The sequence below is a fragment of the Parambassis ranga genome, chromosome 10, assembly GCF_900634625.1.
Source record: "Parambassis ranga chromosome 10, fParRan2.1, whole genome shotgun sequence".
NCBI classification, from domain to species: Eukaryota; Metazoa; Chordata; class Actinopteri; family Ambassidae; genus Parambassis; species Parambassis ranga.
The window spans coordinates 505,246-649,424 of NC_041031.1; the positions used below are offsets into that span (position 1 = coordinate 505,246).

At 43.0% G+C, this 144,179-nt stretch overlaps 7 protein-coding genes and 1 long non-coding RNA gene across 16 annotated transcripts in view; 5 read left to right on the top strand and 3 right to left on the bottom strand.

The window, feature by feature from the left end:
- The window catches only part of LOC114442121 (F-BAR and double SH3 domains protein 1-like), a 17,366-nt gene extending 16,821 nt beyond the window's left edge, over window positions 1-545 (top strand). For both annotated transcript variants that reach the window (XM_028415398.1, XM_028415399.1), the window contains one exon: window positions 1-545. This exon is cut by the window's left edge and continues 428 nt beyond it. The gene's annotated coding sequence lies outside the window, so the exon portion shown is untranslated.
- Window positions 546-2,456: 1,911 nt separating this feature from the next.
- On the bottom strand, window positions 2,457-18,574 carry rell2 (RELT like 2). Its single transcript, XM_028415400.1, has 8 exons — window positions 18,490-18,574; window positions 10,780-10,826; window positions 10,615-10,679; window positions 10,165-10,377; window positions 8,546-8,608; window positions 8,400-8,463; window positions 7,844-8,020; window positions 2,457-7,729 (listed from the first exon to the last, which is right to left on the bottom strand). The coding sequence occupies exons 4-8, from the start codon at window positions 10,361-10,363 to the stop codon at window positions 6,127-6,129; spliced, it is 2,106 nt and encodes a 701-aa protein (XP_028271201.1). The 5' UTR covers window positions 10,364-10,377; window positions 10,615-10,679; window positions 10,780-10,826; window positions 18,490-18,574; the 3' UTR covers window positions 2,457-6,126.
- Window positions 18,575-19,495: 921 nt separating this feature from the next.
- Window positions 19,496-31,270, top strand: trappc11 (trafficking protein particle complex subunit 11). Its single transcript, XM_028415397.1, has 30 exons — window positions 19,496-19,620; window positions 20,432-20,660; window positions 20,747-20,916; window positions 21,016-21,086; window positions 21,458-21,572; window positions 21,660-21,759; window positions 21,851-21,924; window positions 22,007-22,103; window positions 22,220-22,353; window positions 22,444-22,585; window positions 23,519-23,612; window positions 25,450-25,529; window positions 25,876-25,954; window positions 26,262-26,316; window positions 26,577-26,722; window positions 26,807-26,868; window positions 26,978-27,110; window positions 27,233-27,363; window positions 27,530-27,655; window positions 27,746-27,939; window positions 28,027-28,175; window positions 28,318-28,439; window positions 28,545-28,664; window positions 28,765-28,830; window positions 28,913-29,069; window positions 29,150-29,261; window positions 30,224-30,315; window positions 30,436-30,569; window positions 30,677-30,844; window positions 30,928-31,270. Exons 2-30 carry the CDS (start codon window positions 20,454-20,456, stop codon window positions 30,970-30,972), a joined length of 3,375 nt encoding a protein of 1,124 aa, XP_028271198.1. The 5' UTR covers window positions 19,496-19,620; window positions 20,432-20,453; the 3' UTR covers window positions 30,973-31,270.
- Window positions 31,271-31,658: 388 nt separating this feature from the next.
- On the top strand, window positions 31,659-36,262 carry spdl1 (spindle apparatus coiled-coil protein 1). 3 transcript variants are annotated; one of them, XM_028416417.1, is made up of 16 exons: window positions 31,682-31,717; window positions 31,893-31,957; window positions 32,224-32,385; window positions 32,505-32,681; window positions 33,126-33,320; window positions 33,415-33,429; window positions 33,463-33,564; window positions 33,685-33,783; window positions 33,883-33,993; window positions 34,092-34,232; window positions 34,376-34,482; window positions 34,646-34,766; window positions 34,849-34,915; window positions 34,996-35,187; window positions 35,260-35,335; window positions 35,919-36,262. In XM_028416417.1, exons 2-16 carry the CDS (start codon window positions 31,955-31,957, stop codon window positions 36,061-36,063), a joined length of 1,713 nt encoding a protein of 570 aa, XP_028272218.1. In that variant the 5' UTR covers window positions 31,682-31,717; window positions 31,893-31,954; the 3' UTR covers window positions 36,064-36,262. The 3 variants fall into 3 exon arrangements, with proteins under 3 accessions (XP_028272217.1, XP_028272218.1, XP_028272216.1); XM_028416415.1 differs by having other exon boundaries at window positions 33,415-33,564; XM_028416416.1 differs by lacking the exon at window positions 31,893-31,957 and having other exon boundaries at window positions 31,659-31,717; window positions 33,415-33,564.
- Window positions 36,263-37,063: 801 nt separating this feature from the next.
- On the top strand, window positions 37,064-41,892 carry sil1 (SIL1 nucleotide exchange factor). 4 transcript variants are annotated; one of them, XM_028417005.1, is made up of 12 exons: window positions 37,064-37,176; window positions 37,325-37,582; window positions 38,201-38,345; window positions 38,462-38,567; window positions 38,650-38,752; window positions 38,861-38,947; window positions 39,602-39,697; window positions 39,842-39,963; window positions 40,550-40,646; window positions 40,728-40,892; window positions 40,966-41,130; window positions 41,205-41,892. In XM_028417005.1, exons 2-12 carry the CDS (start codon window positions 37,478-37,480, stop codon window positions 41,400-41,402), a joined length of 1,389 nt encoding a protein of 462 aa, XP_028272806.1. In that variant the 5' UTR covers window positions 37,064-37,176; window positions 37,325-37,477; the 3' UTR covers window positions 41,403-41,892. The 4 variants fall into 4 exon arrangements, with proteins under 4 accessions (XP_028272806.1, XP_028272805.1, XP_028272807.1 ...); XM_028417004.1 differs by having other exon boundaries at window positions 37,102-37,176; window positions 37,391-37,582; XM_028417006.1 differs by having other exon boundaries at window positions 37,103-37,176; window positions 37,321-37,582.
- LOC114443098 (uncharacterized) lies at window positions 38,340-40,554 on the bottom strand. Its single transcript, XR_003671404.1, has 3 exons — window positions 40,426-40,554; window positions 39,089-39,305; window positions 38,340-38,926 (listed from the first exon to the last, which is right to left on the bottom strand). It is a non-coding gene; the product is annotated as an uncharacterized LOC114443098 (long non-coding RNA).
- A 1,025-nt stretch (window positions 41,893-42,917) lies between the features above and the next one.
- Window positions 42,918-68,587, top strand: uvssa (UV-stimulated scaffold protein A). 3 transcript variants are annotated; one of them, XM_028416555.1, is made up of 15 exons: window positions 42,918-43,094; window positions 43,544-43,662; window positions 43,985-44,138; window positions 45,516-45,692; window positions 45,782-45,902; window positions 46,035-46,484; window positions 46,611-46,720; window positions 46,929-47,057; window positions 56,176-56,287; window positions 61,878-62,085; window positions 62,184-62,315; window positions 62,428-62,611; window positions 62,696-62,807; window positions 66,670-66,847; window positions 67,659-68,587. In XM_028416555.1, exons 2-15 carry the CDS (start codon window positions 43,553-43,555, stop codon window positions 67,750-67,752), a joined length of 2,271 nt encoding a protein of 756 aa, XP_028272356.1. In that variant the 5' UTR covers window positions 42,918-43,094; window positions 43,544-43,552; the 3' UTR covers window positions 67,753-68,587. The 3 variants fall into 3 exon arrangements, with proteins under 3 accessions (XP_028272356.1, XP_028272354.1, XP_028272355.1); XM_028416553.1 differs by having other exon boundaries at window positions 42,933-42,992; XM_028416554.1 differs by having other exon boundaries at window positions 42,933-42,992; window positions 62,187-62,315.
- Window positions 68,588-70,146: 1,559 nt separating this feature from the next.
- Window positions 70,147-75,871, bottom strand: nkx1.2lb (NK1 transcription factor related 2-like,b). The gene is made up of 3 exons (XM_028416636.1): window positions 75,545-75,871; window positions 73,171-73,387; window positions 70,147-70,898 (listed from the first exon to the last, which is right to left on the bottom strand). Exons 1-3 carry the CDS (start codon window positions 75,869-75,871, stop codon window positions 70,165-70,167), a joined length of 1,278 nt encoding a protein of 425 aa, XP_028272437.1. The 3' UTR covers window positions 70,147-70,164.
- Window positions 75,872-144,179: the final 68,308 nt, after the last annotated feature.

Genomic DNA, 144,179 nt, shown 5'->3' on the forward strand with positions numbered 1-144,179 from the left:
AATACTGCAATATGAACACAGCAGGTTCTGAAATATGACATTGACATCAGGTGATTTGAGAACAATGGAGCCATATCATGGAGCAATGAGGTGGAAAAGTTCAACATTTGCTCCAACAAGTGTTTCAAGTGCATTTAACCAAACACACTGTATTCAAGTCACACAATACATGCCATCAAAGCTGTGCAATCAGGTTGTGACCTTCACTACAACGCACACACACATGTTTGAAAAGCATAGTTCTTTATTTTCATTAGAACAATAAGAATACATCTGTTTATTTACAACTTCCTCAGTGCATACTGTATTCATACTTATTCCAGCACATGCTTTTTACACATATCACTCGGAATTATAACACATCTCTGGATTTAATGAAGCAACTGGAAAAAGGGAAATGTTAAGTGATGGTCACATGTTAAGCTGTAAATATACCCAAGATATAAGAAGAAGTGGAATTACTTACTGATTTACTTATTCATGTTTTATAAATACTGTTGCTGGTGTCATTATATTCACTTATGTTAAATATATAAGCTAAAAATGAACCATATATTTTGTGTCAATGCGTATTTCCCCTTGCCCCTCTCCATTTATAATTGTGTTTCACATTACTGCTTGAATGAAAATCCACGTTTAAATATTTCTCCAGCTGTTAAAATACATTTGGGAAAAAATGCCCACACACAGCTTCATATAGATCTGTCGAATAATATGGCTTCTGATAGCTGCACCATCAAAATGTGACACATAATGAGTCTATGGTCATCGGTTTGGTGCTGAACTTTGCATCGTGCTTAAATATATATATATATATATATATATATATAAAATTCTAATACATACAGTGGGGAAAAAAAGTATTTAGTCAGCCACCAATTGTGCAAGTTCTCCTATTTAAAAAGATGAGAGAGCCCTGTAATTTTCATCACAGGTATACCTCAACTATGAGAGACAAAATGAGAAACAAAAATCCAGAAAATCACATTGTAGGATTTTTAAAGAATTTATTTGCAAATTATGGTGGAAAATAAGTATTTGGTCAATAACAAAATGTCATCTCAATACTTTGTTATATACCCTTTGTTGGCAATGACAGAGGTCAAACGTTTTCTGTAAGTCTTCACAAGGTTTTCACACACTTTTGCTGGTATTTTGGCCCATTCCTCCATGCAGATCTCCTCTAGAGCAGTAATGTTTTGGGGCTGACGCTGGGTAACACGGACTTTCAACTCCCTCCAAAGATTTTCTATGGGGTTGAGATCTGGAGACTGGCTAGGCCACTCCAGGACCTTGAAATGCTTCTTACGAAGCCACTCCTTTGTTGCCCGGGCGGTGTGTTTGGGATCATTGTCATGTTGAAAGACCCAGCCACGTTTCATCTTCAATGCCCTTGCTGATGGAAGGAGGTTTTCACTCAAAATCTCACGATACATGGCCCCATTCATTCTTTCATTTACACGGATCAGTCGTCCAGGTCCCTTTGCAGAAAAACAGCCCCAAAGCATGATGTTTCCACCCCCATGCTTCACAGTAGGTATGGTGTTCTTCGGATGCAACTCAGCATTCTTTCTCCTCCAAACACGACAAGTTGAGTTTTTACCAAAAAGTTCTATTTTGGTTTCATCTGACCATATGACATTCTCCCAATCCTCTTCTGGATCATCCAAATGCTCTCTAGCAAACTTCAAACGGGCCTGGATATGTACTGGTTTAAGCAGGGGGACACGTCTGGCACTGCAGGATTTGAGTCCCTGGCGGCGCAGTGTGTTACTGATGGTAGCTTTTGTTACTTTGGTCCCAGCTCTCCGGAGGTCATTCACTAGGTCCCCCCGTGTGGTTCTGGGATTTTTGCTCACAGTTCTGGTGATCATTTTGACCCCACGGAGTGAGAGCTTGTGTGGAGCCCCAGATCGAGGGAGATTATCAGTGGTCTTGTATGTCTTCCATTTTCTAATAATTGCTCCCACAGTTGATTTCTTCACACCAAGCTGCTTACCTATTGCAGATTCAGTCTTCCCAGCCTGGTGCAGGTCTACAATTTTGTTTCTGGTGTCCTTTGACAGCTCTTTGGTCTTGGCCATAGTGGAGTTTGGAGTGTGACTGTTTGAGGTTGTGGACAGATGTCTTTTATACTGATAACGACTCCAAACAGATGCCATTAATACAGGTAACGAGTGGAGGACAGAGGAGCCTCTTAAAGAAAAAGTTACAGGTCTGTGAGAGCCAGAAATCTTGCTTGTTTGTAGGTGACCAAATACTTCTTTTACTGAGGAATGTACCAATTAATTCATTAAAAATCCTACAATGTGATTTTCTACATTTTCTTTTCTTATTTTGTCTCTCATAGTTCAGGTATACATATGATGAAAATTACAGGCCTCTCTCATCTTTTTAAGTGGGAGAACTTGCACAATTGGTGGCTGACTAAATACTTTTTTTCCCCACTGTAGCTACATTAGTATTGCCATTTACAGTGTTACCATCACAGCAGTCTTGTGTTGAAAAGAATAATGGTATTTAAAGTTGGATGATAGACACACATTTACAGTGGTGGTGTGATTAGATTTTCAGCAAAGGTTCCCCCAACTTTCTGTCCACAAGAAAACTGGACATGTGAAGGAAATGACGTGTTTAAATAAGAGACAGGGAGTGGAAAGAAAACTAGGACAGCAGAATGCAGACCACAAGGTTGGTTTCCCATAAAGACCAGGAAATGACATCGACCTCTGACAGGACACCTTTGAACTGTGTCTGGTAAACCAGGGTCTGACTGAAAGAGAGAGTCCCTGGGGCTGGACGCACAAGTGTACGCTGGGCTGAGTGCCAGAAACTCTACTAACATGCAATGCATCCTGGTCTATGTAGGCGCGGCAGTGCAAAGAGGACAACTCAAAACTCAGCTTTCTGTCAGTCCACACAGAATAACTGACTACACTTAACAGCGATGTATTCCCAGTTTGTCTTTTGTCTGTGAAGAGTACTGTATGAGCCACATACAGTGCAGCTCTTACTATACCAATCAATGAATGAAAGCAAAATTAACAACAGAGATACTATATTCATGTATCTGGTGTAAAAGCCCTGCAAATTAGACTTCCAAATATGCTGCATTCTTTTAATTGCAGTTAAAAAATGGTTTAGGCCAAATGTCTATTTCTAATTAAGACATAAGAGGATGGAGGAAACTGGAAGACAGTTTTTATCAGTAAGTCAACTTACTGTAATGTAGTGAATACATCAACAAGATCTGCATGGAAATTCTTTGAATGAATACATTTCTACTGGTCCAGCTGCCTATCTGCCTATTTGTGCTTGTGCTGTTAATCCTGACGCAGAAAGATTGAGATTTGCCAGTTGCCACCCATTAGCATATATATGTGGGTCAATACCTAATCATGAGTGTTACAGAATCAATAACTCAGTCACACAGCTCTAGTTAAAGACTCCAGTCTTTCAGCAAGTCAATAGCGCTGAACTAGTCAATCAGAGAGCACATCCATAAGTAATCCAAGGAACATCCACCCTACGTACTCCAGGACGTAGTTTTAGCATGGATGGAGGTGACGCGTCCCCTCCAATGTCCAGCGATTACTAAATTGTCCCCACCAATAATTTGATCCAGATTCTCATTGAGTGCAGAAAGGAATAAATTCCGTTCTTTTCTGACTGTATCCTCCTACCTGGTCCTACTCAAATGATTGATGATCTGATTCTGATTGGGTTATATCAAGGGCTGTGGTCCTACTGTAACACATATGGCCATGTGATAGGCTGTCCCTTCCTGCTGTCACGTGTGTAGCTACATTGTTTGTCAGCACCAAAACACATGTGAGACAGCGAGTGCGAGACAGTTGTTGGAGTTTTAGTTCCCTACTAATGTCAAAAGCGTTTTACTGGTTGGTATGTAGAGCCAGATACTTAAATATTGGTACACTGATCAGGTTTTGCATTTAGTCTCCATACACCACCCCATGAAATTGTAAATGAAACAGTCAAGATGTGAGCAAGGCTTTCTGCTTAATTCCAGGGCTTTGACAAAAGCGTGGAATATTTACCATTAAGGAATTACACACATTTTGGTGGTTCATATACAATAGAACAACGTTTACAAACATATTAATAGCCTTTAATATTTATATACCTTGCTGTGAGGCCTCTGCATTTACTGCTAAGTCACTAGGTATTGATGATGCGACTGCTGATAGAAGCAGCAGGGTGCATACCCGAGTTTCTCAAGCAAGGAAGTGGGATAAATACTCACTGGCTAAGTCACCTAAACTCAGCCCAACGAAGCTGCTGTTCACTTACTGAAGATAAGACTGAAGGCAGAAAGAGATACAAACAAGCAGCAGCTGAAGGCAGAAGATTACACAAGTCTGAAAGGGTTCTAGGCCTGCAAAGCCTGCAAAGGAGGAAACTGAGAACACCAGGTCATGTCCATGGGTTCCAGACTTCCGGCAGACATTGACAAAAGTTTTTAAAGGATTTTCATCCAAGTAGTCAAGTGTTAAAGTGATTAAAGTTTGTTTAAGTTTGCTCCATGTTGGAGATTTCTGAAGATCCCTAATTCCTATGTGAAGTATAATACCGTAAATCTCAGAGGAAGGAGCTGCTTAGACAAGACCTTGAGCATTCCTTCAGAGACTTCTGTCTGTGCATGTGTCTGTCTTGCAAGAATAAAAGCACTTCAGTGATTAACAGTTGATACTTTGGGTTTTATTCCTAATACTCTATATTATATGAACCAACAAAAATGGTTTATGTCACACCTTTGTCAAAAGCTCACATCGATGCATCTGTGAGTGATAAGAAAAACCTTGAATGATCTCATATTGTAATACCAGCAACATGGCAATCCCTCTGTCGTTCATGCAATTAGATTCAGTTGGCCCACACAACAGTACCATAAATAGATAAATTAATAATGTGCGACGTCTCAAATCAGGTGCTCCTTTGTACTTGCACTTGCTATTTCAAGTGCATAATGTAGTCATACTATAATGTATTACATTATATTATGAGCTTCCACATAGACTCTATGGTTACCATTCTTTATTTTTGTAGCTTAGGTGCCAAGCTTGGGAAAATGGTGTACTGATGTTCCATTACATATGTTTATATAAAGTTTGTTGTCTGATAGAAGCCGTAAGTACAGTGCATCCCCGTGGTTTAGCAGTCTTAATGATTCGGTACTGGTACTGCCTCAGTTAGTGCTAAATTGCCAAATGCTGCTATCATCCATAGTGCATGAAACGATGTTGAATTTCAGGATAGCTATCCTGTTGAAATTCATATAGTCAAAAAGTGCACTAGCCCCCCTAATTCTTCTTCTGTTTTATACCAAGAATTAGTCTGGTCTGTGTGGATTAGAGTTGGGTTTCTAGGGGACAGTACCAATGAACACAGAACCTTTGGCCTCTAGATGCATTTGAGTAGACATGTAACCAATCACAGAGACAGAGCATGTGACGCAGCAAGAGTGACAACCAGACTAATATCAACAAAAGACATCTATAACAGTGTGTAGTGGTACACTATTGGAGGACTATTGTTGGTTGTGCAATATAAATCCACGGTGTTATTACCAATTATGCAAATATTAGTTCAGTGTTCAGTGTTAGCGTGCTAATTAGCTTTGTGATGATTAATTTGACAGCTACTTCACAAACATTATTGGTATTCATTTAAAGCCAATTAATTTTGTACAACTTTATTGACTATCTTTGCAAAGAACAACATGGTGCAGCATGCTCTGTTTGTGTTGATAGACAGAAAGACATGAGCAAACATCATGGCAACCCTTAACACAACAGTCCTCATCTGGGTGGCTGTGGGTCATCACAGTAGGAAGGCTCCATTATTTGGGAACCCTGATTTGTAACAAAGTGGTGGACTGACTGACACCATGGCAAACAAAATCTAGTCTATGTTTTGCAAATGTTTAGTCATGGTGTGCAGCAAAGTAGAATCTGGGTTACATCTGATGCTACTTTACAACTGAATGCTGCTGTTAGTTTAGTCTATGTGCACATTATTATTTTGTTAGTACTACTTTTTCTTTTCTATAGGCCACTGAGTGATGTTACTCTTATCCTTTGGATTATCACAGAACAGTTCACCATTTTAAGAGTCCTGTTTTGATTGTGAGGGCAACATCTTCTCCACTTCCTCTTCAACTCCTTCCACCTGCATCACCTTGCAGTCCCTAATGTCTTCCATCTCCACCATGTCATCCCTCTCCTGGCTCAGCACTGACCTAACTTCTTCACCAGACATGTCTCCACTCTTACTACCAGGATGCCCATCGCCTGAAACTGAACCCTTCCCTAACTGACCAGCCTCTGAAGTCTCTCCTTTCTGGTCTTTTGTTTTAGTAGAGGATTCCTCCTCCTCTACCATGGTGGCAACAGAGAACTCTCTCTTGCTGTCAGGGCTGGCTTTAACAATGGTAACACTACTTATTCTGCTCCTTTGAGGTGACGAAGGAGACAGCGGGCTGGAAGGTGACAAAGGCAAAATGCTCAATTTGTCTTTAAAAAGCTGATCAGAGGAAGGAGAAAAAGCAGAACTCTGTGTATCCTCTGGCGCACCTGGAGAAAGTTTACTTGTTTTGAGAATTCCAGGTCTCTTTATTTCTGTCTTTAGCCTTGTGGCTCCTTCTAGGTCTTGTTGCTTTAGAGCTGTGGCATCATGTTTATGAGTGTGTGAAGGAGAGCTGGCTTGCACTGGACTAGATGAAGATGGAAGAGGCGATTGGCTGGACATTTCCCGGCCTGGCAGGAGTTTGGGGCTCGGAGTAAGAGCAGGAGAAAAGGTTGTTTTAGCCTCTGTTGGTGTATTTCTTGGGCTTAGTTTGGGGCTTGGGGTTACTGCCAGTGGTGAGGTAGGAGTTTTTAATGAAGAGGCTGAAGATAGGGTCTTGACTGGGAAAGAAGATGGAGGGGATGAACCTAAGCTTATTAAAGCCAGGTTAGCACCAAAACCTGGTTCCCGGTCTGGGCTGGAGCTTGGATCAGGGGGGCTTTGTGTAACTGGTAAATCTGTGCTAGAATAGAGTTCAGGCTGAGTTGTAGAGATGACAGGAGTAAAACCTGGAATAGATCCTGATATGGGGGCAATGGGTGTAGAGGTCTGTATTGGTCCAGGACTGTACACCTCTTCGTTTTTATCTGATGAAATAGGAAGGGAACTGGGGGCAGAAGATGCAGCACTCCCAGTGGAAGGTTTAATGTTAGCCTTAAGGCCAGAGCCAGACTCGGCATCCTGTTTCTTAATTTGGGATGATGGAGAATTAACAGAGCCTGATGTTTTGACCTCATGCTGAGGTGGAGAAGGTTTAGTTTTAGGTTTGGAACTAGGTTTGCTATCACATTCAACTTCAGCATTCTCTGCCTGTAGTGTTTCCTCGAGGACTACAGGCTGCTGCTGAATAGCAAATTTAACTCCTCCCATCTCCTTCCCAGTCCACTCCCCTGGTTTAATACCTACAGGGTCACTGCCTCGCCTCATCCCAAATATAGTCAGACTCTTTCTTCTTTTCCCCGGATTTGCAGCAACCCCATTGACATTTTCTGATGGTGAACGGACATCTTTAAACAAGCTTCTCAGGTTATACCCGCCCTCTTTTCGCTCCACACTGTCCTGGGACTGGTCCAGCTGGTCTCTTGAAATGTTCAATGGATTAGGACTACCAGGGAGCTTCTTATCAGTGTGTGTAACCCGGAATCTGAGAGGATAATGATACCTTGATTAAGCATTTGGTTGTTACATATGTTACCTCTGATTTTCTGACATTCTATCCCCGTGCAATATGTGAAAAGGTTTTGTTCTTGGTCGTTACCTGCCAACAGAAAAGACAGTCTGCTCTCCTGGTCGCTGTTTGGAGCGAGGGGTTCTGCTATGCCTGCGGCCCTTTTTAGACCGGACCTGGGCACAGAGGTGGCAGGTGTTGTGGTCAGTGCCTGAGTGGACTGTGTGGAGATGGGGAGGAACACCACCAATGGACTCCTTTCGCAACCTAGATGATGATTACAAATCCAACGCACTGATCAGTCAAAGCACAATGAACATTCTCTGCTTTATATACTGCAACCATTTGAAGCAATGCTCCACCAGAGACTGTGAAGGTGCCCTGTGGCACATAGCCCTAAGACAACACATCTTTTAAGACCTCTAACTTGCGAGGCGCTTAGTGCACCTATTAATCACTGTTGACCAAACACACAGTATGAGCCTTACAGTTGTCACCCAATCATTTCATACTGCTAAAATTCTTTGACTACAATAACCAACTCTTCACTAAGCATCTAATATATTCCAGATCTTAAGTAGACAGTAGGTCCCCGTTACATACTATATACATGCCGGGTAAGATAAGGCTAGCTAAATGAGCTTACCTGGGGTCATGGCGCACACAGACATTATGGTTTCCCAACATCTCATTGAAAGCTTCCATATTAGCTGCAGGTGACAAAAGAAACCAAAAATAAATTATTCTTTGCATAACCTGCCAAACACTATGTATTATTGTTGCATTTGTCACCTTCATTTTCAATGATGCACTTGAGGATCTGCTCCACTGTATCCTGGTTCTCTTCATGCTCCTCTGAGATAAAATCAGAACACACACAACCAAGTTATACTCACTGTTCTTTTCAGAGCAACCCATGTGGTCTATTTATGTCGCGTACGCCCGTTTCTAGATGTGTGTTTACATATGTGTGAATGTAGACAGTTTTATGTATGAAAGATGAACGTTTGTGAGTCACACTTCAAAGAAGACCTCATATGTCTGTGAGTTTTTGTGTGAATAAGGGTGGGTGCAAATACATAAATAAAAAGAAAAATTACAAAAACAGACATCTTCTTATTTAGATATGTTCAAAATGTTCCTTTTTTATATCAACCAGCTTTGAAATATCTGCTTCTATTGTGCTCTTTTTCATGAGAATAATCTTTGAAGCCTATTTTAGCCTCTTTTAGCTCATTGGTTTTATAATTATAATAATAATAAAGGCATTATTAAATAATATTAGGCAAATGCGTCCTCAGATAACTAACAACATATCAAATATTACACTGTGTTTAAAGCCCACTCTTACTGCTTCCATAGAGTTAAGAGGGGAAGTTGCAGCCAGGTGATGCTAATCGAAGGCTCTTGCTGAATTAATCATCAGGAGGTGTTCAAACCTCTCCGAAAGCACAACTTTTGCCAGTGAAGACATCACTGATGATCTTAGAGAAGCAATAGTTGCTGCCCTTCAATCTGGGAGGGGATCCAAGACCATTTCCAACAATTTAAATTCCATCAATCTACATCATCATCGGGTCATCAGAGCATTTCAGGTTGAGGTCTGGACTTTGACCAGGCCGATGCAACATCTTGGTTGTTTCGTTTTTTAGCCATTCTGTTGCAGATTTGGTGCTGTGCTTGAGATCGTTGTTTTGTTGTATTTTCAGCCAAGCTTTAGCTGTGGGACATGGTGCTCTCAGAAAAGATCATGGAGGACTCAGTGATTGCAAGGTGTCCAGATCTAAGCTAAACAAGTCATGGTGCCTTATGGTCTTGTCTGCTGATATGGTACCATGTTGGTACCAAAGAGAGCTTTCTTCTGGCAGCCCTTCTAAACAAGCCATTCTTGGTTAGTGTTTTTCTAGCTGTACCATCAACCATTCACACATGCGGCAGATCAATTTATCAAGAGCTTTTGATTAGCAGCCCTTGCCTACTACTTTCATTGATTTGTAGCCACGTCAGCTGCACTGATATGGATCAAACTACAAAACACTAGATATTTCAGTGTTTACACATGCCAAAGGTGATGTCAGAGTATGAAGACATAACAGCTATGACATGGTAAAAACCTATGAAAAGCTGTGTTGCAGAAATATTTCCTGAATTTAGCATGCTAACACCTGGTAGCCATGGGCCATACCCTCACATCATAAAACTAGATGGGCCTATAAATCAATGTAGCATCTAAAGCTGCGTGTGACAATAGACTCACCACAAAATTGAAAACACAGTTGCTTATTAAACAATGGCTTCTCCACTGACTTTCTTAAAAAATATGTGTCATTAATAAAGTAACTTCAGTATATAGCTTCTCTTGTGGCTGCATTACAGACAAACATACTGCATAACTTTTAATCTCAACGCACCGTCTGCATGTCCTTCAAGCTTCTCCTCCTCCTCCTCTTCATCATCCATTTCTCCGGTTCGGCATCGGTAGCCCTTCTTCTTCAGGAGGTGACAGATGAGGAAGCCCAGAAGTCCAGTGAGGAAGAAGAGGAAGACCACCAGAAAGATCATGTAAGGCGGGGGAGCATCCCCCACTCCCGAGGCTCCCAATTCCGTCATTATGTGGGTTCAACCTGAGATCAGAAGATAAGGTGAAACTCCTCCAATATGTTAAATTAGAAAATTAGAGAGGGACAAAAAGATCTAATCTATATATGTTTCCACCTTTAATGTGGAAAAGGTGACATGAATTATACAGCTATTAAACATCACAGTGTTCTTCCTACCAGACAGAATCTACACTGACAGAATAATAATGGGTGTGTCTGTATATACTGCAACATCCTCAAAAGTAACACAAACAGACATACAAGCTACAGGGTTGACTCAAATCATCCTCCAGCCTTGTGTTGTAGACGGGTCAACAAAAGTCAGCCTGTGGGAAACATAAACAGAAAAAGATCCCAGTCAAAGTATAAACATAAGCAAAAATAAAACTAAAGTAAATGTTTCTTTTTATAAACATATTTACTTACCAGTCTCCTGTCTGTCACATCTGAATATGTGAGAGCCAGCATGGTTACTGCAAAAAAAAACAGTGTAAATGTATATGTCACAAACCTAACTATGTATGCACAGGCTCCATCCTGTACACTGTAGACTATGGGTCAACATACAAAAACTTATCAGCCCTGCCCTCCAGCTGCCTTATCTGCATCCAATGACGCCCCTCTCTCACACACACACACATACATACACGTATCTGTGCTTTCCCCCTGCTGATGTTTTTCCTGGGTGGTCAGGCTATGATAGCACATATCAGCAGGCACCTTCAGCATCTCCACACAGCTCATTTTTACTGTGAGTTAGGAGACTTTAAAAACTAGCGCAGTGTCAGAATCACAGAGCTATAACAACAAAATAACCTTCATACACATAGTAGATAGTAGTAGTTTGTTTTTAAGCCTGGTTAACAGACTGCTGGTATACAGAGGAGTTCATGGTCCACTCAGTGACTGCAAGGTGTCCAGGTCCTGGTCCAAACCATCAGTCCTCCACCACCGTGCTTGACAGTGTGTATGAGGTGTTTGTGTGTTTGGTTTCCAGTAGGGCTGTGCGATTTGACGATAAATGATCGTGAAGGATTTGAACGTATCGGCGATCTACCAGAACGGACAGATCGTTTTATCGTCCATAGAGCACCTTCTATTAATTGCAGTTCTATGTTCGCGCAGACGCATGAGTTTTTTTCACTCGGCCAACTCTCAGTGCGCTTAATGTGAACCCGACCAACCAATGACAGCCTCCCTGTTAGGAAGCTACGGCTGAAACCCAAAGGAGAACGGAGCAACTGGTCCCTAAAACGAACTCCACCTCTATGTTCGGTGCTGTTTCTGCCGTCAGCAGCGACGCGTCTTCTAAGCCTGTGTGTGTGTGTGTGTGTGTGTGCGCGACGTGTGTCGCAGTGGAAGGGCCGCGTGTATACGAATGTATTATAATGCTACGAGCACGTACGCGCCCACCTCTCTGAACATTACCAGCTCGTTATATTCAGGTTCGCTGCTGTTGTGCCGTCAGCAGCTCTTCTACACCTGTGTGTGTGTGTGTGTGTGTGTGTGTGTGTGTGTGCAGTGGGAGGGCCGCGTGTGTACATCAGATGCAGACAGAGGCAACAGCTAATGACGTCACCAAACAATAACGCAGGCATTTGATGAAGAGGCTCCATATGAGGACTCTAGTAAACGGTGGACAGAGGTGACAGCAGCAGCTCCGTTTGTCCTTAGACATGATTCCCATTAAAGTTTGATCACATTAAACTTTAAGAGTTACTTAAGTCTCATACTGTATTTATTGTTTAACCTTAGGAGGCACACTTCAGTCTGTTTAAATGACTGTTGAATAATACTTTACAGAACTACATTAGTCTTCTTTTAACCTATTTGAAATAAAACTGTATTTTCTGTAATTGTTATTTAAATGTTCATGTTTATTGAAAACTAATACTGAGTGCATGTTATCAGAGTTGTTGTTTGCCTTTAAAATCTACTGACAGTTTTTGAGAAGTGACTACCTTAAGGCTACCTTGAGTCATTTACACGGAAACATGCAAATTAGTGTCAATGTAAAAACAAATCGTGATAAAATCGAGATCGTGATTTTATCATTAAAGAATCGTGATATAAAATTTTTGCCATAGCGCCCAGCCCTAGTTTCCAGCAGACATGGTGGAGATCATTAAGACCAAACAGCTCCACTTTGGTCTCATGTGTCCATAGGACATTGTTCCACAAGTGTTGTTCTTTGTTCAGATGCAGTTTAGTGAACCTCAGTCCTGCTTCCATGAGCTTTTTAGTCAGAAGAGTCTGTCTCCTGGTAACCCTTCAAACAAACTGTGACTGTGCTGTCACGTTAACACTGAGCATGCTCAGTGAGGTCTGCAGGCTCTGACCTGTAGCTCTTGGTTTGTTGTGTTCCTCTGATCATTGCACGGTCTGATCTTGGAGTGAATCAGCTGGGACGTCCACTCCTGTGCAGACTGACAGCTGTCTTGAATGTCTCCACTCGTGAATAATCTTTCTCTCTGTAGACCGTTGAACTCCAAATAGAGTGAAATGGTTTTATAAGTCTTTCAGATTGATGCAGCACCAGCTGCTGCTCTAACACCATTGTTCATGTCTTTCTCTCTTGTCATTGTGTTAACACACACCTGAATGTTCCAGAGGAGCAAACTGTTAAAATGTCTGTTTTTATAGAGGTCTGTACACCTGCTGATGATCAGCTCATCAAGGACTGATCATCAGCAGCACCTGCTGCAGCTCACCTTATTAAAAGCAGTAAGGGGGGGTGCAGTACTGTCCAAATGAGTTTATCGCAGGCTGAGGATGATGAAGGCTGTAAAGATGAATGATGATGTAAAGATCATAACATTATACACTTTTTTGTATTGTTTGTTTATTCATACTGTATAACCCAGGGATGGGAAGAGAACCAGGGACAGATGACAGAAGTGATTGTTTTGTTTATCTAATTTATCCAATCACAGGTCTGACTTTTCTGAATATCTATCAAGGACTTCTGACAGGTTAAAATACAATAAAGATGCATAGCAATGATCGCTTATTACCCAAGATAGAATACAGAGTGGAAAAGGAGTAAACTGTCGTACTCTGGATAAACACTTCAGTTCCCTGAGGAAGAGAGATATTTACCCTCATTCAGCACACGACAACTGTCTTCTGCAGACAGGCAGGCCTTCAACTACTCTGACTATATTGTTGTGACCTTGCTTGTCAAAGCTTCAGCAACAGCTCATTATTTAGAGGGATCCCTCCTTGGTTTCTCTTCCTGTACTTTTTAAAGTGATTTCTGAATATTTTCCTTATCAGACCTGAAGGTATGGGGATAGAGAGCACATGTTTACACACTGTAAACATGTAACACACACACACACGACACTCTGTGGAGCTCCAGTGGTGTGTGATGCATCCATGTAACCCTGTCAAACGCAGTAAAGTCACTTCCTGTTTTCCTTGAGACAGTGAAGGGTCACTCACACTATCACATGCACTTAAAACATGTGTATCACTGAGAAGCTCTCAGGCCTTAAAATCAATGCACACAGCACAGCACCCTTTATCCTGCTGGTTCTACCAACATGATTCATTTACCCATGGAGACTACAAACTACTGCTACTGCAGTTATTATTTTATTGCAGAAGAAATGCAACTAACACCCTGTCTACCCTGGCTGTGGATCAAACTGAGCATCAGCAGCAGCACTGAGTCTGTTCAGCCACGTTTGCTAACCTGACACACCAGAACCATCTGGAAGTTGCACTAGGAAGCTGAAAAGAGCATGCCCTTTCAAAACTCATAATCATAATCATATTTTGGTAACTCTAACCCGTCTCCTCACCATCATTAGCAGGTAACATTAATCTACTGGGAATCACTGACTTGATCTTGAGACAACGAATTCAAGAGGGGAACCACAGCTGAAGCAAGACACAGGTGAATCACACCAGGGCAGGAAAAAGTGGTGACAGGAAGTAAAGTTATCTAAAGATAAAACAGGAAATATCTGAAAACTACAGAAACATGACCAACATGTCCGCCTTAGGTATTCAGCTGCAGCAAAGACACTGAGGCTCATCCTTTAGTTGGGGACATAGTGTAGGGTAATCTGATGCAGGCAGATGTTAAAGCTTGTCACTTTGTGCCTCTTGCAGTGGGTAGGTAACAGTGTCTGATACAAGCATGGATCACACTGAACTGACATCTCATTGTAGAAACCAAAGTCACCTGCCTAAGAGCTTAGATCTAAAACCTGTTCCGTCACAACACCTCTTGTGTATTCCGGAACACGTTTTGTTTATTGAAGACAGAGACGCAGGATGAAACAGATAGGGCGGTAGTCGACACATGCCCACACTCACAATGTCTTTCTCTCACTCCCTTCCACCTAACAAAGAGCTGAGAGAAGCAGTGATGACTCAGCACTGTCATGACCTCAGTGTCGCTCCCTGTGAGCAGTGCATGTATATCTGCTGATTTATGACCACAGTGTCAACCTAAAAAAACACAACACACAGTTAGTGAGAGGCTGAAGAGATGTGTGGAGGAGTGTTTGTGTTCTCGTATCATCACATCAGAGAACTGTGCTGCACAGAGGTTGTAAAAACAACGAAGAGGCATTGACTGCTTTTATATGAACTATAGCTCCTCTTCCTGTAGACATAGAACATACAAGTCCTGCCCTGCATCATATGTGATAACAACATACCTGCTTATATATATAATAAGGTCAACCAAAGACACTGAAGCATGATACATTACACTAACAGAATGTAATGGTATACTTCCTGTTTCCTGAGTGGGCGGGTCAGAACATCACTGTATGATGTAAGGAAAGGGAAACATCCAAACTCCTGAAGACATCGTGCATATGCTTGCCTTCTGTATTTCCAGCTAATATGAATTATTCTGACAGCTAGCAGATGATATTTAGCGTCACACAAATGATAGGACTTCTGTTGCCAAATGTGTCAGTGTGCCACTCTGACACAGACCACGCTCCAGCACAGTGACTTTCTCCCAGGGGGTTCGAATGAGAAGTTTATTGTTGGTGTCAGAAGGTGTGAAGTGGTCTGGACTGTGACAAAACAGGCCCAGAATCACCCCACTTCCTGTCAATGCCAGTGTAATGAACATGGAGTTAATGGAGCTAAAATAATAATTGCTTCTCTTTCTCACTGCCAAGGTAAGTCTGTCCATAAGATGTTAGCAATATGATAAGTAATATGTAAACATATATATCTGTAGATTCTGTGCTGCCGCTCATTGGATGTGTTGAAGTAAAATGGTGGAAGCTGTAAAGAGCTTTGTGGTGTGTAATGCCTTTAGTTTGTAACATTACAACTTGATTAAACCACAGTAGGACCCCATTCATTATGGAAGATGTGACTAACTGACAATGACACTTCACATTATAAAAACATCTCCAGACCCACCACTGTTGGAATCAGCTCCTAAGAAGAGAAACAGAGACGCGGTCAGCTGTTACTGAGCTGGTTTGAGGAGACAGGAATCAGCTCTCAGACCAATGTGTGGAGTAAACACAACATTATACAGTATGTGTAAAGTCACACTGAACACAACTACGATGCCAAACTTGTATAAACACAATTACCTGGGACTGGTCTAATGCAACGCTGGACAGAAGGCAGAGAACCATGGCTTATAATCTGTGTTTTCCAAACAAGGACTAGGCAAAGGGCTGTTAACTACCTTCAATCTATCCTGCCGTGCTTCAAGCCACAGTATGTTCCATGCAAGCAAACAACAGCTGTTCAGCATTACAGTTTTACTGTAGGTGTGATGACAGTCTACTGTACCGACAACAAGGAACTGCCTGATTAATGTGGCTGCCCCAGCAGACCACAGAGAACTGCAACCACAGACTGGTAGAAGATCTCCAGCATCTTGCTGCACACGTTGAAGGACCTCAGCTTCCTCCGGAAGTAGAGTCTGCTGCAGAATATTGATATAAACAGGCATGCAGAGCTCTCCTTTTACACAGAGCACTGAAGGAGAAGCACTGAAATGTACTCAATGCAAAGAACAACAAAAGGTGCCGAGCAAGAACCTGACTGCTCTGGAGCTAGAACAGACTCTGAACCTGCTTCACAATATCAACATGTGTCGGAGACAACACGTCCACACAGCTTGTTCAACAGTATGTAAACAATACTTCATGTAATCAGTCAAAACCACCAACTCTAGATCAGTCAATACACTGTTGTTTCCCAACATCCATAATCATGCATCAACATGCCTTTTAATCCGTGAACAGCTCCTGGCATGGATTCCATCATTCTGCTCCATGTGATTCATCACTGCTTTCTCTGAGGTCTGCTGCCATGTTCATGAAAGCAGTTTGAATCTTCAGCTGTGTGACAAGCTGCATCATCCTGCTGGAAGCAGCCACTGGATGGATTTATGCTGCTGATGTCACGTTGTCACCCAGCCATCTGCGGCCTCAGCAGAAATGGAATCAGGCTACACATTTTCCCCAGTCCTCACCTGTGCTGGCTGGTTGAGTCTATGAACTACACATTAGCCTATTCAACTGTTTTCCCCTCTCATCCACCTAAGTTCTGATGTCTCTTATCAAAGTGTATTGTGTATTCGTATCCTCTCTTTTGACTTTATTGTTCTGAAACTAAAGGCAGCACTTACAGACCCAAGCAATAATCTTGTCCTAATCCTCACCAAGTACTTCCATCCATCTCCTGAACCTGCTTCGACCTGAAGTACAGGGTCACACGCTCACCTTCAGGCAATTCAAAGAGCACCCATGTAGGCACGAACTCCACACAGAAAGGCCCCAGCTGGAATCAAACCAGGAACCTTCTTATTATTGCTGTGAGGCGTGCTAACCGCTGCACCTCCAGACACTGCTTCTGGGTAAACCTTGCTCCTGATGAGCGTAGCGCCTGAGTGTCCTGATGTGAGTGATCCCCTCACTCCTCTTTCCTTCTCATGCAGACTCTGGAAGGTTATATGAGGTGAAGAGTAGCTGATGAACCGAGTGTCACAGAAATATTCAAACTGTGCGACGCCAGCAACCATGATACAAACTCACAGGTGTGGAAATGTGTGGAGAACGGGCAGGCCATGGCTGGATGTGGTTTACAGGGTTTAGGCTTTAAAATAAATACAATGTCACTTTTTACATGGCTTCAAATGTTGACTGGACATAAAGATGGACGGTTGTGCCTTCACTCATTGGACAATTGGCTTCTGGCTGTGTTGCTACTACCATGACAACCTAATTATACATGTATTAAAGCTTATTAAACACAGATTAACGTCTTCCGACAGTTTGATTCACTCATAATGGCAAACCTTGGGAGTAGGACCTAAAGCCTGCACTAATAATCTGAGATCCTCATGATAAATATCTGACTGACTTCCTGTGGGAGGCCTGGGAACTCTCTGGCTCGGCTCATTTCTCCTCATGAGCAGTCAAGTCTACATTCCTGGAGTGGAGAGTTTTTAGCCATGAAAAGTACACCATTTTTTAACCTCATCCAAACGTCACTGAAGGTCTTTGAATGTTCCACACACACAAACAGCACAGCGTCTGCACTGGGAGACTCAGACCAGACAGCATCAGAAAAAGCCCTTTGTAACTTTATAGACCTACTTGGTGACAGGGGCACTGTCGTTAATAAGCATCTGCGTATGTAAATCATGTAACAGCGCATTTAATTCGGTTTAAGAAGATTACATGATTCTTTGTTTCAAACTTCTATTTATCTCGTTTTTCTTGGGCCACACTGTTGGATCAGTGTACAGAACCCGCGTGAGGCATGTTGGAGTAGACTTTAATATCACATATATTTAAGAATTAAGGTAAACCGGATTACGTACAATATATTTATAAAATAAGTAAGGCTTCATTTTATTTCCAGCGTTTAGCTTCTGACAAGACACACAACGGAAAGTGCGACAACTGTGAACGGAGTACGGCAGTTGATGTTTCACACAGGAGGACACGCTCCTGATGCATCACCTGCACTGACTCACTGCACCAAGCCCCCCACGGTGTCGATAACCACCACCACCGCTCCATCCTCACCGCCACAGGCACAGAGGACAGACCACGGCGAGACCACGGCGGTCTGCTGCTGAAGGTTAAACCTGCTCCCCGGGAATCAGAAGCACCTAACCGGGATACTCACCTTCAGTCGGGCGGGGACACATCGCGGTCCTCTCTCCGGTGGGATGCTGTCCCGTGTCCGCAGCCTGTTTCCTCCGTGTCCTCTGGCGGCTGTCCGTGTGCTGAGGAGGGCAGAACTACGGGAAGCTGCAGGCATCTGTCCCCTGCAGGACACTCCTGCTGCAAGTTCCAGTTTCACCTTCGTGCATCCAGTCTGCAGCAGCTTCCCGTGGACTCAGATGCGTTTTATTATTAGATCCTTCCATCAATGATAGACAAATAGTGGTGATCAATAATGATGATCAGTCGCTCACATATAACCATCACCACAGTGTGTGCAAAATATACATTAAGACCCAAATAAAACACTGTCCAGACTAAACCTTCATTTCAGTGGAGCAGAACCTCAGCAACCAGGCAGTGAGAACAGGAAGGTCGGGGCTAGAACAGGTAATGAGAGGTCTGAAGCGGAGTCCTTTAAGTCCAAAAACCACATCACCCCAGAGCAGCAGAGGAGCCTCTGAAGAACAAGCGTGAGTCTGGCGCCACTGTGTGGCTGCTGCAACTCCCTGCATGGATCCATGTTAACTGCGATAATCTGTACTCAGAAAGTAAAATCTGGTTTGTATTAAGATTAAGGATTACTTTATTAATCCCCGTGGGGAAATTAAGTAATGATTATTTCTACTGTACTCTTGCTTTGAACCAGCAGAAGAGCACATATGAATGAATTCAATCAATTCATTTGCTCATTATGGGCTGAGGCACGGAGAGCTTTTCTGTCTCCAACATTCAACTTCCTGTTCTCCATTTACACCCAGCATGTAGCAGGATGACATCAACAAACAGACATGCACATCTAGTGTAGATGGTTTATTTGTACATATCATTTTCTGTTTGTTTCTCATCTCTGCTCTTCGAAAGCACAGCTCTGATCCTAACGCACCGCTCAGTGGCGCTAATGTGCCAGTTTGTTGTTTGCCGATCGCACTTTAATTTTGAAAAGTCCGACCGGAAGTGTTAGTCAAGTTCTGCCTAGAGGCTAACTAGCTAGAGTTTGTTGTTGCTTCAGTGACAGCAGCTAAATTAGCTTGCACATTCTGGCTCGTCGACGTTTACACATCGGTGACTTTCTGTCTAATGGTGACCAGAGGTGGGGTTCGTCTGAAGTGAAGACAGTCAGCCAAAAACTAAAACGGCATTGACGTTTAATTGTTAATTAAATTTGCAACCTCGCCTACAAACTAGCTAGCGCTAACTGTACTAGAACACCCCAGTGATCTGCTAACAGCCTATGAAGTGAAGCTAGCTAACATTTCCAGTGCGTTTAGCAACACTGGCAGCTCAGTCGAAGTGATGTAGCTGAGACATGCTATTGTTTAGACCATCCTTTAGTTGAATAGTTTGTTATTGTTATTGTTAGTACGGCTTTATTAGAGATGCTAACAGCTATATCATTAGTCATAGCCAAGTCTCACATCTTAGTTCCGCTTTCGTCTCAACGGCTCTTTGTGTGTCGGTATATAACAGTATATAACAGTATATAACAGTATATAGCAGTATATAACAGTGTATAAATGTTTACATTTGAGAGACATGTCTAGCTCATATATTTGCAGTGACATAGCGACATTTTCGGCTGAGCACCAGTCAGTACGATGTAAACAATGGAACTGTCACTGTTAGCCTCTTGCTTAGCTAGTGCTAACCTCAAGTCTTGTGACCTGCAAGTTTCTGTTCATGTCCGGGGGTTTCTTTGACATTTTACTGTAATTTTTATGTCATACTCAGCGATTTCTTGAATGTCGTCAATGTCAAATACATGTTAAAAACATGCTTTTCCTGTTTCATTAATTTTCACTATGTAAAATTGACTACAGCCTGCATGTGTTGTTTTCTACACTGCCTATAACCAAAGTGATTGATTCTCCTGTTGCAGTGACTTGATTTTTTTTCTTGTGTAGGCACATCTATTGCTGAACCATCATGATGGCCGGTTCCCAGTGGGAGCTCCCCGCAGAATTATGTTGTCGGCCTATGGCTTTTGTAGCCCTAACTGGCCTGGATGTTGTGTACAACGCTGTGCACCGGGCCATCTGGGACGCCTTCTGTGCAAACCGCCGTGCTGACAGAGTTCCCATCTCTTTCAAAGTGCTCCCAGGAGACCATGAGTACCCCAAATGTCGCACCAAGGTAGCATATTATCCCAACAAAATACCAAACATTTGTTTGCATCGAGTGATCCTAAACAGGTTCATGTTCACTGTGTCTTTGTCTAGCGTACATCGTATGAATGGTACATCCCCAAAGGCATCTTGAAAACCAGCTGGATGAATAAACACCTGAACCTGGTCCCTGCTCTGGTAGTTCTGTTCTATGAACTGGACTGGGATGACCCACAGTGGAAAGAGAAGCAGTCTGAATGTGCAACTAAAGTGGAGATTGTCAGGTACATGAAAGTTGCACATCATTTTATTCCAATGTGTCTAAAAAAATTACAGAAAGTCAAAATTGCTGTCAGTTACATATGCTATTTGTTTAACTTCAGGACAAGTCTTCAGGGCAGGAACACCAAAGTGGCTGTGGTCTTAATCCAGAAGAAAACGCCACTACCTCCAGGTAGGTTTCTACAATACAACACCTGAGTCTTAGTATCTGTTTTAATGGCTGGCAGCTGTTGTCTGTATGGTGTCTCACTCTCACCTGTTGCTCTGCCTGTATGTGTTCACATTGGCTGCTGTTGTAACGCCACAGCAGCACTGGTTGTTATCACACTGTTGAACTGCATGGTCTCCCCAACATTGTGAAAATAATCAATCAAATTCATCTTGGCTGAAAGTTAAAAAAATGAAAAAAAAAAGAACACAAGTTGAAAACTAACTTTTGAGGAAGGATTAATAGTTTACTATCACTGGTCTTTATAGGAATGTGTGTGTTAATGTAATGATTAAAGTTCTTTTCTATCATCTGATCTCTCCTTGGTTTCACAGGAGAGGATCTGGTAGCATCAGAAAGAGCATCGGCTCTTTGTACCGCCTGTGATCTGTCCGGCAAGAGTCTCTTTGTTCTGCCACACACAGACCACTTAGTGGGCTACATTATAAGGTACCTGCAATTCACCAACCAGAGGTGATTGGATTTAAAGTCAGTGATAATGTAGTGTTATTAATTATTAACGATGTGACTCTGAAGGTTGGAGAATGCCTTTTATGAACATGCACAGACGTACTATTACACCGAGATCCGTCGTGTCAAATCACATAAAGAATTCCTCAACAAGACAACACATCAAGTACGTATACGCACTTTCCCACATTAGCATGGATCAGACTTGATATTTTTAAACAGCTTTCAAATTCTCATCTGCCTTTGGATGTCTCCAGCTTCTGTTCGTCAGACACCAGTTCAAAATCGCTTTCTTCAGTGAACTGAAACAGGACACTCAGAATGCTCTCAAGTAAGTTCTGTACTCTGTTTGCTTGTCTGATGGAGTAGGTTTGTAGTTGTTCTGAGCAGTTTCTTTTCGTGTATTTGTGTAGGTACTACAGGACTGCATACAGTCTGGTGCATGAACTCAGAGCGCACGAGACCAACATGTTGGAGATTAAAACTATGGCCGGCTTTATCAACTATAAGGTACGTTTAGGCATGTCTACCTACAGGTGTCCGGTGGGAATGTCTTACTGATACACTTGAATGAAGTCTGTTACTGACCCTTCACCACCTGTGTCCCTCCGTTTGTGCCTCTTTAGATCTGTCGCCTGTGTTTCCAGCACAACACACCTCTAGATGCTATAGCCCAGTTCAGGAAGCACATTGACCTGTGTAAGAAGAAGATCGGCAGCGCTGAACTGGCCTTTGAGCACGCTGCATGGATGTCTAAACAGTGAGATGGACACACACAATCCTATTAGGTATATGTAGTTTTCCTTACTAATAGTTGAATAATATTTTTTGCACTTCTGCTGCCAAACAGGTTCCAGTCATTTGGTGAGCTATTTGATGAAGCAATAAAGTTGGGTCTGACTGCTATCCAGACCCAGAATCCGGGTTTCTACTACCAGCAGGCTGCCTGTTACAGCCAGGACAGGAAGCAGCTGGCCCAGCAGCTCTGTCAGGTGATGATTCTTCCATTACTGCCTAAAATTATACAAGTCATCACAGTTTTGGGGTCGCATTTTTCAGTTCGGTTCGGTTGACTTTGTTGAGGTTTTTTCTTTTTTTAACACTGGAAATACCATAGATGAGCATGAAATATGTATCCTCCCACCAGCAGATAGAGAGCTCATGATGTTTTGCTCACCCTTGCTCATGACATGCTAGTTGAATAGACTGAACTCCATTGACTATTCTAAGATAAGCCATGCTAACGGTACTGATGTCAGCATCTAAAACAAAATTGCCATTGAAATATGGTATTTACATGCTGTTCTGTGAGCCGTGACGGGACCGGCAGCAGCTTTGCTGAATGCAGAGTGGTGTATGTCTCCTCTGCGCTGACTGCAGCTGAGACTGCTGCGTGAAACTACTGAGAGACTGACTGCCTTGGGGCGGGGCAGGAGCTCACGGTCACAGTAACTACAGAATGAAACGTCCCTAGGTTTGTCGCTACTTACTTTTGACAAAAAAAGATTTGGAAAGTCACCAAATTTAGCGAGGGAGTCACCAAGTTGGCAACACTTGTTTGCTGTCATGCTGTGGTTAAAAAGCCTTCCTGCATTACTATATGCACATGTCCTGAACCGCCCTGAACACGTCTACCAAATGGTTTGGATGTGTTCAGGGCGGTTCCATAAAAAGAAGTTATGGCAGCATTGTAGTACTGATACTGTACTATCTGCTGCACCACAAGCACTGCTCTTAGAATGGCTTGTCTTACGGCTGCAAATATGTCCCTGCAAGCTAACACAGCATGCAGTTTTGATGTAAAAAAACAAAAATGGATTTAAAATGAGTCCAGTCATATTTACCTCTCCTTAGGAGGTTGAAGGTTTCTGTTTGGCTATTACATTGTAACTTAAGGTTTAATTGGATTGGCTCTTTTTGTCTAGGCTGGAGCAAACTATCCTGCTCCTGATCCTCTGGACATCCAGGGTGGAGGGATGGACTTCTATGGACAGAGACCCTGGAGACAAGGACACCAGAGTATGTTCTTTCCCCAACTCCTTACACTGACTTTATCGTCATTACTAAACAGCAAATTTACTTAAAGATTAACCCAACACTGATTTTAATCTGGGCTACTTTAGGTTTGAACCAAGTTTTTCATGAGGGAGACTTTCTAGAATAAAAGGACTGCTTGACATATTTTTGGAAGTAGTGTTGTGACACCCATATTTATTCATTACAAAACTCCCACCTGCCCATTTCCCATGTCCTTTTTACACATACGGACCAAAACATTAGAATGTCAGGGAAAAGTTCATTAATTTCCATAATTCCATTCAAAAAGTTAAACTTTGACAGATGATAGACTCGGGGCCCACAACGATTTCAAGTATTTATTTTTACATAATTTGGGCTCCCAGCTCTTAAAACCACAAAAACAGGAATTCAGAAAATTAGAATACTGTAAAGAAATCACCATTTACTTCTCAGGTTTTGCAGAAACAAAGAAAGAAATCAGGACCACGTCAAATTAATCAAAATATGGTACCGTCTAAGCGACATGTCAGTACTTGGGAATCATTTTGCCCTAATCACTGCCTCGATGCGCCGTGGCATAGAGGCAATCCACTTGTGGCGTTATGGAAGCCCAAATGTCCTTGATGCTTGCCGTCCGCTCTTCTTTGTTTTTGGGTCTGGTGTCCCTCATTTTCCTCTTAAGAACACCCCACAGATTTTCCATGGGGTTTAGGTCTGGGGAGTTGGCTGGCCAGTCCAGCACTGTGATGGCATGGGCATTAAACCAGGTTTTGGTGCTCCTGGCAGTATGGGCAGGGGCCAGGTCCTGCTGAAGGATCACATCTGCATCTCCATACAGATCCTCAGCAGAAGGAATCATGAAGTCCTCCAAAACATTCTGGTAGACTTTTGCGGTGACCCTAGATTTGAGAAAGCAGAGTTTACCAACACGTGCACCGGACATTGCACCCGGAATCATGACTGACTGTGGATATTTCACACTTGGGTTCTGTTCCTCACCCGTCTTCCTCCGAACCCTTGGACCTTGATTCCCAAATAAAAGGCACTTACAACAGTCTTCTCCTTGGCCCAGTTGAGACGCTTCCTGCAAGGCTCAGGATCAGAAGTGGCTTTACCCGAGGAAACCGACAGTTGTAGCCCATCTCCTGGATGCGTCTGAATGTGGTGGTTTTTGAAGCTGTGACTCCCTCCTCATTCCACTTCTTCTGGATCTCTGCCAGATGCTTGAATCTTGCCTGTGTGATAATCTGCTGAAGCACATGGTCCCCTCTGGTGCTGGTGAACTTCTCCTGCCACATTTTGCTCTTCTACTAGACTTTCCATCGATATGCGTGGACACGGCACTTTGTGAACAACCAGCCTCCTTAGCTATGAACTTTTGTGGCTTACCCATCTTATGGAGGTTATCAATGATGGTCTACTGTCTTCCCCATATTGAACTGAACTGAGACAATTTAAAGACACCTGGGGAAACCTGTGCAGGTGCATTGAGTTTAGTAGATGATTAGTGTGTGACACTCATGCCTTGCAAAATTTGGGCTGATTTCTTCACAGTATTCTAATTTTTTGAATTCCTGTTTTCGTGGGTTTTATGAGCTGGGAGAACAAATTCTGTAAAAATAAACAAATCAATACTTGAAATAGTTTAATATGTGAGCCCTGAGTCTATAATCTGTGAAAGTTTAACTTTTTTCTGTGGGAGGGTTGAAGGCTCCTGCTTTTTGTCTGAACAAACTTCTAACATTTGCATATTACACAACATTTTGATGGGAACCTAGTTGTGTCATAGAGTCTGAAATGCATTGATGAAACATGTCCTCTGCCTTATTGTTTTCAGGTATTGATCCCCCTGATGCAGAGAAGGAGAAGTCAGGGATTCTGGCTCTGCATATGAAAGAGAGAGATGTACCACATTCTGTAAGAACACACACTGACTCAGCTGCAGGATTTGCATGGTGCTCTGTTATGAGCACAAAGAATAAGACTTGCAGTTTTAAAGGGCTAATGGCATAGACTTTTTGCACTAGTCTAAACTGAGTACCTCCTGCCTCACACACACACATGCCCTCATTAACCCCATAAATGCTTGTCATCTTTTTCTCATGGTTTAAGCTCAAGCAGGGGGGCTTAGGTACACTCCTTCAACCACTGAGTGCATCACAGACACTCATCGTTGAGGCAGGAGTTATAAACACCTAGTGCACACACTCTTCTACCACTGTGTTTATATGTATATTGCCTCTCTCTCTGTCTGCCCCTACAGGAGCTAATTATAGCACTTCTCAGTAACGCCGTCGCCCAGTTTAAGAAGTACAAGTGTCCTCGAATGAAGAGCCACCTCAGTGCGTATAGTATTTTGTGGTTTTTTTTTGCACTGCACCATCACGATTCAGTGTTGGGCAATTAGCCCTGAGCAAAATTTGTCATCAAGAGATTTGTCTTCTTTTGGCTAAATTTGTCAATCTGTGCTTACATTGTTTAAACTGAGTTGTCCTGACTATGTGGATCTAATCACACAGTAAGCTGAGGTTATATATGCATTTTTCCTCTACATTTTGCTACCCTTTCATGTTCCATGAAAGGTTGTATTATATTATGTCACCATGACAGTCTTCCTAATATTTGTCTTATTGTCTACCTCCATTGCAGTGGTGCAGATGGGGGAGGAATACTACCATGCAAAAGACTACACAAAAGCCCTGAAGTAAGTCCCATGCTGCTCTAATGAAGCACAGTTTCACCCTTTCACCTCCATGTACATGCTTAGTAGAGGTGATACTGCACCCACAATCGTTTTTTTGGTATCAAAAACGATGTACTTGTTTTTATGCTGCACAGTCGGTCATAGATTTGGAATAGATAATATGTTGTGCATCTTTTGTGGAAAGTATATGGGGAAAGAGAAAGTTTTTTAACATTTGTGATATGTGATATTTAAGGATTGTATGTGTAATATGTTGTTAGGCTGCTGGACTACGTGATGTGTGACTACCGCACTGAGCGATGGTGGGGTCTCCTCACTGCCATACTGACAACAGCCCTGCGCTGCGCTTATCTGATGGCTAGTGTTAAAGACTACATTATATATTGCATGGAGCTGCTTGGCAGAGGTATGGAACAGGTTAAGACAAAATGAGGCTTTTGTGATACATCAATTTAACATATAACAACACATAATACATCTTGTCTTGTAGCTTCAACCTTGAAAGTGGAGCAGAAGTCGAGGATTGAAAAGAATCTCATGAAAGTGTTGACCGTAAGTAGAAAGGTCGTACATGGTGTCACAGGTGGAAATGATAACTTATCCACACTTCAACCAGCACATTGTTTTTTTACACACTTATTATGTGTTGTTGTATTTTCAGAATGAGGTGCCTGACGCGGAGCCAGAGTGTGATCCGTCCTCTGTCAATGTAGCAAGGTCGTTATGGAACGACCGCATGGCTCTGGCAGGATCAAATGAGTTGACGATAGAAGTGCAGGATTACATCCCATTCAGTTAGTAAACACAGTCACTTACTCAAAAGCACTGTTCAAACACAAATTTGTTGCTTTTTTTATTTGATCAATAATAAATTCCAAACAATATGAAATAATACTGGCCTCTGCTCCAATTCCAGTCCAGTGTAAGGCCAAATTCCAGACACCCAGTTTCCACGTGGACCAGCCCATCATGCTTCAAGTCTTCCTCCGAGCTGACTGCCCACATCCCGTCTCCTTCAACAAGCTGGCAGTCAGCCTCAGTAACCAGGTACTGTGTGGTTTTCTCTACCAGCAAGCACAATGGCAGGAGCTTACCTTAACAACACACACAGTATCAGTGACTTTATAGACTTATCTTCTAGTGAGCAGGGTTGTAAGGGTTTCCCCTCGGTTCATTTTGGCTGATGATTTTAAAAGTCTTTGTCTGTCATTAGGAGTACAACCAGTGGTGCGTGGTGGAGTCATCAGGTCAGGAGAGTATGACTCTGTTACCGGGCAAAACCAAATGCTTCGACTTCAGCTTTGTGGCAAAAACAGAAGATGTTGGTAAGAAGATTGAGGTATGTATTTTTCAGGTGTGTGTATATCTGAGCCAGAAAGCAGGATAGCAAATTCTGATTACCTGCGTCTTTATGTGTGCATTCATGTAGATGACTGCTATCGAGGTGATGATGGGCAGTGACAGCGGCCGCTGTGTGTTTCTGAGCTGGAGAGGTGCCGGAGGAGATGCCGCCTCTGCCCATGAAGCATTGCAGGCTAGCAGAGCGTCACGGAGATGGGGGCGTGGCATTGAGGCACGCCAAGAGCTGGACTGGGACAGCCTGACCATGCAGCACAGCACAATGTAAATCTATAAATCTACTGTCAGTTACAAAGCCTGTTCATATCCATGCTGATGAAATCAACAGAAATATTTATTGTTGAATGTTAGGATCATCTCCAGAGTTCCAAAGATCTCTGTCCAGCTGAACCACCAGCCCCCGGCACTTACCAATGAAATGTACTGCATCAGACTCACTGTCCAATCACAGGAGGAAGCCTTGGCAAAGGATCTGAAACTGACAGCTGGCCTCAAACCAGGTATGTGGATTCAAGTACAGCAGCAATAGAAAAAGCATGAAACACCCTATAGTACTGCACACCCAGACGTTCCAATGCTATTAATAAGTAACTGAGTCATTTGTAATAATGGGAATAACTTGACATGTTTGCTTCTGGTTAGGCCAAGATGCCAACTTAGGCCAGAGCACCCTTGTGACTCTGGATGCCTCCAAGGTTTGTGACGACAGCGCCCCCTCACTGCTTCCTGAGGTGCCTCTGGGAGATCTGAAACCAGGCGAAAAGGTACACATAAATTTACAAAATAAATGTTTTCAACAACATATACTTTCATCTTCACAGTGAATCGTGCTAATTCCAGTATCTGTCTTTTGTGTGTTGTGCCTGTAGTTGGAGAAATGTGTATATGTGAGGTGTGTGTCAACCGGGCCGAGGGTCTTCCTGTTCCATGTGGCCTACAGCATCAATACCACCGTGGAAGGACGGCAGATTGTCTGCAAATGCCATAAGGTAGAGAACCTAGTCTGGCCTGCATACACAGCAAACATTCTGCACACCGTCATGTGTGTTTACTTGATCTGATCTGCTATACTATCCCATCATCTTCCAGGATGAGACAGTAACTATCGAGACAGTGGTCCCGTTTGAGGTGTCGGTCAAATTTGTATCCACTAAGGTGTGTATTACTAACAAAGCTGGTGTGGTTGGTGTTGTTTTTTCTGTTAATGTATGCTGTGTGTGTCTCTGGTTCTTTGCAGTTTGAGCCATTGGACCGGGTAGCATTGGACATTCCCTTTCTGTTGATGACAGATGTCCTGTCATCGTCTCCATGGCCTCTTTTACTCACCTCCTCTTCCCTGGAGCTGCTTACTTTGACCGGCAACACACCACAACTTCAGTCACAGTTGCAGGAAGGTACATGTGTACTCTTAACAATTCTCATTCTACAAAATTGAAAGGAATTGACTTGACTGACATTGTGTTTGTGTATTCAGTGGTTCTGCAGACAGGCGAGTGTGCCAGCGAGTGTTTCTGTCTCCGTTGTCCACCACAGACTAACAGCAATACCACTGTGGCTACTGGACAGTACCTGATATCATGGAGAAGGTACGTACTTACATGTTCAAAATGTTTTTTTGTGTAAAAACATAATAAAATCGTCTCAGTACTAGGCAAATCCAGCCTCAGATGAACAACAAACATCTGAGGTCTGGACTTTGACTAGTCCATTCCAAAACCTTGATTCTTTTATTTAACAATCATCATGATGTAGATTAGCTGCTGTGCTTGGAATCATTGTTCTGTTGTTTGACCCAGTTTCCACCGAGCTTGAACTGTCAGACAGATGGTCCCATATTTGTTTCTAGAACTCTGTTGTTGTTGGTGATCATTAAGACCAAACAGCTCCACTTTGGTCTCATGTGTCCATAGGACATTGTTCCACAAGTGCTGTTCTTTGTTCAGATGCAGTTTAGTGAACCTCAGTCCAGCTTCCATGAGCTTTTTAGACAGAAGAGTCTGTCTCCTGGTAACCCTTCAAACAAACTGTGACTGTGCTGTCACGTTAACACTGAGCATGCTCAGTGAGGTCTGCAGGCTCTGACCTGTAGCTCTTGGTTTGTTGTGTTCCTCTGATCATTGCACGGTCTGATCTTGGAGTGAATCAGCTGGGACGTCCACTCCTGTGCAGACTGACAGCTGAATGGTTTGCACAAGCAACGTTGAACTCCAAATTGTTTGAAATGGTTTTATAAGTCTTTCAGATCGTTGTGCAGCAACTAACACCATTGTTTATGGTGTTAGTGTTAGGGGAAACGCAGCATTGAGGACATGTTTTTGTTCTATTTGGCTTCATTTTTGCTAGCAAAAGTAAGTAAATAAGTAAAAAATGGCACAGTGAAAAAGTTCTTGGTTGTGTTTGCCTAATACTGAAACCAGATGTTTTTGCACACACAACAAAAACATACATTAGAGGAGGTATTATCTCTTGAACATAACTGTAAAGGGGATGCAGGTGGGAGACAAGTCGGTACCAACAGGCTTCTAACGGGCTTAACTCTATTGTACAGGCAGTCATCCAGTCCGGCAAGTCCCCTCATCCAGACTGCAGTCACGCTACCTCATGTCATCCTGGAGTCTGTCCCTCTCTACATCCACGCTGGTCAGTATGCACTGACATTAGATTTGTAATGCATGGTGCATAAGTGTTAGTGTGCATGCACTGTGTGAATATTTAAACATTTTAGTAAATGTTTGTACACTTTTTAAACCTCTGGTGTAGATCTGCCATCATTCGGGCGAGTCAGGGAGTCTCTTCCAGTTCGTTATCACATAGAGAACAGAACAGCCCTGGTGCAGGAGGTGGAGATGCTTGTCGAACCATCTGATGCCTTCATGTTCTCCGGACTCAAACAGGTAACACCACGCTCACTACAGCCAGCATTATCAACTGATAAATCTTTTTCCTCTGGCAGAAATTGAACATATGCACTTGAGTGACAAACATGCTTTTGTGTGTGCAGGTGCGTCTCCGTATCCTCCCTGGTTCAGAGCAGCAGATGCTGTATAACTACTACCCACTCATGGCTGGTTACCAAACACTACCACAGCTCAACATCAACCTGCCACGTTGCTCGTCCTCCAATGTGCAAACACTGAGACGCTTCCTGCCCCAACGTATATTTGTAAAGGTAGCAGACACACGCCTTACTGAGCAAGCAGTCATGAATAATGAGCATGTTCACCAGTTTGCATTGTCTTTCTTTCTCTGCAGCCTCAGGGTCGACAGCTAGATGACGCCTCCATTGCTGCAGCATGAGGAAAATCCTACGGTTTACTGTAAATACAACAACTACGCAGCACTGCGGTCATTTTAGATGTATGATTCCACAGAGGTGTCATTACTAACACTATTTGTTTCATATTGTTATGTAAAAACACCATGAAAACCATCTGTTGACCAAACATCAGGAGACTTTTGTGTTTCTCAGAGTGAATGTGATGTGATGCGAAAACTGTATGTATCCGACCTGAGCTACTGTATATGCAAATTTGGGTAGAGTGTAATACATGAATGTGATGAAAGTTTGATTAAACTAAAGTGATGTAAACTTGCAGTCCTGTTGTATATGTGCTCATCCCATAATGCATTGCACCACAGAAACAGCTACTTCTCTGTAGTTTGTAATCTGTTCTAAAGACTACATGAATGGTTGGTGTGGGCATACCAGGAGGCAGGTAACTCTGAAGCACCATCATATTTATATTTCATGAAACATGTTCTAAATACCAACATGTTTCACACGTGTTAAGTCTAAGCCCCATAGGACACGTTATTATACGTTATTCTAACCTATAAACACAAACCAAAGCTTCTGAACGTTTGACGGGCGCCTGTCCTGCTGAACGTTTGGTAAACAAACATTAGGGGGCGCAAGTTGCACAGCTCACAGCTGTGCCAAAGTGGCCAATCACATGCAACTCTCGTGGAGGCAAGGTGTCGCGATAACCCACGAGAACTGGTTTCAAAACTCTGGCGGTTTAAGAGACGAGTCGTTGATACGGTAATAAAGCGTGTCGTTGTGTATATGGCTTAAGTAAATCTTGTTTGTAGTTACTTGCTTCGTGACATTTCGAGTTATTTGACTTGTTTAAAAAGCTAGTTGTAGGATGCCTGTTGCTATTTGTAGCGTTGTAAGCTAACAGTGTTCATCAGCTAATCAGGGTCTGTGGTTCTAGGTCAGCACTCAAAGCTTCTCTGGCCTCTATCAATACACACCTGTGAGGAGTTGGACGGAAAGATGGTATACAACAACAACGCACTTGTTGGCCCGTTGTTTGTGACTGCTGGAATGAATGTGTATACGATGACAGTGATGCTCATGTTAGCTTACGAGTCTGCAGAACAATAGAGGAATATTAGCATTAAGCGACAGTTTCTCCCGTTTGTAGCTTTTAATGCTGCAAAATAGCGTTGGAGATTGAAGGCGACACCTCGTCCAAATACAGTGATGTACCGGTACCTGGTCAACACAGAGCCTTGACTTTATGATCTTGGCATCTCCTCCAGATGGCGGCAGAAGAAGAGATACAGCGGCTGAGAAGCCAGCTGAGAGAGAGGGAGGAGCAGGTCCACCAAGCAGCTCAGGCTGGTTTGGATCTCCTGAACCAGCAGGTGGAACTGCAAAACAGGCTGGATGAACAGAGAGTGGAGATGACCAACGCACTGGAGGTATTACATTAACCTGCATTTGTTTTCTGTATATGGTATTCAGCTAGGTCATTTTTATGTGTACAGAATACGTGTTTCTAACTGTTCCACCTGTCTCTGTATGGACGTGTTCATAACAGACCCTTGAGCAAGAAAAGTACTCCCTGCAAAAGGAAGTGGAACTGAAGCTTCGGATGCTGGAGTCACTGCAGTCAGACCATGACTGTGTGAAGAACCAGCAGAAACAACAGCTTCAAGACCAACAAGAACAACTGCAAAGAAACCACAACATGGCACTCAATGAGCTCCACAACAAAGTACGACAATCTGTGAGCTTACCCCAAGCCCTGTTTTAGAGAGCAGGTTTTTAGAAAAATTAGTTTTGTAGTTTGTTAAATTCAGTAAGTTCACTTGGCAGAAAAGCCACAAGAGGCGGTCAGTTGTGTCAGTGTGCAGGACTTACTACAAAACGTAGGTAACAGGCACACACCCACAGCCCAACATCGACAGGCGGCCAACCATCATGGCCAACTACTACTACTACTAGAAAAAGGGTACTTATTAAGATAAGATGGGACTTCATTGATCCCCAGAGGGAACCAACCATTTTTTATCAAACATGCTTCTGAATTAGCAGTTTTGTTCGTATAGAGGGGAAAAAATCTTAACGTAATAAAACCCAACATTGTAATACTCTACATACATGTGGTGTGTGTGTGTTTCTGCAGCCGGATGTTAACGGTGTGTCTGTCTTGTCTCAGATGCTGAGGTTGCAGTCGGCTCTGGATGAGTCACAGCTGAATGAAAAGCAGCTCAAACACAAACTGGAAGTTCAGACTGAGACTCTGAATAACAAGATGGAGGAGCTACAAGCTCTGAATGAACACACCCAGAGCTCCATGACATCTGAGATGATGGAGGTGCAGATGAAGATCATGGAGCTGGAAAACGTTAAGGTAACAGCCTAAACCTGATATGTCTGGACCATGACCGTTACCTTATGTTTATGCAGCTAAATTCAGAACTGTGTTTTAATTGTGTGTCTGCCAGCTGGAGTTGGAGCAGGTGCTGCAGGAATCTCAGTACAGAGAGCAGCAGCTGGAGCTGACTAACAGCAGCCTGCAGCGGCAGCTGGAGCGGGTCACAGAGGAGAAGGAGGAGCGTGAAAAAGAAGCCGTCTCCTTGTTCAACTCATTAGAGGTGAGCATGGCCAGTGACAAGATGGACCATGCTGTTTCTGTGTGTGTCTCTTTGCTCTTCTGTCTCTAGATTGGTGTTTGACTCTGCATTGTTCTAATGTTTCATGTCATGCTAACACAGAAATCTCGTGAGGCAAACCGGGATCTTCAGATCCAGTTGGATCAGGTTCTTCAGCAGGCCCAGGATCCAAACAGCAGAGGGAACTCTCTGTTTGCTGAGGTAACAAAGCACCCCCTCAACCCAACATTCAAATAAACGGTTGTTTTACAGCTGAGCGTTAACACTGAACCCAAACCTTCTATGGGTCTTTCATGGCAGTTGGAGGATAAGAGAGCTGAGATGGAGAGACAGCTCATTGGCATGAAGGTCCAGTATCAGTCCCTGCAGAAAATACATGCCTTCAGCAAACAGCAAATGCAGCGCATGAAGGTACATGTATCACAGAGACACATCACTGTACAGTCACTATGATATGCTCTGGAGTGTATACTGTAAGCCAGGTTAATCACTATGTGGATGATGTGCAGGTCCAGATAGCCACTCTGATGCAGCTGCAGGGTTCCAGAGCTGACCCTGCTCAGCTGGAGAGGCTGCAGTCCATGCTATCAGAGAAAAATGGGGAGATCCAGAATCTGATGACTAAGCTTCAGAGACTGGAGAGGGTGGAGGTGAGAAACAGACCTTAAGCTCCTTCTCTGACATACATTTATAGTGGCTGTCCTGGAGAGACTGCCTACTTTTGGAACAATGACAGGTCAGATTTAGCCTTGACTATATCCCATGTGGCTAAAAATGTCATCTCTTTGTGTAGATGTTATTGAAGTCTCAGCCAGCCAATCCTGTTGCAGCAGAGGGCGGTGAGGGCCAGGATGAAACATACTATACTGATCTACTCAAGATGCAGCTCAACAACACTGTGTGAGTAGATCCAGCTTCTCTCCGAGGACAGAAGTCCGTCCTCACAATCTAAACCGTTAAATACAGGGATTTGTGTTGGACACTTGGGCTCCTCTAAAAACAGGATGCAAGTCCTTTGTTATGTCTTCAGGAGTGTTCGATCCTAACTGTTGTGTATGCACAGTAAAGATGCAGAGCGTCTTGGCGATGAGCTGTCCCTGCAGAGGATGAAGTCCTTGTCAGAGAGTCAGAGAGCTCTGGAACTAGAAAGGAAGTTGTTTACGTCAGAGCGGCTGCTCAAACAGGTAAAATGCCGCTCTTCTGGAACTTACCTGAAAAGAACAGGACCTTTGCATTGACGGTGTGAATTTTTGTCCTCTGCTGCAGGCTCAGAGTGACAAGATCAAGCTGCAGCTGCGAGTAGAGGAGCTGCAACAGAAATATGAACCAAAGGGTAAGTAGACTATCACACACACATTATTCATGTGTCATTCACGTTTAGTAACACTGATTCCTCTTGAACCCTGTCTGTAGAGGCAAAGAAGAATGTGATCCAGAAGAGAAAGAAAGAGAAATTTCCTGTTAACTTTGCACCTTCCTCTGATGAGACCAGTGTTGGCAAGGGTGAGCCGATTGTTACCATGGCAACAGATGAGACGAATGCTAAAACTGCAGACCCTAAGGCTGACCCTAGCCCCAACAAGGAGACTGTCGGCTCCACACAAGGTGTGATCACTGGAACTTGTGTAATGTAACTGTGATGTGATGAAAACATGAGTCAATTATTCATCTCAACAGAAGTAGAGCCCGAGCCGCGGCCTGCAAAGTGTGTGAAGATCAGCGGAGATGAGCCGGTTGTGATTCCCAACCCCAGGTCAGTGTGCGCTGCCTGCACTGGTGGAAATTTTATTCCTTTCCTTTATGCCTTTCCTCCTGAGACTTTTTTCTCTATTTTGTTTCTGTCTGGGTGCGGGCTGCAACGATTAGCTGAGTACTCGAGTAATATTCGAGGGCAAAATGTCCGAATATAAGTTGTTGTCTGAAACCCAGGCAAACCGTTTGCAGGCCGGACACACACACACACACACACACGCAGCGGTCCAAAGTAGTGAAGCAGCTATTAGCTGCAGCCGTATTGATAGGAAAACTATGACATTTACGCGTGATCCAATTACTCGAATAATCGCAAAATTAATCGGCGAGTATCCGAGTATCAAAATACCTGTTTGTTGCAGCCCTAGTCTAGATGGCCTCTAATGCTTGTGTGGGGATACATGTCGTATACAGATTAGAACCCTGGCTGCTGTTGGAAACATCTGAAGGGATAAGATAACCCAGGTTTCTCATGTTGTGTGTATGGACATGCCATATCTTGTAAACACTCCTGGTCATGAGGACTCTGTCTTCTTTAATTCAACTGTATTTGGTGACTGTTCATGTGTTAACTGTTCCCTCAGTTCTCCCTCGGCTGACTATAAAGAGAGAGAGATGGAGAACCAGCCACAGAACCAACCAGACGAGAGGAGAACGAAACAAAGAACAGTAGAGATGATCCATGTCAGCTCTAAGAGCAGTATGGAGAATCAGTGTGCACAGCAATAGCAGGAGCTGCTGTCACAGGTGGATGTGTGTATGTCTATGTTTAGTGTCAGTTTATTTTAATGTTGAAAAAGGCACTCTGACTGAATAAATTCTTCAGATGACGGTTTCATAATTTCTAGTAATATAACTGCAAAAGTAAGACATTGTAACAACCCACACATAACAATGTTGGTGATAAAACAGCTGAGTAAGCACTATACAGCATCCAACAAAATGACAAACATACTAAATGTTCATTTATTAAACATGTTTTTTGTGCTACAACTTATGTCGTTTTTTTAGTATATAGTAACCACCACAAAGGTTTATGACTGTTAAAATAAACCTGTTGATTCTTCCTTCAGCACTTACTTAAACCACCACCAGGCCTTAGCTTCTCTCTGAAGTGCTGAGGGGCAGCACAGATGCCGGCATGCTACTGTGTAATAAAGGAGACGGATGAGTCGCAGCTGTTCCATACACACACCTAGTACTGCTCCCTTTGATCAGACCTCAACCATTTAAATGTTGAAGCTTTTGTAGGGAAGGAGCAATGCAACACTTTGAGTGCACGTTTTGTTTTTCTTGGTTATATTCCTGGATGATGTGTTTAAACATGACAACATAACCAGCAGGTTTTTCAAAGTGTATGTATACAGCCGGTTTTTGTGCAGATTACTACAACCAAAAGTGCTGCACAGATGACTGAAAAGATAATAATAAGCCTGAAATAACAAGAGTCTTATGATCCTAAAATCAGATTAAATTCAAAGTTAAATTAGAATTTAAAAAAAATTTAATAACTTCTTCCTCAACAATCAAACCATAAATGGAGACCACCAATAACGTGGTAGGTAATGTAATAAAACAATGGAAATCCAAAAATAAAACAGAAGTTACAATTACAACAGGGCCCTAATAAAACATTGATAGACCTTTTTGACAGACGCTCCACGCCAGCAGGTGGCAGCATTACCCAGTGTGCTGTAAATTACCACTGCTTGCGTCACACAGAAGACTGCTCACGTGGACCAATGAGAGTTGGATAGAAACAAAGTGACAGCATCCTTCAGATGTGTGCGGGAACGTGCACTGGTTGCGGACACAGTTAGTAGTTCCCTCTAATATAAACAGGTGAGTGTATGCTTTAACATTAAATGAACATTTATGCTAACTTAAATTCGTCAGACGTCATCCTAGCTAGCTGTCTTTAGACTTATTACAATGATTATAATAAAACTTTGTTGTTAATGTGCCTCATTCTACCGTTTTTACAAGCTAGTTAGCCATCAGGTCCCAGTACCTCTGAGCAGAACGCTAGCAAGCCAGACTATGTTCATGGCTGCAGGTGGAGTCCGCCGGCCACGGTAGACCCAGGTCTGGCTGTCTGCTCTACCGCTGACGTATCGGTGTGGTCTCCAGTGTTCCAGTCGCCATGAAGCCGACGTGCTGTGGCGGGGCGTCCTTCAGCTGCCTGCTTCTGGCGGTCCTCCTCCTCCTGCTGCATCTCAGTCACATCACCAGCATTCTGGGCCAAAACGTGAGCTCTCCATGATACACTTCTGTCTGCAGTGCTTTTATCTAAAGTTACCTTGAATCTAAGCAGATGAGATGTTATTAAAATCATATGGTTTTGATGTGATGTCTTAAATGTTGGCACAGTGAAACATTTCAGTCAATCTTTAATCATCTCTATTTGGCCATGGGTGTTTTAATAGTATACTTGTTTGATAGAAGTTTGATAGTTTAGCAGTCCACATGGAAACATATCCTTCCATTCATCCCATCTTCTAACTGCTTGTCCGGGGCCGGGTTGTGGGGGCTGCAGCTCTTCCGGGGGAATCTCGAGGAGCTCCCAGGCCAGCCGAGAGACTGCAGTCTCTCCACTGCGTCCTGGGTCTCCTCCCTGTGGGACATGCCCGGAACACCTCCCCAGGGAGGCATCCAGGAGGCACCTGAAACAGATGCCGAGCCACCTCACCTAGCTTCTCTCGATGTGGAGGAACAGTGGCTGAAAACATACATAAATCTATTTTTTAATCTGACAAAGAAAGAGTCATTGGAAGAATCATAGGTCTACCAAACACGTAGATTTAGGAAAATGCAAAAAAAAATATTTAAACCGAGGATACAGTTCACTTTCTTTTTGTCTGTGCAGACTGAAGGTGCTTTAACTGTGGTGGAGAGTGAGGAAGAAGAGGGAGTTGGTAATGTAGAGGCTACAGTTGATGATGATGATGGTGATGAAGAAGGAGATTTAGAGGTGGTCCAACCTAATGAGCTGTGGCAGACACTCAAACCAGGTAATGTATACTTGGCTTTAATCTGATAGTTCACCAAGACTGCACGAATACTGACATTTAATCAATCCATTTGCAACACGTCTCAGGATGCATCTTGTGTTTGTGTGTGTGCACAGGCCAGGCAGTGCCGGCAGGTTCCCACGTAAGACTGAATCTACAGACTGGTGAGAGGGAGGTCAGGCTGGGAGAGGAGCAGCTGAAATACTGGACACAGGAGCACAGGTGCTGGTCCACCTGTTTGCATCTAACAGCAAACAAAGAACATGGAGGTTGGAGCGTCTGCAGTAACGGTCTTTGTTTGCAGGGACAAAGAAGACAGCCGGTCCTTCAGCCACGATGAGCTGGAACAAGCCATGAAGAAGATAAAGGAGGACCTCAAACTTAGCAGCCAAGACACAGACCGACAGGTATGAGGTCTCATTAAACACACGGAAAGCAGTCAATACCTTGATGGTGGATTTTTAGACAGGGCGACAAGACATAAGGCCACAGTGTCACCTGCTGTGTGTCTGTAGGAGTCTGTGGCATCCAAGTATCGTCCTTTGGAGGAGTTGAAGAGAGACATGGCTCAGCTGGAGATGCTGGTGGAGACAGATGTTCAGGTTGGATCATGTTTGGTTGACTTTATTCATCATTCTTGACACATTTATTGTTTTTCAATGGAGAGTGGGCGTATGGTGAACATTGTATGAGCTTTTAGGAGCTATATAATATTCTAGTAAAGATTATGAGTGTCTTCCTACTTTTCATTAACACACTTAGTGCAGTGGCCACAGAGCACAAAGAAGTCCGTGTCTGGGACGTCCAGAAAGTGGTCCGTAGCAGCAGCTATACCATCATTTTTCAAAACGATGACTTGGGTCTTCAGGAAGTAGTCTGATGGTGTCAGTATTTGTGAATCGGATGGAATACTGGTACATTAGTTTCTGCTGGGACAGCCTGACGTCTTCGAGGATTTACCTGCTTAAAAAATAGACCAATGTATCAGTCATTTCCAGACAGAGTGACACTGTTTACACTGTGTTTATCAGAATGAATGATTTGCCCTCTCCATGTGTACTCAATAAAACACTTTTAGGATTGTACATTAATTGGAATATAATATACATTGTATACCATCAGTGTTATTAACAAAGCAGTTACAAACAAGCCTAAACCTATTCCAAAGCTACCAGTCAGTCAGAATTCTCACTGACAGCTAGTCTCTAATATGTCTTGATTTTAATTTATGTTATTGTCTATGTGTTGTTGTCTAGATAATGAGACGCTTGCTGGACCAGTTCAACAGCAGCAACACAACTACTGAGCAGAGACTGAGCATCCTGCAGGAGCTGGAATATCTAGTGCATCAGGTACCTGCATACATAGCTACAGTAAAGATGTGATCCCTTTTAGATGGAGAGAATCTTTGAATCCATGCTCTGTGCCTTTCACCTTCGGTAATACAGAAAGGTATTACCGCAGTTATATGCAGTAACTGTTATCTTGTGTTGTAGGTGGATAATGCTCAGACTCTGTGCTCGATGGGGGGTCTCCAGTTCATTCTAGAAGGTCTGAACAGCACTGACTCCAGATTACAGCAAAGCTCTGCCTTTGTCCTGGGATCTGCTTTGGCTAGGTACAGATATCAACAGCCACCCATCCATTAGTGAAGAGAGTAAAGATGGGGGCTGCTGGAGTCCTTATTATAGGGTACAGAACCTAAAACATTTGGGCTGTGAGACAGGTTCCAAACAGCTGCATGTCCATGTAAGGCTAAACCCATATGGAGGATTTTAAATGCAAACACATGGTGAAGCATTTTTTATAAGTACCCCGCATTACATGTAGTTTAACACTATGTTCCTCACTCTGATGCTCACTGTGAGCTTCTGCAGGTCATTTACCATGTCTGCATGCAGTAGGTTGCTGCATGTGATTGTGGACCTAATGAGGTGAGAGTATTAGCGGTGTGAGCTCTGCATTCTCTCCTGACAGCTTGACTCTTCAGGGCAAAACTCCTAACTTACTGTAAAACCTATAAATGAAGACTAATGGTTGTAGTGGTTCTTCTGCACATTTCACATGTTGGAAAACCTACCCTGCTTATGCTCCACCTGGGAAACTTCATCACCATAGGATAGCATTCGGTGTATTTGTCACATAACTTTCAGTTATGTTTAAAAGGCTCACTCTGCGTTAGCATCACTGTGTTTGTCCTGCAGTAATCCAGCAGTTCAGGTGAAGGCTGTGGAGAGCGGCGCTCTGCAGATACTGTTAACCACACTGGCCACTGCACAGACACTCCAGGTCCAAAAGAAGGTACGTTTAGCCACACATTGCTACTTACTGCCAGAAATGTGTTTACATTTTAGCTGTGAACTTTGTCTGTTCTCCCGTTAGGTCCTGTTTGCAGTGGCCTCCCTCTTACGCAATTTCCCCTACGCACAGCGCCACTTCCTGTCACATGGTGGGCTGCAGGTCTTGTCGGATCTGTTTAGGGTCGATGAGGGAGGAATTCTGCGCACGCGTATTGTGACCATGCTATATGACATGATCAGTGAGAAGGTACAACAAAGTCTATGATCATGATATTTTAAAAACAAATCAAAGTCAGTTATGCTGACCTCCTCCTCTCCAGGAACTGATCTCTCAGGCACATTTGGACCCAGTCCTGGATGCATCCCATGAGGAGCGGGTGCGTCAGTACTCTGAGGTGTCTCTGCAGCTGGAGCTTTTGGAGAAGGGATGGTGCAGTCTGGTTCCACAGCTGCTGGAGTCTGCTGATCATGACTACAGGGAGAAGGTGGGCTGATTGGTATATTGTAGGCGAATATTTAAAAAGCTGGCTCAACAAATGGCACATGCCCTTTTCTGCAGGCTCTCCGGGCTTTGCTGGCGATGGCTCCTGTGTGTTTAGATCAGTACCGATCAGACAGCTCACTGCTGGGCTCCTTGCTGTCTCTCAGGGATCAGTACCAGGCAATTGTTCAATCAGAAATGATTCTAGGAGAGGAGAACAGCTACTTTGCAGAGATTGTAGAACTAATAGATTCACTGCAAGTCAAAATGAAATGACCAGACATTTTATCTTCCAATGCAAAGAGGTGGAGACACATGTGTCTGTGGAAATGACACAACCACTCATCAACTGCTTGATCAACTAGGCAGAGAGTCTTCAATATACTGCCTGCGTACAAAGAACGAGGAACACACCTCATGGCACCGATGTTGAGCTGCCCTTGTGCATGATGGCTTGATGGTTACAGTGTGACTTAACCAGCAGAATATTCAATGGTGGTCTTAGAATGTTTGGCATAAGTGGAATGTATGGGGCAGCTGTCAGTGGGATTTTCTTCTGGACTTTAGTCTATGTTTAGCTGGAACCAGGGCAACACCCATATAAAACAATGATCAGACATAGTAACTTGGTCCAAACACTCAAACTCAAATTTATTGTAATTGAATCCCAAAACAATCCAGAAAAATAACCACACTTTTACCAACAGCGACCCTGTAATGTTTACTTTGTGTTGTTAATTTAAAAATAAATTAATTTTCTATGGAACCAATGCTGTTCTGTTCATGTATTCTAGTCACTGCATGATATTTTTTTATATAAAAAATATCTATATATTTAGTTTGTCATTAGGGCCCGAGCACCGAATGGTGCAAGAGCCCTATTGAAACCCTTAGGATTATTTTTTTTTTTTTTTCTTTCCCCCCCTTAGATCGCATTTTTGGGGGCCTTAACATGCCCAAAAACTCACCAAACTTGGTAGAAAAATTCATTCGCCCGAAAAATTTTGAAATTTGCTGACGTTTGAAATGCACATATAAAAATGGCTCTATAGCGCCCCCAACACGTAGCCCCGCTGGCCAGTTTGACACAGGATCATGAAAATTAGCACACATGTGTATCACCTCAAGACGCACAAAAAAGTCTCTTGGACCCCCCCTCCAAACCCAACAGGAAGTCCACCATTTTGACTTTTTCTGTAATTTTTGGCGATTTCTGACCCTGCTTCAAAACTTTTCACGCCTCACATACTTCATGCAATTGAGCTGAAATTCACTGTGTCCACTCAGGACACCATAGGGAATAGACGCATTCCAAAACTCTTTCAAAAGTGTTACCGTGTGGTGGGGGAGTGGCCTCAAAGTTGACCATTCGCCATTACAAAGGAACTCGCTGTGTTTTATGCAGTACTACCCATATACTTTATGCAATGTGGACAAAATCTTACAGTACTGCTATGGACCTGAGTCTGAACAGATATATATGCTAATAGGATGATACGGTCATAGCGCCACCTACTGGTAACAGGAAAGTTTGGTTGTAAACATGTGTTTATTGTATATCTGTGGAAATGAGAGGAGGAGAGCATAGGACAGGAGAGTATAGGAGACAAGAGCATAGGAGAGAAGACTGCGATGACCCCGCGGATCGCAAGGTGCGCGAGGGCCCGCGATGCTGCTTGCAGCTTTAATATTATAATTGAATTGCATCTGACTGAAACTACACACCTCTTGGTATAGTCACGGACGGAAGTGTCTTTAAAAAGCTTTTATTCTAAAAAGTCGAACCGGAAGTACAAGAGGTTGACGGAAGCCTTTGAAGCACATAAATATGTATCGATGTTAGTAAACAGAACAGAGCAGCTGCTGGTAATTATTATGTGTGTATGTCATAAAAGGACGACGACTCACAACAGTCAGCTCATAGCTATACGTCCTGAATGTAATAGTTTCAAAACAAGCTAGCAGCTGGTAAGTAGCTAACTGCTAACAGAGGCTGTTTACATTTTGTTAGCATTGTGGCTAGTTGAGTGCTAGCTGTTAACTGACTAGTTTATTGTTTACCCATCAAGTATGAGGTATATGATTTGTGCATACGTTTATTTATGTTGCCCCTTCTAGCTGTGTCATATAAAAGGTTTAAAGACTTGCTGGTACGCTAGAGTTAGCACTGTATTCTGATAGTTAGCCAAAATGCTATTAACAAAAATGATTTTGTCATAGCGGCAGGTGTATCCTTCCTGCCCGGTGTAGTGTTTAAATATCGTAGAAAGATGAAGTTAGGAAAAAGGCTTCAATATCTACAGAAATGTTGATGTAATGTAAATTATTTCTTTTTGTTTTACTCAGTGTTTTCTGTAGGTAGTTTGACTGAAGAACTTGACTGTTGTTGAACTGTTAGTCTGCTATTTGTGTGTCAGGGGACAGTGATGGAGTTGTCTCAGAGGGACCGTCTGTCAGACCTGGTGGAAGAATTGACCACATCAGGACAACCCCAGCTCAACCATGACAAAATGAAGGAGGTCAAGAAGATCTGCAAGTAAGCTCCCTACACAGAAACATGCACAGAGTACTGTAAGTGTCTGTGGACTGGAGGGCTGAGAGTTAGCAGCTGTTATTAGCAGCTGATAATAGTGCTATTATACATACTTTTGCTATAGATTTATTTTTTAAGAACTCCACAGGACGCACTAGTTTTTTTATTTCTGAATTAGAGCCAAGCTTCAGACAACAGCCTCACATAGACATCCAGTATAACAATGCATCCCACTGTCCTATACATTGTTTAGCCATTTTTTTTTGCTTCATTTGTCTCACACACAAATACACTGTTGTTACTCTTTGTGTCCCATTCATCCCAGAGTGTCAAACGACTGCATAGAACATGTGTACCACTCACTAATGTCCCAGCTAAACCAAGAACATGCCGAGATCCGACTGTCTGCCTTCCAAATGGCCAGTGAGCTCTTCTCCAGATCACATCACTTCAGGACACTGCTGGTGGACAACTTCCAGGTAAATGAATAGCTCTGTCATCTGTAGGTAACGGCACCAAACACGGTCTGTTCATAACTAATCCCAACATGCATTCAGTGGTGGAAATTATATTGCCACCCAGCATATCCAGCAGTGCTCTAGACTCATTTTTTTTGTTGGGTGCACCGGCACAAACGTTAGGTGCACCACATCACACATCACACAGCAGTTTGTTTTTTAATGGCTGTCCATATATGTTATGGATCAGGCCTTAACTTGACACCTATCCTAACGCAGAAGTTCTTTTCACCTTCTCTCATCATCTGCAGCTACATCCACTGTTTACCTGACGGCCTCGCAGGGCTGTAGCCAAAGTTTTAGAAATACTGAGGTCCAAAAATTGATCTCCAGGAAAATTGGTGGTTCAGTGGCTAGTCACTGTTGTGTGTCCTTGGGCAAGACACTTTACCTGCTTAGCCTCCAGTGTGTATGGCGCTCTTTGCTGGGCTGCCTTAAGCAATTTCCCCATTGTGGGACTAATAAAGGTTTGAAAGGTTTAAATGAACACAGGTAAATAAATGTACTCATAGTACACTAGTATTCATATTATGGACAAACTAGCCAACCAGTCTGCCTGTCAGAAATCCATGATGAAGATTTAAAGTTCACAGGTCAGATAACACTGTCCGTCAGACCAGTCTGTTAGAATGCTACGAGCACGTCACGCCCCCCCCCCCGAACATTACCGGCTTGTTATCATCACTCATTCAGGTCAACAGTAAATTAGCAAAACCCACATAGTAGGGACAAATCCTCCTCCTCCGCTGCATGTCCACCTAAACTGCGGTTTCTGCTGTTCAGCAGTGAAGCGTCTTTAATACCTGTCATGTGTGTGTTTGTCTGTCTGTGTCTGTGTGTTCGCGCGCTGCGCACTGCAGTGAGAGGGCCGCATGAGGAGTTCTAATTAAGTATGAAAAGTCTGGGCCAAAACGGACTTTGTTTGTGTTCTCGTCACCTCGGGTAACAGATCTCTCTTCTCATGGAGCATGGAACAAGCTTTAGCACACAGCATCAGCTCTGTGCAGCATTTGTCCGTGTTCTTCTTCTTCTGGATTTCCTGTGGTCTCAGTCTGAGTGCAGCAGACTAGTTTTCAAAGATACACACACACAGGGGTCCCGCCACTGTCTCTGATTGGTTCAGACCACCATATGAGCCTGATGTGTGTCTGTTGTTGGACCACAGGGAGACTGTTAAGAGTCGTGGAGAATGTCTCTCCCTCAGCTGGTCGCACCGGTGCGACCTCGGATATTTTTTGGTTGCACCATTGAGAAATTAGGTTGCGCATGCTACCAAAGTGGTCGCACTCTAGAGCCCTGTCCGGTCATATACGATCACCTCTCTTTCTGTTCTTGCAGGAGTTCTTGGAGTTGACAGTAGAGACAGATGCAGAGCAGCCCCTCCCTCCTCCTAAAGAAGTAGCCAGGAAACTGAGGTTATTGGCTATCCAGACAGTCCAGTCATGGCAGGCTTCCTATGGCTCAGCGTATAAGAAGTTGGCACTTGGATACCATTTTCTGAAGCAGGTTAAGAAGGTGAGACTAGTTTAACTGCAATTGATATTGACACCCTCCAAAAGAGGTAAGAAATGGTTTTGTGTGATAATAAAGTGAAATATTTTCAGGTGGACTTCCAGGATGTTGAGGCCAGGACGGTGGCAGAGAGGAGGAGAGATGAGGAAAGGCAGAGGAAAATGGAGAGAATATACAAGGAGCGGGTAGAGGCAGCAACCAAAGACATGGAAGGTAAACATCACAATACTCACCATCGCTGCTGCTAGTAACAATAGCTGTACAAAGTTTAACTTCTATTGTATTGTTACTGCTACTTATTGATATCCTTCTGTGTGATAAATTACATGAATTCCTATTTGCCAGAGACATACCAAGACATTGAGGCAACACTAACAGAAATGGAATCCTGTATGAGGCTGCTTCTTCCTGAGTTTAGCCTCACAGACATCCGGACAGCTAATGAGCATGCATCGGATGATGAGCAGCCCTGCTGCAGCAAAGACCTGAGGGATGACAGTAAAGAAGAAAAGACACAAGACATCGAAGAGAGCACTGTGAAGGAAAGGAAAGAGAATGAAGGAATGACAGAGGAGCACGGGAGCCATGATGAAGAGGTAGAGGATGACCAAAAAAGGGACGGGAATGAGCATGAGGACAAACAGGCAGAAATGGATGTTGCACAGGGTCAGAAGGACGATGAGGAGGAAGACGACAGTGAAGAAGAGGAGATTGAGCCTGCTGATGAAGACTTGTTTATTAGGAACTCAGGACTCATCTCTCACTCATACAGCCTTGACCTGAACCTCAGTCCCGGTGGGTACAACTCACCGTATTACTTTGTAGCTAGCTAAGTTGCATCAGTGTAGCTGTGTGTCCTGTGATCATTTCTTAGTGCTGGAACACAGCAATTTAGATGTTTTTCCTTTCTTTTATATTTAGGTCTTCATGTCAAGGAGACGGATGATAATGAGGCAGTGGTTTCCACGGTGATAGATCTCTATAAACTGATAACAACCAAACACCTTCCAGCTGTGCAGGGCTGGGTTCAGGTTTGTACAAAACATGACTCTAATGTGCAGAGATGTTATCGCTGATCACAGTGAAGCATGTGGATGGATAGGTACTAATTACTACTGTTGCTGTTACTACATTTCATTACTATTAACATGATCACATGATTGCATTACTATTAATATTATACAATGTGCTGTCTGATTTCCTTTCTGTCTGACATGAGTTTGTTTCTGCCTTGTTTAGGTCTTCACTAAGTCTGGTGCTGAGCAGCAGCTGTTGAGGAGGGCTCTGGATCTAAAGAGATCTTTGGAAGCTGCGCTGGAGAAACACAAGGAGCTTCACATCGACTATAAGACCCGGGACCGCAAAGTGGTAAGTTACACATACAACTCCAGCTACAAAAAGAATCTGGCTAGCCATTCACCACACTAACACACAACAAACAAAGAAGATACACATTCCTATTCTATGGCAAGATGTTGTCTGCTGCACATCTTCAGTGGTGTAAACTCAGCGCTTGCTTTGGAACGTGGTCATCTATCTGCTGTTTTAAATATTAAGATAGATGCATGTATAAGTATATTGTATTATATACATAGTCAGAGCTGCTCAAGCACAGCCTGTTGCTTTTATCAGTGATGTCCAGCAGATGGCAGCCTTCTACTAAAAACTAAAATGATTCCACAGCGACCCTGAAAGTACAAATTCAGATTCCCCCTCCTCGTGATGTTTGTGAGCTACCAGAAACAAAACAATGAACAACAAACAACAATGAAAAGCACACCATCTGGTGGTCATTAGCAGAAGTGCAGCTTCCATGGAGGTTTATTGAGTGAGATCACTCAGTGTCAGACGAGAAAGCACACTTTCACAATTTTGCAACTATTACCACTGATTTCTAAAAAGTATTCTTTATTTGATTTGTACCCAAGTAAAATACTTGCCAGTTTCAAATGACCAAATCTCATTATGTGGTCACTTTTATCATGTACTACACACCTCAGAGTAATTAAACGGTCTGTCACTGCTGTGTATTGATTTGCATGGCTCTAAAAGAGCCCTCTTTCTGTTTGCTCATTTTAAATGTCTCTATTCTCCACTGTATCCCTGTGGGGTTCTGGAAGGAAGTGCCATAACAGAGACGAAGAGAGGGAGGATGGAAATGTTAATAGTAGAGACATTTGGGAGAGGTGTGATAGCAGCAAAGCACAGCCATAATGCATAATGCATCAGACAGAGAGAAGAAATTGGGGAGCAAGGGGGAGGATGTACCCATTCATTCCCTTCACCACCACTAATGTGCCCCATGGCTTGACAGCTGATAGGTCTATCTTGCTGCCTCTGTATCTAGCATAGCATCGCCATTCTGGTGCTCTTTGAGGCAGCCTAAAATGAAGACACAGGCAAACCAGCCATGTGATGTTTTTAACCAATATGGCCTCCTGAAAGCTTTGAGAGGGTTTAATTGATGCTGAAGTATCATTGGGTGTTGTAGGAAAGCAGTGCAAAATGCAAACTTACAGTACACGGACACACAAATGAAAAAAAAAAGAGAAATCGACATCATCCTTCTGCTTCAGGTGCTAAAGGACCAATGAATGCAAAGCGTTTTATGTGTTTAAAAAAATGCATAAAAGTTGTAGCGCGTGAATCCATCTTTAGCTGAACAGAGCAGCAGAGTGACAGTGACAGAGCGCCGGGCGTCTCGCTCTGCCTGGTTATCACTGTCAGGGACCAGTCTGCTGCACCAGCAGGCCCAGCACTGCGATAACCACACAACTTACAGCCCCTTTATCATAATTAGCTTTTCCTTTTTAGCCTTAAAAGGCCTTCCATTACTGGGTCCTTCTCTATCGGGCCGCTGACACACCAAGCGATTGGTTTCTCTCTCAACGGGCCTCTCAATATACTCTCCCATAACGCAGGAGCCGAAGAGAGAACAGTGGTGTTATGGAGGCAGATAGAGGCTTGTTTATTGAATTGGAGACAGGATAGATGAGTGAAGAAGCATCTGCATGAAGTTGGAAGACTATTATATAAAAACTCACAAAACAAACATTTGTCATGTAAGTAATGATGATCTTAGCTCAAATGTTGGCACATTTGGGCTTCCTAGGTGGTACAACAGGTAGCCAGAGTTACATGCAGCACGCCTTGTTTTTACTGCATCCTACACTGAGACTTAAACCTGCTTGCTTTAAGGACAATTTGCTATAATTTTGTAATGGCTGTGCCTGTGTGGAAATTAGTGAGCTATGTTAATAATAATAACCTTTATTAGCCCTCTGAACTTTAGGCAGTTTCTACACAGACCCTTCCACAGAGTGGCAATGAATATGGAGTCCCCAGTAGGAGCGATGACAGCAGAATCCTGTATGAGTGCTACTAACTCAAAACATGGCCTGTGTTTAGGAAAGGATAAGACATGCAGACTTTTTCAAACATATCTGTTTTTAAGAGTGTATTCAGTCACTCTGGGCTCCATTCATACAGGCCAGGGCCTTGTTTACTGCTGATAACCAATCTTATCACAGCACAATGGATGTGGCCGCCTGTTTCTCACTGGCGATAAACAAAGAAAGACCATCCCTCCTTTCTCTCCTCCAACGCTCCCTCCTTCTCATGTGTACATTCATTTTGTGAATGTGCTGCCTTGAATACCAGTAATGTCTCTTCCTCTTGGCCTGTTTCCATATGTTATACTCTGAAGGGGAATTGATTGATCAGTTGTTATTTATTGGAAAGGAAGTTTGTGACAGTACATGCATTAAAAGGGGTCTGTGTGGTTAAATAGAAGTTATTGATACTAGGATAGTTTCAGCTATCATACAGTAACTGATTCAGAGTTTAAAACATGCATAAAATAACATGCAAACTACACTCAGACAATAAGAAAATGTAGGAACGGATTTTCTCAATAAGACCTGTTTTCATAGTCAGTAAACATAAGAAAAAAGGTCATCGCTGAAAGTGAATCTGTGATCACAGTGGCAACAGTGAAAAGGTTTGTATCATATTTGATCATATTTTCCATGAGAATGAGTAGTGTCATTATAAGTAGATGGAAATGAATCGAATAGAATGTGGATCTCTTATTGGCCTATAATCTAGTAAATCATTGTGGACATCGGGGGTCTCTGTGTGAGAATAGAAGGCTTTTTTTATTGGAACTGATTGATCCACTGGGACTCTGTGTGTGTCTGTGTGTGTGTGTCTGTGTGTGTGTCTGTGTGTGTGTCTGTGTGTGTCTGTGTGTGTGTCTGTGTGTGTGTCTGTGTGTGTCTGTGTGTGTGTGTCTGTGTGTGTCTGTGTGTGTCTGTGTGTGTGTGTCTGTGTGTGTCTGTGTGTGTGTCTGTGTGTGTGTCTGTGTGTGTCTGTGTGTGTGTGTCTGTGTGTGTCTGTGTGTGTGTCTGTGTTGTCACAGACCTTGAGGGTCAAACTGGGCTCCACAAACTTTGAAGGGCCTCTGCAGGACATTTCAGGTGTCCCTTAACAGAGCTTTCAGGACTCTAGCGGTAAAATAGAATAGCATTGGGTAATTTGGGTGAGAATGTATAATAATGACTGTTTTGATCACAGATTGAGACAGGCTGGGAGGGGGAAGTGAACTGGACAGTTGAGAATAAGCTCGTTGACAGGGAAAGGTTTGGGAAGCTCTGAGCTGGCTAATAGACCTGCCAGGCTAGGTTAGTGAAATAAAGATGTCACCTTATACATCATATAAGATGACTGCTCCCCTGAGACAAAGGCTGCGTGTGTGTGTGTAGAGGGGACTATAATGGGATATAAAGCAGCAGCGGAGAGGGAGAGAGGGGAGTGGAAAGCTTTTTCTCATTAGAGAGGGATCCCATGGGATCCTTTCTAGGTAGTAATGAATGGAAGTGCAAGGTGGTAATAGAGATGTGGGATGTTGTGGCAAATCAAACCCTGAATAGGTCAGACTCCACTGGAAGCTTTAGGCCTAATTAGTTTGTAAATATGTTAGAATCAATCAGAGGCAGCAGCTTCCACAACAAACATTTAAGAAGCTATAATCTGTGATCGTCACAGATTGAGTTCTAGATGACTGCCATTAATAATAAAATGTTTCAGATAAACTGCATTTAAAGGCCATTTTGTGACGATTTTTTTTCAACCCATTTCAGCTGACTGTAAGCATTCCTCAGTCACCTCGATGCCTGTTGTCTCACTGCATCTGTATGAAGTGGCTGAAAGTGCCATCGTGTCCAAAGGTGTACACAGACGTGACAGTGACGTACCGACACTATGGAGCCTGGGTAAAAAAAGGCTGTGGTCAGAAAATTAGGCTGTACAGTTTTTGGATTTACAACATAGGCAATTTACTTGCAAAACCTGGTTTTGAATTACAGATTGCTACTCCCTGGCATTTATTATTGATGTCTATGAAGGTTTGACTCATTTGTGGAGCCTCAACGGGTCACTTGAGGAACTGCAGTTTTGGGTACAGTTCTTACACTTGAATGTTGCTGCTTGTTTTATGAACAGTTTTCTATTTCCACCCTTCTTACATGTCTGCACATAATAAGAGTGTTTGTGTAGAACGTTGTCTTTGGGCGACCTCTTCTGGGTGATGTTACTGTGGCACTGAGTGTAAACATGAGTTTTGCGTGTGATGAGCTGTGTGTGAATGTGTGGCGTTATCATGTCAAATCAATTATATCAGACTCTCAGGCAGCCAGTGAAGGGACGCTAAAATAGGGAGATATCATTGTTTTGTGATTTGGCAAATATTACAAGAAGTGATAGCAGCATGCACCACTCTCATCATTAAATAAAATGATCTCACTCTGACAGGCGGTGTCACAGCTCCAGGTACAGGATCAGGCAGCAACGTCTGCCCTAACTTCTCATATCTTTGTGTGTGTGCAAATTCTGACGATGTGTTTATGTTAGCATTTGTGCATAATGTGTTCATTAAGCTAACTGTTCCCCACTTGCCCTCTGTTAAAGCAAATGTCTTGTGATAATGGTGGCATTAGTATTCCCAAAAGACACTTTCCATTTCAGGCTTAAATGTAATCAAGTCATTGTGTGGCCGTGTGTGTATGTGTGCGCATGTGTATGTGTAGCCAGGTGGAGAGCTATATTAACTTGTCAGGAGAGACAATGGAGACATCTCTAAGGTTTTTTCAGCTCTTCCTTCTCTTCTCACTCCACCTCCTCCTGTGTGAGTCTCTGCCCCTCCCCTCTCTCCATACACCTGACTTATGGCTGTGCAGTAATAATTTGCCAGACCTTGGCAGGCTGAGTGTACATTAGCATATAAATAGCAGATGCACTGAGTGCCCATCACAGTCGACTACATTTAATTTTTGGTTTATAAGATTGAATGGGTTTTTAAACGCAGCGCCATCAAACTTGCCATGAGACAAATGAAGTCAGGGGAGCAGTTGTCTGAGGCGGCGCCCTCACATCATTTTTATAAAGGATAAGAGTTTTACTTATGGGGGGGGGGGTGAGGAGATGCTATAGAAGCTGAATAAACTTGACACCTGTGGAAGCATGCTTTAGTTTCACCACAGTCTTCACTCATCTACAGCCTTTTTAGCTTACTACCCCTTGCTGAAATGTACTATAGGCTGGGGAGGACCATGGACGCACTACAGTTGGTACAAAAAGGAAATCATCAACAGAGTCAAAGCGCTTTTACAGTAGGCTGTAGCATGTTTATTTATGCAGGGAAGTTAGACATTTGAACATGGAGGTCTAAGGGGGTTGACTTTGGCTATCTTTTCCAACTTTGTGTTCTAAAAGGCTCCTGAGCATTCCTAATATGACATTAGTCCTTCCCACTTTGCCAGAGCCTTGACTCTCGGCTCAGTTGGTCCGGACCAGTGTACCAGGTATGCTTTACCTGCCTTGCTTACATGGTTAGGGTAATAATCCTAATCATTATTGAGCTTCTATAACATATTTTGTGTGCCTGCATCCAGTGCACTTGGTTCCTGCCTTCAAACACCAATCACTTTTGTTCTTAGGTCATGTATTAATATTACTAGCTCCTGAAGAACCTGCAGTACACGGCAGTTTCAGTGCGTGTCAGCACTGGATCAAAGTTATTTAAGAATACATGTCATGTAAACCAAGCAATTTACAAAACAAGTTCACAATTTGTGATGGAGGTTTTAGGAAATAATGAAATAATTGACAGAACAATAGAAAGAGTTGCTATTTCCCCTGATGTTCAGTTAGATGGTTGCTCGACCAGCTGAAGCCGTTTTAGTAATCTATGCCCCTCACTTTAGCAACCAATTCCAACAGATCTTTTTTGATTTGGTTGTTACAGAAACTGCTTATTTTTCTCTCCTCCCTATTTTCTTTATTTTATCTCGGAGTAAACCTTGCCATTACAGTAACACATAGCCCTTCTTCACTTAAACAACTTTTTTATTTATTCTGCTTTGCTCAGGAACGATTTTTATTTCTATCTGGGCGTGTTTTTAATGTTAAAGTTACCAATATTTGTTTTGTCCTTTTCCTATTACAGTGACACATGGCTGCGCTTTACTTAAACCATCACTTCTAATTTGTCTGCTAAATCTTGAGTTTCAGTTAAAGAAGCAATTTTTATCTCCCGCGGGGAACTCGCAGCGTTACTGTGTGATTTTCTCCCCGCGTGTCCCCAAGAATAAACTAAAGCTCTGTTAAAATGCAAAGCAGCTCCACATGCAGCCATATGGGGGAAATAGAGGCCATATTTTAACCGCGCCGCCCGTCAGCAAAATGTTTCTGGAGGAAAGCTAATTCTACTGTGAGACTTACAGCTCTGCCAGGCGACCGACAGCGCCTCGATGCTATCAGGATTAAATTAAGGTGAATTAGAGACAAAGAGGCAGAAAGAGGGGGAAAAGCTATGATGTTAGGGCAGGATTTTCCCCCAGCTGGGTGATCACTTCTTAGTCTGAGGTCATTGATCAGAATAGAATAAACCAGCCGGGATTTAAGTAGACAGGCACAAAACCTATAGAGCCCATATCTGGTCACGTACGTGTGCTGTGTGTGAATCTACTGTCTCCCTGGGCGTAAAAAGTGCAGCAGCAGAGTGGAGTAATGCAGAAAGTTTGCTTTGGTGTTTAAAATGTTGCACTTGTGTTTAACAGCATCCTCTCAGCTTTTCTGAGGGACATAAATAAGATCCAGTCTCAGTATCTCATGCTTCTCCTTCACAGTATTTGCAGGAATAACAGCTGTTTTATCCCAGTCATGAGAAATACGCCCTGCTACCTTTTAACCGGCTGCACTTACATTTCACACAGATAGATGTCACTTGGCTTTCCCTTGTTTTTTTCATCAACAAAAGTGTGGCAAACAATGAGGTCGACTGAACGTTGTAGATTTAGTGTTTATATGGAATTTTATTCGTATGACATTTGATTAGTGACATTTTTTTCACGTGCATCCACACGATGAGCTACTGGTTAGCACCTTGAGCTTCTTTTCACAACACATGCACCAGAAATACAAAACGACACATAAAGAAACAACACGAGCAAGTCTCCAGGGGGAGCCCAGGGTGGGACACATTTCAGTTTTTTGTTTTGCTGTAGGATTCACTTTTTGGTGTTTGGTCTGTGTTCTCCAGCTACTTTTCTGACAAATAATGTATCAAGCTGATAGCAAAGAAGAAAAGAAGGAAAAGTATCCTGGGGGCTTCATTGTGTTATTTCACGTGTCATAAAGAGGCTTAATTTACCTCGTAGACCTCCCACAGTGTGTCTGTCTTTGTGATTGCATTAATGGGAGCTAATTAGCTTCTAATTGTTTAGTTGCTTGTTAAAAGTGTTTTAATTGGTCTGTGTGTGTCGGATCAAGAGGAGTGATGTGGTTTTATCAGCAGTAGCACAGTGGACTTCTATCGCTCTCACACAGACAGACAGACACACACAGACAAAGATACACAGACACACACACACACACACACACACAGACAAAGATACACACACACAGACACACACCCACACACAGACACATAGACACACACAGACACACACAGACACACACACACACAGACACATAGACACACACAGACACACACAGACACACACACAGACACACACACAGACACACACCCACACACACACACAGACACATAGACACACACACAGACACACACACAGACACACACCCACACACACACACAGACACACAGACACACACACACACACACACACACAGACAAAGATACACACACACAGACACACACACACACACAGACACATAGACACACACAGACACACACACAGACACACACTCAGACACACACACACTAAAGCAGGTATTAAACACTAATGAAAAAGAGGCCCTTGGGAATAAGAGGTTGGTTTAACATTAGCTTTTACTGCTCCTCATAACACTAATCACTGTGATTATTATGCTGCTAGACTGGATTGTGTGTGTCCTCAGCTGTTAAAGACATAACATCCACACACACATTTGTGTTATGGAAATGACCCCTCTGTCTATAGGAGTGTTGTGTTCTGCATTGTAGCCCAGCCAATGGCTAACAACCTCACCAGAAAATTAAAAACCATAAATTTTGCTTAGCGCTGATAGCAGCTCATCACACCCACACCCACACCCACACACACACACACACACACACACACACACATAATAGCACTGTTATCCCTCTCCTCTAGGCCAAAGAGATCATACACTGAACTGCACATATTGTACAATACTATGTCGCTTCGTTGATGTTCTGCGACTCAGAGTTGAGTGTGTGTTGTTTTTTGGCTCATCTATGAACAATTCTAAATGTGCACACACAACTTTATGTAAGCTGGATCAAAGGAAGTGCCAACCACTTCATTCATGTCATGCCAAAGCTTTCCTCACCAGCTGCACAATGACACAGATACTTTAAAACTGTGGGAATAGCACTACTCGTGGTTTTTCTTTTGCCCAGATCCTGGAGCCCTTGATTTCCAAAACCTATATCCAACAATGCAGTTGGTTTTTAATCTGTGTTTTACACATACATACATACATACACATGCTGTACTGCTTAATTCCATTATTATATCACACGTTGATGTTCAGTCTTAGTTGAGGCAGAGTAGTTTTATTATGTGTGCAGTGTAACAGTGAGACACTTTAATATTCTTTTCATCCTTAAATTTGGTAAAGGAATGATTCTTGGTGTCATAAGACTGTTTAGATTGAGTTCATTTTGAGATCATTTAGTTTATGAGTCGTACCTCTGTGTCCTACTTGGAAAAAATACAAACTAGAGCTAGCTGGTGAGACCACCTGCAACCAACTTATTTTATAGCAGTGCTACTGTGTAGTGTTTTTTCTTTAAAATACAAAATCATTTTGCTGGCATATTACTCAGAATGATAATGCATGGCCCCTCCTACATAGCCTGAGTGGGTCCACATCATCTGCACCAGCACTACATAACAAACGGAGAACTACCAATGACCTAACTTTATGGCTTTACTAACTTTCACCTCTTTTTCCTCAGATTATGGCTTTCTGGGATGGAGAGGATGATGAAGATGACGAAGACTTTGATGAAGTTCCAGAAAAAGAGGGTTATGAGCCACACATTCCAGATCATCTACGAGCAGAATATGGTGAGTTTAACTACACAGACACACGTGCGCACATCCAGCCTACAGACACGTGCACAAACACTGAGGTCAAGCTACAAAAGAAGAGCTGCTGCTGCACTAATCTCTTAAGATTCACACACATACTCTGCAAACAAACACACACCCACACAGTCACACTTCAAAAACTGGCCTTCAGCAGCTGCTGAAGTACAGGTGAAGTGCTTCGTAAGAAGGTTTATTTATGTTTGTGGGTGTGACCGTGTGTCACACACAAGTTGCAGAGAAACCAGGGGAAGATATTTATTGTCTAGTCCGGCCATCCTTGATGATGAAATAATGAACTTCCTTTGTGAGCAGCCTGTTGCCACATTAGAGGTGACTATTTTATGATGGTTTCCCACAGACAGTCAGGCTTTTATTGGGGCATTGGTGGTGCTGCATCATCAGCACACAACCTAGTCCTCAATAGGGCTTTAGACACAGAGGCATCTTTGGCATCAAATGTTCAGACCTCTTCACAGTGAAATAAGGAGGTAACGCTGGCAACTATCGCCGACATAAGTGTTGACACTCGAAGATTTGGAGGAGAGTGATTCTGCACAAATTGGCCTCACGATACATTATTTTTTAGTTGAAGATATATTAAGGTCAATGAATTATTAAACAGTAAAAATATGAATACATAAAGATACAGTTTAAAGTTGTAGTTGTCTAACTTGCTGTTGTTATTTGCAGTGTAGCAGGGCTTCAGTGAATTTGTGCAAATAACGAGCTGAAAGATGCTGCAGTGCTATCTAGTGCTCAGACCAACCGCATAACAATACACACTATGATTTTTAAACATGACAATAAAGCCAGTGAAGACTCGTTACACTTCCTCCATGCTGAGCCGTGCTGTGGTTGGATTGGTGAGGCTGTTCGCTCATGTTGGGTTCTGACTGTTAAGTATGTGTTTTGTCTGATTTGGAATGCAGCACAGCCTTGTAATGGAGACAGATAGTTTCTTTTCCTAAAGCAATTTCCCTGTGTATCTTTGATGGATATGTCCTGTCAACACATCCATTTACCGTCACACACAGAGTCATCACGAGGTACATATGAATGGCTGTTACAGCACTGTTCCTTCCACTGTGGCTGCATTGGTCTCGTATGGATCGTGTCTAGCCTCCAGGCAGCTCGCAGGGTGAGAGGTCAAATGTTCAGGTCAATACCCCACTGCCCGCTCATCTTATTGCAATGTCAGCTACAACAGGATGTTTTTCCCCTAATATAAGACAGTATATGAATGCAGTTAATATCAACAGTAGCAAGCAGGTTCCAGCTCTAGGCAACAGTATACAGCCACAGTGCTGCTCCATCAGCTTTATTTAAGCATCTGTTCATCATTTATATAGATTCATATGGCATCCTCTGTATGTGTGTGACTGTGTTTGTGTGTCTGCCTTAATGACACCATAACACAACATGTGATTGTGCATTTATTGCTGTGGCTGCCGTGTGGCCTTTGACCGTTGGCGAGCACTCCTCACCAGCTTCCTGAGTCATTACATTCACATTGAGCCTCTTCTGTACCTGTGAGCCCATCCCTCTCTACTCCCACCTCCCTCCATTACTAATCAATTAGACACCAGAGTAATTAGATTGTATCTGATGGGGCCCAAAACAGCTGTGAGCGTGCGTGTGTGTACGTATGTGTGTGTCAGGGTGATTAGTGGGCTAGGTAATGATCTACAGGGGCCATACCAAATTAACAATGCAACCTCTTTAATGAGCCCCTATTAGCCCTGTGCCCACATTTTTACCACCCACTCTGTCTCTCACACACACACACTGCAGACGTGAAAAGAGTCGGGGAGGATGTACAGCCGTTGACTGTTTATTGACATTAAACTGCCTGAAAGCGCATGAGGCTGTAGTATAACTATAGAGACCTGTGAGCACATGCTGTGACACTTTCTTCTTATAAAGGAAAGACACAGTGAGAGACCACTTTTTAACTTGGGGCAAAAAGATTTGATGTGGTATTGTTGAAGCACATTACTATCACCGTTGACTCAATCCAATGTTCTACAGACACATGACATCACAAACTCAAAAAACCCCACTGTTGCTAGGCCTAAACCGTGGCTGGTTCGGACTCGCTAGCTCTGGAAAATCCTCAGCAGCTTGTTGTGTTTTCTCTTCTGAGATCCATTGGTCTGATTGCTTAAAGCCTCCTGTCAAGTGTTCAACAGCCCTCTCCAGTCTGTTACTGAGGCAACTTCCCAGATGGTTATGTGTAACAAACCATAATGCAACCACTTTAACTAGGAAATGGTAGATATACTTTACTGATTCTGCAACTGAAATGCTTGAAGACTGGTAAGCTTCCTCACAGATAACTTAGAGACTGTAGAGACAGCTGTGATTATTTAATATTTTTATATTCATACTTTTTGATTATTATTATAATAAAATTATAATTATATTTTATTATTATAGTTTTATTCATCAGTTAAGTGTCCCACCTAGCACGGGGCTTGAACCCTAGGCCCTGACATAAATGGTCTCACCCTCCGATACCAATTAAGCTTGCTGGGCTGACTGATGAAGGGATTATGTAGAAGACAAGGTACATTGGAATCATTTCTAAAATTCTGTTGGTTCAATAAGCTCATACAAATAAATATTACACCACCAACTGATGACAACATACATTCACAGGATATTCAAATGTGGTCTGATGCACATGATAACAGATGCCTAGAAGTCCATAAATGTGACCCATTCAGGCATGTTGGACCAAACCGAGATCTTTTCCTACAACAGATCTTGGTTTGTGTTCAGGCCCTCTCACAACACATGTTTGAGCACCTGCAACAAGCTTCACCACCATGTAGACGAGTCCTTCCCTGACAAGTATGAGTGGAAGGACATCTATGTGAAAGAATGTGGTTTTCAGCCCTAAGTTTGTCCCGCTTTTTATCACATTAGCTCTTCTTTTCTCTGCTAATTTCTCTGATTACAGTACTCCTTCAATAGCCTCTTTCTCTTTTCATCTCTGCCAGTGGATCACATTTATCATTTGTTGTACATTTCTGTGCTTTTTCCTTCTTCCAGTGCTCATCTTCATCTGTTTCTTCTCTATATCTCATCCCCTCTCTCTTTCCTACCCTCTGTCCTGTTCTGTCACTCTGATTATCAGTCCTCTTATCCTTCTCTCTGCTGTCAGGACACTATCTCTCTCTCTCTTTCTCAAATTAACATTTTAATTACAGGCCCTGCTTAACTCGGGAAAATCAATACCTCTTTCCGCCTTTCCTCTCTTTCTCTCAAACCCTGTTAACCCCCACTTTTCTCTTTTTCTCTAACAAGCCCCACACACACACAGACACACACACACACACACACACACACACACACAGACACACACACACAGACACACACACACACACACACACACACACACAGACACACACACACACAGGCACACACACAGACACACACACATAGACACACACACACACACAGACACACACACATAGACACACACACAGACACACACACATAGACACACACACACACACAGACACACACAGACACACACACATAGACACACACACAGACACACACACACAGACACAGACACACACACTTAGACACACACAGACACACACACATAGACACACACACAGACACACACACATAGACACACAGACACACACACACAGACACACACACTTAGACACACACATAGACACACAGACACACACACACACAGACACACACACAGACACACACACTTAGACACACACATAGACACACACACACACACAGACACACACACACACACACACACACACACACACACACACACACACACACACACACACCACTATACACACATTTCCTCCCATTGGTCTGAGCATCTTAACATCCACAACATCCAGACAAATCTCTGCTGTTTGGCGGTCTGAAAAGAGCAGATTGAGTCTGTATTTCACTGCGACAGAGAGAAGGAGGGATGAATGGGGGAGGGGGTGAGGTGAGGTATAGGTATGGGGGGTGATAGAGCCCACTATTGATATATCTGGTTGTCTTTAAAAAAAGGAACATACTATTACCACTATAACTACTCCATCATGTAACATTAACTTGTGTTGTAGAAACCTAACAGGGCCTCGACAAGGCTTTGAAAACATCTCATTGATATTTCTGGGTTTCTCCTCTCCACACAGTCAGGACCAAAGCTGTACTAATTCATATTAGTGCATTAATGACCTAATGGCCTTTTGTGATGTTAGATGTCAGAATGGTCAGTGATTGTGGTGAGCCTTCACAGAGCCGGATATAGCATTTTGTCTCCTTCCTTTTGGTTCTACAGCTCACAGCTTTTTTCTTTAATTCACTAGTTTTAGTCACTGTCTCATCATTAAGTACCACCAGTTATCAGATTGATACTATTTAACTATTTTAGAATGTGAGGACTAAAAGCTGTTGTCAAACCTGAGAAGATTCAGTGGATGTTTCATGAATGTAAAACGCATCGTTATGGCAACATCCCTATCCCCTCAATTCCAAATAACTTATTTTATGTTGGGTTGAGGCCGTGACTTGACATTGTATGTTAGTCTCACTAGTTAAAACAAAATGTGTTTCTGCATGTGTTTTAGTACACTACTGATCAGCTAGGGTGAAGATCACATATGCAAAAAAGATAGAATCACACCTAAAATGTAACCAGAAATGTCGCTTAACAGATCATTCAACATTTAAAATGAGTCATTAGTGGCTGGTATTGAGTTTTTACTTGTTAAATGTAACACGCTGCAATCTGCAGGGTGAGCATTTTAGAGTAAAGTTACTCTTCTGAGGAACAACATGGCTGCCATAATTACCACAAATTTTAAATGATCAGATTCTATATGCAGGAATGTGGTAGTCACGTGATCACAGAAATATCCTGGAAAATGATTACAAAAGGAAATTAGCAGATCCTAAGATGTTAAAACTCATATAAGTAAATGTTGGGTTTATTATAGGTATATGACACTCATTAACATATTCATTTCACTACAAGAAATGTGTTATTTTCTGTTATTAGACGGAAAAAGAGCAGTATATATTACTAAATAACCTTAATAAATTCTCATACTCATGAATCAGCTGAGTACGTGTGAACCGGTAAAAACTACATTTTATCTGCTTTGTTTTGATCATCTTCAGTATCTCTGTCTGGCTTGTTTCTACACTTTCATACTTTCATCATTTGTATTTTCTAAATAAAGTATTAGAAAAATGTGCAACCAGGGTGTCCCTTTATTTGAAGTGCACAGTGCGGATTACATGCATTAGTCTAAAGTGGCAGTGACAGAGTCTCTGAAGCATCCAGGTCAGTCCTAATAATGTGGGGGATCAGCTCTTGGCTTACTGCCTCCCTCTGATCTCACCTGCAGTGTGATGTGTGTGTTTAAGTCCTGCTCAGTCTCCAGAGACCCTAGTTGGTCTTGTGTTTGACCACACACACATATACACATGTGCACACCCACACAGCAGCTAAACACTGACTCGGCCTATTCTGGAGATTTGGGAGTACAGAGCTGTACAGTAAACCACCTTTCTCTGTTGGCAGGATTGGATCCCTCTCCTTCCACTTCGACAGCTCCAGTTACACAGAAAAAACTTCCTGCTAAAAGACCTGCACCCCCCGTTCCTCCATCCTACTCCTCCTGCTTATCCAGGCGGCTGAAACGTCTTGCAGAAGAGGAGCAAGATCCAACCTCTGTGGTCGCCACTTTGCGTGTCCTCAACAAGAGGATCCCTGTGCCCACAGAATCCAGGTGGCAAGTCTGTCTCTGCTTGAACAGTTCTACTTTCCCTCATACGAGCAGGGTGATCTTTTAGCCATTGTTATCTCCTCACTGTGTGTTCCCTTTAGTAGCAGCGCCTCAGGCCAGGGATCATCTCAGTCCGGCACAGACCAGAAGCCTGTGGAAGCTCCAGTGGTTCCATTTGGTTTGGATCTTTACTACTGGGGCCAGGAGCAGCCCAATGCTGGCAAGATCATCAAGTAAGTCATTAGACCCAAACGCAGATTCACTAAATGTCCCTTGTTTATTTTGCATGTCACAGACGGACAGACAGCAGTAAATCTCAGTTTTGTCATTTTGTTCCTATGGTAGGTCGACCTCTCAGCATCAGTTCTGGGTTCCTGCAGAGGTGGAGGAGGAGGTGGATAACAGGGATCTGTTGGCAGAGAGCAAGAGCAGATACATCTCCTACCCTGGGACCTTCACTCCTGTCAGCCATTCCTGTAGAGCTCCTCTGGGTAATGGAAAGCTGTGTCAGAGACAGGACCGCCTCAAGGTAACAGGACAAACTCTCCTGAAGTTTACGGTTGGTTTAAGTCAGTTTCCCAAACTGCAAGTGTCTGAACTCTGTGTCCTTCAGTGTCCGTTCCACGGCCGGATCATTCCCCGTGACCAGGAAGGCCGACCGTGCAGCAAGGAGGACCGACTGAGGGAGGAGCAGGAGGAGAGGAGGAAGAGAGAGCAACAGCCTGGTGAGCTACAAAGACACAAAGCATTCCTTAATTCCAGTTTCATTTACATTTTAGTCTTCCTCTGTCAATGAAATGTGAACTTTTTAGGGGGGGTTAGTACTTGTCTTGGCTTTTAACTACGTCTTATGGTCTTACATACCAATTTACCTTGCCTTTGCTTCACTGTCAAAGCCCCCCCCCCTCTGCCATTGGTATTTTATCTAAACTGTGGTATTGGAAAGTGGTCTAGAAATAGTGTCATGGTTTTGCTTGTGCTGCAAATGCCTGACATCAGTGTGTGAATAACTGGTTAGGAAGGACAGATGATGCCTCTCATGCTCCAGCAGTAATGTTGATCACAGCTCAGTGTGCAGGGCTGGGAACCCAAATCGTGAGGGAAACCAGACCAGGTCAGCTGCCTGTTAATAATCCGTTCTGCACATGATCTTTGTCTGAATGTGCATCAGTGTGTTTGTTGTTAAGTGTGAGAAAGAGAGCCAGAGCATCACCAGTCTGCAGGATGTCCCCCAGCTGCCTACAGTTTCTTGTTAACCAGCCTTGTGTGTGTATTTGTGTGTCTGTGTGAGGCCATGGCATGCAGTCCACTGAGTTGTGAAATAGCATCTTTTGTTACCAACTACACTATCGATCCATGAGTCAATCTCACAAACACACAGGCACACACACATACACGCACAAATCAATCTCACAGTAGGAGGGACAGTGACCTGGGATGATAGACCATCGGCCTCTGATCGCCCTACCTATTCAGCCATACACACACACACATATACAGTGAGGTTAAACAGCTGGTGAGGGACATTCTAAAGGTCCATTCCCATGGTGACTGCTATGCAAAACAGTATGTAGTATTAATTAAAGATTGCCTTCAGTTTGACTCACTAGATTTAATGTTGATGAGGGATCATGTGACTCCTCTTGTGCAGAGAGGGGTATCATAAGCCTTCTGCACAAGAGAAATGTAGCTAATGAAGCTCCTCAGTGACAGATGAAAAGAAGCAGGTGGCGATCGCCATGAGAGGAAACATGCCTGTCAAAGGAATTACCAAGTCAAAGAAAAGGGACAATCAGACAAAGATTTAACTGGGTGGAAGCTAGTTAATCATTCCATTAGGCTATCATACATTGAGTATGCTGCTGAGGCCATACAAATGCAGCTAACCAGGCAGTAAAATCACAAAAATGTGGCTAAAATCGTACAAAGGCTGCAAATTATGCAGCTAACGTCATGGAGTGGCTGCTACCAAAAATCAAACAATGGCTGCTGATGATGTAATGTGTCTGATTTGGCTACATAAACCTGTGCAAAGCTCAATGTAAATTAGCCTATTAAAATAATGTGGTTTTAATTATTCACAGTAGTTATGGAATGCTGCTGCTGTATTAAACTATCTCCTAATCTTGATGTTTAAATGTCTCAAGTGTGCTGAAATGTATGTTGAGTGTGAGTCCTTCACACACAGACAGTAAGACCCAGACATAGGAGTCCATGAGGCTGAATGATAGGGATGAGAGGGATTGATGCTGCGCTACCCTGTGTTTAGTGGTGCGTAGCTGAGAGATGTCTGACCCAACCAAAGAGCCCAGATGCATCAGTGGATGTGTGTGTGTGGGGCCTGGCCCTTACCCTCTCACACACACAGATACACAGACCCCAGCTGGAAAGGCTAAGAGGTGTTGACAGAGAAAAGAGCCCTGCTGCAACACTGATTAAAGTCACAGCACTGTCTTCTGTTTTTCTTACCGATCTATTTCTTTTCTTTATATTTCTTTTTCTTCCATCTTCCATTCTTTGTTTTGTACTTTCTTTACTTCTGAAACTCATAACAACAAAGTAACAAAGGACACACACCTTTGACACGCACACACACTGAATGCAAATGCAGCTGCTCCTCTTTTAGTAGTAGTACTGATTCTCCTAAATACACCAGCTGCTTTTCAATTACTGCTTCTCTGCCTTTGTGTGTGTGTAATGAGGGATAGTTGAAGGTCCAGTCAGACCCAGGGTCAGACAGACTGATTAATAACCCCACACACACACACACACACTCTGAGCTCGGGGTCAGTGTTTTGACAGAGCAGAGAGCCCGGCTTCAATCCCATCACAATCACAGTGTAATTACTTTGCATTACTGCAGGTTTATCTCTAATTCCACCGCAGTCCGTCATTAACTAGAAGTGTCTCTTCGTTTAGACCGTCATTACTCTGCATTACAGCCGCTTTTACTTTATCAGCTCGAATTATGACATTACACTTTTCATTAACAGCAGAATTGGATCCAAATGAGTCTGTAGGACACTGTTTACTACTCATGGTCTGTAAAGCAGGGCAGTGTGAGCTCATTTGTGTTATCAGCTGTAATTACTTCATTACACTTCTCAGTCAACTTACTTTTTGTTCAAGTTTCAGGCTGTAATAGCAGCAGGTAGAAGTTGTCATTAATTACAGACAGATGGCGTGAACATCTACAGACCAAGTTATTGCTACTACAGTGAAGCAGGTGCAGCTGCAGGAAAGCTGCTGGTATACTCTTCACTTCAAATTTTCTCACCCAGTCTGGTTTGGCACAAAAATGTTATCAGTTTCAGCCGAGTGCAGTGGCAGAGAGCCCACACAGCACTGTGACCCACACTGTATATTAAAAGTGGGCTGGGCTGGGACACACTGACGGTTAGCAGTGCACCTAGGATGCAACAGTTATTTCCATCCAGAGATGTAAAGTATCTAAAGTATATAATATGTATCACTACATATTTTGGATGAGTTGAATACTTTTATTGCGAGCAGCACTTGTTACTTGATGCACCTGACAGTGGACTCCTGTGCAGCACAGAGGCTTAATGAGCACAGAGCTGCCTGTGATGGAGGCAGAGACCGAGAGGAGGTGGCTGTTTCTCAGTAGTGTGTTGCTGACCCACAAGTAAGCAGCAGTGTTTTTGTTTTCAATGAGACAGACACTTCAGTAAATTGTTCCTCTTCATCCTGTGTGCTCCTCTCATATCTCTGCCTAATGTGCTAGTTAGGTTAATTAGCAGTGCTAACAGTGCTGTTGCTATATTCTTAATTCATGTTCGTTCTATAGTGATACATATTTGAGGATATTTAGTAACAACAAAGACTGCTGGGCTGTATGTGCTGTGTATTCTGGTGAATGGTTGTATTTAGCCTGGCAACAGTGTGTTACTGATGGGTGTGTTGTTCTTTTATACATATTAGAAACACTTATTTGACTGTAGTTATGATTATTATTACTTCAAGGAATTTGTTTCGGTTAAACTAATGACTGTTCTGTGGTTCTCCCTCCATCTACATAAGTAAAGAGCCTGAGAATCCCCGTATCCTCTTTTTCATATTGTTATTGCTGTTATTGCTCCCGCCCTGCCTCTTGACTTGAACGACAGAACCACTGACCTCTATGGGCAGAAGTTTGGAATGCTTTCTTTATTGACTAGATAACATATTAAACCTTCATACTCATGCTTTCAGTATTTGAGCACGTTTTAAAACAGCACTACTCATCCTTTGGTACAGTATCTGTACTTTTACTCAAGTCTTGGTCTGGTACTTTTTACATCTCTGTTTTCGTCACCACTGATCATTAGCAGACTTCCAAAGAGGTCCGATGTGTTTCGGCACATTGATGAAGATGCGTTTTTGAAAGTATAAAAATTGCTTGGAAGTAATCTGTTTGGGGACAGATGTGACTTATGATTGCTCCAATCACATGACTATTTGAAAACACAATATAAACACACAAAAATTTGACACTTATATTTAAATGCGTCTGAATCTTCCATACCTGGAAGAAGTACCCCTAAACACCAGCCACGTATCAGAACAGTCTTTCTTTTTCTGTTGCAGACTGGCGTGATCCAGAGCTGATGCGAGACATCGAAGCGGCCACCGGAGAGGACCTGGGCTCTGATCGTGTGCGTGGCAAAAAAGGCAAAGGGAAGAAGAAGAAATATCCCAACCTTAGTGATCTGAAGCAGCACACCAACACATCCCGCTCCAGGCTGGAGAAAAAAGTCTTTAACAAGTACGTGTGATACATTCATTAGCAGACGAAGAGCTGTCCCTGAAGAAATCCTGAATGAGGGGACGTTGATATACAGATATGTCAAACACATGGATATAAGCCTCAAAGATGCTACACAGTACTTAAAAATGCTAAATATTGTGCAGGTAGATGCAAGTATATGCCCTGATTCTCAGCTGCCTGGGCTTAAATGGAGCTGCAGTTCCCCCTGTGACCTCTAGGGGCTTGCTTGTGAGCCAATCCTCACAGACCTCTGCTAAAATATCCAACACAGTAGAAATAAGCATGTTTACAGCCTCTCTTTTGTTCTCCATTGATAAGTTCCCTTTTTGTGACAGCTGTGTGTGGGGAGATTTTTTTATGGCTCACTTGTTTTCATTATATTAGGACTTCACGCAGTTATTGGTGTGACAGGTGTCTGTTGATGTACAGCATGAGCTCCATGCCCATCTCAGCTTTGCTGTCTTTGGATTAACAAGGACTCTTCAGAAACCTGTGGGTGATCGATGCTATGTCCATAGTTATTGCATTTAACTCCATAAAGTCCTTGGTTCCTACCCCTGCTTTTACTTGTAAAATAGCTTATTTATTGCTAATTTAATGGCAATTTCTTTCTACTTACCTGCGAAACAAACAGATAGAACAGAACAGTAAATGAGTGAAAGTTACATTTACAATCATGGGCATTTTAGGGTGACCCAGCTGTCAGTGAGCAAGAGGTAGGGTACACCCTGGAGAGGGGCACACAGTAATAATCAGAAGTTGTAAGTCCTTTTTCCTCTTCCTCCTCTCATGCCATGTTCTCCTGCAGGAGCAGCATGCGCAGGGTGGCTGAGGTGATGAACAAAGCGGACATACGGAAGCATGATAAGTACTCCAACCAGTTCAACTACGCTCTCAAGTGACCTTCCAATGACGTGCCTCAGCTGAAGTCAGGAGGACACTTAGCAGACATGTTTACTGTTCACATTGCAAACCTTTGTTTTCAGGCTGACTGAAAGTAAAAGCTGATCTTAGCTGCCTGGAGTGGCCTTTTATCACTGACTGATCTATTCACCTGCATGATTATCACACTGCTTTGTTAAGGCTTTCTGGAAGCCTGTGAGGTGCAGTAGCCCTGCAGACCAGACGAGAAGCTACATCCGAGGGAAGACCAGGTGCAACTGGACAACCGGAAAGACAACCTGCCTCAACCTAAAAGGATTTGTTTTGGGGGGGGATAATATATGAGCAATATGAGCATGTGGTGCTAGATTAAAATGACATAAAACACAGAGCAGCAGCTGGAATGATTTTAGGCCTTTGTTATTCAAACGTACATGTGAAGGAATGTTCTACCTCTACACATCTGCAGCTTCTTACACACTTTGTTAATTATGAAGTGTCAAACAGAAAATATTACATTTCTAATATCGTCATATGTTGGCCAGTTTTTCAAACACTATTTATAAAAGTCACTGAGTTTTTACTGCTTTTCTATTGTCTTTAAAAGTGTTGAATTGTCTGTGGACGTGATGTTGTTGTTGATTGTGGGGTAAAAAGTAAAGACGACAGTAAACCTAATTCCCCAGCGGGGTGTGCTTGTGTCTTTGTCCTCCACTTTAATGATGTTAATTCAGCACAGTGTTGACAGTGGGGAAGTAAAGGTAATGGATTCAATGGAAGCTGAGAATTAGTAAGTAAATGCTGTATTAACATGATAAAGGTTTTGTGTGTCATTAAAAATGTGATATCAATATGAGCATGGGCAATATGTTCATATGAAGTAGTGCTGTGGCCTTTTTACACTATTACTATATGCTCAGTCATGCATTTTGTGTCTTTGGGTTGTAATTACTAAGGTAATAATGCGTCACTATGTTGCAGATGGTAATAGTGAGGACGTAGGCTGCAGGAGGAGCTGGACCCATGCTGGGTCCTGGTGAGGAAGTGTTCACTGTCCAAAGACCTAAAGATTCCAGCACAGATTAGTAAACCTGCATGTAAGAGGTATGTCCTATGATTCATCTAAAGACAGGGCCTGGTCCGGCCTGCCCACTGGGCTAGCAGTGGCCTTAAAGTAGGTTAGTATATTACATCTATGAACCAGTCATTTGGTGATAGTTCACATATTGAAGGAAGCTACTTAACCTCCTAACTTCAGGTCTGATTAAATCTACATATGATACACATTGATCACTAAAGCTTATACTAAAACTAATGTCTCAGTACTGTCTTACCAGACCTCCACTTTGTGACAGCACCAACTCTATCTCTTCCCATATGTTATTACTGCTTTGTTAGACAAAAGAAATTCAAGCCGACCGATCCTTTTAAAGCTAGCATACTGTAGGAGTGGATCCAGATGTGTTAAACCAATAGAATGAAGCGTAACAACACATGTAATCACTGCAGTAAGTGAACGGCTGAATATGTGTCTAGGCTATGCTAGCATGCTGTTTCTTCTTGCTAATATCTCTGCAGCTTGCAGCTATATTGATCATAAAAGTGAGTCAGCCTGGACTTTGCCAACATGTAACAGTCAGATCAGGACATTCTGCCACAAAGGGAATTTTCTCTGATTGATTTGTCTTAAAATGTCTTGTTGGCATCAGAATGTGTTTATATCTGTGGAATGACAATCACTTACAATCTAACTGATGAGTCCTGGAAACTTTACAGGACCATGTGACACACATACAGGAAGTGACGACACTAACCAGCTCTGTTTAAATCGGGGAATGAGCTGTGACGTCTTTACAGTAAAGATGGACGACTCTAGCTGTGGCTGCTCCGCCCTCTGTCTCTGGCTGGACTTCTTCTTCCTTACTCTCATTATAAAGAAGTTCACTGGGGTATTCTTTCTGTTCAGTTGCCATCTTTTTAATATCAAAGGACGATATCAGGTTGAGCTGAGGAATCGGTACATCCAAGGTTTTATGGAAACTTCACAAATTCAATAAATAACAGAACTGAAAACGATCACAGCTGGAGTTACACGGTACAACAGATCAGGCCATTCCTTTGAAGTCATAAATAAACATTCAATATTCAGACAGACTTTCAACTCAAAGAAACCAACTATGTGTCTATTAGTTTAAAACAGCATTCAGAACAGCTAGAACATAGATTTATGTACAGTTTCTGGTATATTCACATTCTATCAAAATAATCCGTTCAAATGAAAATGTTGCAGTAAAAAGGAGAGCGGGGCTGACTGCAGTCCGTTCACACACTTCAGTCACTACAGGTGTGTGCTGTAGACACACTGTCTGTCAGCAGTGTGTCTGTCAGCAGTGTGTGTCTGTCAGCAGTGTGTGTCTGTCAGCAGTGTGTGTCTACAGGTGTGTGCTGTAGAAGGCCGGTGCAGCATAGCTCTGCGTGCCCAGCATGAAAGGAGACAGGACGTGGCTCGCGGTGAGGAAAGGCAGCTGGACCAGGCTCCCGGCCGGTGGGTGGTGGTGGCCGGCGTAGCCAGCATGCATGGCCAGGTGCCCGCTGACCGGAGGGGATGGGCTGAGAGGGCTGAGGCTCCCCAGGCCTCCTGCCGCCGCTCCCCCACCGCCTCCCGCTCCGGCGCCGGTGGGGGCGGAAGTGTCGGCTCCCGGGTTCTGTTTCTTCCACTTGGTCCGGCGGTTCTGGAACCAGATCTTGACTTGGGTCTCGGTGAGGGAGAGGGAGAGGGCCAGGTTGAGGCGCTCGCACACTGACAGGTAGCGCGTAGATTTGAACTTGTTCTCCAGCGCCACCAGCTGCTCGTAGGTGAAGGCAGTCCGGGCTCTACGGGGCTTCCCCGACTTGGAGTCTGAGCCTGAGCGTTTCCTCTTGGGCTTTGTCCCTTGACTCCCGTTGCTCTGGGCACCGCTGAGTTGGCCTCCAGGGCCTCCGTTGGGGCTCTTGGTGTCCCTGCTGGGGTCCTGGTGGCTGTGCTGGCTCAGCTCTCGGTCTCCATTACTGGGCAGAGCGGAGCTGCTCTCCTCACTGCTGTAGGGCCCATCAGGGGCATCCGAGTCTGGGGTCCCTGATCTGTGGTAGTCATCCTCATCTGGACTTCTGTATACAAAGCCTTCCTCTGGTAAAACACACAACAAAGAGGAGTTTAAGTGCAGGAAGAAACCTTTTGTGACAGTGTGACAGAACTTCAGATCCAGTTTGTGCACTGAACAGTTCTGGGTCGGGTTCAGCTCAAATACTTTAATGTTAGAGAATCACCACAGCTCCAATGTTAAAATAAACAAGTCTCTGAAGACCTTGAAGAAGAGTTTCCTGACCTATCCCCTCCCTGGGTTGACTCTCTGCACCTCACCTTTTCTCAGTCACTGCAGCCACGGTGGTCTCAGCAGTAAAAGCTGCAGCCTGTAACAAGCTGCTACGATCAGTCTGTACGAAGAAGCTTCTTCAATGGATAACTTGGATCCTTATGTGTCCTTATGGATAACTTATGTCAACTCTCACTTTTCAGGCATTATTCAATATGGTGTCATTTTGTGATGTTTCTATGAATTTGCAGCAATATGACTGAAACAATGTGCTTTTCTACCGCATTTATTAACAGGACCATTAGAGCTGTTATGGCTTATTTTTGGAACAGGCCCTCAGCAAACAAACAGATGTAATTAAATACTCACACACCAGGTAATACCTGTAGTTCAAATTATAAACATGAATAGCTGAAATTAGCACTACAGCCTACTGATTGACTTTAACACCTTCTATTTATTTAGGGACAAACTTATCCACAAAGTTCGAAACATTTCCATCCCATCATGCACTGGCTGATTATTGGCTTTTCCTTCATTTCTAAATGAAAATAGAAGTTTACTTTTTTCTTTACGATTGTTCAAACAAATAATCAAGAGAAAGGAGATTTGTGGAGGTGACACCCTCCACCATAAAATAATAAGCACATTTTAAAATGTATGACATGTAAATACTGTAAATATTCCTCACTACATTTGGGCTGTATTGTGACCATTCAGAGGCCTAAATGACTTGAATTTAAACTTTCCACAGCTTTTTACGTGGTGTCTTTTGATTTTTAGTTTATTCAAAGAAATTTACTTTAAAACAAAAAGAAGAAAATAAGAGGATTACAGGTGCAGGAACCACAGTTTTATCCTAATTCATTGAAAGATGTCTACGATTGTATTTTGAAGGGTTCCATGGTTTGAGTTGATCTTTATCTATTTTCTCTTAAATCTGACACACATTTAACATGTCATAATAGATTGTCTTGTTTAGGATGGCATTTTATAAGCAGCTAATGAAATGCATGCAAAGGTCTTAAGACAAAAAATAATGTTTTCCCATTATCCCAGGGTACTGTGACACTAAATCTATAATAAGTAACCCTGCATCTGCTTCTGTCATTTAAGCTATTTCTGCTTGTATGTATAATTTTTCTACCATTAGAAAATAACAGGCCTTTTTTAAACGTTTGGTTAAAAATCACTCTTGGGTCATAATTCTCTACCTTTGATTCTCTTGTGTATTTTATTGTTTGTCATGTTTTTGTAGATAGAAGTCATCAGGTTGAATTCTTGTTGTTTGTGATTTTTCTAAATTCAAATATACTTTGGAATAGTGTCACCGCGTCAAGTCATCGAAATCCGAGTGAAATGAAATAAAGAGCTGAAATAAAGGGGAACATGGATGGAATGGGCTCTGGGCCGCCTGATCTCAGCCGGAGGAACCGGAGCTGCCTGCAGCTGATGGAAATGGGCTCTCAGTGCAGACCGCTGCTCGGAGCAGATATTCACCGATCAATACCACCGATCAAAGCTGCCCCTGTTTCCTCCTGAACCCACTCACAGGCCAGCTGTGTCTGCGGAGAGACACGTTACACTTCCTGTCAGAAACACACCCGTTCATAATTATGATTCTTCCTTCATCCCACTGTGGAAGTCTTTCTGACCCTACACTCTTGGGCCATCAGAGACCTGAGACCATCCTGAAATCAGACGGATCCACACGAGGACTCGAGCCTGAAACGACTTCCCCAGATTTGTACAGATTCTTTTTATGGTTTAAAGGTTCCGAGTGTTTTGTCATAAGAAGCCATGTGAGCAATGCAATGGGCTATCTGTGCAGACAGGCCTCTGGATAATCAAAATGATATAGTTCTATTCAAAAGTATGAACTGACACTTTTTATCACGCTGTGTAAATTAATGTGAAGGCCTCGATACATTCACAGTGTGGCAATGGGCCATAGGCTTATTAGGAATTGTTTGAATGACACATAAAAATAAAACATTGGGATATGATTTAATAAAAGAACAGCTATATGTGATGTGCTGGTTTCCAGAGGCCTGGACCAGGAGGAGACCATGAAGGGGGACTTACTGCTCGGGTATTCATCCGCACCGTAGCCGCCCTTGCTGGGCTCCATGCTGGGCTCGCGCTCCCCGCCTCCTGCTCTCCGGTTCTCTGCTCCGTACGCGAGCGGCTCGCGCTCCCCGCGGTGGCCCGCGTGCTGCTGCGCTCGCCGGTTGCTCGTGAACTTGTTGGGGTCCAGGATGTCCAGCACGGAGAAGGAAGTGGTCCGGTGCCCGGTGGGGCCCTACAGGAGCACAGCGGAATTATCAATGTGTTGGATTCACCTGCGTTTATTTTTTCAATTATGAATTTCACAAGATCCACTGTAATACAAACACATCCTCATTATATGTATGGATGTTTGTAAAATTACCGCCACGGTTAGTATCACACTGAGGACATAGTCCTAATACTAACAATAACAATAATAATAATATTAATACAATACCAATACTAATAATAATAAAAACAAGAATAATAATATTAATAATAATAACAGTAAAACAACTACTACTAATAATAATAATATTAATATAATAACAATACTAATAATAACAAAAACAAGAATAATAGCAATATTAATAATAATAACAGTAATACTACTACTACTACTACTAATATTAATACAATAACAATACTACTAATAATAAAAACAAGAATAATAATATTAATAATAATAACAGTAAAACAACTACTACTAATAATAATAATATTAATATAATAACAGTAATACTACTACTACTACTACTAATATTAATACAATAACAATACTACTAATAATAAAAACAAGAATAATAATATTAATAATAATAACAGTAATACTACTACTACTACTAATATTAATACAATAACAATACTACTAATAATAATAAAAACAAGAATAATAATATTAATATAATAACAATACTACTAATAATAAAAACAAGAATAATACCAATACTATAATAATAACAATAATAATACTCATAATACCAACAATAATAATATTAATATAATAATGACAATAGTAATAATAATACACCATGCTGACAGCTTTCTCCACAGCTGAAGTGTTGAAGCATCAAAGGCAGCGGACGTGTTTGTGTGCTGCCCTCACTGTTATAGCAACACACACAGCAGCCAATAAAACGCGCGGTAAACTGTATTCATAAAGCAAAGACCCACAAAATGAACACAAATCAAGCGCATTTCCTACACAGCATCTGTGGCGGTCAACAGGGTATCAGAACATAAACGTTAAAAAATTAGACTTATTTCTAGGTTATTTATTTCTCTTATTTTGAAGGATTCCAGCGTGGAATGAAACGTAGAATCCCGTTTATAATACGCATATGACTTAAATCAGTTGGAGCTGCGCGTGTTAGCCTGCATGATGTAGAGATGCGCTGGATTTATATCCTGATTTATGAGGAGCCAAAAAGGTGGCCAAGTGTGTGGAGCAGATAAAAGGTGGCGCAGCGTGGGTCCCCTCCTGCACGTCCTGATTAGGATCATTCATTTATTAATGAGGCCAGTCTGGAGCATGTCGACATGAATAATCCCACATTAATAATATTATAATTCTCTCTGAAATAATCCCAGGGAGGGACCCAGGGGCCCATTAACATCTAATGATAAGAATAATCACACAATACCGCGATCAGAGCAGTGATTAGCTGGAATAATCCTTTCATTTAAGACCCGCTTGTAATCCACGACAGAATAATCTAGCCTAATGTTACCCGGATACAGCTACATTTAAGGATTCCCCAGCTATGTAACATGTATTTTTACACTAATATGGGATTTTTGTTCGGTCAGAAACGATTTAGTTTAACAGAAAAGAAACGTTTTGTTTTTAAGATTAAAATACGTCATTTTGACGCCATAACCTGTTTTTGTTAGTTTGTACAGTTCAGGCGCAATAAAACAACAGTTCACAAACTGTTTCGATTCGTTTTTAACAATAAAACAACAGTTCACAAACTGTTTCGATTCGTTTTTAACAATAAAACAACAGTTCACAAACTGTTTCGATTCGTTTTTAACAATAAAACAACAGTTCACAAACTGTTTCGATTTTATTTTTACAGGTTGACACTGACTTTATTTAAAGCTTATATCATAATAGGTTAATTATCTTACTGAAGGCCGTAGACATCTGTAATACAGGCCCATGTCTTAACAACAGGGAAATAGAAAAACATGTTTTTACTTCAACTCTGGCCGAAGTTCAATCGTTTTTCATCATTTTATTAGGTAATAAAAATCTAAATAAACCTCGAAATGAATAAAAACCTATATTATTTCCATGCTCTCTTGGAGTTCCCTTGCTCTGTATTGATCTATCTTAATGAACTTCTCCACCGCATGGACTGTCCGCTGCTCTCTCAGAGACACATCCGTTTGTCCCCGTGTTTACCTGCTGTGGCGGGGCCAGCACCGGGTTCGTCGGCGGAGGTTCCGAGTGGTTCTCCAAGGCCTGAGCATCTCTGCCTCCGGATAACGCGGTGGAGAAGAGCCGCTTCTCCCCAGCTGCGCCTCCATCCAGCAGGTCTCCGCTGTCCGGGCACACCACCGTCTGGACCCCGTCTCCGCCGCCGCCGCCGGGCGCCGCAGGTACCGCTCTGTCCCGACTCATCACTGGCTGGACCGAGTCCACTACGGGCCCTGCTACGACTCTGTCCCGGTTTATAACGGTCTGGACCCCGTCAGTTCCGGGCCCTGGTACCGCTCTGTCCCGGTTCATCACTTTATTCTCCTCTTCCCATATAATAAGAATCCGGATTAAAATGCGGATTATGTGTAAAAAAAATGCCTAAAAAGCTTCAAACCGATCTAACAGATCTGCGTGGAAGTCATGTCAAAATAACTTTACACCACAGACCAAGTCCCATCAACATCCAGTGTGAGAGGATGCTGCCAGTCCGTCAGAGTTCTCCATAGGCGGCCTGAGGGCTGCAGGGGGTCCGCTCAAACTTTAACTTCTCTGCCTCCTTGTCTCCGGCTCCTTCCGCTTCATCCTCCGCACATCTGCCGCGGCTCCACGGCGTCTCCGGCGACCTGCTGTCTGTCTGCTACGGCGCCCTATCCCGTGTTGGCACGCACACATCAACAGCGCTCCGGCGTCCCGACCCCGCTCTATGGTCACCGGCGTGTGCGCGCTCTGAGAGCCTGGCGTGGGACGGACGCGGATCTCTGTCTAATAGTTAAAACCAGCTCGCGCCTCTCTCTCTCCCTCTTCATTAGTGAACCCCGCTCTCCCCTCCTCCCCTCCTCCCTGTCTTCCTCAGCTCTGAACGCCTTTTTTGGCTGTTAGCCGGCCCCCTGGAGGACCCTCTGTCATACACCACATTTCTCTGTGCGTGTGTGTGTGTCCGTCTACTTCCTTATTTATTATTCCCATTCAACTCTGCAGGTTGTAATTGGCTACAAATTAATCCCACTTGCGCTAATAGGCTATTACCATCTCGTGGCTGCACACGCACACGCGCACGCACAGGGCGCTCGAGCGCGCGGGAGGAAAAGAGGCGAGGGAGAGCGCGCGGGCTCTGTGAGAGGCGGATTCACACGTCAGCAGCTAACGGGTTAAATTAGCGGCCGGTGCAGATGACCCATGGAAGACACTCTGAGCTGATGTTTGTCAGAAAGTTCCAGGAGCTGCTGGGTCAGGCTGGACCGCCGTAAGCGACGCGTCGCCTCCCTCCTGCGTCACTTGTGCGTCCACCTTATCTTAATGCAGATTCCAGGGCAGGGCCTCTCCTCAAAACTCAATTACTGCCTGAATAAAGCCGGTAATGTCCCCACTGCAGTGAAATATTGATTCCTAATCCTTGGCAGTCATTACTATGCCAGAAAATAATAGACCACAGAATTGGATTTTGATTTAACACACGACGTGTTTATTCTAATGCAGGGACTTAATATTCCGTTGACTCTCATTCCAGCAGGAGAGGGACCAGTGATGGAGGCGGTGACGCCACACTTTTTATACTGTTGTGGAAAGAAGAAAGACAGAGGCGATGGGCCACTCTTCCTGTCCTCCTCCCCGGCCTCCACACAAGGTCAGCTCCATGTAATTGCCTTGCTCAATGATCCTTAGGAGGAAGAAATTAAAAGTTGAGCAAAATAATGACTGAAACACTGAGACATGATTAGCCAATCAGAGAGCGGAGGCCCTTTGATCTACTTCCTGCTTCCAGCCCAGGCTTTATGGCTTTATTTTAAAACAGTCAATATATTAACTGTATTAAATATCATAGCAGCTTATTCACCTTGGGAAATATTAGCATTGTAACTGTAAGAACCATAAAGCGCTTCCATGGCACACTGCTACAGGAAGGATGAGAAGAGGACGGGACAGTGGCCTGTTATCACCACTCACCTGCTCAGAGCAGCTTTTTCTACAATTCCCAGAGAGAATGAAAATTAAAGGTATGAAAGAACTTGCATCTCAAAAACATCAGTCTGGCCTGTTCTGCAGCACGTCTGTGACAGCACGGCGGAATAATGACCTGTGTATTAAAGTGAATACACATTTGTAGAGCTGAGCTGTTATCGAAGTGACGCAGAGGCCAACAAACACCATAAACCAGACAGTATGTTACAGCTGGGCAGTCCATAAAGTCTGTGTGTGGGATTACTGAGTCATCATTAACAATCCATTTAAAGTGAGGATCTGGTAAATGTGATCAATTTGCAACAATTTCTGCTTCATTTTATTATTTCATCTAAACACACACACACACACACACACACACACACACACACACACACACACACACACAGCCCCGGTTCCCACAGTGTGTGCCAGCAGACAGTGTGGGAACCTCTCAGCATACATGTGTGTGTGTGTGTGTCTATAATTATTCTAATGAAGGTTAATGAGCTCTGCTCAGCCTCCTCTTTATTAAATTAATCTCCGCCAGTAATGAATCATAATTACTATAATTAGCAGCTTGAGCTGGTGGCCGGGCAGAGCGAGGTGATGACACCGAGGCTTTCACCACCAGCTTCATGTCCCGTCCCTGCGCTGTCTCTGCTCCCTGAGGGCTCTGCTTTATTGGAACGGTGTGAATGTTGTGTCCTGCTGCTTGTCCATGTGTTTTTATTTCTACACTACATTTCTGCATATGTATAACCATTCATTCACTCAAGACATTGTTTAATGTATAACTAATTGAAACTAAAGAGAGATGCTTTGGGAAAGGCCATTCACCCAATACGACCACAGGAAACATATCCATGACCCACACACATTTGTAAACAATAATATGGTGAGCCTGGGGTTTTTAGACCTTTGCTTTTAATAGATTTATACAATGGATTAATGTGGGTGCCAACGTTTGCCATAATTAAATGTAATTAGATCATAATGTCAGTCCCTTTATTGAGTGTGTATAACTAACCACAGCAAACGCTGAAGTGTTTTCCTGCCACACACATTTATAATGTATCAAACCCAGATCCCCACATCTGTACAGCCCTATGGATATGAACTATAATCCAGCCATCCTGTTTTTCTGTGTCTTTTCAAGGTTTTATATTTCAGATTAGCTCTCCTCCTCTTCCCCATTACAGGAGTAATAGCCCCCCATCCTCCACTGTCACACACTTGACACACACATACCCGCAGTTAGACACTCAGATAGCATCTGACCTGAAGAATTAATTAAATATGATAGCTGATTAAAAATAGCATAACTAATAGTGTAATATCTCAAGCTGTCGTCTTTAATAGTCAACATTGTGTGTGTGTGTCTTATCTGCTGCAGACAGACTCTCACTATTGATTCCTGTTCATTTCAGTTGTCAGGCAGAGCACTCAGCTCATCTGGAATCATTAAACTCTTCGTCTCTCTGGCTCCCCCTGTGTCTCTGCCTGTCTCCCCCTATGTCTCTCTGTCTCCCCCTATGTCTGTCTCTGTCTCCCCCTATGTCTGTCTTTGTCTCCCCCTTTGTCTCTGCCTGTCTCCCTCTATGTCTCTGCCTGTCTCCCCCTATGTCTCTCCCTGTCTCCCCCTTTGTCTCTGCCTGTCTCCCTCTATGTCTCTGCCTGTCTCCCCCTATGTCTCTCCCTGTCTCCCCCTTTGTCTCTGCCTGTCTCCCTCTATGTCTCTGCCTGTCTCCCCCTATGTCTCTCCCTGTCTCCCCCTGTCTCCCTCTATATCTCTGCCTGTCTCCCCCTATGTCTCTCCCTGTCTCCCCCTATGTCTCTGCCTGTCTCCCCCTATGTCTCTGCCTGTCTCCCCCTATGTCTCTGCCTGTCTCCCCCTATGTCTCTCCCTGTCTCCCCCTCTCTGTCTCTCTCTGTCTCCCCCTATGTCTCTCTCTGTCTCCCCCTATGTCTCTCTGTCTCCCCCTATGTCTCTGCCTGTCTCCCCCTCTCTGTCTCCCCCTGTCTCTCTGTCTCCCCCTATGTCTCTCTCTGTCTCCCCCTATGTCTCTGCCTGTCTCCCCCTCTCTGTCTCTCTCTGTCTCCCCCTATGTCTCTCCCTGTCTCCCCCTATGTCTCTGCCTGTCTCCCCCTATGTCTCTGCCTGTCTCCCCCTATGTCTCTCCCTGTCTCCCCCTCTCTGTCTCTCTCTGTCTCCCCCTATGTCTCTCTCTGTCTCCCCCTATGTCTCTCTGTCTCCCCCTATGTCTCTGCCTGTCTCCCCCTCTCTGTCTCCCCCTGTCTCTCTGTCTCCCCCTATGTCTCTCTCTGTCTCCCCCTATGTCTCTGCCTGTCTCCCCCTCTCTGTCTCTCTCTGTCTCCCCCTATGTCTCTCTCTGTCTCCCCCTATGTCTCTGCCCCTATGTCTCTGCCTGTCTCTGCCCCTATGTCTCTGCCTGTCTCCCCCTATGTCTCTGCCTGTCTCCCCCTATGTCTCTGCCTGTCTCCCCCTCTCTGTCCCCGTACGTCTGCTTACTTTTATCCATGTATATCCATTTTCAGCAGGGTTTTACTTGGACAAGACTTCAGTGTAGTAGCACCAGGGTGATATTTAATATTGATAAGGAGACTTTAGGATATGTTATTGCTCCGCTCCATTGTTGCCCAGGAACAGCTAAAATACATTTGCATTCCATCACTGACACGCAGCCATGCTGCTGCCGCTGCTGAAAAGAGATCCTAACAAATGGATTCTCCTGTCTGAGTTATATCTACTGATAGAATGTTTATGGTTCAGATGGTAACCAATATACTAATAGGCCTCTGTAATATCTGATCTAATATTTATATATCTCTAATATTTGTGATTGGTTGCAACGTCTGGGAATAACCCTGATGATTTCATCATGGCTTGGTTTTGTTACTCTTGTTACGCTTTCTACAAGCCTGCATGTTGTCCATTTTTTAAAGTAGCATTGTTACCTGCTGGTAATAGCTGGGTGTTATATCAAATTGCTGAAAAGAGGGTGAATGGATTGATGGACGGATTTGGGATGACAGACCTGTGACTTGACCCTCACCTCCGAGCCTGACAGGAGGTCACTTTGGTGATCCCTGTGGAGACCCCGAGGCCAGGGTGAGGCTGTGAGGCCAGATGAGTTTTTATTGGTGGAAGTCACAGCTCAGTGACCACTGTGTGTGTGTTCTAGATGGTCCTCAGTTGAAGCCTGCTTTCCAGGCATATTATGATATGCCAATCACTTAGTTAACACTACCTCATTTGTGGCCTGATATTAGATCTGTTAAAACATTAGCATCATATCTAAAGCATTTCCACTGTGCTCTTTAGTGCATAGCCACATTTCAAACTGGCTTATGATATAGATGTTTATATATATTTAGCCAGAAGGCCTCGGCATTGTTCTGGTTAAGCTATGGGGGAAAAACTCGATGTGCTGACTCAGCTGTGTTCTTATAAACATACACACAGATTACTACCAGATCAATATTTATGAGCTATCATGGGCCTGACAAAGCAAAACATTATGGCAGCCAATTGCTGCAGTCTAACGTTCAGAGATGTCATTTTATTATCTGCTAATTGATTCATCATTTAATCACTCATCACCAGGAAATTACCCTGAAAATGCCCCATCATGTGTTTAAATGTACAGGCAAAATGCATAATCATAAAAGAAGCAGAGGTCAGTTCTTAGTTATGGCTAATAAACCTCCCTTTGTGCTGTTATGCCAGCATGATGTTTATAAAACAAAATATAAATAATGTCCAGGCGTGCAAACAGGATTCATTATTTATCTGCTCACTGTAATTACCAGCCACTTTTAATAGAACAAAGTGAAAGATATTTGTAATATTTTACCATTGTTAAAAGGTTTAGCTGACCTCAAACAAAACATCAACAAATAATGGCTATGTATTGTGTTGCATACATATATATTTCTAGTTAATCAGCCAACACCATTTATTTCTTTTATCATAAATTGGTCTACTAGGTCATGCACTAGGTCACCAGCCTGCAGTCAGCCAGCATTTGTTAGTGGTGTGGAAATGATCTAACAGCAGTGATCTGCTGGATTACATTCCTCCCACCTGGAATACATTTGAACATCTGGACAGTGGTGGTCATTAAGGCTACATTCAGACTATCCAGCTGAAGCAACTTTAACCTGTGATGTGACTTTTTAATCATTTGTACGCACACACAAATTCCATCCTCAATCCGGATCTTTGAATCAGGATGTGTTCCTAAATCAGCTCTACATCAGATGTGTGTGTTTCAAGAACACACGGAATCTATGCATCATCAGGTTACACAGATGTCACATATTTAAATAAAAATACATACAATCAATGAATCTCTGATCCAAATAGACCTAACCTGCATTTTTGTTTTTTCCACAGATGCTGCTCAGTGACAGTCACCCCTCAAATATGAGGAAAGTTGTTCTGTTGTCTCAGAGCTATTTTACCAGCCCCATTCTACAGATGTATTACACCTCGAGTTAACTTTCCCCTATAATTTCAGCCTCTGGATCCCTGAAGGTACCAGGAAACAGCAAATATGCAGGAACATGTTCCACCACTGCTGCATTTTATGCATCTACCCTCATTGGTACTAATCTTCCTCAGACGTGCAGTGTTAAATAAAGACAGATAAACTGTGTCCGCTTCTGCACCAGGCAGCACATTGTAGTGAACACTACTATCCACAGAGCTGCACTGCAATGGAATACTACTCAAAACAGCATGTACAAAAGATCAGAACTGTGCAAGAGACTACTCCAAGATGTTTGTGAGGTGCTGAGATAGAGTGTCCAGCTTTAAAAAGCTGAAATCACTTTAAGGTCTTTGTGGGTCTTCAGGGCTAAAATGGCTCTTTCACACTGTAGCAATGATATCTCCGCCGCACAGTCCTGCAGTCTGTGTGTGTGTCAGTGATTGGTTTCTGTTTTATGGACTGGCTAGCAGAGTGCTAGTAATCCGTAGAAATAAATCTGCTTTATTTGACCTTAGTGTTAACTCCAATAAAATACACTTTACTGCTGGGAGGACACAGCCGCACACACAGTGGTCAGGTCATAGCTGGCCACTTGACAACGTTTATAAGGACACAGAGAGGGAGACCTTCTTTCCACCAGAGTCCACTCAGTATTTCAGCTAATGAAAGTGCAAGCTTCTGCTTCCTTCCCCAGACACTGTAGGAATGTGCACTGTGCACACCGCTAACATCTCTGATTTCCACTTCACTTGTTGCAGTTGTTTATTCTGTGTCTTTTATGCACTTATTTCCTTATAAACACAGATAAAATTGTCTGATGACATACAAACTGCTCCCTGCTAGTTTCCAAAGATGCTCAGTGACCTGATTGGTTGAAATTATGTAATGATGTTCTCTGGCTGACCTGATATATGATAAATGTGTAGCACAATTGATATTTCAAGGTAGGTCTTCCAGAACACATAGACCCCTGTAATGAGTCTAACATGTCGTCACCGTGGTCAGGCGTTCTTTGTGTCTTCTGTCCACTATAATAGTATATATTTTTTAATGTATTGTTTTGCTATGTAGAATTGCATGAGCATATACTTATAGACTCCAACCAAGGACAGGTGCTTGAAACAGCACTACACAGTGCCCGGGTGCTATATGCAGCAGTTAATGTGGGGCTGTTACAAGTTGCTGTCATAAGTCTTGTGCATGTTTGTTACTTATTTCAGTATTATTGAAATTCTGAGATGCCTGCATTTGTAATAACATCAAAGTGAATATGGGGATTTGAATGCCTGCACAAACGCCAATCACTGAGGTGCATATATCCATATATTGAATGCTTCAGGCAGGGCAGATTGCTTACATGCTTTTTGTAGCAATATGGTAAATAGTACTTTGAAGTATAGGGCCTTCACAGAACATTACAAACTTCATTTGATGCCTCCATTGTCATCAGCTCTCTTGTTCCTGTCACATCCAATCACAGGAAAAGAAACACTTCCACTCTTCATAATTAGGACAAGATGTTCCAGTCTGAGGAGCACCAGCTTGGATAATTAAGTCTTTGACAATTATAAACCAAGAGGTACCAAGCCCATTCACATGTGATGATTCCTTTAGCTGCCACAACGATGGCTCTTTTATTGTTATTGGCTGAACCGAGCCTGGAAAGTAGAAAATAAACCTAATGTTAGCTGTTTTCAGTTCAAACTGTTATGATACTTTTACTGTAGGCTACATAAGTACAGTACATCATATGCCCTTATCCATGCAAGTAGCAGTATTACTGACCACACAACTCTTGGTGGAAGGCCCACTTACGCTGATGCTTGTTCCTAAAGCTAAACTTGTAGATGTGTAGTCCTGAGGTTTTCATGGCATGTTCTGGAGTCTTTGAGTGTAAAGTTCAGACCCTGTAGAAAAGTTTGAACATATACATGAGTATCTATGAACCATTGGTTGATATGAAATGCCTGTCCACAGGGCTCTGTGGTAGAAACCTAAAACAGGTAAGACACGGTTCGGCCAAAAAAAGAACCCAGTGTGAAACACAGCACCTTAAAAATAACTGAAACCAATAACAGTCATTATTCAGCCCTGGCTGCTGCACAGGAGCTGTCCATGTGCTACAGATACACTAAAACACTGTGCTCCACAACGACAAATCAAATCAGCAGACATGTTTCTGTTTTTATGCAGAGCCTGGAGTGTGTCATTTATCCCATAATCCTATATAGGTGATCAGATAAATGAACCTGATACTAACGAGGAAGAGACGCTGATCAAAACTTTAGCAGGAAAAAGGTGATAAGGAATCTAAGTGTAAGGGTCTGAACAAACTGTTTGTGCCTATCAAAGCAGCAGCAGCTGTGCTGCCACCTGAGTGAAGGAGCATGTGCACCAAATGAAACACAAAGAGAACTGGACATTTGACTTTCTCCACTGAATTACAGTGATAGCCGTCAGTGTTGCTACAGACTGAACAGGTGACTAAAAACTAGTTATTAGCACACACTAGCACACAACACAGTTTGTTTTCAGTTTAAAACCTGCATCAAACAACATCATCTCGTATAGTGCTGCTGGCTTATATATGGCTTATATAGCTAATGTTGCAAATGTGTTCCGCTACAAGTCAATATCACCGGAACGTTCTGTCAACAATGAAGGCCAAAGTACGGGTAATAAAGGCCGCAGCTGTGTGGATGGGGCCACTGCAACCCCAAAATGAAAGTAGACCACTGAACACAGGGACTATAATATGAAATATCATATCTCATTCAGACAATTAAACTGTAATAAAAGCTTTAGGACCAAGAAAACTTGTCACTTTGCAGGTTTTCCACATTTTATCATGCTTCTGAGGACATGGGCCGAACACAGGCACACGTGCACATGAAGATGCACGGCTGTCAGGTATAACATCAGAGCTGCAGGCACAGACATGCGGCATGTGTGCTGCAGCAGAAAAAAGCAAATAAAGCAAATAGTGTTATCAGTAATTTAACAGCAGGCTGATATGGCCTATTGATCTGTCCACTGGAATCTTTTATCTCCACAACACAATGTATCCACTCTGCTGTTTATGACCCCAACCACCACAATCACACACACAGTAAAACACAAGCCACGGGTCTATCAACGCCACGGCAGAGACAGCTGACCATAATAAAGACACACACATGAACACTATAGAAACACAAAAGACTCCTGACACCATTCACTCTCGGTTTTAATCTCACCACTAGGAGTCACCAAAGTTGAAAATTCTGTGATACAACACAAACAATTGACTTCAGTTCACTGTTTCTAATGCATCACTACATGAACTACAGGTTTATTCAAGTACATAATCATAAAAACCTGGCAGGAGAGCCAGAGAGTAAAATAAGGATAAGCAAAACATGTCGACAAACCCAGACAATGGACTTGTGTGGATTAAAGGGGTCTGCAAATACTGAACAGAGGGGAACTTTAGGCCTCAGGGCGATGAGGCAGAAACAGCCCCAGAAGTGAAGACGTCCAGGAGCTAAAATGATCAGTGGTCCTTAAAGTTGCAGGGTTCATTCTGATTGACTCAACATCATAGATGTACACCAGTTCAATTAGGTGGAAACAATAGGCATTAAACACACAGAACTCTAGCAGAGTCAAGAGAAAGAACAGCAGCTGGAAGGAGGAAGACATGAAAAGGAAAGTTCAGGGCTGATTAGAGGGGCCGCCTTACAGCAGCCTCTAGGTCCTGGATCTGAAGCATGTCTGTGCAGGGAGGTTGCACAGGTCATTCTACCAGCACATCAACGTAGCATCAGTGGCCAGCTTCATGAGCAAACGTCTCCAAGATTCCAGGACAGTGGCCAAACATGGAGCATGTGGCAGAGCAACCATATTGTAGGACAGGATCAGTAGCTCCGTTCCAGAAACAGAATAATGTCATCATCAGATGAGGGGTCAAACCCGGGCAGATTTATATCTGAGCTGGGAAGGTTACACTACACTTACAGAATGACATGGAGTTTTGTTCCCAGGCTTTTTCTTTAATGCAACCCCTCTGCCCAGTGTCTGCCCAGGTACTGGCTCCCTGACCAGAGGCTTCAGCTGTTAGACTGACAGGCTATGCTATCTCTGGATACACCTGGCCCACACCTGCGTGTACACACCACTGCACTGTGCCAGGCCTCCTCTCCACATCTACTCCGCTCATCCGTTCTATCCATCATAGAATTAAACGACAAGCACTGCAGTTAAAATGCCCAATAAATGTTCATCAAGCACCGTTCAGCCATTACATCTCCTTTATGGCAGCCGCGGTGCCAGCAGCAGTCGCAAACCTTTTGTTAATTAAGATCATCCCATTAAGACACTAATTAACAATTAGCATAAACATAATTAGTGAATGCTGACATTTGGCGTGCTCCATTGTTGAAATAATTTCTAGAAATTGCCCTCAGAGAGGTTTTTGTCAGGGGGGATAATGGCAGCACTTTGTCACACACACATACAGCAAGCGAGCTAGCTAATTGTCATGAAATGTGTACGTGTTTAGGAGAGAGTGGGAAATGATAGGTGGCCAGCATTAGGCATCCTAATTTAATAAAGTGAAGAAGAGGAGTTCCTTCAATCCCGATTCATCAACATTCTTACTTTTTCCTTTTCCTTTCTTTTTGCTGACCCCTTTCTTCCTCTCCTCCCCGATCCTCCTCTGACCTCCCGCCCCGCCATCTTTGGCTCCACCTGCGTCTCGTTACCCTCAGCTGGTGCATTTAGTCCCTGTGACGTGTGCCCTCCTTCCTCCTTGGATTCCTTGGCTGAATGCCACAGGTTCTTTTTTATGTCGTCTTGTTATTTCCTGTTTTTTTTAAGCAGGTTGCTTCCTTGGAATTTTGCTCTCTTTAGTTTCTTTGGATATTTTTATAGCAGCTTTATTTTAATACAATACCCTTTATTTTCTCTGTTGTTTAGTCTTGTTGCAGTTGTCATCCATAAACTACAGCACTGAAAGCTCCATGTTGAACAGCAGCTCTCCTCCTTCTCCACAGTCTCCACAGTGAAGCGTGTGGTGGCAGCAGCTGGTTTAGTCCATGAAAAGCAAAGTGTGGGCAAAGCTCTTGGATACTGCTATAAACAGATATAACATAAAACAGCCGGCACTTTGGCTAATCATGACTTTGGTGCAGCAGGATTGTCACATAGGCTGTGATTTATCCGTCAGAGTGAAGTGATGTTTCTGATGATGATCTTCTCTGAATAAGATCATCCTTTATTAGTTCCCTGCAGGTGTTACAGCAGCAACAGCATGAGAAACAGCAAGAAGAAAGAAAATACAAAATAGATCAATAAACAATAAACACAAGATGATTGAACGCCTGATTAAATACCAGAATAAAGTGACTTGAGCGCATGATGATCTGGTATGGTGAAAATGAACACAAGGTGTTTCAGTAATCACAGATATGTGTAATCAAAGCAGCATATGATCATGAAATTAGCTTCTATACAGTCACATCATTAACAAAGCTACTACAAATCGCACCTCTGCAGTTTGAGCCCACCCCGGTCCTCTACCTCGAGTAAACACTCACTTGAATTCATTTGGTGATAGAAAATGGTCTGTATACAGTAAAGCCTCCACCCACAGGCTACAGGCCTCAGACAGAGAGCCAGCTGAATGATACTGACATCTCATCCTGCTCACACACACACTGACCAGTCTCCTATCATCTCCTCTCCTCTCCAATGGGCAGCAGTCTTTAGAAAATTAACTTTGAGAAGTCTGGAAGAGACATACAATTCATCACATACAACTCTGTCAAGCACAACACTATTAGAGCGGGTGTGTGGGACTATGTGTGTGTTGCTCTGACTGCTACCCCACAGAAGCACTTACTGTAGGTCTGGCTGAGGTGCTGTGTGTATCAAAGAGTGTGTGCGTTGCCATCTTCAGAGGCTTTGATGAATGTGTCTATTTGGTGGTGTGTTCCAGGCACCTTGGCTGTGTGTGATGGATGGATAGAAAGCAGCTGCTAATATGTGGGATGTGGCTAAACACTGCTACACTGCTATCACCGACAACCATCCCACTATTAACACACCAGTTTTACACACTCGGTGCCAGAGGCCAGCAAACAGTGGTGTGTATGCTGAGTAGCCAATACTATTGGTTGTACTGACTGTTAACCGGCCATTGCTCAGTAGGTTTCTTTACCCATTGTATTCCCTCCTGTTAGCATTTGTGGCCACTTTACATTGTGTAATGTTGTTTTCATCTGTGTGCAGCAAACGTAGTGTGTTGGTGCCAGCTGTTTCATACCAGGGTGGTGGATTACACAATCTCATTCTACTATACACACACATAGGCAGACACTCTATATATGTGTGTTAAGTGATGTGAAAATGTGTACTGGCCTAACAAATGTGTCCTCCCTTGAGATAAATATTCAAATATTAAAGATTAGCCCACCAGCTTGAATTGAGTCTTAAGTGCACACATGGCTGCTATAGGTGTAGACAGTCTCTATTCAGTGTACTGTGTATTTTTAGCAGCGCTCGATATACTGCAGTACTTCTGCCTGTTGTGTCTACACAAAAGGTTTTTGTGTTTATCTTGGAGCACATCTTCAGGTCAACAAGGTCCTTGTGACCTTCTACCTCTTCCCCCGCCTGCCTCCCTCATCTCCTCACCCTGCCAGGCTAACAGAGACTTCAGCGTCTAAACCCGGCCTGATTTATGCTGACTCTCAGGAACAGTGAGATTTGAACAGCATCTTTTTGTGTCTGTGCTGCCTATATCAGAACATGTGTTTCTTGGACTCCCTGTGAAAGCAGTGGATTTTGAAGATGATTGTGTGTCAGTTGCTTCATTGTAGCTGAACCTTCAGTGTCAGTCTGAGGAGACTATTGATTTTAATTAGTGTTTGCCCACAGGGAGGTGGCTGATGATTGGAGAAGAATAGGATGTCCTCAAAACTATGATAAAAATCACACACACACACACAGAGCTAATTATTAGGTTTAATCAGCGGTGGGATGGCTGTAGGTCCTGTCCAAGGTGCTTAGAGGTGGAAGGAAACATGGAGACAGACAAAGACAGAAAGTAATTGTCAGGTTTTGCTGCATTTGTTTTCAAAGCCACTTAATTTAAGCAAATGGAAACTGACTAGTAACATGCAGCTTCGTTATTTGCTGAAAAAGATTATTTAAACACACAGTTGACAGAAAATAATGACAGAGTAATTGTCAGCAGCTTTCAGACACAGTTGTTGGTTGGTTGGTGTTTTCCACCTTGTGGGATGGAACAGAACACTGTTCTGTCACTGAGGTGATGATGAAGCGGGAATCTCACACAAGCACAGCAAAACAAGGAAACATTTCCAAATACCGGCGTGTGAAACAAATGGAATCATGTCTGGGAAGGAAAGGTGGAACTTGCTCAGCATGGGAGCATGTCTGTTACGCTTGAAGGTGAAGCATGTGGAACTAATGGAAGCGGGCTGTATGGGTTCAATCGAAGCCAAGTGCATTTTTTAATCAGTCTCCACCGCAAAATGTGGCAGCTGCAGTTCAGGGACTACAGTCTGTATGTGTCTTAAATTGCTAAAAACTGGTTATAGTGTAACACATAGCTTTTATTTATGTTTTAAAAAGTCATGTCATGCCTACATGTGGTGTGAGTTTAAGACTTCTTTGTCAAGGGAAGCAGTGTAACATCTAGGTTGGCTTACAGAAGCTTTAAAGACTAGGCCAAGCAATAGCAGCTTTATCAACAATGGCAAGAGCTTCAGATGCATCTCAGTGTCAGGTAGCATTAGCATTTAGCCCATTTCTGAGTGAACTCCCACAATAAAGTGAGTGTGTGTGAAGGTTTCAAAAGCTCCTTTCGAATAGATGATGACCACTATGACAGGCTAACAATGGAATTAAACAATAAGCAAAGAAGCAAAACATATTTCACAGGACAATGAATAACACAAGTTCTTTACTTCTAAACTACATCCTGCTTCAAATCCGCCATCTCTCCATCCAGAGCTGTGGAGATTTGGTTTGCTGTTACATTTGTGCCATTAACCAGCAGAAAGTGTGACCGGTCATAGTGTGTGTGTGTCTGTGTGTGTGTGTGTAATATCCTCATCCAATCAGAGCACGGGAAGGATCGTATCGCTGTAGCAACACAATTACTGTCAAATGTCAATTTCATGGAGACAATATTGAGGAGATTAATACTTATGCTTTCTCCCTCTGTCTCTCAGACACACACATACACACATATACAAACACAGAGGCAACATAACAGAAGGACAACACACAGCAGAGATGGAGTGAATGCTAATGTATGGCCTGAGGAAGGGTGAGAGTGAAGGTGACTGAAGGCTGTCCAGGCTAATGGAAAGCTAGCCAACCTTAACCCTATCACTGGAAATCACCTGCACACCGCCAAATACCTGCTTAACACAGCTCATCACCTCCGCGGTGTGATTCCCAGCTCACATGAGCGTCCCTGGCACACGGCGCTCAGCCTGGCCTGCAGCAGCTCTGCTGGCTTCCTGTTGATTCACTGTCACTGACAAAGTCATAATGGGCCCAAGCTTTCAGTGACCTGTGATACACTCATAGGGGCATATTGTCACAAGAATGATATCGGACCATTCTGCTAACGATTATGTGGAGTTTTAAAAAGCAGTTTGAAAATTCTTTGCAAAGTATCTGAGCACAGGAACCACATGCACCAAATACATGAAGCACAAGCTTCGTAGGAAAACACTGTTTCTGCACTCTTTCCCATCCTGAGTCACAATCACAGGCCGTACAGAACTACACTGGATATATGTGGGAAACATTTACATTTCAAATGTAAGAATACCAGGTATCAGTCCGTGGAAATGTTCCAGTGTGTGTGTGTCTCTGGATTATCCTCATAGTCCTGTTGTAAAGCCCAGCAGCAGCCGGTTGGCTCTTCCCACTGATGGCCATTCTTTTGATACAACTGCACGCATCACTCTGACACTCACACAAACACACACAGAGCCTCACACATAATCACTCTTTCACATGGTCCACCAGGCCTGACTCCAGGCTTCAAAGCCTTGTTCTGAGTGATTGACTGGCTACTGACTGACAGTGTGTGTACATGTGTGTGGCTAAAGTCGTCAGGCCACCTGACAAACACACATTTAGAGTACCTGACTGCTCCCACCATCCATTATAGAGGGGTTTCTTACTGAAGAAATGGCCAGAGCATTGAATGTGGTGTTAAATAGGTGTCAGATAGATGGAGTCCATTCATTGCTCAGCAGGAGCTGCAGACTGTGAGCTAGATATCCCAAATGACAGTGTGCCCCGATACTTAGAAGAGATCAGCTTGAGTGTGAGGAAAACATGCAAAAAAAGATAGACCTATAACCGATAGAAAGGTACAGAACAAGTAATACTTTGATTTGATTGAATCTGTTATACATGTATATTTGATTTCTTTTTGTAGCCACTTCAGAACCATAGATTAGAACAAAGGTCATTTCTATAAACAGTTGTATTACACAACCCTACCTTTGCTATTAAAGTGGTCGGTTTATATTGTTATGTTATTTCTTTGTACAAATTGACATCAAATGATGTCATGAAAACTGAGAAACACCGTGGATTTACTGGACATATATAACTAAGGGACCAGGAAGCAGTTATCTCCAGTGTTTTGTAATCAAGTAAACCACTAAATGAAGGATGGTAACAGGACAGAGCCTGTCTCCCCTGCCTGATCCTCTCCATGTTAAAGGCCATGCATTGCAGTCAGTGGACAGCAGAGGCTGCAGCTACATCTGCTCCACATCTTGTCTACTGGCCACAGCCCTAAATCTACAACATTCTGTTGAGCACAGCGCCGCTAACCTCAGACAGCCACCTCTGTGGCACCGCTATCACTCACTGAGAGCAGGAGTGTGTGTGTGTGTGTGTGAGAGACCAGACCATATTCCAGATAACCTGATGTTATTGATGCTCAAGACCACAGAGCCACTGCTATCTACATGTGCTGCATAACAGAGGCACACACAGACACACACACACTTACACACACAGGCACACACAGACACACACACACTTACACACACACACACAGGCACACACAGACACACACACACTTACACACACACACAGAGGCACACACAGAGGCACACACAGACACACACACAAACACACAGAGGCACACACACAGGCACACACACAGAGGCACACACACACACACACACGCACAAACAAACAAACAAACAAACAAACACACACACACAAACAGTGATTAGGTGGACAATCTCCTCTCCTCCTCTCCTCTCCTCTCCTCTCCTCTCCTCTCCTCTCCTCCTCTCCTCTCCTCTCCTCTCCTCTCCTCTCCTCTCCTCTCCTCTTCTCTCCTCTTCTCTCCTCCTCCCTTCATCCCTCTCTGCACTCTCCTCATCATCTACTTTTCCTCTTCTCCTTCCCTCTGGCTCTCCTCCCTCTCTCTTCTCTCTCCTCTCTCCTGCCCATTTATCTAAATCTGTGCTCTCCTTAACCACTTCTTATCAGAAGTGGCGGTCGCTCTCCATCCTAAACGCACCGATCCAGATTTTAATTTTCTTTAGATTAATGTCCTCCTCTCCTCTCTTAATGCCTTCAGCCTTCAGCTATCTGGCTCTCTGATGTCTATCAGCGTGCACGCACACACACATGAGCTGTTACATGTGCACACAAATACACAGAATTTCCGCTGCTTAAACACACATTTGTCTCCTCTCTGCTACACCATGGGCACACTGGGACCAAACACACACACCCTGAAGGCTACAAATTGGAATGGACCCATTTTCTCAGATTTCCTGTGAAGTAGAAAGTGTCGGGATGCTCTGCTAATCCACAAAAAAAGAAAAACATCATTACTACAGAGCTGACTGAACCCAACAGACAACTGAAGAAGACCAGAAGCAGACTGGGACGGCCAGCCCCTGACAGGGCTTTAAAAAGACCTGTCAGGTGTATACACTAAGATGATACTTAAGATGAGGATCATCAGTGTACCCCTCTGTGGCCTTGCTGATGGTTGACTATCAGTCTCCATATCAGAGATGAAATTCATTTACCTAAAGCAGATCAGTGTGGACTCTCAGGGGCCAGGCCTGCATGTCTGCTGGGGGTTCAGACTTCACCAGACTCCACAGACCACTTTAAAAACAAGTTCTAAAGGTAAGAAACTAACTTAACACATAACTGAAACAAGAACCCAAACCTTACATCTGTCTTCTGATATTATATGGAACTAAACAATTATAGTGCATGGATACACATGGGGACCACTGGGACCAGAGGCCACTTATGATCCAGTTGTGGATCATAAGTGTAAGGAGAGTGACCGCCTCCTGCAACATGCAATGTCGGCATGTAGAACAGGTAGATGGGCGGGATGAAAATCTGCCAGTATGTCATTTTATTATTTTAAAACCAAAACAAAAACAAACAATCTAACTTAATAAACCATACCGATACTTTCCTAGAATCCAAGTCCATAAGGTAGCACTGGGATCCACTAGTCCCTGTGCACTTCTGCCCTCAGCAACCAGTGCGGCTAAGGAGCAGTGTTAGAAATAAGGAGGTGGACAGTTAAAGTGTTGTTTTGGTGGATCTAAGCAGGCTACTGTCAACCTGTGGTTGGCCTCTTTAATGCGTTGAATGTCTGTGCAAGAACAGTGGGTTCATTCCCTGAGACCACTTTTTGTTCGCCTCAGAGGATTGCTCCAAGAGACCCAGGTAACTGTCACCATTTTTACCACGGGGTTTTAGAGTCAGGTATTTCTAACATGACTTTTATAAATGTGATATCCAGAGAAAAATTAAATTATGGACCTGTAGACCAGGCCCAAATCATTCAGTAAGCAGAAATCTATAAAAATATATTGGACATGAATTACAATTTTTCTTTTCACATTTTACAAAAAAAATCTAACACCTACAAAAAGTAGCTTCCTATAAATAATTATAGGCAGCATTAAAAATGTTTAGTAGCCGATCAGGCAGCTAGATAAATGTTACACAACATTAATTACATTTGATTATGTTACATTAATTACATTCAATTATAAAGCAGTTAATTACTACACTAATTGGACATGCATCTGCCTTTCACATAAACAAATACAGAAACATAAAGACAAACATCTTTAATGATAATACGTCCTCTAAGTAAAACAATGGGTTTGTGTAAAAAACGTTGTATGAATTAGTGTAGAATAGTTTAGTTAGATGAAATATGATGTTGAAAGCTAGATGAATGCTTCTGCATTGCATCTGTGTAGAAACCTCTGCTGACACACAACTAACTACCAGCACTTCCTCACAGCACGCTGATGGGTCTACACAGAGCTTGAAGCCTCCAGTACGTTACTGTAAACACACTAACTATACAACCGCATACAGAGCAATCGCCACTAAAAGTAGACATTCATCCCTGTTTGGTCAGAGAAACTTACAAAATCTATATAGTCCACTGTTACTTTTCCTGCCTATAAATACCTAATTTACTGCATTAATACTTCGTCTGATAATACACTGAGAGGAGACTTGTTATGATGTGTGAGTGTTAAGAAAATAAACTTGCATTGGATTTTAATAATTCCTTTTAACGTGATCTTCAGGGGGACTATCAATTTGGCAACAATGTGACTGCATAATTACATGTGGGAATAATTATTTCTTAAGAGGTCTGGTAGGAGAGAATGTAGCTGCAATACATTCTAATTAAGGCCAAGGCTGACGAAAAGCAGCAATAAAATTAGCTGGCAATCACTATTAGCAGAGTCAATTACTACACATTAGTAAGCCAAGGGCACACACACACACACACACACACACACACACACACACTATTGTATTTGAACATATGCAGGACGCGGTCTCTGTATCTCTGCTTCTCATAACACACTCTCACTCTCCCAGGCCTCTATAATTATTTAAATAGGATTTTCTCTCTATTCAGCCTGAGCTTGTTGCTTTAATAACACCATTACAACCTGAATATAACCTCAATATATTACTGCCTGATACGGCTGTGCAGCCCGCCGCGGTGCTCCGTGTGTGTGCGTGTGTGTGCATGCTGGGGTTAATAAGCTGCTGTGTGTTTTAGAAGAGGCACTTGGCCCTGCTGCTCTCTCTTTGTCTCTGAGCATTGTGCAGCCAGGGAGAGAGAGCGCTGACAACGGCAGAATAGCCTCCAGAGAATAAAACACTGGCCATTGTTTTCTATTAGCTAACTCTCCTCTCCATGCTCCCTAACCTCATCTCCTCATTTTACATTGAAATGAAATTGGCTAGGGGAAATGTGAATAAATGTATGTCCGTCACAGAGGAACACACTCCTCCTTTTATCTGGCCAACATATTAAAGCCGCTCCCAGCAGTGTGCTCTTTTCTCCACAATAATGTTTAATTCCCTGAAACATGAGAATTAATTAGCGCAGATCTGCATCTCAATGGGAGCTGCGGCCTTTCTGGGCCTTGTCACAAACACCCACCATCACATCAGAACCCTGTAACGGCTACAAACAGCCGGCTGTTGGACTGAATCAGCACATAAGAGATGGCTTTAGCTGAGAGCAGGCTGTCCTCTGGACAGGTGTATAATGGTGGTAGCTATTATGGATATGGCCTCTAACTCTGTGGAAATAACTTTAATCTTAGACACTGTTCATGTCAGTGCTGCTTGCAGGCTGTGGAGTTATACAGTAGGTGTGTAAAGTGTGCTTCTAGGATGAATTTGCTATAATTTAATGTAGTTTTAAAGTGCTGTCTCCAACTTCCAATGCTGATCTTCAGAGTTTTCTACCTACGCCAAACAATTATTCACTGTAACCATGTGTCCAATGTAGAAATTCTCTAATAAACACAGGCAGAAACCTGTTGTTGTTCATGAATCCAGGGAGCTCTTTCTTTCTCTGAAGCCCATCTAGACGTGTCAAAAGCTGCAGTTCCCCCAGCAGCCTCTGGGGGCGTGCTCCAAAAGCAAGTCAATCAATGTTGTACTTTTTCAACTAATACCGAAGCCAATGTGTACAGAGAACCTGTCGGAGCATGTCCTCTTCCTGTTCATGTCATTGTAGCAAGATAGAAAAAAAAACAAATGAATCCGTTTTAAACTGAGTTCAGATGAATTTCCTTTTCTTCTCAAAGCAAATGTCATTGACCTTATGGAAATCCAGCCCTCCTTTTTCCTTTTTTTTTTCCTTTTTCCTTAGTTACTGTTGCTAGGCCTGGCAAGCTTTCACACATGCACCATAGGCCAACCTGTCAGCAATGCTAGCCACAGACAGACATGCCCGATTCATGCAATGATTGCAATAACAACAGATAACGATGGCTATAGAATGAACTACTGATTGAACTATTAGCTTATCCCGCTTTTTAGTTAGCTTGCCAGGATTATGTGCACACATTGTGGGACCTGTGTACACACTGGACCTTATAAAGGCAAGAGCTACAGAACAGTCTTGTACGAGTTTTCCCCAGGAGTGGCACAAGCCCAGGAGGACAAAAATAAAGTCTGTACCAATTTATCACTAGTGGTCGCTAGAGCTAATGTACACCGGCAGCGGCAACGTATTGACTGTTGTTACACTGGTAGTAGGTGAAGACAGAGCACAAATCATTTGTATTATTGAAAACATCAGGTTTTGTGTCCCACCAGAGTTGAGGTGCTGTTAATTTGAATTTTAAACTCCCCTGATTAATAAAGTATTTCTGATTCTGATTTTATCCCCCAAACCTTGTGGCTAACGCTCGTCTGATATACACATTATGGTATTAGTATTAATATTGTTAGCTTGCTTGAAAGCTTGCCAGACCCCAGTTGGTTGCTAAGCTATGATTGGCTTGTAGACGTTCCATGGGAGGAGTCCCTGTAGGGTCAATTTTGCCTACAGCACACCAGCATTTGGAACATTTATATGGGCTCTGCTGCTGTCCATTGAATGTGCCGGATCAAAAATGAGAATGCTGTGAAGTGGCTCGTGGTCTGTGCATTAGTAGTAGTTTTAATATGTTTATGTTACAAATGTTAACCTAATCTACTACTGGGACTAAATCTCTTTTTCTGCTCCTTACAGTCAACTTCATATTGCTCCCTCGTTTAGCACTATGTCTAAGCAAAAACAAAATCATGTGATCAGAGTGGGTCCTAGTATTAGGAAAATACAAACTCAGATGAACAACATATCACTTTTTTACCTTGCCATAATTTGCCAAAATTGTGGCAAAAAGAAAAAAAAAAAAAAAAATGTGCAATACTAAGTCCCCCATCTAGAATACTCGGGTATGAGTTTAAAGGTAGGGTAGGAGATTTGATTCTGATGCACTTTTGGTTAAATTAGTGTAACTTCTCTTTACAATCCGATAGCAACCAATTAGTTACAGTTTCTCATTAAAACGAAGAATATGAATCATCTGAAGCTATAAAACACTACAAACATCAGCCAATCCTCCGGGTGGACCCTGTAGGAGTATTGGCTGGATGATGCATGATGGCCGAAGGCACAGACCGCAGCTCGTCTTCAGGTGATGTCCATGTGATTGGAGGCGTGGCTTCGGGGTGAGCTCCGAGAGAAAGGGGCGTGTGTTTACTTTCCAAATCTGGCTGACTCACTGAGTAATTCAATAACCTTTTACATATCCCTTTGAAGAAAATAACCAATGGTTCTGCGTAACAAACTTCACCTGAATTAAACTTAAATTAACTTCTTTTGTGTATATTTCTTTAGAAATGTATAAAAAAAATGATTTGCTCTTTTGATTTGAAAATGATGTGTTGTGATAGGCGCTCAGTTTACATGCTAATATGATTGTAATCAGAATGAGTTTCCATCCAGATATTCCTCATACAGTATTATATTGTAGTCCTTGCTGCCAGGCCTCTGGTTGTAATGTAACAGCAGGCTGTCACTCTGAATCACAATTCCTCCTTAAATGCCTGGCTCCTTAAATAAAGGTTAGATTAAAGGAGACAATTTAGAGGAAAAGGTTAGATTAAGATAGAAAATAATAAAGTCATTCATTGCTGAGTTGTCAGAGCTGATCATCTCCTGTAGCTGCACTTTCATCATCCTGATTCATTATCACAGCAATAATCCAACTTTCTCAGCCTAGTCAAAATTCATTATCCACCTGGAATGACATTATCACTGTCTGCTTCAATGACATTAGCATGTCAGTTTGGCTGAGAGGCGTGCAGCCAATCCAACGCATGGCTGCATCCTTAGGAGCCTCAGACAGCCAATCAGCTGTCAGAGGTGGAGATGTCTCCTCCTCTTAGGCTGATGACCAGTCAGTCGGGGTATCCATGCAGGTCAATGAGGCAACGTCTCATCTCTCATCTTAGATCATGTTCATATGTTTGTGTCGGTGGTGAGAGGTACACACCAGAACCATTCCACTGTATTCCCAAATGGTTTAAATAACAGGTTAGTGTGGATGAGTATTCAGGATGAAATCTTTCGCCTTCAATGAATAAATTGCTCAATGAACATGAAGAAATCTGCCGAGCTTCTTGTAGTAAATCTGAAGGTCTTAATAAACAACACACACAATATTGACTATGAGACAGATAGAAAGCAACAAGGCATTGGGTGGATAATAAGCAAGAATTTGTTTGCTATTGCTTACACTGGGAGCACATTTAAAGGGACAGTTCACCCCAAGATGTGATATTTATATTTTCTGTTCAGTAGGAAATACAGTAATTGCTCATTCATTTGGTTATGTATATATATATGAGTACTCATCTAAGAGTTGAAATTCTGTCAGACACTGACAAAATGAGTAGCAAAGCATTTTTAAATGCTCAATCCTACTACACCACAGTTGTGTTTTGTCTTTAACACAAGCTCAAATTCCACCAGGCGCCTCTCAGAAGTAGAGTGCTTTATGGACTGTGTGGTAATTCCATCTGCAGCTGGATCATGCTGCACAAACACCAAATAGGACCAGGACTTTAGGGATAGTGTTGGTCTGAGACTCACCTTGACGGTGAGTTGCTACCAGAAGCCTTATTACTTAGTCCATTGTATTCATTAGTGAATTTATGCTAAGTGATCACGCTGCTTAGTTTGAATTCCATTTGAAAATGGTAGCTGATCAGCCTGTATTCCTGCTGGTTGTCCTGTACAGTCACATGTATATAGACAGCTAGCAAAAATCTTTTGCCAAAACATCAGTGGCTGCATCAGATATAGAATCTGATTGAGAGTTGAATGAATCAATAACATGGACCTGTACCATTCTAGGCCAGATTCATTTTTTTTTTCCATCCATCCGTCTTCAACCGCTTAGACTTAGACTTCCCTCTCACCAGACACTTCCTCCAGCTCCTCTGGGGAAATCCTGTTGTTGAATCTTTCGTAGAGAAGATTGAAGCAAGGCGTCTGGACTTGTAGAGTTTTCTGGAAGACGTGTCCTGCTCATCCAAGCAGCTTCATCAGTTCTAACTGTTTGGTGGGAAACATGGTTTATATGTGCTTGCAGACATCAGTGGGTGATGTCTGAGGCCACCGACTCTGTTAAGGGAAGGTTCTTCCAGCTTAACATTAATTAAGAAACCTTTATTAGTCCCACAATGGGGAAATTGCTTATGGCAGCCCAGCAAAGAGTGCCATACACAGTGAGTACACTGGAGGCTATGCAGGTAAAGTGCCTTGCCCAAGGACACACAACAGTGACTAGGGAGGAGTTGGGATCGAACCATGGAGCACCCTGCTATACCACTGAGCCACTGCTGCCCAACATAGATGCTTCCTTGACTCCTCTTTCATACCACCTGTCCTCCCTGTCTAAAATGTGAACATTGTTGTCCTCAAAGGAGTGTCCTTTGTCTCTGAGGTGGAGGTGAACAGCTGAGTCTTGTCCTGAGGAGGTGGCTCTCCTGTGCTGAGCCATTCTTCTGTGGAGTGGTTGTTTAGTTTCTCCAATGTACAGATCACTCACTGGACTGCATATATCACATGCTGTGTTGTCAGTCTTATCCTTCGGGTGAACCAGAGAACTCTACAAGTCCAGACCCCTTGCTTCAATCTTCTCTACGTATGATGACCTGGATGACTGAGAATCTTCATCAACTTGTTGAGTTCACCCAATCAGAAGTCAGATACCAATGGCACACCTAAAACACAGCTAACTTCCTCTCAGGCAGCTGATTGCTCAGCACTAATGTTGTTCAGCTACAAGAAGATACAATAACTTTGACCTAAGATGATAGTAAGACAAGCATGGGGTATAGTCCCTACAAATATGGCCAAGGTGCACTGCTTTAGCAGCAGTAACCTCCAACACACGGGTTTTGTTACGCAGTATAGAAAGTGATTACTTTACCATGCAGAAAACAGTCTGGGGAACAAAGCAAAATGAAAAGACAGGGGGAAGTTTATTTGTTAGTCTATGTCTCATCTTCTTATTTTTCAGAGTAATGTGAGTACATTGAGTAAATATCCGCTATAACAGTTCACTCTTCCACATAAAACTCCCTTATGTTTTTAGTGTTAATTCCACAAGACAAACTGAAGTATAGGAATAAGCTGAAGCGGTATCTTTTTACTGCTGAATCTCCTACAGCATGATATGGATTTCACATCAAAGACGGTTATAAGGAATAACAGTATGAGGTGTAATATAAAGCATTAAAAATGTAGCTTACATATGTGTCAGAGGGAGCGATACAGTGAGATAGATAAATAGATAAATCTCTTGAAATTAAAACAGTGAAAATACCAAGAATGTAATTATGTGAAGATAAAGGTGTGTCCTGCTCTGTGAAAATGTCCCATCAGCTGCCTGCTGACTTCCATCTCAGCACACTGATGTCAAACTAATGTCAAACTCAGCAGGAGGGGAAATCTGAGGAGGATTAACAAATTGTTGTGATGGGTATTCATTCTTAGCGTATAATATCACCGCACTGCTGTGCTGCACATCTCCAGACCGTTTACAGAATTGATTTGTAGATTTTACGTCGGCTCAACATTTTGTCGGCGGGCTCATGATGGCACCGATTTGCCTGAAATGTTATCAAATAGGAGTTATTGATTTTTGTGCAGCCTCAGATTTTTAGGAGTTAGGGCAGCCTTGCCGTTGAGCTAATGCATTGGAATTAAAAATAATGAAACATTGTAGTTAGCTGATAGACAGCCTTTCATGACTGAAATAGGAAACAGACAGGACACCCCATATTCATAGATTTAGTGTATGGTGAATATTTATTCATTTTAGTCTCAAATATAATGCATAGGATCATCAGTACTCTGCAACGGTCAATGTAGACTGTTATCCAGGCACAGAGGCCGGAGCTCAGGACTGGAATGCTCTGCCTCCCAAACAGGGCTGATGCTTGAGACTTCATTGACACAAGGACAGTAGTGATGGCCCTCAGAGCACCATGATGGAGCTGTTGAACACATCATTGAGAGCTCCACCACTGTATTCTGCACCTTAAACTGGACCTAAAGGTTGTTTAACTTGGAAGAGAGGCCTGTCCTGTTATTGGTGTATTTCCCTCTGTGGTGGCCCAGTGTTGCCTTTGCTGCTCCACCTACTCTTATTGATGCACTTGCTCTTCTCTGATATTTCACATTCTTCCACATTAGTGGGGTTAGCATTAGTTGCAGCCTCCTTGGATCTGTAGCAGTCGGTGAGCAGGACCAAGCAGACCTTTTACTCCAAGTCTGTTATCATGTGGTTCTACAATCAGTGCTTCTAATGTCCAGGTAACAGGAAAATATTCCTGTAAATATAATGTGGCTTTTAGCCACAGGTAGGTAATAATAAGCCTTGGCACGAGTGACAAGCCGATACTGTAGCAAGGCAGGGCTTCAGGTCAGGACCAGGGTGGGTTTTCAGGGACACCAATTCACTCAACTGTGCAAATCAGTAGTGAGAGAGAGAGAATATATAATAATGGGACAAATGAAAGGAACTATTCCATGGCTGCATCTGGATAGTGAATATCTGGAGAGGAGCATGATACTGGTGCTTTAGGTAATAGACTTAACCCTGATATGCTATTCCAGTTAATAGTCTAATCCAGTCTCTTGCCTGCTTCCACCAGGTTATAGCCCTATCCCTGCCACAGCCTATTCACAGAGATAATAAACGAGCACGGTGATGGGCTGTATATCCCTCCTCAGCCTGATAAGACGCCGCAGGGAAATGAAATTCTGCTTTTGCTGAAACATTATGATTTATGGATTGGGAGCACAGCACTGGTGGCCTGCACTGTGTCCAGGACTGCTCATATCTGTGTGTGTGTGTCTGGGAGGAGAGCAGAGTGTGTGCATGTTTATGTGCATGCACTGCATGCATGTGTGCATGTGCTAACAGAATGTTACAGGGTCCATTGTGTAATTGTGTGTGAGTGTAATTTCAAGCAGTGTGAGTAGTTAGTTAATTTAATCCAGGCCTGCTTTACACTATCTGACTGTGATTGCACTTCCATTGAATCACAATAATAAATCCACTTTATAGTTTATTTCATTTAATCAATTCAATAAACACTCAATGGACGGTCAAATGACCAGGCTGCACTTCTGCAACTATGCTGATAATAATAATAATATAAATAATAATAATAACGATATAAATAATCATCATTTTTAAACCATTTGTCTGTGACACTCCCTCTGCAAAGCTAAGGAGGGACGACAGTAGGTGGGGGGTGTGTGGAAAAAAAACTTACTCAAAAAGGGTTACCATGTGAAAAAACTAGCAGCATTGGCAAAAGCTAAAAAAATTCTCATTTTAATATTAGGCACAAAAGACAGTTGTGGCCATTCATGTCCAGACACACAGCCACACACATTCAGCTCTCCATGCTACATAACCTATCAAGGTGTGTATGTTAAGTGTGTGTGTGTGTGTGTGAAATTTTGTAGGAACGAGGGCAACTCCACTCAATTGACCTTCAGGTCAAACCACTTGACCTCTGACCTCCGCGAGGCTTGACCTCTCTCACATGCATCCACCCAGAGAGAGAGAGGGAAGGAGAGGAGTGTTGTTTCACTCATCTAATGGCCAGTCCTGTTCCTGGTAATATGTGCACTAGGTTTTGTTTTTTGGAGCTGGGTAGTAAGCTCGCAGTTCTGTTCACAGCGCACAGAAACTAGACCAAAAGCCCAAACAGTCGCTGTAAACCCTAATCACAGAGAAGCTAAACATGGGCAGTGTCAGCTTCCCTGTCTAAACAGTCAGTTAGCTTTATGGCATAAGGAGAGGAGAGACAGACTGACACTGAGCTCCCATATAACATATTCATGTTATATCTGTGTATGTAGAATGCATAAGACCTGAAGCACCAATAATTTCGCTGTACTGTTATGTGACTGCAGTAATGGTACCTCAGTTTTACTCCATCTAGTGCTGAGGGGGGGTAACAGCAGCTGTCCACCATTGTGGACACAAGGTGTCTTTGATTAAATGAACTGGAGATGATAAGCATGGTTTGTAAAATGTACCTGTTCTGTTTCTGCTGCTTGTGTGTGTCCATGATCCACTCGTTCTGACTTCTGCCCTGATCTGAGACTTCCAGGCTGAGACATACTGCATTTATTGACCTCAGCAGCCTATAAAACCAGAGCCCAGAGTCATGTTTTGTAATTAAGGGAATTTTGGCAGAATAAGACGTCACAGGAGACGGGAGGATTAATAGATTAGCTGGATGTAACACCACAGGCTTTACTGTGCTTGGTATCACAGTCTGATGCTGAACAAACAAAAGTCAACTCAGTAAAATCTGAACATCAGGCTTTCTGTAGTGTAACGGGCCTCACTTCACCTTCATTTAGTTTGGTTTTTAACCTGGGTTAGACTTAGGCATGGGAAAATATATGGTTGAGTTATACCGGACATTTCACAACAGAGGAACAGATGTTACCAGGGAAGGCTTTTCATCCATGGAGACTTTTGTTCAGGAAAAGCAGGTTAGAGTTTTTAGTGTACTTATTGATTTCCCTCTCTATTTGCCAGACTACGGATGTAGTCAGCTCTCCCAGGATGAGGCACCAGGGTTGCAGATGGATCCTAGGATCCAGGCTAGGGGACTGCACTGTAGTCTTCATCAGGACGAGCCTCTGGAGCAGGGTGAGTGTTCTAGCAATCATCAGTTACAGTAAATGTGTTTGTCCCCAGAACCCAGGGCACTCTCACGCAGGTCTTCTCAGGACCGAGCCCCAGGATCAGTTCAGTTAAATACATTTTAATTAGTAGCGTTTGACACCCATATGAGCCTCCAGACCAGCGTGCTCTCTAAATTTCTCTCTGAGTTTCCTCATTGTGTTGTGGTGGTTGAAGCCTTGGAATGTGCTCCTCGTGCCTGTGGACTTGCAGTCTCACCTCCTCATTACTTCTTGTGTTCAGCTGCTGATCCTCCAGGTGTGCTAGTGAACCACTGCAATCACTGACCCCCCTTACACAGTCCCTGCTTCACCTCTTCAATTCTTCTCCAGCCAGTTTGACCTCTTGCCTTCTCTTTACGACTGGCTTCACCCTTCTTCCACCCTCTTGCCTCCCTTTTCCTTTCCACTTCCTTGTCTTTACATCTGTCTCGGCTCCCGTTCCACTCTTCCCTGCGTCCCCCTTCTCCTGCCCTCCCTCTCCCCCTCCTCACTCCTCATCTCTGTCGCTGTTGGCAGCCTATTTAAATGCTCCATTGGAGAAGGATTAAGGTTTATGCAAGGTCAGTGTGGGATGTGATAATTATAATCACAGCTTTTTGCCTGGCCAATGACGGCCATTTGTTATTCTCAGCTCAGTGGCTTCAGAAGTCCCTGGGGGGAAGCTGGTGGGAGGTGTTGACAAGAGGCTGGCTGATTTACTGGGCCTCCTCTCCCCCTCCTCCTCCCGACACAGAACTAGCTTTTGGTTTTGCATGCCTCTGCCGTCGGCCTCCTGTTTTCTCCTTTCTCATCTCCTGTCTTTCTTTTAGCGTACTCAACCCTCAGTCTGCTTTCTCCTTATCTACAACTTATGAAGCCAACTCTCCCTGTGCAAGAACATCTGAGGCCTCCTAACTACAGAACTGGCTTGTTGTCCATGGTGTTCTTAGATTTTCTTCACTGTCACAGTAATCCAGCGCTGATGGTCTCTAACTCCATGGGTCAGGTACAAACAGGAGACACTAATAGCAAAGTCAGCGTGCATTTAATGGTCAGCTTGGCAAATCAAAACAAATATCTATGCTAAACATGAGGCATTACACTGTAAACCATCATGAATCAATAAATCCATGGCTACATTAGGCAATGCTTCCTGTTTACATCTCCCCAAGTGGAAAAAGTGTCTAAACTTCAGTCAATACTAACACAACATACTGAGTTTAGAATAACATGTGATGCAGACAGAAAGGGGAAAAGAATTGTCTACGTACCTTCTGCTATAGTTAGCTCATGCCATTACCTTTAATCATGGCCAAAGCTGACATCAGTGTGCTGACAGTTCTACATGCTATACATATGAACTATTTGTATTTTTACAACCTCTAGAAAACGCTTCTTCACTTTTATTCTGCATATATAGGAAACCTGCATATTAGCCAAATGCTCCAAATACATACTGCATTTTTGTCAGATGGCTTCGGGCTGCGAGTGAGATAAGGTTTGTTTTTATAGGAGCGTTTATGTGTAAACAGCTTATATCTGTATATTTGTAATTGACATGAAACATGATCATGAAGAAATATTCTGAGTTGAAGCTGAAATTTGGCTGTGGTTCAATTTCACACATTATTATAATGGGTTTTTTTGGTGACAAGTTTTATACATTTTGTATAAATGTTATTTATTTTTGAATGCATTTGAAACCCAGTGGATGCTTTTGTATCCTCAGGCTGGTTAACCTTGTACAATATCCAGTAAACCTGTAAATTGAATGCCATGAAATGTCAACGTAGTCTCAGTCTGGAGCCTGGCCCGGTGGGACCTGGCCCCTACGTCCTCAGTCTGTACAGTAGCCTTCTGGGAGCTGCCCAGCTTTCAGCAGAACAACCCCAGCTTAAACCTCTGTGCACTGGGATTTGGCCAGTACAAGCCCAGTCTATACCTTTGCCCACTGGGAACTTACCAGTACAACATTCCCTGCTCTTTGCATAGTTGTTTTTCCAGTGGGAGGGGACGGGGGTGACCGCTGCGTCTCACTTTCAGGTCCACTTGGTTGTTTCTGGATTCCAGCCTGTGATGTCGTAACTACGCGGCTGTGTCGGCCTGCCATGTGCGCTCTTTATGTTCCGAACATGATGCAGAGCTAACTGCACCTCCATCCATCATCCCTCCAGTCAGCCAGCACTCCCAGCCATGTTTGACTGGTCAAGACTGCTGCTGGGAATAGATTGGTAGATTTGTCCAGCTCACTCTCTCTCACACACACATGCACAGGGGACTAGTCACGACCAGGGATCAGAGTGTTTTCTAGCTGACTGATGCTAGAACCCAAACTAAATGCGGCTGAGACAGAAGAGAGAGCAGGGGCCAGGGTCAGACGGGGATTTGGGTGAATGGCTTCTTTAAAGGCTCAGCACTGCAGCCGAGCTGTCAGTCTGTGACTCACTGGTGAAGGGGGAGACAGTGGCTGAGGGGTTAGAGATCCTGCTGAGAGGACCGGTTGCAGGTTTGAATCCCAGAAATCTCTACTAATGTTAGATTGAGAAGCATCATGACAATAGATCAGAATACAATGAGATGCTGGCAGGTGGGGTAAGCTAATGAATAAATATAGTGTATAGTATATATACATATATTAGATATTAGGATATTTGACATACCATTTATTAAGCATGGTAAGAAAAACCTTGGAATTAATGACAAATTATTTCAAAAGTAAAAGTCCTGACTGCAATGATTATCATGAAACTCTGATACAGACGACACAAGCCAGTGACTCAGCCTTTACGTGACTAGCCCCAGATGCAGTTGTAATGATTGCAAAGTTATCAAAAGAGACACAAAACCTGGACAGTGACTCACTTCTGGAGCAGCTTCAGGTGCCCGTTCAGGGAACTGTAGATCGGCCCTAGCTGCCAATTTAGGTCATCTTCACAAAGTTTAAAAAATCTTTGTCCACAAGTTCTAAGAGCTGAAATATGTTTAGATATGCTCATATGCTTGGCTTTGGGACATACTCTGTCTGCTGGTTCTGGTGTGGCATAGATTGATGCCTCATCTTGTCCTCACATGTCAACCATTTTAAGGAATCAAAGCTCACAGTAGCGCCTAAGACCTAACAATGAAAGGACTGGTTTTCATCATCATTGTTGAGCCTTTAAAAGAGGGTTTGAAGGTTTTGCTAAGCCCTGGGATAGTTTTTGTCTAAACAGACATAAAGGCTTGCAAAGCTATAGACACACCTGATGGAGTATGCAGTTCTGTGTAGACTGTGAAAAGGGTCAAAAGCATCAAATGTGAAGCACCGCTTGAGTGAAATGTGTCTGAATCCAATATGGTGTAAGGTTAGCTAGAGGACTAGGCCTGAAAAGAAACAGGAACAGCTGTTTTTTCACTGCCACCTCTCTAATTGTCTCTGCCTGTGTTCGACAGAGCCTTTTTGAAGGACAGTGTCTCTCATTAGGCATTCACACCCAGGGCTCTCTCCAATTGGGCTGCCTAAGGAATCTGAAGGCAATGCAATTGTGTAATTTGCACACAAAGTGGTCTGGATTGATCCAAAATAAACCTCTCAACTTTAAATGTGAGGGGGGGGGGGGGGGGGGGGGGGGGGGGGGAGGGCGTATAATTGCATCATTTAGTGAATTGATTGGCTGAGAGTCGATGGAAGGGAATCAGGAAGCAGCAGATAAACGGTGACAGCAGCGCCTTTTAGAGCGGGGACCCATCGACGCAAAGACACCCACACACACTAAGAAATACACACACAGGTTGAAGGCACTGAAGCAGCACTGAAAAGAGAACACACCTAAAGACACAAACCAGATAAACTGTGACGCAAACAGACATAAGCACACACACACACACATATAGAGTCAGATTAAACAACACAAAGAGAGCCGAGGTCCACATCACACAGCCAGCGCTGCAGGGCGGGACAATGGAAGACAGAATTAGAGGTAACAATAGATTTCATTAAGCCAAACTAGACTTAACGAGACAATCGATACGTCATAATTAAAGCGAGGAGGCTGAGAGCGACTTAGACTCTAAATGATGACTGCTCTTATTAAGATGGAGCAGATAGTGAAAGGGTGTTTGACAATGGAGCTCTATAACTACCTACCACAGCAAGCTTTGTGCTCACAGAGGCCTTTCAGCCAGACAGACAGGAGAGGGGAGGGAAAGCAGAGGAGGCCTACAGTATGTCTTTCAGTCGACTGCAGCAGCAGAAAAGGAGAGCTGATCTGTGATGATGTGACTGATGACTCACACATACTCTTTGTTCTTCCACTTCATTTCTCTTTGCTCAGCTAAGACTTCATTAAACTTTGAGTTTTACATGTTTAGCATCCGATCATAGGTCCAACCTGAAAAGTACATTCATACAGCCCGGTTGACAAAGGAGTATGTTCATAACTGCAGTTCCATGAGTGGCCACTTGATGCTACCTTTAAAAATGAATCCCAGATCCCAGAGCTTCTTTTTAAGACAATTTTACACTGTAAAGTGCCTGTTTTAATATATTATAGACACTTTTCACAGCTGTGGCTGTAAACTGCCGTTATTGGTCAAAATGATAAACCTACGGCCTGTTTCTCCCCTCAGCAACGCATTCTGCAGAACTGTTATAATCAAAATATAGGACACAGTTTCCACCAGCCTCCATGTAGGTCCGGTGTGAAATCCAGAAGCAGACCTCTCATACATGAAATATGTGCTACTGACTCCCATTGAACTTAAAAACTCTTCAGTAACATTTAGGTGGTGCCTGGTGCTCACCTTCACCTGTTAACCAGTTCAGTTTGCATGTTAGCTGTAATTAATTTTATAGTGAGGTGAGAAGATTTTAGGTTGTTAACCCCTCACTCCCCTCCTGCTTGCCATCAAATGATGCGGATGAGGATGACAGATAGAGGAGAAGGGGAGGAGGAGGAAAAAGAAGATAGGAGACAGGGGAGCACTGAGGGCTGAGGGTGGAGGGTTAACTGGGTCAAATACAGGTCAAACACCTCAGCCCTCAGGCTAAAAGCTACATCGATGTGCACCACCCCCAGCAGCCAGCACTAGAGGCCTATCTCCTTCATCTGAGCTGACTCCCAGTTTAATTAGCTCTTATCATTAATAGACTGGCTAATGTTGCTGTTTCTATCGACTACTTATTGTGGAGGTTTTACAGTCTCCAATTCTGAACCTTAATTTTCCTCTTCTGAGGTTTTGACATTGACAAACTTTGACAGTGATATGTTATTCCATGTGATGGAAGCTACTGTATGTAATTCACGGTTTTCAGACCTCTGCTCAACTTTACTTGCTTTACTGCCATGTAGCAAATATACAACACACTGAGACAGAGAGCATGTTAGCATTTAGTCTAAAGACCATGTTTGTCACTATTTCTCCTAACCAAGTAGGATTTCTTACTGTGAACAGTCAAGAGCTTGGCACCTATACAATGTGCACAGTATCTTTCCCTTTAATGTATTCATAGCTTATTAAACGGTTGACTAAGTTGGTCAACAATTTCTTCTCACACAATAGCACAGAGCAATATTATGACTTTCATTATTGGTAATCAATGCATCAAGGAAAAATGAGCTGGCAGTCTCAATCCCAGGGCTTCACATTGTGACACATGAAGGTAGCTTTAGGTTGCACTTAGCTGTCACTGTTTAATGTTAACTCCCTTAAGACCATGAAAGTTGCTTGTAAGTAAGTAGCCTTTACAGCAGCAGGTGATGCTACAATTTAAAAGTGTAAACAGCTGCTGGCAACAGTTTATTCCAGTCATAACCTCATGTGTCACCAAATGACTGGTGCCTGGACGTCCGGCCAAAATCTAGTCATCTGTCATCTGTGGAGGTGAATACTGGCTGAATGAGCAATGGGTTGTGTGGTGATGGATCCAATGGGTGGATCTGTTGCATCCAGGGGAAAGACTCCTCTGCTATTTCCTTTGAAATTGGACAGCTGTGTGACTTTTCGCCCTGAATTAAGACTAAGAAACATTTTGATGAAGGCTAAAGGAAATCTACGTCTTGATTTGTAGCACTGTTCATAGGTAATAGGATGTTTCATTAGACAGGAATAGTTCTGCTCTGCATTCATCTTGACGTTCTCGATGAGAGCACACAATGAACGGCCCAGTGCAGCCAGTACATTCAAAGTGTGCCTCCCTCTCACTGGATCTAATAAGACCTGTTTCACCCATCACTGGCTGCTACAAGAAGGCCACCTTTCAGTGTGAGCAGGAAGGTAGCACCTGCGGAGAAAGGCTTCCTATTGTCACACCGCAGCAGTTCAAGGTGTAGAATACATCAGTGGATTAGGCTGCATAATGTGGCCTATTGAAACCCACTGAGCACATTAGAATATTACAACTGTCTGTCTTCTTGCTCTTCTTTTTTACCTTCTTTCACAGCAGTGGAGAGGGAATAATAATGTAAATGAGATGTGAGCGGATCAGCCAGAATTACACAGCCTGTTACTACGGACCAAGAACCCACTGAGGACACTGTCCATAGCAGGATAGATTGATGATGACACTCATCAATAATGAATGTTAATCATTTGAGGTGACACCTGGGCGTTTCCCCGTAGACGACCACCACTCACGGCCAGGTAGATATGGGTGTTTGAGAACTCACAGACTTGGAAGGGAAGCAGCTGGGATTCCAAGACAGGGAGGCCTGTGGTTCTTGGCTTCCCCTTGATTTGCAACAATACAGAGGCCTTGGCTGGTTCTCAGGTTCTCAGCTGGTTGTGCCTGTCAGAGCTCCAGGAGGTCTTACTCAATGGAACAGTGCAAAGAGTTTATGATTCCTGATTTTTTTTTGTGTCTGCAAAATCTGTTCTTTCGCCATCCTGCCTCCCTATATGGCACAATACTAAACTATTCCAGCAGAACCACCCTTTTACAAAGTCCTGGTTCACTTGTAGATCTCAGCATGTCTGTGACACTAAGGTCTGAACTGCTGGGGGACCCCAACGTGATCTACTGAGAATTTTTTCTCTTCTTTTCTTCCCTGCTTCCTCTCTGTGCCACTTTTACATGTGCCCCTCTTATATTTACCTCCTGGCTTCTGAGACTTTACAAAAAGCCTTCTTTTAATTCTCTCTCTCTCTCTCTCTCGTTTCTTTTTCATCACCCACAGACCAAACAGCTTGAAAATCACATGCTTATGGTAATAAGAGAATCGTTATGTTTTCCTGTCTGAGTAAAACAGAATGGGACACAGCATAAGTCAAACATTTTTCAGTTTACATATCTCTTTAGATCTATGCTGAATGCCTTAAACTGTCTCTAACTGAACATTAAGTAGGTCATTTAAACATTATGTTTAATTTTTATCTGACCATAAAACGGCAAAAGAAAATGTAAAAATTACAAGAAAGCCTCTGGCTGTTTTTCTTTCACACACACAAAGTGGGGGGAATTATGAGGGAGAAATATTATTAGCAACACACATCAGCTTTCTCCTTTTTCAAATAGTTACAAAATCAGCTTAACCTCTTTTTTCTCTTTTTAGAGATTTTGCTGATCTGGAAATTCTGATGACAGTAAACCGTCTTTGTCCTCCCATCCCTCTTCCCCTCGCTCTCCCTCTCCATCTCTTTCAGACGACTATCATTTCTGAATTATATTTTACGGCTCATTAAGCATCCATAGTGCTGGAGCATGGAGACAAAAGCAGAGGGGAGGAGGAAGGATTGATGAAAAGACCGGAGAAATATTGAGAGTGGCTACAGGAGGTGAAAACGGTCTCCTGAAAACATACAGTGTTTACACTAATGAAAAGATGTGTTTAATTAGCACCAATTAAATAAAGGCACACTGCACCCACCATGGACTGACACGTGTTTAGTGTGAGGAAATCGGGCTAATATGCTAATGTCAACAAGGACGTCTGAATGACGTCTCATGTCTTTTTAACTTTGCAATCAAAACAAAAAGTAAGTGTACTTATTCCCAGAATAGATAATAAAAAGGTAATAGAAGAGAACATTTAATTGGCTGAACTGCAGGACAGAGTGTGTCAGTGTGTGATTTTAACCTGGCTCAGGGGATCAAAGTTGGGTGTTAGTCTTAAAAATCTGCAGAACTCCTCTAACCTGACATAGTTGTGAAACTGCTGACTGAATTCGTAACATCATTGTCTCAGTATTCCTTAGCGTTTTGCTAATTATTTGCCTGCCAGTTAAAATAATAATAATAATACATTATTTTGGGTCCTCTGGAAACATTTGTGTTGTGTGTGTGTTTAAAACTCACAGTATGTCATTTGTTTGTGCTGTAATTTGCAGTGCATGTGTGCTGCCAGATCAATATGCTAATATGTCCTTTGTCTTTTGTCTGGTTGCATGTGTTGCAGTCTCTCTGCCTTCATATTAATTGCTAAAAAGCTATGTATTTAGAAAAAGAATCAGTGTTTTATGTGATAGTGCAGCTCAAGCAGCAAACTGCAGTTCCTCTGTTGGCCTCTTGGGGCTGGCTCAGAAAAGGAAATCAATCAACCAAGGTCTTCATGTTAAAATGGCCAAAAGCCTTGTCCAAATAAATGTCTTTGGTCTCTATCAAAACTGAACGTGTTCATCTCATGCTGGAAGCATCCTGCTTCTGTGACTCTCACCTGCCTCAGCACTCCTCCTTTTTGCCGCCTGTGTTACCCGGGAGTTAAGTTGGACTATGACACTGCAAACATGGCAACAATCAAAAGCTCCCACAGGGACTCAAACAGCTCCTAACTTCATGAGTGAAGACTGTATAATCCATGACATGCATAGATACGGGTAACAAACCAAATGGGCAATGCTTTGAAATATGCATTGTCCAATGTCTTACACCCAAATAGAAGCAAATAGCAAGTCTCCAATAACGATACATTTTCTGGGAATTAACAGGATAATTATCTCATTAAGACTCATATATACTCATATATTCAATAAAGTGAACGGAACTTGGTCACAGTGATGATGTCAGTCAGAGGAGGCTTGGGGCTGTGTTGCTGTCCTGATGTCTCTGCTTCCTGCTTAAATTCTCCACCTCTGTAGGTCCTTCCAGGCACAAGGTCACAGCGTGTTTTTAATTGTGGTGCCCCTCAACCCCCACACCCCCATCACCACCACCGCATCCCACCACCCCCCTCAGCCCACATGATGAACGACTGCACCTTGTGAAAAGGGCCCTCTCCAATAAACAAGCTTATCTCTCCCCTCTCTCTCGCTGCTGCCTGTGAATAATGAGCTCTGGGTATCACTGTTAATCACTATAATTGTTAATGTTAAGAGGGGGCCGGTTGCTAGTTGCCCGACGCCCCACGCCTTTATTGATTTCATTTTTTTACATTAAAATGCTGCATGCCTTTGTCAGAGCGGTGGGTCACACCCCCTCACCACCACCTCCAACACCCTTACACCCCCCAAACCCCCGAGAGAAGCTAATTAGTTATTTAGTGGTCTGTGTGTGTGTGTGATGGTGTGTATGTGGGATGGTAGAGCGCAGCTAAAGCCTGTTATCAGTAGCCTGATAAAGGGAATTGGTTGTCCCACAGTAGCTGTGAGAGGCTATGGCTGATAGCAGTGTGGCTATTATAGAGAAGACAAGCACACACACCTCTACACACACTGGAGGAAACCTACATACACTCAAGCTCATAAACACATGCAGTCATTTTCACCACCTCCACCTTTGAACAGCCAGTTTACACATTATTTTTAAGCTATAGTACAACAAGCTAATCACTGGCCCAGTTGATACCGACTCCACAAACAGCTGTAAACTCAGGAATCTGTGCTGGTTGTCAAGGTGATGATGAAGTCTCAAACTATTTAAGAACAACCTGACTGTGTGACAGTATCTGCTTAAGATAATGTACGGATTTCTGCACTTGTGGTGAATTTGAAACCAGCGAGCTGCTTTTTCTGGGCTGTGTCTCTTTAGTCAAACCACTTTGTCAAGAAGTGTGACAGTATGTGACTGAATGGCCACAGTCAAACAGGGTAAAACCCCTGCTGTAATAGCCACCTTCTGGTGCTAGTAGTTTCCTAATAAATTAAAGAAGGCTACCCATGCCCCCTCTAAGACCCTAGAGAGCATAAAAGAACATGGATGGAACCCGCATTGTTCTATTTAAATCCAAGATTCAATTATTGACCGAATTCTCTGATCCAGCATACCTGCGTAGATTTCCCGGGGAGGCTGAGGAGTATAACAGGGGGACGATCTGTTAACACACCCTCTAGTCAGGCTGGGTCTACCAGCCTGCTCTCCCAGTCCAAGGGCTCTGCCCTGGATTTCCATGTAATGTTCGGAGTTGTCCCAGAGCTTATAGAAACCCAGGGTGGACATCATCCCCATCGCCCCTCAGTGACTAAAGAAACCAAACCAGTTTCTTCATACCAGCATGTAAACATATTTATTTCCACTGTGATTTAAGTAATGAAATGACTTTTTATATATTGATATACTTTTATATATTTTACACTTTTTTCATGTATTTTCTTCCTGTGTCTGCATGGGTGGTCTCTGGGTACTCTTCCTACATCCCAAGGCATGTTCTGCTAACTGGTAACCCTAAACTGGTTGTAGGTGTGAATATGGGCATTAAAGTGTGTATGTGTCTCACTGTTTGTGATCTGCTGGTGACCTGTACAGGCTGTGTTCTGCCTCTCGCCCATTGACAGCTGGGATAAGCTTCAGTCTCTTGTGACCCTGTACAAGATAGGAATTGCTTCTACCATAATTTAAACGAGTGCTGCTCTTCATGCCATTTTCACTGTGAGTTTGAGTGTCAGTAGTTAATTAAAGCTGAAACGCTCTCTAAAGGAAACTTTAGTATTTTAGTAGAACCATTAACCTTTCAGATGAACGAGATCATGCAGCCAGAGCTGCAATGACAGAATGATGATGAGAGAGAGAGAGACACTGTTGTCAGTGTGTGTGCGTTTTGTTAATTAGTGGCACTAATCAGATGCTGCTCATTACATCTTCTCAATGCATGACTAGAATCTGGACATTCATATATGTTCTTGTCTTGTCCGTGTGTGCTAGGATCACAGGATTTTGCCTTTGCACTAGCAATGGACACACTCCTCATGTCTCGACACAGCGATCACCACAATCTCTCATCATTTATTATCCTGCCCTGATCAACTGAACTCTCTAATTAGACAGGCTTCTTCCAGCACCTGTCAGGAATTAGTCTTCTCCATAATGCAAAATACATTAAGCACAGAAACAGGAATCAGCGCATACTTATTTTTCTACCAGTGACATTCTGGCCTTAAAGGCACTTACACATTGGCTATCTGTTATGAACAGTTTGTTAAGACAATACTTACCTAAACATTCAGGAAATAATAGATATACTTCTTTGTATTTTAACCGCGACCAAAGCCCTCTTTGTGCTAAGGTAGGCTAACCATGTCGTCACTGCACCACCAGGGAAACAAAGGAATCATCTTTTTGTATTAAAAATGTGTAAATATATTCCATGAAAAGTAAAATCTGTTACTATAGTTGTTGAAAGCTGTAGTTAATGAAGGACCTGCTAAACACACACATACAGACTGTCACTAGAAGGTGGCCCTTTAGGGAGGTTTCCTCAGGAGATGTCATTCTTAATTGTCCATTGTCTCTTTAAAGGTGTTTACTGTATATATAAAAAAAACTTTTAGCCAAAGTGTGACAACTTTAAATGACTGCAGACTCTACCCTCAGAGAGTGCATCAGATAATTTGTAGAATGGTGTAGTTAATGGATTCAATAACACCAGTATGAACATTACAAATGCCTGTGATCTTTGTTCATTAAAGACATTAAACCTTTATTAGTCCCACAATAGGGAAATTGCTTAAGGCAGCCCAGCAAAGAGCGCCATACACCAGTGAGTACACTGGAGGCTGTGCAGGTAAAGTGTCTTGCCCAAGGACACACAACACTTAAGCTTCCGGTTATTGGACAACCCTGCTATACCACTGAGCCACTGCTGCCCCAACACTGTCTTAGTCAAAGTTTGGCTTCCTTCCTTTAGTTCTGCTCCCAGCACACTGTGCCTTGAACTCCTTTTTTTCCAAGAGCTGGTGGGGTTTGCTCTGTCTGCAACCAGCTTCACCTGATAAATAAGTGCCAATCATTGTGGTTCTAAAAGGATGTCCAGGAGAACTTAACCTTGTATTATCAAGCTGACAAGACATGGTTTGAGAATTAGACACCTGCAATGTATCCTTCTCCAGTGATAATTATAACCCCATTAATACAAAGCATATAGTGCACGTCTTAGGTCTAGATTAGGTGATTGTTCTACGATGAAGGATAGAATTAAATATCCCCTCTGCAAGGAGTTTGGCTGTATCAAAGACAGTCTGCACTGTGAGGAGTTTGTGGAGGTGGTTAGGTCCTGGATGCATCTTTTAGGAGGTCAACCAGGCATGACCAGCTGGGTGAAGTGCCTCAGGCGGACAAAGGACCAGACGCTGAAGTGTCCATGCCATCAAGGTTGCTCTAAAAAGTGACCCCTTTTTTTAGTTTTGATTCTTTCACATGTGTACCCATATATTCATAGTTATTTCTGGTGTCCATGTAACCTATGTGACTGCTACCGACACTTTGTTTTATTCCACATCGCAGTCTAAGATTAAGATTAAGAAACCTTTATTAGTCCCACAATGGGGAAATTGCATTTTTGCAACGGCATACAGGCAGCAAGGGATAAGTTAAGAAAAAGATATATACATTATAAAATAGACTACCAATAAAATATAGAATAGAATCAAAAAACAGTTTACATTACATTATTAACAGTTATTGCACTAGGTGAAACCTCTGCAGATCAGTTCAGTCCAGTTGCTAAAAATCCTGTTCACTGTACCACAACCATAGCAAGTCCAGTCCAGATTCAGCATATTCCAGGCAAGTCCAGTCCAGTGGGTCCTGAGAAGGAAGTGATTTTAATTAAAGATAAGTTGCTCAGTGTGCAGCCATACTGAGCCTGTTAATCTGAATCCAATAGGCTGGATGTAGCAGCTAGGAGGCCCTTGTAAAGCACGGGCTCTATTGAAGCCAACTGCATTTCATTTGGCTGGGAATCAATGCAGATTGACACCACTTAACATGCAAATGGTGCTCAGGTCAACCGGCGGCTTCCTGCCCGCTGGCGGTGGTCCAACATCTACAGCTTAACTCTGCTTTTAACCTTCTTTTTCTCCTTTCTTCTGAGTGTAAGTCTTTCTTTTCTCCTCTACAGCTTCTTTTCTTTGCTCCTTTCTCCTCTTCAAATGTTCTGCCTTTCCTTCCCTGTCTGGCTCCTTTGTTCTTCCCATTCTCACGTCTTCCGGTGCATCTCCCCACCACACTTCTCCTCTCCCCTCCCACCTTGCTTTTCCATCACATTTCTCCCTGCTGTTGTAAAAATCATATTCAGGATATTCGTCCATTTAAAGATATGAGAAAATAAAAGACTATTGATTGCTTGATAAACTGCCACTGATGGCAACAGAATGGGAGTAAAGTCAGTAGAAGCCCTTGCTGAGGCTGTGTGCGCATGTTAGCCGAAGGCGCTATATGGGAGATGCTGTGGATCAATAAAGTGTATTTGTGTGTGTCGGCCCTTAGCTATCCTTCCAATTACACATTTCCAGCAGCGCGGCCGAGCACAGCTCTTTGTTAACGCCTTAATGGATCAGCTCTGGGAAGTGTTCGCACGCACATACACACACAAACACACACAAATAGATACAGCTTTACAAGGTAAGCATTCTCAAATTGATTTGTTAAACAGCGTTTTGAGCCCCGGCGCTCTCTGCAACTGTGTAATTACTGTGAGAGCTGACGCTGTATATGTGTGTGTGTGTGGCTGCTGTATGTGTGTCTGCATCAGAGTGTGTCTGTGGATAATTTCATGAAGCGTCGTGTGTTTGTGTTGCTAACAGTTTCCAGATGAAGGAAGCTCCATGTGTCTGATTATTGAAGAAGAGAGCGTTTCATCAGGAATTTACTCCAGCAGACACATTACAGTGGGCAGCACCTCCACCCATCTCCTCCTCCCAAAGTAGGGAATGGAAGTTTGCTCATGACAAATCTGTCCAACACACACCTCCAGGGAAGATGTGGTGAATTTGGTGTTTTCTGCTTACTCACACTCAGACACATCACACATAGGGTACCTAGGGGTGGCCGTGGCTCCGATGGTAGAGTGGTTGTCTAGCTGCATGCAGTTAAATCGTTGGGAAAAATGCTTAACTTTAACTTCATGTGGGCTTGTGTGCACAAATGGTGAAAATCAGTAGAAGCACTGTAAATGATTTGAGCAGCTAGAAAAGTGCTGTAGAAATACAACCATTTACACTTTCATACATAAGATAATTCAATGGAAATCTGTAAACCGAAATATGAAAGATTAGGATTAAGAAACCCTTTATTTGTCCCACAATGTGGAGGTTGATGAAACAGGGCAGATACAACAGGATAAAATATAAGATAGTATCAAAAGTAATATCACCAATAAAGTTACAATAGAGTTACAAATAGGATCATGAATGGATATCATGCTGATTCATTCACTGAGATCACAGTGAGTTTTAGTCAGTGTCAACTCATCTGCTGTCTTTCATTTATCAAATATATATACATAAAACTAGTATTTGTTGATTCTGATAATTTGCTGATAAAAACATTGTGAAGGTGTTTTTAAAATACAATCTTTATTAAATGTATGTAGTTCATTCAGAAAAAGACACTGTTACATTGAGAAGTACAATTCTGAAGAGGAAAACCTACATCAGAAAATTTAAATCAATAAAATTAAATCCTGCATAACAGTAAATATAGTCTGTTGATTCCAATGGGAGAACATGATCACAGATTCTGTCACCCCAAACATTGTCTTATTCATCAGCAATAACGAATAAGACAATGTGCGAAACGTTACTTTCAGCGATGTTCCATGTTATATTTCTGTGTATGGAAGATCTTTGATTGCATGATAGTGGGGAAAAGTGTCTTTACACAGGTCAGAGTCACTATATGGCACTGACATGTAAAAATGGTTTTAGCCAGACACAAATGGGGGACGTCCACTGGAATAACCCGCAGTCTCTGTCTGGGCTGTTGACACTTTTGTTTTGGGGGATCTTTGATCCTGTGTTTTTACATGGATTCGTTTTGTACCATTAGCAACTTTGAAATAATCACCTTGAAGTGAAATATTTGAAGAGTAGATAAAAATAGTGTTTTATGTGTTTTTTATGCGGGTTGATTAGGGAGCATTCAGCAGGGGAGGCGTGGTGTGTCTAACCTGACTCCACCCTCCCTCAGCCCTGAGGGACATCACACCACATACAGCTTCATTATACTGCTTCCTGTGCACAAAGGCCCAGAAAAGTTGTATGTCTTCACCTTATCCCATCCACAAGCTGCACATATGTAACACACTCGGGTGTTTGTATGTTTGATATATGGTCTGTATGTGTGCATAATGAATGGCTTTATGCCTGTGTGTTCATGTTGTTATCTGACCTGCTGTGTGTGCCTGTGTAAACATACATGTGGGCCTGTGTGTGTGTGACTGGGAGAAAGACAGCAGTCTAAAGGATGAAATTGAAGAGATTAGCATGGTCTGCTCTGCTTTTGATTAGTTCTGACTGAAAATCTGCCCAAACCACAAGGGGCCCCTCAGCAGCCCGCGCTCTCTCTGGATATGTGTGTGTGTCTCTCCCCTCCTCTCGCAGCATTTCGCGCTACGCCAGAAATTGAATTGATATTTTGTAAACCTGATTTGTGGATAACGCGATGTGACAGCGACAAATGCCTGGCTGAGAATGGTTTTCAAAGCCAGTCCAAATGAAAGTTATTACAGGGTAAATGCACATTTCTTTGTCTGGACGGCCGCAGCAGCCCCTCCTGGCTCTGTGTATGAGTTTATATGGGTTGAATATGGATCCATTTCCTGGGTAATTGAATTGATACTGTCATGCACGGGGGCAGTGCCACATTGCTCTGCAGGGCGGATGGACTGTGTGATTGAATTGGATGGGGGCGTCCTGCTGCATGTGTGTGTGTGTGTGTGTGTGTGAAAGAGGTTGTCAGCGAGCAGTCATAAGATAGACACACCTCAGTGTTCTCCTGATTACTGCCGTACAGCCAATTGTCTCTCCAATAATCTGCCTCCACAACCCCCTGACACACACACACACGCTCACACACACACGGACGGATACGGGTCAGGCAGCAAAGAAGCCATTTCCAATTCCAGTGTAGGCGAGCGCGCCGCAGATCTGCTACATATTAATTTTGTCCCGGCTGAGATTTGCTCCCATTCAGTTAGAGCCGATTGATGAGAGAGCAGAGAGGATCGGACGGCTGCTCATTCGCTCTCCTCACCTCTGATTAGAAACACTGCCGCTGTCACCGCGCTATTAGGGCGGAGGGGGTAGAGAGGAACGGAGGGAGGAGATAGAGGTTTAAAAAGAGATAGGAGAGGGGAAGTGAGAAGGGAAGGGATGAAGGCCAGATTAAGGAAAATGGGGAAGAGTGGAGGGAAGAAAAGTAAGAGTAAGGAAGGACAGAAAATGAGAGATGAATCAGGAGTTAAAATGGAGGTGAAGAGAGGGAAGGTAAAAAAGTGAGAGATGACAAGAAGGGAGGGGAGGAAAAAGAAATTATGTTTATTGTGTATGTTTCTCTCTCTCTCCTTCATCCTCTCTGTCCTGTCTCCCTCTTCTTCTCCTCTCTCTCCTTCATCCTCTCTGTCCTGTCTCCCTCTTCTCCTCTCTCTCTCTCCTTCATCCTCTCTGTCCTGTCTCCCTCTTCTTCTTCTCTCTCTCTCTCCTTCATCCTCTCTGTCCTGTCTCCCTCTTCTTCTTCTCCTCTCTCTCTCCTTCATCCTCTCTGTCCTGTCTCCCTCTTCTTCTTCTCCTCTACCCGGCCGACTGTCAGCAGGAAGCTTCTCCTTGTGAGTTGGGTCCTGTTCAAGGTTTCTTCCTGTTAAAGGGAGTTTTTCCTGACACTGTTGTTTTTAAGGGGGTTCGGGCTTTGGGTCTCTGTGAAGCTCCTATAGAAACAATTTTGACTGTAAAAGGTGCTGTATAAATAACATTGAATTGAATTAAACAGAAAGATGACATGAGATGAAGGGAAGATGGAGGAATGGATAAGGTTTGGAATAAGGGATGGAGAATGATTTAAAAGGAGAAAGCCATAAGGAATGTAGGGATGAGGGCAGAGAGAAGGATGGGGAGATCAAATGAATGGGGAGATTCAGGAAAGTGTGGAGAGAGAGGAAGAAAGGGGGGAAAGGAAGGGAAAGGCTTACATAACATTCACAGAACTTAAAGGCACATTTTAAAGGCCATGCCAGAGCTGTGTGCTGGTTGTCACTGTCCTGCCAGCTTTCCCTTCACACAGGAGTTGATCTGCCCCGATTCTTATTTGACTCCAGCATCGGTCTAAACTCCATATTTCCTCATCACATTATACACCTGGCTGAGACATGAGTGTCATATATCACTGTTCTCATCTCTTTCTTGAAGAAGAAGCGAGCAGGCATGTTTTCTAAAATGTTTAACTGTTCATTCACAACGGACAGCTTTGCAGGCACTATGTCAAGCTTCAGACAGACAGAAGATCCAATGAAACCTTTAATCTGTGGTCAGCTCTTAAATTCACTCTTCTTCTCCAGACGTCTTTCACGCTGCCTTCAACATTCCCACCTGAAAGCACTTTATGAGAGATTTAGCTTCTCTGCTAGGAAGCACGGAGAGTAAAGAGAAGAAACCATGACAGATGAAGAGCAGTCTGAGGATTTTATTTCTTCCTCTAAGTAGTGCATAAATGCAGATGTGCGGTGTTACTTTTGAGAATCACCTGATATATGTGAGGGATTCAACAGCAGTTAATCAAGTATGAACCCATCCATAGACCCCGAACATATTAACTGGTCCTAACTTTCATTTTCATCCAAGAACTTCATTTCTGGCCCTTATGGTTTAAAAAGGTGAAGAGCAAATGAATCTTGTTGAAATATTAATTTCTGACCTTCAGACACAGTAATGCATATATCCCAGCCTTTTCTAACACACCATTACCTCTTATCAGCTAAATGCTCTCAGCTTTAACTTAAACAGTCCTCTCCATCTAACAGCCCTCTAAACTTTAGCCCCTAATTGTAACCATAGCAGCTGATCGGGTGGCTGTAATAATGGTCAGAATGGCCTGCCACCATCTAATGGTATAAAAACTTAACGACTACGATCATCAAGCTCTTTCCATTCTCCAACTCTGCCTTTTTCATCTCTGTCTGTGATCAGTCTGCATTCACAGGGCTCTCTCTCTTCCTCTCTCACTCGTTAAAGAGTTGCCCATTAACACAGTCCTTAGGTAGACTTATTAAGTTCACTTAACAGTTAATGCTCCATTCAGAGGATATTACCATTTAAGGGTGCGATTTGCTCTGTGAATAGCAGAGACATCATTAGCCAGTATAACAGCTTTGGACTCTTAGCAAACACAGAAGGTCAGACTTACAAACATCTGTACTGAAAGGATCCAGGATTGATCAGCCATATGTACGTCCTCCACTTAAAACTAAAGTTACACTGATCAGGCTTGTAGTTATAGTCTGTTTATTTTGTATGTGCCTCGCCTTGCGCTCCGGCTTTTTGCTTGTATTTGGATTAACCAGGAGCTCAGGCTACTGAGACGCTGCCAACTTGACAATGGTCTGGGCATCCCAAACTAAGATATGGTTGTGGTTCATATCTACAAGTATGACTGTAATATGTTTCTCAAACAATTGTTTCTTCTTTGCACATTTTGAGGACATGGAAAAAGGAGAGATGGCGGGCTATGGTGAGCCAGAACCCTGCAGATCTACAACATAGCCAGGGGGGAAACAGAAAGGCTTTTTAAGGTGAGAGTCGTAAAAGTTTTTTCAAATCTTCACATTAGTAGACAAATCTAGTTTTTGTATTATTGCAATGTTTAGGATTATGCAGAGCTAAAATGTGTTGTATTAGCTTTGTGGTAAAATATTAGCTTGTGTATTTGTAGTCATTAACTCCCCAAGAGCAACAGAAATCCGTCAGTTTCAGAGAACTGGAGTGAGTGAAAACAACTTTGACTAAAGAGTATGGGCTCACCTTTTCCAACGGTCACACTGTCAATTTGTCATCAGAAGAAAGGAACATTTTTACACATCCAGTGCTTTCCTCGTCATCATTTGTTTGTCCACATGAAATACACAGAAGTAGTAGCAGTAAAGTCAAATGTGATACACATTGACTAACTGCCTAAAGGACATAATGATGTGCTTGGGCTGCATGCTGATTGGCTGAAGTTGGCTCCAACATAAACAACAATAAACCTCTGAAAAGTGTCAAATATGGAACTAAGAAGCATAGACACCACTAGAGAGAAGGAGAAGCCAAATATTTCGCTGAGACTAACAATGACCTGATGTCTCGTTAAGAAGGATTGTGAGTGTGTAATATTTAAGCTGTTAAAGGCTCACCTGTCTGAACGGATGTTTTAAAATGATTGCCTTTGCTTCTATTATATGAGGCAATAACATTATTATTTGAACACTGAATATTGCCATGTGTGCAACTCTGTCGCTCTCACTGGAGTCAAGGCAAAAGCTAAAGAGCTGTATTTAATTCTGCTGGAAAGACATTTAACATGTCGTTGGGTATTGAAACTCTGAAGCACGCTCAGTGTGAAGTTGCACTGAAATCTAAAAATGGTGAACCTTTCTAAACTGTGTTGACTGCATGACCGCACGTATTGAGTCAGTTAGGTTTTTCAGCTACTGTACAGCAGAGACAGTCACAGCGGGCCATAATGTGTTTGGACATGGTGGCTACTCCTGCTGCGAGTGTGCAATAGAAATGCATACAAACATGTCAGCCATGCTTTTTTCCATGGTAACTGTGGAAAATACCTTAAATCTGCTTGCTGGCTTCCCAAGCCTGCTTGGTGACTGAATCCTCTCCCTTTCGACTTTAGCGTGGTCTAGCTTGAATGAATCAGTATTGTTAGTGATGTTAAAATCAAATCAACCATAATGCAACAACAGTGACAATGAAATGATTTTAAATAACAAAGGTATGCTAATAGTGAGGAAGAGGAACAGCTGAATTCAATGTATGGTTAGTACATGCTTCATAGAGATTAGCACCTCCCATCAGAATACTGCTGTGTTATTGATCACTTCTATAAGATATGAAATCAGTCAAACCGAGTCCTTCCCCACCTCCCAGCAGTTCACATGTATCACAGCATAATTAAAGAAACCCGCCAACAGATCCAATTTAAGATTACTGTCTATGAAAAATGTGTGCAGTGGCTACTGCAGCCCCCTACACCCTGCCTAAGTAACGCCTGCAGAATGCCTATTATACAATCTGTGATCAGTGATAATAAACCTGGAGGAGCCCACTGCCACTGAACAGACAACTGAGTGTTTAAGGAGAAAGAAGTGCACCAACACAAGAGGTCAGTGCTTAAGGCAGCAAAGAGCACCATACACCAGTGAGTACACTGGAGGCTATGCAGGTAAAGTGTCTTGCCCAAGGACACACAACAGTGACTAGGGAGGAGAACCACCAACCTTCCGGTTATGGGACAACCCTGCTATACCACTGCGCCACTGCTGCCCACAGAATGTTTCTTCATTCTTAAATATGAATGGACCTGTCAGCACCTCCACAGTTTTTTCTCTGATGACAGATTCTTATAATTTGTCTATTGATAACATTACGACCCTCTAACCTCATTATTGTCAGTATAATAGAGACACCTGTCTACATCATAGTACACTTTGTATCGTAATGCTGTGTAAGGATTGTTCTACCTGACAAAATTAGGAATCATTACTTTCAAGATTTCAAGATTAAAATTCAATTTTCAATCAAGTCAATCAATCAGTTGCATAATCATAATGTGTCAATATTTGGGTAAATTGTTTGTAAGGAGTAAACTGTTCATAAGTCATGTTAAAGGTGTTGCTCATACACAAATAGAGAGCTATGACCGCATATCTTCACACATCGTATTAAGGGTTAACTACATCATGAGGCTTCTAAGGCTATAAGGTTAAAACATTCAAGAAATGATTCTCAGTTTTGTTGAGTGTGTTTGGAGTTTAGCTGCTTAACATGGAAATAAACACTAAGCTCAGTTGGAAAGTTGAATCATTTTTGTTTTGGGCTTTCTCCTCAAACTGAGTGAAGTATCATTGTACAGAATGTGCATAAAACTATAGAGTTCGAAGAACTCTTTTGAACATTTAATTTGTTTTAAACTTCACTTGCTTATTAACACACACAAGATCTTTGAGAGGGCGTCCCTGTTCATGACATGTGGAGGGTGGATGTTCTACTCCACAGGCAAATCATGAGGCTAGACTCCTTCGGTGGCTTTTGTGTCCTCTTGGTGTCTGGAAACTCAAGCAGTTGTCCACTTTTCTCCAACCTTGTAGATGAAGAATTTATACTGCGTCAAAATGCCTTTAAACATGTTACAATGTGATATCAGAAAATGTAAAACATATTCCTCACGACCCCTAAAACAGTGGAACTTCAGAGATGAAGACCCTGTTGAGTATCAAAGCCTTCATTCACTACATGGACACACACACAGTGTAAAAGCTTTATTTGATCAATCAATCCTGCAGTACAGTAACAGAATGTTCAGCCAATGGACTGGAGACACCACTATATCTCTGCAGCTCCGGACTCCGTCAAACAACTCTGTGCAATCACTTCACTTCATTTTGAAACTCAGCTTTCTTTCAACAAAGCAGCTTCACACTTAGAAAAACTCTAACACTAGCTCCATTTCACTTCAGATTAAAAAAACTCTGCCTCCACTTCAAAAACTCTACTTCAATCAGCGCAGAATAATACAAAGGGCTCTCAGATTACACAGAGCCTGCTGTACTTTAAATCCTGTAATACAGGCTGAAATGAAATCCATTTTTTGCTCCGATGATCTTTCTAGGCAATGTTCAACATGGTCAGAGAGAGAGAAAGAAATGGCCATCTGTCTGCCACTGTTACTGTGCCACCCACAACTACCACACACACACATACACATGACCCTAGTTGAAAAAATGAGCTGCTAAAAAACCCCAGAGAGAGGAATGAGATGCCGTTTTTCCATTTGTAGCAGCATGATAGCACAAAGGAAAGAGACAAAACATTATTTGAAGATAGAAGATACACACACTCTGATAAGGGGCAGAGGAAGAGTGTGTGTATATGCGGGTGTGTCCAGAAGTGTGTGACTATTTCATCTTCCATGGTAACTTAAATGGTAGATGGAGGCCACACACACACACAAACACACACACAAAGGCCTCCCAGTGCTGCGGCACCCCAGATGCCTTACGGGATTGTAATAATTCATGGAGTTAGCCCACTGCTTGCTGGACCAGACAAATGGAATTATACTGCCCAGATGAGATGGCTGCATACATGTGTGTATATGAGTGTTGTGTGTTTGTGTGTCCCAGGGCCGCTTGGCCAGTCCGTCCGAGAGAAAAATAGCTGCTCAACTCCATAACCCCTTCACACACACACACACACAACATCAGCTGTGTGTGTCAGTGTGAGCGCGCTCTGCATTACAGGGCCGACACCATGACATTGTTAAACCATGTTAGACTTCAGGCCCTCTGGCCAGGAATGTCACTGACACACACAAATGCACACATGTGAGTGTGTGAACAAATGTGTGTTTTTATCTGATGCCTGCCTGCAGGTTCCAGGCTGCCCGTAGACCAGAGGGCCTATTAAAACCCTGACTGTAAGTCTGTGAGCAGAAACACTGTACCGCTGTATCCCAGTCTCATCGGATGATTACAGTCAATGGCAAAAACATTTTATTTGGATAGTTGTGGTACATTCACTGAGCACTTTACGTGGAAGTACCTGCTTACTCATGTTATGCCACGCTATTCTACAGGCTCATAAATCATGTATAATATAATAATCTGCATTTTTGACCATGGCATGTTGATGTTGCTGTCCACCAGGCAGGTTAGTGTGTTTCAGAATGTAGATGGACTCTGTGTTCATGTAGTGATCCACCACCTCCGACTGTTGGCAGCATCTAAACCCTGGAATCTGAATACAGGAACACAGGTGGAGCGTGATTGGAGATGCAGCAGACATACTCACTTAAATACTGTTATATAAAAGACCCCCATACATTTGTCACAAAAAGGGAACTTATCATCAGAGATCAAAACCTGTTTTTGTGCCAGGCTGTAAACATGCTATAAAGCTGGCTCCATTTCTGAGAGGGCCTACAGGGATTGACTCAGTTTTGGAACAAGCCCCTCAGAGGCAGTGGAGGGAACTGCAGTTTTTTGCTCACAATCAATAGCCACCACCTTGGCTAGGTGGAAGAAAAGCATGATCAGCCGCTGGTGTTTCTAGCCCTGGCTTCCCATGATGGGATGATGATGACCTTTAGTCATGTGGATTTATCCTGTGTTTTACAGCATAATGTACAGTACATGGTGACCATGCACATATTTAATACTAAGAAGAGTCAGAGCGACAGAGTCATGTAGCAAAGCTAACACCAGCTAACTGGGAATGCTGTTGCTTCTTTCAATCAAAGACACATTGTAAAAAATGACTGGTATATCTGCCACTGTTATCATAATTTGCATATTATTACCTAGAATTATTAAAAACATGACATGCTGCATACCTGTGTGCAATAATGCTAAAAGTTACTTTGGTCACCTCCCATTGACACAAAAGTGAAAGTGGTCTGGAACCACTCCTCGCTCTTCTTCTCTGCTCTGTTAGTTCCTCCTCTTTGCTAAGTCTTCACTCCCCCATTCATCTCTCCTCTTTCTGTCTGCTGTTGAAGGGGCTTGTATTCATCTCCTCTGTCTTCTCCTTCTGTTTTTTCCCTATCCTCTTTCCACCCTCATCCTCTCCAATCCCTATCCTCCTCTTTCCCACCCCACTCTCCCCATCTCTCCATTCATCAGTATTTCAAGTCCCAGCCGATAGCATCGTTGCTTTACTGCTGCGCCAAGCTGACAGTCTGTCTGTCCTCGCCGTGGGCTTTAAACACACTAAATCAACGGCTGAAAGAAATAGATATTTTGCCACTGAGATAAGCCCATTTCCTGGCGAGTATTCATTGAAATGATATAATAACTGACATGGATAGTAGAGCGGAGGAAGAGAGAAGGAGAGAGAGAGGGAACAGAGATAAATATGGTATTTGCAAGTTTCCTTTTGTAGCGTGCAGGCGCCTCTTTTTCTGGAGGAGGAAAAGAGGTGAGGGATCTAAACGTTGACAGGGGAGGTGGTAAATTGAATGCTATGAGCCGTCTGAGCCTCTCTGTCTCTAAAAAGAAATTCAATTAAAGTGTATTGGAGGCTTGTGAATGTGGCAGAAAGTGGGCTCCCAGTGGCTGATAAGAGCTGCTTCTCTCAGCGAGTGGCGTTATAACTGAAGCCAGATCACTGCCTGCTAAACGTGTAATCCCCTGCAGCCGAACAATATGGGCCCCAGTCTGATTCAATACAGCAGCAGCCAATTCTCCACATTAAATCAACGCAGGGGGGGCCTGAGTCGCCGCCACCACACAGCTGCTAACGCACTTCCTCCGGCTTAAGCCACACACAGAAATCAGAAAGCTAGGCCACTGACAATAGCTACTATCACACACTCTGCACACACACATTGTATAAAAGCTCCCTTGGGAAGTGATTTCAGTCCTTTCAGTGTTAAGTACCTGCCCCACTCTGGCTAATACCACCACTAATACTGGAATTATACACTGTGTGTGTGTGTGTGTGTGTGTGTGTGCCTGTGTGCACCCTTTCTGATAAAAAAAGATGAGATTAAATGCTGCTTCTTGGCTAAGGCCTACACACTATATGGTCTGGTTCATGACCAGGTAAGCTCTCGATCCTGTGTGTATGTGACTCCTGTCACAAAATAATGCCCAGCAGTCCATTTAAACAGACACATCAACCACCTGGTAAAAAGCTCATTGATCAACTTATTGTACAATAAGCCAAAGTCTCCCAGAAACATGTGGCTCCAGATCAGTGGACGTTTGTGAATCCTGCATGGTAACACAACAGAAGTAATGGTGAAAGCCATTTATTGTCCTGTGACTCTGTATTGTCTGTATAGTGTGTACCTATTGTTTATATATCATGCCATGGTTGCAGTGTAACATCATGGGGTGTCACAACAATGCCTTTAACATAGAGAACACAGTTCAGTGCACTTCAAAGGATCTGTCTGTTCTAAAACTGGTAACATTTATCCATCCATTTATCCATCCATCCATCCATTTATCCAACCATCCATCCATCCATCCATCCATCCATCCATCCATCCATTTATCCATCCATCCATCATCCATCCATCCATCCATCCATCCATTTATCCATCCATCCATCCATTTATCCATCCATCCATCCATCCATCCATCCATCCATTTATCCAACCATCCATCCATCCATCCATCCATCCATCCATCCATCCATCCAGCCATCCATCCATTTATCCATCCATTCATCCATCCATCCATCCATCCATTCATCCATCCATCCATCCATCCACCCATCCCTTCACCCATCCATCCATCCATCTATCCGTCCGTCCGTCCATCCATCCACCCATCCATCCGTCCGTCCGTCCGTCCGTCCGTCCGTCCATCCATCCATCCATCCATCCATCCATCCATCCACCCGTCCGTCCGTCTATCCATCCATCCGTCCATCCATCCACCCATCATCCATCCATCCATCCATCCATCCATCCATCCATCCATCCACCCGTCCGTCCGTCTATCCATCCATCCGTCCATCCATCCACCCATCCATCCATCCACCCATCCATCCATCCATCCACCCATCCGTCCATCCATCCACCCATCCATCCACCCGTCCATCTGTCCATCCATCCATCCAACCATTTTCTTAACTTGCTTATTCCTGTACTACAGGGTCAAAGGGGGCTGAAGCCTATCCCAGCTGTCAATAGGCAAGAGACGGAGTAAACCCTGGACAGGTCGCTAGTCTACCACAGGGCTGGATTGTTGTCACTATTGTACCTCCTCTCAGTCTTAGTGGGGAGGGACAAATTTATTAGTTTACGGTTTGTCCAGGGCTCTTTGCTCTCTTTCTGGCTGTGACTGCAAAGCCTACCTTATTCCTGAGTAGGCATGTGAAAGTTTGACTTTATGTTTAGCCAAAATAAAGCTCAGTTTCAGATGGAATTTCCTGAGCAGAAGCTGGTTCACCTTTCTTGTACATGACCTGAGCGCTTACCTCAATGCACACAGTAACTCCTGCATGTGTTTGGAGTGAGGCACAAGCTCCTATTGGATCAATACAAGTTGTCTTGCCATTTTACAAGCGATGCACCAACTGTGCTTGCAAGCTCCAGTTTACCTCGCTGTTGGCTTCTCAGCCAATCAGAAACCAGAAAGCTAGGGGGGCATAGAAGATGGGACCAATGGGAGGTTGTTTTTTTTTTAAATAAGACATGCAAATCCACTACCAGAATATGGGATTTGAATGAGACAAAATGGAACTGATGTCTTTCAGTTTACAGTTGTTCTGTTGAGACCTTCACTGAATCTGGAACATGTAGAGCAGAGAAGTCTCTCCAAGAATAATTAGGGAATAAATTAAGAAAAAAAGTCACTCAAGTGAAAACAGAAAATAAAAAAATAAAGTTTTACTTATATTTACTAATATTCTTGATCATAAACAAGCCCAGCCCAACACACTTAAGCACATGCAAAGTCACACACACTTACAGACTGTTAATGACTAATAGGTTGCCTGGGAATAAAGCTCATTAATTAATAACAAGAGATACACAATAGACCCACATTAACACTGTCAGCCAGCATGCACACACACACACACCTACCACCCCCTCCAATCTCCAATTATTAATTAGTGAAAGTGAAATCTATGAATTACTTGCTCCATTATGTACTTTAGCGGCTTCAATTTGCATTGTGGCCTGTTTCCCCCTGGCCAGCAGATTAAAGCGGCTATTTGAAATCAATTTCTCTAATAACAGATCGTAACGAGCTCATCAATTAAGGCTTCGTTAATGGCTTGTTACCCTCCACTGTGCATATGTGTGTAAATATGTGTGTGCGGCCCTGTCTGCCTGTGTTACTCCTGAGGAGAACACACCCCATGCATATATCACTGTGATTGGTCTGAGTGGGCCGGACTGCAAGATATTGATAGGAAGCGACGTGGGGGTTAGGCTCAACTTTTCTCTAACCTAACTGGAACCTTAAATGAATTTTGGATGCATACACATGCACACACACACAAGCATGTTTGGTCCTGGGGGTGGAGGAGTGTCCCGGCCTTCAGGAACCTATTTGAAAGAGTCTTTATGCAAATGAGAGTGATAATGGCTTGCAGCATTGAGGTTGTGATTTCAATAAGTTAGGCTGCTCACTGGGGCATTTTCCATACTAGAAAGACCATTAGCATGCCTCACACACACATGCACAAACAGTTATGAGCCAGTGACCTCCTCCCTGACCCTTCTTCTCTTTGACACACTCACACAGTCACGCCCCTTCTAAGTGTTATATATGCATGAGTTAGCTTAACTCCTTACAGCCTGTAATAAGCACTTCACTTATTTAACCTCTGCATGGGCACTTTTTGTAAGCACTGATGAAGGAGGCTAGAACATACACACACATCCAAACCGTGCAGGGTACGCACAGTGGGTCATCCAGATTAAATTAGATAATCTGAACCACCTGAAGGCTTCTGCCTAAACTGTGCAGGCGGGTTTATTTTTAGACACTGTTTTTGTGGAGTCTGATTTCATATTGCATTTTTATGTGAAAGAAACAACATGTACTGAAAGTTTGAGGTGCCGTAGCCTTCTCATCACCAGTGCTCAGTGTGTCCTTCAACACATGCCCAGCAGGAGGCAGGTTTCAGTGTTTATAGGGAGGGAAACATTTGCAGAAATAGTGAAAATGTCCACTTGGATAGCAAAACAACATGAATATTTTGGCAGGAGGACAGCTTGCCTAAACATGTTTTTTGTCTTTGGCTAAACCTCACCAGGTCTTGCAGTTTTGATAAACTGGAGTAATGATGTAAAGTAGGACACACAGGACAAGAAAAACCAGCCCGGTGGGTAGAAGTTGGTTTATTTCCGTCCTCTGGCTCTGTTTGCTCTGTGTGATGATGTATTGGCACAATGAGTACTTTTCCTGGGCCTCAATAAAATGTTGATTGCAAGATTTAAAATTGCGTTATTACTACTTGACCACATAGCTGGCTCTTGGCACAATCTCTCAGACGACCTCAAGTGTACTAGAAGTAAAATACTGTAAACTGCAGCTCATTAAAGCACATTTAGTGCTCGTATCGTCTGATTTCTCAACAGCAACAGCAGCACACTCTTGGGCATGTCTCTGCTCTCATCAGATGCCTGTTTATCAGTAAACTTGCACTTTAATGATTGATACTGGGAGAACTAATTATGACACCTCAGTTCACTCATTAGGCTACACAGCTACAAATGATTAATTGATTTATCACATTTTCCCAAGGCTCCATTTATAATCTCATGCTGAAATGAGTTTGGAGAAGGAGGGGGAGGAAAGAGGGAGAGATGGAGCGAGGGACAAAATGTAGATGGAAGAAAGGATGAGGCAGAGGACTGAGAGCGCTGGAGACGGGGATGATGGAGGGAGGGAAGGTTAAAAGGTGCTGGCGGGATTTTAAGGGTGGAGTGGAGGTTAAGGAATATTAATATACTCCAACTGGAGCTGTTATACTATATTAATGCACTGCAAGTTCAGAGATAAGTGCTGCAATTATTATAGCAGTAAAGAGGCCAAATCAAAAACAAGTGCTGTGACATGATGAGCTCGTTTCTACAGCTGTAAAGCATTCCCAAACAAAAGTGCATTGGGCTCATTTCAACACCTAAACCCTTTTGCAGTAAAGGGTTTACAGCTGCCTTAAAGACTGTCGGGATTGTCTGCTTAATAATTAACCAGCATGCTCTGACCTGCTATTCTCTCTAGAGCATCAGAACAAGTTGAGCAGCCTTCAATCCACCTCGCCACCAACCTCGCCATTTTGCATTTTGTACTCGTATTTTAACGAACTCTTTCTAGGAGAAATGCCCGATCGAGGTCTAAATTGGTGCACTTACTCTTAAGGCATTAAGGACCAAAAGTTATCATCACATCTGACTGCACAGGTTGATATGCTGATAGGCTACAGTCACTGCGCCACCCACTGGCAGGAGGACCTGTCTTTTGTATATGTGTGTTTTGGTGTACTCTTCTGCTCTGCAGACCACTGATCATGCCGGTAACGGGGGAGAAAGGACGATAGGGGAGGTGGCGACTGCTGCTCCCCCTGCAGACCGCAAGGAGTGCAAGGGCCCGCCGTCGCTGCTTGCAGCTTTAATTGAGTTTGAATCTATTTGGAGGACAGACAAGCTTTTAGGTGTATGCGTACAAAGAGGAGGAGGAGAGGATGAGGTCTATGAGAGGAAGAGGGGGCAGATGGAGGTCAGGTCTATCTGGCGAGGGACAGGTCTATCTAGACCTTGTAGAACGAGTTCTGTGGGAACTACCAGGAGAGGATGCCTATAAGGAAAGGACAAGGAGATCTTTCAGAACAAGGAGAGGCCTATGAGGAAACGAGGAGAGGAGGATGTCCATCAGAGTAGGATGCGGCCTATCAAAGTAATATGAGGTCTGTCAGAGAGGAGGAAAGGAGGAGGTATCAGGAGAAAAAGAAGAGGTTTATGAGAAGAGGAGGATGTCTATCAGTGGAGAAGGAAGAGGAGGAGGAGATGTAATGAGATGCAGAGGCTCGTCTGCCTAACAATAGTTGCAGTGTGTTGCTGCTTAGCCTGCTGCTCTCCACCTATTTGTCATAATCACAGCCAGTTTTCTCATTAGTGGAAACCATTAGGCCTTAAAGCTTTATCTGCCTCTTATCAGCCCCAGCACCACCACATCGCCAGGCTCTGCACTCATACACTCACACATCATAAAAAACACAAAGGACACTGCATGCAGCAGTGCAGCAGAACCGGCACACACACAGTGCCACAGGCCCACAATGCCTTACTCACGTAAGCTCATGAAGAAGTCACTGCAACTCCAGCAGTGCCAGCAAGAGTTACAAAGCACACCCATCCTAATCTGGCTCCATTAGCGGTGTCTGTCCCTCCCCGGTTGCTGGGCTTTGTTCAGCTGTCAGGATGACCAATGACGTCGCACTGCTGCTTGATTCATGGCAGCGACCCTGAGATCACATCTGATGGGAGCGTCAGGCCAAACGACCAAACACACCCCCAGCAGCCCATTATAGTCTATTTATCTAGCTGGACATCTAATGGGAGCGCTTCTTTTCCACTCCGACACTGTGATGCTATCGCTGAAGGCTTGGTTAGGACTTGGACTGCTTGGCTGGGGCTATCTGAGGTGGTGCAGGTTAATAACTGGAATAGCTGTTAACTTCTGAAAGCTATAAAAAGGAATTAGACTTGACTGGGACCGGTGGACGCTCTGCTTCGAAGTCCACGCAAAGATGTGTGTAATCATGTCGTCAATCATTCCCTGAAACCTGGTATCTCCTGCAAGCTAGGTCTCAATGCAATGGATGATAGCTGTTAAAATATCATTACATCTACAAGGCTCTAATAAGACACATATTAACTAATGCAGTCTGTAAACAGAAGGTGTCCCCAGTGACTGAAATGAACTGCCCTCCAGTTTCCATGAAAAAAGGCAAAGGGCTAATGTGGCAGAATCTCAACACCCAGAATGCACTGCGCTCGTTACCTTGTTGCTACTACAAAACTAGCCTGTTGCAGGTGTTGAAGTAACTGTGTCTGTGTGTGTGTGTGTGTGTGTGTGTGCATTCTCTTTCTCTCTCTCTCTCTCTCTCTCTCTCTCTATATATATATATATATATATATATATATGTATATATATATATATATGTATATATATATATATATATATATATATATATATATATATATAGCAGTTATTTTTTTTCCTGTTTTTTGGGAAGTCTATGAAGTTTGGACCTGGTACCAGGTCTCTCTCTCTCTCTCTCTCTCATATAGAGAGAGAGAGAGAGCACACACACACACACACACACACAGACACACACACACACACACACACACACACACACACACACACACACACACACACACACACACACACAGACACAGTTACTTCAACACCTGCAACAGGCTAGTTTTGTAGTAGCAACAAGGTAACAAGCGCAGTGCATTCTGGGTGTTGAGATTCTGCCACATTAGCCCTTTCCAAAAACAGGAAAAAAATAACTGAGGCCAGAATGAAAGCTATGAGTTATTTTTTTCCTGTTTTTTGGGAAGTCTATGAAGTTTGGACCTGGTACCAGCTCCGGATGCACTGAGTTGCTGCTGTCAGCTCTTTATCTTTCTAATTCGGCCTGTTTTCTACTCTAGAGTCCAACATTAGGGGCCGATGGAGGATTTGTCTGTTGACAGTAAATGAACATGGATCTCTGGGAGGGGGCTGCATGGACGCTGTATTTCCATCATTTTAACTGTACTTTAGGACATATTGAGGATTAGTGACACTGTTCCACTTACAGCTTCCTCTTCTAAACTTAAATGAGTTCTTTTATTTTTTGCTCTAAAAGCTTTGCATCCTGCAGATCGTGTTTTTAGTGCCTCTATATAATCCCAGGGAGTACTTTCTTCCTTCCCTCCTCTCCTCTTCCTCCTCCCCTGTCTCGGCTCCCTTCACCACTTTTCCTCTTCTTCTTTCATCTCCCTCCTCTCCCCTCTCTCCATCTTGCTCCCCGCTCCATGTCATTAAGCCCTCGGCTCGGCCGTGCACTAAAACATGTAAAAGAGCTTTCATTTTGGGAGAGATTTGTTTGTTGCATTAATAGTCTTTAGTTTTCCACATGGATTCCCAGCAGCCACAGACATTAGAAAGAGAAGTGAGGTGCAACACATCTCCCCTCTCATCCTCTCATCTCTGCCTCATTTGTCAAACGGAGGCAGAGGAAGGGAGGGCAGAAGAGAAAAGAAGGCAGGAGAGATGCATACCATCAAAAAATAAACATTCAATGAGCGAAGGAGGGACTCTGGTAGCTTGTGAACAGCTCTGTACTCTAACACTGCAGAACTGTTCAGAAGTCTCCCAACTGGAGGGCCTTGGTGCCTTTCCTCAGTAGTTTGAACTCTTTCACTTTTGGATGAGGTGTTGAATGGCAGAACGGTTCAGCCAGTCTGTCGTAGGTTCTTTGTGTTGTGGCCTTTTAGCATTTCGTGTTTTTAAGGCAGAATACATCAGTCCTTGTGTACCACACTATGCTTCACACTAATACTAGTTTTTATTACCTTTATATATACCCTAGCGCTCCAAAGTTCGGGGTCACCAGGCCATTCTACAGCTGATCAATAGTTCTGCTGTGCTAACATCATTTCACAGTTCTCTGATCATCCATCAGCCTTTTAACACTGTTAGCTAACCAAGTACCATTAGAACACAGGAGTGATGCTGCTGGTACCTTTGTATATTTTCCATTAAAATCAGCCTTTTCTTTATTTAAAAAAAAAATCCAGGTGACCCCAAACCTTTGAACGGTGGTGTTCTTTATCCTCCCACAGTATGTCATAGTATGTCTTTTCAGCATGTAATGTAAAAAGCCTTGTAGAACAGGGTTGGTCAGATATAACTAATAAATTAATATATTTAGAAATAAATCGCAGCATCAAATCGAAATTCATGTGTTTTACAATATTTACACTGCAAACACTTTTGTGTATTTTATTACATTTTTTATTATTATAAAGATTTGTTTTTGGAACTAAAGAAAAGGATATTAAATTTCTGTTTTCAACTTGAAAAAGGTCCACATCACTCCTGTTAATATTTATTGGCTCCTAAAATATTTAGGCTGTCACACATCATTTTATTTGCACATTTTGCTCACAGATGTTGTTCTGACCATCCACATCCTGACTTTGGAGCATCTTCCTCCTGCTCCTCAGCGCTCCCTGTGCCACCTGCAGCCGGCCCGCCTGTCCGTAATTACACAACCAGAGCCCGCACTTTCAGGCCAGCTCCTCTGCTTCCTTTCTTCTCCTCCAGCAGCCCCACCCCCACTTTCAGTTAATCACAGTTGTTCCCGGCAAAAGGAGCTGTTAACGGCTTGGTGCGTCAGGAATGGTCCTGGCGCTCCCCGCCGCTAATCGGACCGTTACGACTGAGAAGCTTTGCATTATGCAAATCACTGGCCGGGAACAGGTGACATTTGTAGGGGAGCGGGGCGACAGGGCGATGGAGTCTGCCTGATTTAGACATTAGTCCCTGTCACAACGCAACACACACACACACACACCACTCATCTGCATATGCACACAACACACACTCACTATACACACAGCAGAAAGAACAGAAGCACCATGCAGTCTGTGTTTGTTAGGGAGGAGGCTCTGTTGTAGAAGTCAGAATTACACTGTGCTTTAGATCGGTCATTTAGTTGGGCTTTTTTGTAAGTCAACATTTCAGTCTATTGAATATCAACAGATCCAAATATGATCGAAGAAGTGAAACAACAACACATCCTGATCCTGACACCATGGGCAGCACTTTCCATGACACCGATGAAGCTTGTGAGATGTCACGTTATGGTGGTTGTCTGTGGATGCTCTCCTGTCATGATGTCCAAGAGTTTAAGCTGGAAACTGGACTCATGGTTTTTCTGAAGACGTCTCGTGTGGCAGACGCTTCCTTAGTCTGCCACACGAGGGAGGGCTGAAGTCCAGTTGCCTGATTTAAAGTTTTGGACATAACATGACCTGGATGAACATCCACAGACAACAGCCACACTGTGACATCTCACAAGCTTCATCGTTGGCTGGATGTTTTCACTAACTCCTGTCTTACCGTCTCCCTATTTGATTTGTTTTAGGCATTGAAAGCTTGGCTCTCAAGGACATTTTAACTCAGATTAAACACACACCTTCCAGAGAACTACCGGTTTTAGTTTTCACAAGTATCAAAGTCATTCAGCGCTGGTGGAATATTGTGAAAAAGCAACATTTTACAGCACCTTACACCTTCTTACACCTTATAAATATTACAGCTTTTATTCTTTGTGATATCATAACCAGCAACGTATGAACAAACAGCAAACTTCATTGTTTCAAACTAAGGAGAAAATAAAAGCGTATTAACTTATGTGTTTCCTTATAGGTATCATCTCTACCCACCGTATCATTGTCTTATAATTAAGACAATAATTGTCTTATAATTTTAATTGATTAAAAATGTTACATCTTTCACGTGTTGTTTTATTCATTAATAGTTTTTTTCTTTTTGTGAAAGCAATGAGCAAATGTTTCCCCATTGTTTGGCTGTTTGTGAGCATACTGAGGTTGAATCATCAACAACCAGCCATCATGTAAGTCAGTCAGTTTGCACTGCGTCCTTATCACGCTGCCTCACTCTCTCCCTCTGTTCCTCCGGCGCTGTCACACACACACACAGCCTGGAACATTTACACATCCTATCAACCTAACACACACAAGCCGTTCATTGGACGTAGGCAGTAATAAGAGACCATTAGGGATGCTAACCAGATCTTTTAACCAATGACTACCTGACATTCCCTCATAAACAACCAATGAGCTGTGAGAGCTCTGCCAGGCATACACACACACACACACACACACACACACACAAAGTGGCATGCTGTAATAATACATGCATACCAATCTAAAGTCTGTCTGCCTGAATGCTCCTCAACTGAACCCATAACCATAATCACTTCATCAGAGGGATGAGAGTAGGCAGTGGATATGAAGGGGGGGGGATTAAGAGAAGAAGTAAACCCTGCTATATACAAAACACAGACACATGCAGAGCCTGGGCTCGCAGCACAGCTCAGGACAACATGAGGCAGCATGTTGGCCTGTTACGTCCCCCCCCCTGCACTGTGTTGACAGCCTCGACCTGAGAAATGCTTTTAACCCTATAATACCTAGATATGAAGGGCCATGGAGGTATTGATAGAATGATCAAGCTCATCATCATAGTTAGAGCTACCATCCAGAGTTTCAGGTGGCAGTGTTTGCTGTCAGGCTTTACAGCTGCTTGCAGACACATTTTCTTACGTCCCACTTAAAATGAATGGCTGTATGATGATCTTCACTCTGGATCTTTCAGGTGGTCTCCTGCACCGCTCCGTTTGTCTCCTGGTGATGTTCCACCGCTGCAAGAACATCCCACTAAATCACTGCAGAGGAAGAGGAGACTGATATTAAACCAATCACATGATCAATGTAGTCTTGTAGACACCTAGCTCCAGCCAATAACAGAAGAGTAAACCCACTGTAATTAGCTCTGGCACATCTCTGCTCTCCTCTTGTCTCTGTGCGTCTAGCTAATTCAGCCTCTCGTTAACAACGCTTATACAGCCAATTACCATAAATCCCTGTTAGCTGCAGCAATTAACAGTAACAAGGCAGCGCTGCATGTGTTTCTACTGTTGTAATTAAGCTAGTGTGCTGTTAATTAGCAAAATGTGAGTGGGAGGTTTTATGCTCGTTAGTATGGCCATTTCATTCAATTAGCACCTTCATTAACGAGGTGTCTCTGTTCTAACAAAGTTAATGCAGGGAGGAGGCGGCCACCGGGCGATTAGCCTAGACAAACATGATGAGCAGCATGGCACTGAGCCCAGGGAAGGATATATGGAGTGTGTGTGTGTGAGTGTGTTTGTGTGTGTGTGTGTGTGTGTGTGTGTACTGCAGGTGTTCATTTTTCGTTGCCACTTGTCTTTCATCAATACTCAAAATCAAGGCAACACAGGCTCCATGGGTGAGTGTCTTGTTCCTTAAAAAGAGAGAAAGAAAGTAATTACAACCAGAAATACTTAAAGCGGACAAACACCAATTAAATGAATCTCCATTATTATAACTAAAACTCCACTATAATATAAACTCAACAGTTTTCAGCTTGTTTGACAACCTTTGTTTGTTCTCTGTAATGTATGATGTTTGCTCCTCTCTCTCCTTCATCCTCTCTGTCCTGTCTCCCTCTTCTTCTCCTCTCTCTCCTTCATCCTCTCTGTCCTGTCTCCCTCTTCTTCTCCTCTCTCTCCTTCATCCTCTCTGTCCTGTCTCCCTCTTCTCCTCCTCTCTCTCTCTCCTTCATCCTCTCTGTCCTGTCTCCCTCTTCTCCTCTCTCTCTCTCCTTCATCCTCTCTGTCCTGTCTCCCTCTTCTCCTCCTCTCTCTCTCCTTCATCCTCTCTGTCCTGTCTCCCTCTTCTTCTCCTCTCTCTCCTTCATCCTCTCTGTCCTGTCTCCCTCTTCTTCTCTCTCTCTCTCTCCTTCATCCTCTCTGTCCTGTCTCCCTCTTCTTCTCTCTCTCTCCTTCATCCTCTCTGTCCTGTCTCCCTCTTCTTCTCCTCTCTCTCTCCTTCATCCTCTCTGTCCTGTCTCCCTCTTCTTCTCCTCCTCTACCCGGCTGACTGTCAGCAGGAAGCTTGTCCTTATGAGTCTGGTCCTGTTCCAGGTTTCTTCCTGTTAAAGAGAGTTTTTCCTGACACTGTTGTTTTTAAGGGGGTTCAGGCTCTGGGTCTCCTCCTCCTTGAGAAAATTCTGATTGTAATGTGCTAATGTGTAATTGTGCTGTATAAATAACATTGAATTAAATTAAAACAAAAATATGACATAAATAGGCTGCATTAACATGTAAGCTTGATAAAAACAAGAAGCTAACCAAAAAGGGGCAAACTTAGACAAACTCACTTTTTTTTCCTAAAGTAAAACGTATAAAGAATGAATGTCTAAGAATTTTCATCGCATTTAAAAACATGTTTATTATTGTTCATTGTACTGATGCACCGTGAAGCTGACTGAATTTGAGGAAAGCTGCAAACATATCCTTCATTTGTAGTAAATTATGCAACCAAACCTATACCCATGAAAGGAATTCACCGTTTATTAATACAATGTCCATAGGTATGTGTATACTGCATACAGTTTAACTGCAAAAATAAGCATCACTCAAATATTGCCAACTTGGCATGTAATCTTGATGACGTACTTTATCTGTACAGAAGGTATTGCTAGTGTCTAAACATATTCACAAATGGACAAATATTAAAAGCTCAAATTACAGAGTGTGTCATGCAGGTTTTATGGTTAGAAAACACAGCTGCTAATGATATGTTTCATGAAAAGATCAGCAAAGCAAACCAAAATAAAAGACCGGAATGTCACAAATGAAATGTCAGAGGGCCCTTTCTCCAGACTACATTATAATGGAGACACATCATTTCATCTTTTTTATGTTTTCAGCGCTCGCTCACCCATTTAGCTGAAACACCTGAAAGGAACGCTGAACCTCCCGCGCTGCATACGGCGGCGGACTGATTAACTTTTAATGGGAATTGCTCTGACATCCCAGAGATTACCAGGAATTATGAGCCGACACAGATGGGAGGAAGCGAGCAGGAGCAGCACTGGTGTTCTGAGTGAAATGTATTCAAGGTGTTTGACAGCTGAAATGAACATGTACCCACGGCAACACAATCAAGCTAATCAATGCTAAGAGTTGTCGAAAAAACCTCCACACATCCATATGTTACAAAGCAAACAATCAGAGTGTTACACGGTGCCTGGGACCCTCACACCACACACTGTTATACAGAAACAGACTCACTCATGTTGCAGCATGTTAGAAGAAGTATGCCTGTTGTTCTGTGCTCATACCTACAATTGATACCATCAGTATGTTTATATAAAGCCTGAATCAACTGGTAGTCACACGTTCACAGTTTATCATCTGTCAGCTCTTCATTCAGTTTTTCTGACCCGTCATCAGTCTGTGCTGTTTTCTCTACTGTTTCAAGGAGGAACTATTACACTAGGAACTATTACAGCTAAAAAGTCACATTAATATAATTACATTACACCTTAAAAGTGATGAAACATCTTTTGTTAATGTTTCAGTCAAAACAGTGAAAACTAAGCAAAACATGTTAATAGAATGTTCATGCACTGTGCTTAACACTGACACATTCCAGCTGGGATTCATGAGAGCTGCCTCTACACTGCAGCGGGTACATTCAATTATACTAATTATACTAATTAAATTCAATTATGCTTCTGCGATAACAGTTAATTATTACACTCATTTAACACCAATTTGCCATCATATAAATACTTTTACAGAAATGGAAGAGTCTGCTTTATTGTCTCCTTTACCATCATTCATACTGCAATTACAGCACCCCCTCCTGGATAATTCACGTATTCAAATTATCCAGGATACTTTTAATGAAGAATAAAGCAGCATTTTATTTCAATGAAAGTGTGGAGTGGATGCTGAAGGGAAGCCGGCCTGGTTTAATGGCTGTTCTGGCTTCAGCAGGCCACATACATGAGGCGGTAAGAGGGATAGAGCCGTAGCTGGAGGATGGGCTGTGGCTGTGGATGTGACACAAGATGAACACACCGTGGAGTGGATGGCTTCACTTCTCCCATCTTCTTCCTCTCATTTCTTTTTCCATTTTCTCCATCTCCTCACTCCTCCAACATGTTTCCTCTCCGTTTACTTGCTGCTAATTCTCCTCATCTCTCTCTCTCTTATACTCCCCCTGATAAGACCCTGTTGTCACTGACATCTCAGTCTGACTCCATTACAGCTAATAGACAAAGGCCATCTGGCAACGGAAACACATGCACACAGGAGGAAAACGTGAAAACTCTGTGATGGTCACTAACATCACATTCCTATTCAATGAATGTTTAATGTAATGAGCACAATCAGCATCAATCAAAACGGTGATAGAGTTAATCAGCAGAAGAACAGATGATTCACTACACTGTGGAAACTGTTGGTTCATGACAATAGGACTGCAGTGTGACACATTTTTAGGTAATATGTCAACTTCCCACCTCACCAACATTTTACACAATTTAAAGACTTGGGTGCAAGAAAATGTGCATAAATCAGTGAGACTTACAGTGTGACAACATATTGGAACAATTTGTATTTGTAATAACAGTTGCTTATTATTTTGTTTTTCAGTGTTGATTGTTTTCTTAGACACATCGTGAATGTGTGTACGGGATGGTGAAGTAGAAAGCTAAAGACAACTGAAGCTGTAAAAATACTGACAGTGAGCACCTTTAGACAACTCTAGACATGGGCATGACTTGGCTGGATTCACACACACACACACACACACACACACACACACACACACACACACACATACACACACAGACACACACACACACAGACAGACACACACACACACGAACACACACACAGACAGACACACACACAGACAGACACACACACACACGAACACACACACAGACAGACACACACACAGACAGACACACACACACACGAACACACACACAGACAGACACACACACAGACAGACACACACACACACGAACACACACACACACACACACACAGACAGACACACACACACACGAACACACACACAGACACACACACACACAGACAGACACACACACACACGAACACACACACACACACACACACACCTTGAGTGTCTGCAATGAGTGGGTGATACGAATGGAGAACAGAGACTAGAGCGGTCTCAAATGGTTCAACAATTGAGTGTGTGTGTCTGTGTTGTTATGTTTCGGTATGTGTGTGTGTCTGTGTTGTTATGTTTCGATATGTGTGTGTGTTTCACCCAGTGTGTGTGTGTCTGTGTTGCAGTGTGTATCAGTGTATTGGCTGCTGATAAATGGGCGCCTCTTTAGGAAACTTATCTCTTTAAGTGTTGCCGCGGTGAGGGATGACATCATTTGGATCCCCCCCGGCTAACTGGCTGCCATGACGACACCTCACCAACCTATCCATTTACCAGATGGCCCGATAGTGTCCACACACACACACAGGTAATAGGAGGCTGTGTGGAAATTACAGCCAGAGTCTCTGGCAGCTC

Coding starts and splice junctions, on each gene's coding strand:
- rell2 (XM_028415400.1), bottom strand. CDS start 10,363: ATGACGGAATTGGGAGCCTCGGGAGTGGGGGATGCTCCCCCGCCTTAC. Junction 8,464..8,545: donor GTGCATCATTGAAAATGAAG/GTGACAAATGCA, acceptor TGTCACCTGCAG/CTAATATGGAAGCTTTCAAT. Junction 7,730..7,843: donor ACTGTCTTTTCTGTTGGCAG/GTAACGACCAAG, acceptor TTATCCTCTCAG/ATTCCGGGTTACACACACTG.
- spdl1 (XM_028416415.1), top strand. Junction 34,233..34,375: donor AGAGACTGGAGAGGGTGGAG/GTGAGAAACAGA, acceptor CTCTTTGTGTAG/ATGTTATTGAAGTCTCAGCC. Junction 34,916..34,995: donor ACAGAAATATGAACCAAAGG/GTAAGTAGACTA, acceptor CCCTGTCTGTAG/AGGCAAAGAAGAATGTGATC.
- uvssa (XM_028416553.1), top strand. CDS start 42,963: ATGTTAGTAAACAGAACAGAGCAGCTGCTG. Junction 46,721..46,928: donor CTGTGCAGGGCTGGGTTCAG/GTTTGTACAAAA, acceptor TGCCTTGTTTAG/GTCTTCACTAAGTCTGGTGC. Junction 56,288..61,877: donor TCATCTACGAGCAGAATATG/GTGAGTTTAACT, acceptor CTCTGTTGGCAG/GATTGGATCCCTCTCCTTCC.
- nkx1.2lb (XM_028416636.1), bottom strand. CDS start 75,871: ATGAACCGGGACAGAGCGGTACCAGGGCCCGGAACTGACGGGGTCCAG. Junction 73,388..75,544: donor TGCTGGCCCCGCCACAGCAG/GTAAACACGGGG, acceptor GTGCTCCTGTAG/GGCCCCACCGGGCACCGGAC. Junction 70,899..73,170: donor TGCGGATGAATACCCGAGCA/GTAAGTCCCCCT, acceptor GTGTTTTACCAG/AGGAAGGCTTTGTATACAGA.
- trappc11 (XM_028415397.1), top strand. CDS start 20,454: ATGATGGCCGGTTCCCAGTGGGAGCTCCCCGCAGAATTATGTTGTCGG. Junction 21,087..21,457: donor GAAAACGCCACTACCTCCAG/GTAGGTTTCTAC, acceptor TTGGTTTCACAG/GAGAGGATCTGGTAGCATCA. Junction 30,316..30,435: donor CCCTCTCTACATCCACGCTG/GTCAGTATGCAC, acceptor CCTCTGGTGTAG/ATCTGCCATCATTCGGGCGA.
- sil1 (XM_028417005.1), top strand. CDS start 37,478: ATGAAGCCGACGTGCTGTGGCGGGGCGTCCTTCAGCTGCCTGCTTCTG. Junction 38,568..38,649: donor TACTGGACACAGGAGCACAG/GTGCTGGTCCAC, acceptor CTTTGTTTGCAG/GGACAAAGAAGACAGCCGGT. Junction 41,131..41,204: donor ATCATGACTACAGGGAGAAG/GTGGGCTGATTG, acceptor CCTTTTCTGCAG/GCTCTCCGGGCTTTGCTGGC.